The following is a 144,179-nucleotide window of genomic DNA, read 5'->3' on the forward strand; positions in this document are numbered from 1 at the left end:
TTTGTAAACGCAAGTGGAGAAGAGCCCTTAAGCTTCTCATAGCTGAATAGGTAATCCTATTTTTAATTGCTAAAAGTGCAATTCCTAGCAGCACTTATTTTTCCATGGTGCTGAAGACCCCTTCCCAATTCTTGGATGTGCTGCTGAATAGTCCCTCTTCTCTAAATTATAACCAAGATAATTTAAACCTCACCTGCTCCCTAGCCTGGCTTCAGTGGGGCAGTGAACTCTTGAACGTTGAGTTTGGGCCAACATGTTCGTGCCACTGGCCCAAACTAAGTGCTCTCCTCCTGTAGCAATCAGCGGCAGCTTTGACTCTGAAGCGTGGAAGCAGAATAAAGGAGAATGGCCGCATCCAGCCAGCTGCAGACCGATGCGAGCAGGCTATAAAACATAGATCATGCTATTGGCAGGCGCAGCTTGAGATTAAATGGTGGATTTTAACCTAGGTGAAGAGCAGTACACTACAGAAATAAACATCCTTCCATTCTTGAAGTGAGAGTATTTTTAATAAAAGGTAAATTGCAAAGTTGCTATTTTTTTTACGATCCCTTTGCAATTTTAACCATTTAAATGTAACCTGTCAAATTCCTGTTGCTCAAACCACAGGCAGCTTGAATTAGAGCCTGGCCAGCTGTATTGTAGCCAGTTAGGGTACTTTCACACTTGCTTTCAGCGGAGTCCGTCACTATGGAGAATAGGGCAGTCCGTTAACGCACTGCGCTATTCTCCATAGACTTGTATGGACGACGCACTGTAACGCAAGTGTCAGCGTTGCATCCGCTGGACGACGCAGCGTCGTTATTTTGACGCTGCATTGGGCGGAAGAAAAGCAGCATGTAACTTTTTTTGAGCAGCGCAATCCGTAGGCTTTCACTGCGCATGCTCTTTTTTTTTTTTAAATCACAAACTTTTTGTCTCTCGGTGGACGAACGTTCAGCCGGCATGTGAGAGCGCTCAGCTGAGCGCCCGCCCGCCGGCATGTGAGAGCGCTCAGCTGATCATTCACAATAGCCTGCTGCCGGTAAAACTGGAAAGAAGAAGAGAAAAAAAACCAAAAACTTTCCGTTGTGCCACTATATGCAACGCATCCGTTGCATCCGTCACACAACGCAATGCTATGGAAGCCGTCCAACGCAAGTGTGAAACTAGCCTTATGTGCTTCAGCTTTTCAGAGTGAACACTTTAAAAAGCCAGGGACTATAGGGAGTAACTTGACTAGTCCAATGTGGCCCTAGATGGCTTCTAATGCCTCATTTCTGATTGACAAATCTTTTACTACATACACACATGGGAGTAATCAGTCATTCAATTGAGGCTAGTGGTGAAGAAGCCAACGACGGACCTCACTGGACCAACGTTCAGGTTCCCTGTAACAACTTGATACAAATCCTATGAATCACATTTACATAGATCAACTGATCTAGTATGCAAATATGTACCACAATTATTCAGTTTCTGATTTCCACCAAATTAGAAGCATAAAAAGTGTTTATCTTGTGCTAACGTATAAGGAATGCAACGCAGTTTTGAATTGTGAACACAAGGGGGAGCTCCTGTCATTCTGTCTTTTGAGGCTACAGTATAGTTTTACATAAAATAGTAAATAATGTAAAAAGTAACACTGTATGGCTTTATTACAGAACTGTCATAAGCGCCCTGCATCAGTATTATTTCACCATTAGAAGAGAATATTTGGCCACTTTAATATACATAGCAATATAATGTAATACGCCATTCATATTGTGGTGTAGCTTATATAGAAATTCTTGTAGCAAATAGGAAAATACAATAGTTTAATAATAATCTGCAATCATGATGATTTTGCACCCAATTTGTATGAAGATAGTGACAAAATAGTCTATTATAATGGGTTACAAATCTGGTGACAGATCGCATAAACTAGAAGCCATATGCATCAACGACCATAAAGATTTATCTACAACATTTCAGAATAAAACATGATACAGAATACAAAGGTGCATCAACAGTATATAAAAAATATTATATAACAGCATTGACATATTCCGGTTAGTAAATATATATTTATAGAGGTTTATACATACATATATATAAAATTACTTTAAAATAGACTTTTCTTACAAAAACAAAAAAAAAAATCAAAACCATTTACAGTTTCATTTTAGCAACAGGAGAATACTACAGTTTCAACAAGCTGAAATGGATATGGCAGTACATAGACAAGCTTGGTGCAGGGACCTTAGGATCTTTGAGATGGTTATTTTATATATTCGCCCTAAATCTGCAGTATGGGTGATTCAGAACTATAAAAACCTCTCTGATTAATGCATCAGCCATATTAAGGCCCTGTCAATAAGTAAAAAGTGTGGGGGAAATCAAGCGCCGCTGCAGAAGTTCTAATTCCGAAACTCTTTGACAGTGATTGATGTGCAATAGGTGGAGCCACAGCCAATGCCCAAAGCTAGTGGAGCTGTGCTGTCATGCAGTCCCAGCTAAAGTGCCAAAAATGCGCGAGTAGTCCTTTTCAATCCAACATGGCTTCCAGCTGCTCTGCGAGGTCATCGAACATTGTACTGATGTCATCTAAGATGTTCTTTGTCAGAGGTGCCGTGTCACTAGCAGAAGCAAGACATTGTTGCAGTTTTTAGTTCAAAGCAGCACAAATTAATTACTCAATGACAATTCTTTATATTGTTACACATTGAATGTGTGTCGCTACTATTGGGTATTTGGAAGGGTAAAATGAAGTGACAAATTCCCTTTAAACTGCTCCCAATGCCATAGAGGCCATGTTATGTGCATCTCCATTAGGTTTCTATTAAGCTTAAACACCCTTATATATAAATAAAGAAGGGAATTTTGTTTACTTACCGTAAATTCCTTTTCTTCTAGCTCCAATTGGGAGACCCAGACAATTGGGGTGTATAGCTACTGCCTCCGGAGGCCACACAAAGCATTACACTTAAAAGTGTAAGGCCCCTCCCCTTCTGCCTATACACCCCCCGTGGGATCACGGGCTCCTCAGTTTTAGTGCAAAAGCAAGAAGGAGGAAAGCCAATAACTGGTTTAAGAACAAATTCAATCCGAAGGAACATCGGAGAACCGAAACCATTCAACATGAACAACATGTGTACCCGAAAAAACAAAAATCCCTAAGAAAACAGGGCGGGTGCTGGGTCTCCCAATTGGAGCTAGAAGAAAAGGAATTTACGGTAAGTAAACAAAATTCCCTTCTTCTTTGTCGCTCCTAATTGGGAGACCCAGACAATTGGGACGTCCAAAAGCAGTCCCTGGGTGGGTATAATAACCCCTCGTGATAGGACCGTAAAACAGCCCTTTCCTACAGGTGGGCAGCCGCCGCCTGAAGGACTTGTCTACCTAGGCTGGCGTCCGCCGAAGCGTAGGTATGCACCTGATAGTGTTTGGTAAAAGTGTGCAGACTCGACCAGGTAGCCGCCTGGCACACCTGCTGAGCCGTAGCCTGGTGCCGTAATGCCCAGGACGCACCCACGGCTCTGGTAGAATGGGCCTTCAGCCCTGAGGGAACTGGAAGCCTAGCAGAACGGTAGGCTTCAAGAATTGGTTCCTTGATCCACCGAGCCAGGGTGGATTTGGAAGCTTGCGACCCTTTGCGCTGACCAGCGACAAGGACAAAGAGTGCATCCGAGCGGCGCAAGGGCGCCGTGCGGGAAATGTAGATTGAGTGCTCTCACCAGATCCAACAAATGCAAATCCTTTTCACATTGATGAACTGGATGAGGACACAAAGAAGGCAAGGAGATATCCTGATTGAGATGAAAGGGGGATACCACCTTAGGGAGAAACTCCGGAATCGGGCGCAGAACCACCTTGTCCTGGTGAATCACCAGGAAGGGAGATTTGCATGACAGCGCTGCTAGCTCGGACACTCTCCGAAGAGACGTGACCGCTACTAGAAAAGTCACTTTCTGTGAAAGGCGAGAAAGGGAAACATCCCTCATAGGTTCGAAAGGCGGCTTCTGAAGAGCAATGAGAACCCTGTTCAGATCCCAGGGCTCTAACGGCCGCTTGTAAGGAGGGACGATATGACAAACCCCTTGCAGGAACGTGCGTACCTGAGGAAGTCGAGCTAGGCGCTTCTGAAAAAATACAGATAGCGCTGAGACTTGTCCCTTGAGGGAGCTGAGCGACAAACCTTTTCCCAAACCGGATTGCAGGAAAGAAAGAAAAGTAGGCAATGCAAATGGCCAGGGAGAAACTCCCTGAGCAGAGCACCAAGATAAGAATATTTTCCACGTCCTGTGGTATATCTTGGCGGAGGTTGGTTTTCTAGCCTGTCTCATGGTGGCAATGACCTCTTGAGATAATCCTGAACACGCTAGGATCCAGGACTCAATGGCCACACAGTCAGGTTCAGGGCCGCAGAATTCTGATGGAAAAACGGCCCTTGAGACAGCAAGTCTGGTCGGTCTGGTAGTGCCCACGGTTGGCCTACCGCGAGGTGCCACAGATCCGGGTACCACGACCTTCTCTGGAGCGACGAGGATGGCGCGGCGGCAGTCAGACCTGATCTTGCGCAGTACTCTGGGCAACAGTGCCAGAAGTGGAAACACATAAGGAAGCCGGAACTGCGACCAATCTTGAACTAAGGCGTCTGCCGCCAGAGCTCGGTGATCGTGAGACCGTGCCATGAAAGCCGGGACCTTGTTGTTGTGCCGAGACGCCATTAGGTCGACGTCCGGCATCCCCCAGCGGCGACAGATCTCCTGAAACACGTCCGGGTGAAGGGACCATTCCCCTTCGTCCATACCCTGGCGACTGAGGAAGTCTGCTTCCCAGTTGTCCACGCCTGGGATGTGAACTGCGGATATGGTGGAAGCCGTGTCTTCCACCCACGTCAGAATCCGCCGGACTTCCTGGAAGGCTTGCCGACTGCGAGTTCCTCCTTGGTGGTTGATGTATGCCACCGCTGTGGAGTTGTCCGACTGAATTCGGATCTGCTTGCCTTCCAGCCACTGCTGGAAGGCTTGTAGGGCAAGATACACTGCCCTGATCTCCAGAACATTGATCTGAAGGGTGGACTCTTGCTGAGTCCACGTACCTTGAGCCCTGTGGTGGAGAAAGACTGCTCCCCACCCTGACAGACTCGCATCTGTCGTGACCACCGCCCAGGATGGGGGTAGGAAGGATTTCCCTTTCGACAATGAGGTGGGAAGCAGCCACCATCGAAGAGAATCCTTGGTCGCCTGAGAAAGGGAGACGTTCCTGTCGAGGGACTTCGACTTCCCGTCCCATTGGCGGAGAATGTCCCATTGCAGTGGACGCAGATGAAACTGCGCGAAAGGGACTGCCTCCATTGCTGCAACCATCTTCCCTAGGAAGTGCATGAGGCGTCTCAAGGGGTTTGACTGGCCTTGAAGGAGAGATTGCACCCCTGTCTGTAGTGAACGCTGTTTGACAAGCGGAAGCTTCACTATTGCTGAGAGAGTATGAAACTCCATGCCAAGATATGTTAGCGACTGGGTCAGGGTTAGATTTGACTTGGAAAAGTTGATGATCCACCCGAAACCCTGGAGAGTCTCCAGTGCAACGTTCAGGCTGTGTTGGCATGCCTCTTGAGAAGGCGCCTTGACAAGCAGATCGTCTAAGTAAGGGATCACAGAGTGTCCCTGAGAGTGCAGGACTGCAACTACTGCTGCCATGACCTTGGTGAAGACCCGTGGGGCTGTCGCCAGACCAAAAGGCAGGGCTACGAACTGAAGGTGTTCGTCTCCTATAACGAAGCGTAGAAAACGCTGATGCTCTGGAGCAATCGGTACGTGGAGATAAGCATCCTTGATGTCTATTGATGCTAGGAAATCTCCTTGAGACATTGCGGCGATGACGGAGCGGAGGGATTCCATCCTGAACCGTCTGGTTTTCACGTGCTTGTTGAGAAGTTTTAGGTCCAGAACGGGACGGAAAGACCCGTCCTTTTTTGGTACCACAAACAAATTGGAGTAAAAACCGTGACCTTGCTCTTGAAGAGGAACAGGGATCACCACTCCTTCCGCCTTTAGAGTGCGCACCGCCTGCAGAAGAGCATCGGCTCGGTCGGGAGGCGGAGACGTTCTGAAGAACCGAGTTGGAGGACGAGAACTGAACTCTATCCTGTACCCGTGGGACAGAATGTCTCTCACCCAACGGTCTTGGACCTGTGGCAGCCAAATGTCGCCAAAGCGGGAGAGCCTGCCACCGACCGAGGATGCGGAGAGAGGAGGCCGAAAGTCATGAGGAAGCCGCCTTGGTAGCGGGTCTTCCGGCTGTCTTTTTTGGGCGTGACTGAGCCCGCCAAGAATCTGAGCTCCTCTGATCCTTTTGAGTCCTTTTGGACGAGGAGAATTGGGACCTGCCCGAGCCTCGAAAGGACCGAAACCCCGACTGTCCCCTCCTCTGTTGGGGTTTGTTTTGTCTGGGCTGAGGTAAGGATGAATCCTTACCCTTGGACTGTTTAATGATTTCATCCAAACGCTCACCAAACAGTCGGTCACCAGAAAATGGCAAACTGGTTAAGCACTTTTTGGAAGCAGAATCTGCTTACCATTCCCTTAACCACAAGGCTCTGCGTAAAACCACGGAGTTGGCGGACGCCACTGCCGTACGGCTCGTAGAGTCCAGAACCGCATTAATCGCGTAAGACGCAAATGCAGACATTTGAGAGGTTAAGGATGCCACCTGCGGAACAGATGTACGTGTGACCGTGTCAATCTGTGTAAGACCAGCTGAAATAGCTTGGAGTGCCCATACGGCTGCGAATGCAGGAGCAAACGACGCGCCGATAGCTTCATAGATGGATTTCAACCAGAGCTCCATCTGTCTGTCAGTGGCATCTTTAAGTGCAGCCCCATCCTCTACTGCAACTATGGATCTAGCCGCAAGCCTGGAGATTGGGGGATCCACCTTGGGACACTGGGTCCAGCTCTTGATCACGTCAGGAGGAAAGGGATAACGTGTATCCTTAAGCCGTTTGGAGAAACGCTTATCTGGATAAGCGTGGTGTTTCTGGACTGACTCTCTAAAGTCAGAGTGGTCCAGAAAAGTACTTAATTTACGCTTGGGATACCTGAAATGGAATTTCTCCTGCTGTGAAGCTGACTCCTCCACTGGAGGAGCTGGGGGAGAAATATCCAACATTTTATTGATGGACGCGATAAGATCATTCACTATGGCGTCACCATCAGGTGTATCCAGATTGAGAGCGGTGTCAGGATCAGAATCCTGATCAGCTACCTCCGCCTCATCACATAGAGAATCCTCCTGCTGGGACCCTGACCAGTGTGATGAAGTAGAGGGGCGCTCATAGCGAGCTCGCTTAGGCTGTCTGGGACTGTCGTCCGTGTCAGAGCCGTCACCCTGGGATACATGGGACACCCCCGGAGCCCGGAGCTGTTCCAACTGAGGGGGACCAGGGAGCAATGATTCAACAGTGCCCATGGTCTGAGTTACTGGTCTAGACTGCAAAGTTTCTAGAATTTTAGTCATAGTCACAGACAATCTATCAGCAAAAACTGCAAACTCTGTCCCCGTCACCTGGACAGTATTCACAGGTGGTTCTCCCTGGGTCACCTCCAGCAGGGGCCCCGGCCGAGCAAGTGGCACAGGGGCCGAGCACTGCACACAATGGGGGTCAGTGGAACCTGCCGGTAGAATAGCCTCACATGCGGTACAAGCAGCATAGAAAGCCTGTGCCTTGGCACCCTTGTTTTTTGCGGACGACATGCTGTCTGAGCAATCTAGGAGGGTATATAGCCAAGAATCACCAGCGACCGTTTAGTGCAATGTATAGCATGCAAGCATAAAAATACAATTGTACACTTCGGCACTAGTGGGGTCAGCACCGAGGTGCCGCTTACCGCCCGCTAAAAGCGGGTGTGTGGTCGCCAGAATCCCGTGCCTGGGTCTCCCAGAACTTGTCTCCCCTCTCCAGCTCAGACTGCACACAGGAATGGCTGCCGGCGTTCTGTGAAGAGGGGCGGACCGTGGGCGTGCCTCAGACAAAGTGCGGGAAACTGGCGTCCCACTGTGCTCAATGTGAGGGCTGGAGTATGTAAAGCAGACTCCAGCCCTCATCGCTGACGTTCTGTACAGCGTCCCGCCCTTCCCCTGACTGGCAGGCCTGGGGGCGGGAACGAAACGAAACTAGGCCGCAAAAGCCGGGGACTCTAGTAATAAGCGCGGCCGTCAAATATGCACGGCCAGCGCGGAAGTCCCCGGCGCACCACAAATCCCAGCCGCGCCGCAGTGTAAACTGCCAGCAGCGGCCGGCGCGGCAGTTTCCAACACAATAACTCCCTCAGCAAGCTGTGGTAGTGTGGCACAAGCGCGCAGCGCTGTTGTCCCCGGCGCACTAACACACCCAGCAATGCTGCAGTGTGCGCGCGGTCTGTACGGGGACACAGAGTACCTTGACGTAGCAGGGCCTGTCCCTGACGATACTCCGCTCCATATCCAGCAGATTCCTAGGGGCTGTGGATGGAGCACGGTCCCATGTGCCTGGAGACCGGTAAAATCCCACTTCGCCCAGAGCCCTAAGGGGGATGGGGAAGGATGCAGCATGTGGGCTCCAGCCTCCGTACCCGCAATGGGCACCTCAACCTTAACAAACACCGCCGACAAAAGTGGGGTGAGAAGGGAGCATGCTGGGGACCCTAGTATGGGTCCTCTTTTCTTCCATCCGACATAGTCAGCAGCTGCTGCTGACTAAACAGTGGAGCTATGCGTGGATGTCTGACCTCCTTCGCACAAAGCTTGAAAACTGAGGAGCCCGTGATCCCACGGGGGGTGTATAGGCAGAAGGGGAGGGGCCTTACACTTTTAAGTGTAATGCTTTGTGTGGCCTCCGGAGGCAGTAGCTATACACCCCAATTGTCTGGGTCTCCCAATTAGGAGCGACAAAGAAAACAAATTTTAAATTCTTAGTTACCGGTTATGTATATCCCTGGCTTCTAGTTAGGTCATATAGATCCACCTGAATATCACTTCAGTCACGTTCCTCCAACCAGTAGTGATGTTCACCGTAATTTAATGATAGCCTGGACTGCTTGATGATATGGCCCTTGCTGAAGAAATCCCACACTTGTGAGCTGCCAGCAAGCTTCTCAGGCACGCACATTACAGATTGGAAAATTAAGCTACGGATGTAAACCAATGAGCGCAAGCTCTGGACACCACTTGTATTCGAGAGGCTTGATGCATGTCTTAATTGCACGCCACTCACATCACTCCACATGCTCATGTCATGCAGAAGAATTCTGAATATTAGTGGCCTCAGAGCATAGGCATAATAAAAATGAAGCTGCGGTTTACACCTGGTTTCATTGTGCATGTCCAGGAAGCTGTCAGAGCAAAAGGCGTGGGGTTTCATCATATAAGGCATGTTGGTGTAGTCCAGGCCATCAAACCGCTGTGGGCGTCTCTCTGCTGACCACAGAAGCTTGACTGAAGCAATATTCAGCTCCCCCTACATGACAATGCTAGGAATTTACATAGAAGGTAACTAAAAGATATAGATAGATATAGATATATACACACATACACACATATTATATATATAATATATGTACACACACACACACACACACATTAATGTTATAGCCAGGTTGGGGATGATTGTTACATGCGTTCTGCAGCATTGGGGGTAGTTTAGCAGAGCAGGTTCCCTTGAAAGAGTTATTCTAAAGGAAAAAAAGAAAAAATCAAGTTGAGGAATGGCATTGAGGTGTCAATGCTTGACCTCAGCTCCATTCATTGTTTATGACCACTGGAAATAACTAAGCGCTGTACTAAGCTAGAGATGCGAAAATCCATTCGTACGACTCAGATTCCATTGGCCAGGTCCGCAAACTGTGATTGCTAGACGCAAGGCCTGCGAATCTCCTTACCTCCCGTTTTTTTGACGGCATGACACACACAGATGACTTTGTGCCAGCCTAGCCAATCAAAAGAGGAACCATGAAAGCTAGGAGGAAATGAGATTTACAGGACTCCCATGGGAGTACTGACTTGGTCCACGACTGAAGCCCTGCCAATCAATTTTCCCATCTCTACTATAGATATTGAATGGAGCAGAAGCCAAGCATGCAGACTTATACTCAATTCAGGACTCATTCTCGTGATCACTGGGAGTCCCAATAGTTGGACCCCCTGCAATCAGCAAGTTCTCCTATGCTTTAATAGGAAATAGTTTTATTGGGAGGGATGGAAGGGGGGAAATAACCCTTTAAAACTGTATAATAATCTGTCAATTGTGACATACTGAAGCAATAGGTCATAACTTACAGTCAAAAGGAACAACCCCTCACCCTTACTGTATCATGAATTACCTGATACTTTTATCTATCGGATCACGCTCAACTTGGGTTTTCTGTAGTGAGCTGGCATATCTCATAGGCCCCAACTGTGATTGGTTCTGGTTCTGTGAAGATACTTTATTCCATTCCCTAATAACCGTGCAAGATTCGTTTGCCCACACAATGGAATTTGTATTTGGAGGTGGCCCATTTGATCCCCATGAAGGCTTCTGTAACACTTGCTCTGGCCCCGATATCACCAAGTGCGCTTGAGAACCTATAAACCATAAAAAAAAAGGACAGTTCCTGATGAGGAAGGTTATATCAGCATTGAGAAGTTTACATGTACACAAATCAAGACCTCCAAACAATAAAGGCTCCAATCCGTCAAAGAAACTTCGTTAGAATTCAGACATAAATTTCTTTGAAAAGGCATACATTTTGGAGCAACTAGGAGTTACGCAAACATTTTGCAACCTTTGGCGTTTTCACACTAGTTTCTCCCAGCTACATCAAAATGGGTGGAGCTGTGGCATTACAGGGAAATGAGACCACAGCTCATTTAAATCATGACGAGTTGTGGTATCCTTTATCCAAGAAATCTTACTCCAGTCAGGTATTGGTGTAAGATGAGTTAGGAGCTTCAGACTCCACAATGACCTTACATCAAATCATCAGTCTTGATGAGTTGGAGTCATAGTCCTAACACAAAAAGATTAATGCAACAAAAAGCACACGCCATATAGGTAAATCATAGGGAATTGTGTATTTGCGCCACCTAAACATTTGCCTCATAATGGACTACGATTTACCCAAAATAGCAGCAACATTACAGCAAAAAAAGTATACAACAGTGACTACTGTAGAAGTGACAATAACAAGGGGAAAGCAGCTTAAGATTGTCACCAGTGATGAGCGAGCACTAAAACACTATGGTGCTCGGTACTCGTAACAAGCAATTTGATGCTCAGACGGGCTCGCCTTGTGTACCATGTATAAATAGAAGTCAATGGGGAACTCAAGTGTTTTTTTTTCAGAAAATTTTCTGGAAAAATGCTAGGAGTTCCCCATAGACATTGACCGTAAAAAAGAGAATTTTGTTACTTACCGTAAATTCTTTTTCTTATAGTTCCGTATTGGGAGACCCAGACCATGGGTGTATAGCTTCTGCCTCCGGAGGACACACAAAGTACTACACTTAAAAATGTAGCTCCTCCCTCTGAGCTTATACAACCCCTGGTAGCCAGTCCTAGCCAGTTTAGTGCAAAAGCTGAAGGGGAATAGCCACCCACAAGTAGAACCGAGTAAGAACCGGAACAACCGGAGACTCTGTCCACGACAACAGCCGGTGATAACACACGGAACAAGAAAATTGCCAACAGGCAACAGGGAGGGAGCTGGGTCTCCCAATACGGAACTATAAAAAAAAGAATTTACGGTAAGTAACAAAATTCTCTTTTTCTTTATCGTTCCTTTGGGAGTCCCAGACCATGGGACGTTCCAAAGCTGTCCCTGGGTGGGAATAAACAGAAAAAACTAAGAAGTAGGTGGAGCCTAACTTCACAAGTGGACGACAGCCGCCTGAAGGATGCGTCTGCCCAAGCTCGCATCTGCCGAAGCATGAGCATGCACTTGGTAGTGCTTTGAAAAGGTATGCAGGCTAGTCCAAGTGGCAGCCTGACAGACTTGTTGAGCCGTAGCCTGGTGCCTAAAAGCCCAAGAGGCACCGACAGCTCTGGTCGAGTGTGCTTTGATCCCCGGCGGGGGAGGCACCTGAGTACTCTGGTAGGCGTCCGAAATGGTCGATCTAATCCAACGGGCCAAGGTCGGCTTAGAAGCAGAGAGACCCTTGCGCCGCCCTGTGGTTAGCACAAAAAGAGAGGTGCACCGCCTAAGCGCAGCGGTGCGAGACACATAGATCCGGAGAGCACGCACCAGATCTAGAGTATGCAGCGCTTTCTCAAAGCGATGAACAGGGGCCGGACAGAAGGAAGGCAAGGAAATATCCTGGTTAAGGTGGAAGGGAGAGACCACCTTAGGAAGAAAGTCCGGGGTCGAACGGAGAACTACCTTGTCTTGGTGAAAAAACAAAAAAGGTGACTCCAAGGAGAGCGCAGCCAAATCAGAGACTCTCCTGAGAGAAGTTATGGCAACTAGAAAGGCCACCTTTTGAGAAAGACGATACAAAGAAACCTCCCTAAGGAGCTCGAAAGGGGGTTTCTGCAATACCGTGAGGACCAAGTTAAGGTCCCAGGGATCCAAGGGCCGCCGATAAGGCGGAATGATGTGAGACGCACCTTGCATGAAGGTGCGGACCTGAGCCAGCCGGGCGAGACGCCGCTGGAACAGCACCGATAGAGCTGAGACTTGTCCCTTGAGAGAGTTGAGGGACAGTCCTAGCTGCAGACCGGACTGTAAAAAAGACAGAAGGGTCGGCAACGAGAATGGCCAAGGAGAATGGCCGGAAGAGCGACACCAGGACAGGAAAATTTTGCCAGTCCTGTGATAGATCTTGACGGAGGAAGACTTACGGGCCCGAGTCATAGTGGAGATGACTTCAGGAGGAATACCTGAAGCCGTCAAAATCCAGGACTCACGAGCCACGCCGTCAATTTGAGTACCGCAGAATTCGGGCGGAAAAACGGACCTTGCGAGAGCAGGTCTGGACGGTCCGGAAGATGCCACGGCATCTCCACGGACAGTTGGAGCAGGTCCGGATACCAAGCTCGCCTGGGCCAGTCCGGTGCAATGAGGATGACTCGACGGCCCTCCATTCTGATCTTGCGCAGGACTCTGGGCAAGAGAGCTAGAGGGGGAAACACGTAGGACAGACGAAACTGGGACCAGTCTTGAACCAGAGCGTCCGCGGCGAAGGCCTGAGGATCGTGGGAGCGAGCCACGTAAACCGGAACCTTGTTGTTGTGACGGGATGCCATTAGGTCCACGTCCGGAGTGCCCCACTTACGGCAGATTGACTAAAACACTGCCGGGTGCAGGGACCACTCGCCACCGTCCACGGATTGACGGCTGAGATAATCTGCCTCCCACTTTTCTACGCCAGGGATGTGGACTGCGGATATGGTGGACTTGGAGTCCTCCGCCCATTGAAGAATGCGTTGGACCTCCAACATTGCCAGGCGGCTGCGTGTCCCGCCTTGGTGATTGATGTAGGCAACCGCTGTCGCGTTGTCTGACTGAACTCGAATGTGCCTGCCCGCCAACAGGTGGTGAAAGGCTAGGAGAGCTAGAAGCACAGCTCTGGTTTCCAGCACATTGATTGGAAGGGCTGACTCGGACGGAGTCCAAGTGCCCTGTGCTCTGTGGTGGAGATGTACCGCTCCCCAGCCGGATAGGCTGGCATCCGTGGTGAGAATCACCCAGGACGGAGTCAGGAAGGAGCGCCCTTGGGACAGGGAGAGGGGTCGAAGCCACCACTGAAGAGAGCTCCTGGTCCGTGGCGACAGAGCCACTAACCTCTGTAAGGAGGAAGGCCGCTTGTCCCAACAGCGGAGAATGTCCAGCTGCAGAGGACGCAGATGGAACTGGGCAAAGAGAACCGCCTCCATGGAGGCCACCATTTGACCCAGCACCTGCATCAGACGCCTGAGGGTATAACGGCGGGGCCTCAGGAGAGAGCGCACCGCCAACCGGAGTGACAGCTGTTTGTCTAAGGGCAACTTCACAAGTGCCGGCAAAGTCTCGAACTGCATCCCTAGGTACGTGAGACTCTGGGTCGGAGTCAGAGTGGATTTGGGAAGATTGACAATCCACCCGAATTGGGCTAGGGTGGCGAGAGTGAGCGAAACACTCCGCTGACAGTCTGCGCTGGATGTACCCTTGACCAGAAGGTCGTCCAGATAAGGAAGCACTGCTAACCCCTGGAGGTGCAGGACCGCAATAACTGCCGCCATGACCTTGGTGAATACCCGAGGGGCCGTGGCTAACCCGAAGGGGAGAGCCACGAATTGGAAATGATCCTCTCCTATCGCAAAACGTAACCAACGCTGATGTGACACTGCGATTGGCACATGTAGATAGGCATCTCTGATGTTGATGGACGCCAGGAACTCTCCTTGGGTCATAGAGGCAATGACTGATCGCAGAGACTCCATGCGAAAATGCCGCACCTGAACATGCTTGTTGAGAAGCTTGAGATCCAGGATGGGCCGGAAGGTACCGTCCTTTTTTGGAACTAGGAAGAGATTTGAGTAAAAACCTCTGAACCGTTCCTGAGCGGGAACTGGGACAATCACTCCATTTGCTTGCAAGGACGCCACGGAGCAGGGGGGAGTTGAGAGAAAAAATCTGTTTGGAGGGCTGGAAGAGAATTCTATCCTGTAGCCGTGAGATATGATGTCTCTCACCCACTGATCGGAGACTTGCTTTAACCAAGCGTCGCCAAAGTGGGAGAGCCTGCCACCGACTAAGGACGTGGCTGGAGCGGGCCGAGAGTCATGAGGAAGCTGCCTTAGTGGCAGAACCTCCTGCGGTCTTCTGCGGACGCGCTTTTGGACGCCAGTTGGATTTCTGATCCTTGGCTGAGTTAGCGGACAAGGCGGAAGGCTTAGAGGATGACCAGTTGGAGGAACGAAACCTCGATTGATTCCTACCCTGGGCGGGTTTCCTGGTCTTGGTTTGTGGCATGGAAGTACTCTTCCCGCCAGTAGCTTCTTTAATGATTTCATCCAGCTGTTCACCAAACAGCCGTGAACCAGCAAAAGGGAGCCCAGCAAGAAACTTCTTGGAAGAAGCATCTGCCTTCCACTCTCGAAGCCACAAAATCCTGCGGATAACAAGAGAATTAGCTGAAGCCACCGCAGTGCGGTGAGCAGCTTCTGGAATGGCAGACATGGCATAGGATGAAAAAGCTGAAGCCTGAGCAGTTAAGGTAACCATCTCAGGCATAGATTCCTTGGTGAGGGAATGCATCTCCTCTAGAGAAGCAGAGATGGCTTTGAGAGCCCACACTGCTGCAAAAGTCGGGGAAAACGCGGCCCCCGCAGCTTCATACACAGATTTGGCCAGAAGGTCAATCTGACGGTCAGTGGAATCCTTAAGTGAGGTGCCGTCAGCCACCGACACAACGGTCCGGGCTGAGAGCCTAGACACCGGAGGGTCTACCTTTGGGGAGTGAGACCACTCCTTGACCACCTCAGGTGGAAATAGAAACCGGTCATCAGAACCACGCTTTGGAAAGCGTTTGTCAGGGCAGGCCCTGGGCTTGGTCACAGCGGTCTGAAAACTGGAGTGGTTAAAGAACACACTCTTCACTCTCTTAGGCGAGGTAAACTGATGTTTTTCTGCCAAAGAGAGTTGCTCCTCTGACACTGGCGGATTGAGATCCAGCACAGAATTAATAGAAGCAATCAAATCACTAAGATCTGAGTCACCCTCAGAGAAATCGATGGGATACATAGGCTCCGAGCCCCCAGTGAGGGCATCCTCCTCATCTTGAGAGTCAGCTCTTGAGACAGAGCCGTGGGATGGGGAGGGGGAGGAAACCCTGCGCCTTCTCTTAGAAGGACGGGGTCTGGGATCAGATTATGAATCCTCCGTGAGCTCCGATGGACGGAGGTCAGAGGATAGGAGTCCTCTGTCAAGAGTATTAGAGGCACCCTGTGAGGGGGGCTGATGCATATTCATCAAAGTCCTGGACAAAAGCCCCATGGACTCAGCAAATGACTGGGATATGGACCTAGAAAAGGACTCTACCCAGGCCGGGGGTTCAGTCACAGGTGCAGCAGCAGCCTGAGACACCACTGGGGGTGAGACTCCAGGCTGTGGCACCGCCAAGTTAGAGCAACCATCACAGTGTGGATAAATGCTCGGCTCAGGCAGCAGGAGCTTACATGCAGTGCATGCAGAATAAAGCTTTGGAGCCTTGCTCCTTGTATGAGACATGCTGCTGGAGTGGGGGCTTTAGAGAGAATGAACCCCAGGGAGAATATACAGAGGTCCACAACCGGAGACCGGCTGTGGCTTACCAGACCGCTGAGCGCGGTGTTGTGTGCCCTCCAGATCCCGAAGCCCGGTCCCCCAGTCGCAGCACCTCAGCAGAGATGCAGAATGCAGGATGTCCCAGAGCAGAGTGAACTCTGCCTGAGAAGAGGGCGTTCCTATAAAAGAGCGGGAACTGGAGGGCTATAGAGACCTGCAGGGAAGGAGGGACGCCCCAGCAGCCCTGTGTAGAATGGCCGCCGGGAGGAGCCGAACCTGTCCCTCTGCATAAGTGACATGCGAGGGCAGGAAAATGAAACTAGGCCTCCGGCGAAGCCGGGGCCTAAATTTAAGCGGCGAGGCCGACAAGCAGGCACCATCGGCGCGGTTCTCAGGCAAAAGCTAGAGAACCCGCCGGAAAAGTTAAAACAATCACATACAGCATACTCTCCCCTTCAATAAAGAACCGGGACCGCCAACAAATGTCTCAGGTACTTAGCTACTGAGACGCAGGGCCATGTCCCTGGGGATGAGTGCTCCGGTCCAACAGAATCCTCAAGGGGCTGTGGATGGAGACCGGACTCCTGCCAGGCATGGAGACCGTGCTGGCTCCCACTTCAAGCCAGAGCCCAGAAGGGATGGTGAAGGAGCGCGGCATGTAAGGCTGCAGCCTTGTAAATCAACCTTAACAACACCGCCGACACAGTGGGGTGAGAAGGGACATGCCGGGAGTCCAGACATGGACCCGCTTTTCTTCAAACTCTTTCCAAAAGTCAAACAAATCAGATGAGAATGCATGTGTGGATGTATGCCTCCTGACACAAAGCAATAAACTGGCAAGGACTGGCTACCAGGGGTTGTATAAGCTCAGAGGGAGGAGCTACACTTTTAAGTGTAGTACTTTGTGTGTCCTCCGGAGGCAGAAGCTAAACACCCATGGTCTGGGTCTCCCAAAGGAACGATAAAGAAATATCATATATGGCCATCACCGTCCATCAAAATGTTGCCTACGAAACAATTTCCACACGAAAGATAATTTCTTGTCATATGCTGGAGAAATACCCATCTACTCTTAAAATATTCTGACATTTCCTAGAAACCCTGGATAGGATCAGTGGGAGTTAATGGCAGTGTAATCCACGTCAGTTACAATGCCACCGATTTTTATAGAAGTGCTATTAAAGGGTTATTCCCATCTTCAAAATGGGTAAGTGAACAAAGTGCTTCTAAACACAGGCAACTTAATTTCCTTATTAAAAATTTGCCCCATTAAACTTAAATCTTTAATTTTTTTACCTTATTGTTAATTGCTCATTATCTGGGAAACTGGTCACTGCTGCGCGGTAATTGAATGTGCGCAGCATCAACAATTGGTTTCATATTGCACGGAGTCTGGCCGGAGCACATTTTCAGCTCCTGGTCCCGGCCACTTTCAGATCCTTTTATAGCCTCCCCTATAATGCACACATTAGGCCAGTAGCGCAACAATGCTAATGACCTGAACTGTCACTCGATAAGTAGAGTCCACCCCCAAGTAACTATGATGTTGGCAAGCTGGAGAGCAGTGTGCTCCGCGAAAATTAAACAAACCCTTTAACAAGATTAGTTTAGAGATCTGAGAGCTGCAAACTAAAAGGGGTTTTCTAAAATAAAAAGGAGGAGGTGCCAGTGACACTCCCAAGGCGTAATAGCATACAAAGTGAAAAGACAAAAGCAGCACTCATTTTCTCAGACAATTTTTTTTTCTTTAGGGCCAAATGGGACTAAGCACTTGGGAAAGCAACAATGCGCCTGTCGAAGACATAAGAAAATATAATTTTATATATACAGTGGGTGCGGAAAGTATTCAGACCTCTTTACATTTTTCACTCTGTTTCATTGCAGCCATTTGGTAAATTCAAAAAAGTTCATTTTTTTCTCATTAATGTACATTCTGTACCCCATCTTGACAAAAAAAACAAACAAAACAGAAATGTGCAAATTAAATAAACAATAACTGAAATATCACATGCTGATAAGTATTCAGACCCTTTGCTCACACATATTTAAGTCACAAGGTGTCCATCTCCTTGTGATCCTCCTTGATATGCTTCTGCTCCTTCATTGGAATCCAGCTGTGTTTAATTAAACTAATAGGACTTGATTTGGAAAGGCACATATCTGTCTATATAAGACCTCACAGCTCACAGTGCATGTCAGACCAAATGAGAATCATGAGGTCAAAGGAACTGCCCAAGGAGCTCAGAGACAGAATTGTGGCAAGGCACAGATCTGGCCAAGGTTACAGAAGAATTTCTGCAGTACTCAAGGTTCCTAAGAGCACAGTGGCTTCCATAATCCTTAAATGGAAGAAGTCTGGGACCACCAGAACTCTTCCTAGACCTGGTCGTCCAGCCAAACTGAGCAATCGTGGGAAAAGAGCCTTGGTGACAGTTAAAAAAGAACCCCAAGATCACTGTGGCTGAGTTCCAGAGATGCAGTAGGAAGACAGGAGTAAGTTTCACAAAGTCAACTGCATTCCTTCACCAGTCTTTATGGCAGAGTGGCCTGACGGAAGCCTCTCCCCAATGCAAGACATATGAAAGCCTGCATAGAGTTAACAATAAAACACATGAAGGACTCCCAAACTATGAGAAATAAGATTCTCTAGTCTGATGAGATGAAGATAGAACGTTTTGGTGATAATTCTAAGCGGTATGTGTGGAGAAAACCAGGCACTGCTCATAACCTGCCCAATAAAATCCCAACAGTGAAAATTGGTGGTGGCAGCATCATGCTACGAGGGTGTTTTTCAGCTGCAGGGACAGGACGACTGGTTGCAATTGAAGGAAAGATGAATGCAGTCAAGTATGGAGATATCCTGGAAGAAAACCTCTTCCAGAGTGCTCTGGACGTCAGACTTGGTCGAAGGTTCACCTTCCAACAAGACAATGAACCTAAGCACACAGCTAAAATAACAAAGGAGTGGCTTCTGTGACTATTCTTGACTGGCCCAGCCAGAGCCCTGACCTAAACCCAATTGAGCATCTCTGGAGAGACCTGAAAATGGCTGTCCACCAACATTCATCATCTTCCCTGATGGAGCTGGAAAGTATCTGCAAGGAAGAATGGCAGAGGATCCCGAAATCCAGGTGTGAAAAACCTTTTGCATCATTCCCATGAACACTCATGGCTGTACTAGTTCAAAAGGGTGTTTCTACTCAACTACTGAGGAAAGGGTCTGAATACTTATGACCATGTGATATGTCAGTTTTTCTTGTTTAATAAATTTGCAAAAATTTCTACATTTTCTGTACCCACTATATATAAAAAAGGAAGGTTCAGAAGATGGCATTAATGGTTATGTAGTGCGATCCCTGAAGTAAAGGACTTGGAGTGCTTTGTTCATTGACTGTACATCTCATATTTAGTTCAATAGGAAAGTATGACCGAAAGAAACACAAAACTGTTAACTTTCATCAGCAAAAGCATTAAATGCCTGGAAATCATTTACACTGTATTCTTGACTGCATACAGTACCTATTTTTTCTACTTTTTCCCTTCGCTTCTCAATTTCTTCTTGATGTTTGTCTCTTCTTTCCAAACCTAGAGGACCTTTCTCAATCTTGGCTATTCTGTTCACAACACTATCTTGTGCTGGAGGACCACATAAAGTGCTTAATGGTACAGGGGTACTTGGACTCTTGAGATTTGCTTCTTCAGGGCTGCCTGCCTCTTTGTCTTTGATCTTTGGCCTTCTCTTCACTGTATCAGATTCGGTGAGGTTGAATTCCAGCTCCGCATTTACTTTGGAGCCAGGAGTCTCAGTAAGTAATTTAGCATCAAAATTTGGCTTAGGACTTATAAGGGGTTTGACTATTATAGGAGCCTCTTTTTTTGTGTCTGGATTCTGCGGTGCTTCAGAGCTGGATTGTGATTGTACAGGAGTTTGTGACTGCACCGCCGAGAACAGTTCTGCTGCTGTGAGAAACTCTGCCTTGGTTGATGGTGGTTTGGGCCTTTGTTTAATGGTAAGGTTACCTTCCTCAGCAAAAGGAATGCTCTCACTTGAGCTATGCTGTGATGAGATAGTTTCCTCTTTTTTCTCCTCTTCTTGTCTTACTGCAAGTGGCAATGATAATCTCCCCTCCACTCCGGCGGCCGATTCACTCACTGTTCTCCTGCGAGCCCCAGCATTCTCCAAGACTTCAGTTTTAGAAAGTTCAGTTGGTTTAAACTCCAGCTGTCCCTCCAGATTTGCTGCTATGCTTTTCACAGAGTTATTTCCACCATCCACACTAGACATAGAACTTAGTCTCTTAGGAGGTGGGGGAGGTGGACCCTTCCTGCGAGCACGTACAGCAAAAGATTGACTACGCAGGACTTTCTTTACTGGCTGCCCATTTGTGAGGGAGCTACGACCTGGACGACGAGTAAGTGTAGCATAAGAGCCCAGCGTCACTGATCCTGGAGTTACTGTCTTCTCGTCCTCCTCTGGTTCTCCATCTGATAATGCATAGCGACATTCACTCAATGAACGCTTTTTCATAGAAGGCTTTGGAGGAGGCACAGGCGGCTCTGGACGGACAGAGCAACCATTTGCAATACTTTGTAATTGGTCCATTCCTTCTGGTAAGTTTCTTTCTGGTAAACTGGAGTCCAAAACTTTAAAGTTAGTGAGCACTGGTGCTTGGAAAGTCATAGAGTCTTGAGAGTGACCTGAGCCCTGCGAACGAGAACTAATACTCTCTTGACTATATGAACGCCTTCCTGTACACAGCATCTCTCCGCCATGTGTTAATGCGCTCTGGAGTTCCCGGCTTAACTCCACATTTTGAAAAGTCTGTAGCTTGGGTGTAACTGGTGGTTCTCCATTTTCAAGGTGCTCTACTACAGGAACAGAGGACAATGAACGTGATGTTCTAGACCTTAAGGTGCCCCCACTTGTATATCCCTTTTGAAGATCAAGCAAGCGTTTGACGCCCAGAAGTAACTTCTTTTGGTGACCTGAGAAATATAATAAAAATCATTTTAGTTATACATAAGTTACTGAATTTACATAGAACCAGAATGAAGCAACTAAAAGTCATTTCATGGACAATCTTTTACCTAGTCTATGAATTCCAATTTCCTGCAGGTCCTCCCACGTCAGTTCTGTCACACTGGTAAGAGATTCATATCCATTCTCTGACAGCTGCTTGTGGTACTCAGGGAGCCCCAACTGAGAAAGCCAATCCCACAGGTCTACCTAAATAACCATGCGAGAAAAGACACTTTACATTGCTGTGAGAGGATATGGGCTCCTCTCCGTTAAGAGTTTGCCCTTGTTTTTCCAGCCTTTATTTAAATATCTGATATCTTCTTACAGATACTTCTTTCTAAACTATTATCTCTGTGTCATGCCGCAGGTGGTGCACCCCTAATCTAAATGAATTCCATGCATTTTTGTTACGTTTCATACATTCCCACATCTCAGTTTCCAAAGCTCGAATGGAGTCCTCTCCCCCAGGACCTCTAATTGGCTTTATGTGACACTTTTATTGCGCCAAACATAAAATATGAGGTCTGTATGAATGATTGGGGATACAAAAAAAACCCCAAAACCTAAAAATAGAAGGTGGTGACTAGGAAGACTAAAGGGAATTCTCACTGGTGTTTTTTGAGGAAGTCCATCTGCAACGCTCAACCTGCTGATCTCAGTAGAAATTTTCTTTCTGTGCCCAGGTTTCGTTACACCAATTGCTGTGAGATCCTACAGAATAAAAGGGAGTTAATGGAGTATCTACAAAATGATGGCTGAATTTTGTGTGTGATCCTGTTACTGCTTAATTGCCCTCACCTCTGGGGTCATGCGACTGATTGTCGAAAGGTCATAGCCTGCGGACAAAAAGTTCCCTACATACATGTCCAGCTGGAAGCTACGAAGCCAGCAATATATAAGCTCTGCGTCCTATAGATAAATCAGACAAAAGGGTTACAATGTATATAGTCTGTTGAGATGACAAGAAGCAAAAATGTCTAAATTATGTAACACGACTCATGACTGTCAATATCAATAATATATTTCCCCAGAACCCATTTCTGAATATTTTAAACTGTGCACCTATATTTGATTTTTATTCAGGTTGAGTAACTTTGTAAATACACTGAATTACGTATGGGACACTAATCCTGAGTGACACCTTGAATAATAGCCCAGAGCAACAGTCTCAAGTTCCTGGTTGCTTCTGGGATCAGATGCCTCAATGCCAAAACAACTAAAGCAGCTCAGCATAACTTTCTAATGCAAAGAATTCAGGGAGAGTTCGATTTTCTGCGTCAAACCATATGGGGCCATATTTAAAGACTACGCTTCCCTCTCCGCAGGGCGCCCAAACAAGCTGTGTACAGCACTAAACAAGAAGAGAATGCAGGAAAGGTTTAGATATAAAGCCTAAGAAATTAAAAAAAAAAACACTCATAATACAAATGCGAAATCATAGTACAAAACGATAATGTAGAAAGAATAAATAAAAAGCAAAAGAACTCTTTTTTCCCCAGATAATTGCAGAAGTGATCGTGAATATAAATAAAAATTCTCACGCAAAAAACAAGAGGCAGGGAAAAACCGGCAGGAAAAGAAAACTACAAAAATATTTATTACGTGATAAAATACTGATACCTGTAGAGAAAAAAAAACCCCAGGAACAAATATAAATATATCTTAATATATATAATATATATATAATTAATAATATATATAATATATATAATTAATAATATATCTTAATATATATAATTAATAATATATCTTAATATATATAATTAATAATATATCTTAATATATCTTAATATATATAATTAATAATATATCTTAATATATCTTAATATATATAATTAATAATATATCTTAATATATATAATTAATAATATATCTTAATATATCTTAATATATATAATTAATAATATATCTTAATATATATAATTTATATATATATATATATATGTGTGTGTGTGTGTGTGTGTGTGTGTGTGTGTGTGTGTGTGTGTGTGTGTGTGTGTGTGTGTGTGTGTTCCTGTTTTTTTTCTTTTTTTTCTTCTTCAGGTATCAGTATTGTTTTATCACATAATAAATATTTTTGTAGCTTTTCCCTGCCTCTAAATGTTGGTGGCACACTTGAAATTATTCCAGCAGTATTTCTCCCAGAAAATTATTGCAATTACACACATCACACACATACAATGGAACCTCGCTTAATAAGTAACCCAGTTAACGAGAATTTCGCTTAACAAGCAAAGCTTTCTGTAAATTTGTAATTCGGTTTACGAGAAAGCTTTGTTGTACGAGCAAAATACTCACCGCACACACTTACGATTCCGTACATCCACCGCGCTCTGACCTGCACTTGCAGTCCACACAAACACACAAGCACGCACAAAACACACACAAACACGCACGCGCACACATACAGTATTATATTCACCTTACCTTCCGTTCCATCGCCGGCCTCATGGTTCTTATAGTTCGCCGGTACATCGCGACGAGGGAGGACTCCTCGCGGCGAACTACAAGACCCAGGAGGCCGGCGATGTAACGGAAGGTAAAGTGAGCATAATATGTGTACCTTCCGTTCCATCGCCGGCCTCCTGGGTCCTGTAGTTCTCCAGTATAGGCTGTGTATCAGCAAGCATCACTACGAGGCAGGAACTTCAGCTGTCAGCCACTACTCAAAGGCAGCGCGCTGGCCAATCAGAGGCAAGCGGCTCCTGCCTTTGACGTCAGCGCTCTGGGTGCGGAAGTACCTCCCTCGTCGGGATGGTTACCAGATACACAGCCCGTACTAGCGAACAGCAAGTCCCAGGAGACTGGCGATGGAACGGAAGGTATGGTGAGCATAATATGTGCGTGTGCATGCATGCTTGTGTGAGTTTGTGTGAGTGTGTGCGAGTTTGTGCGAGTGTGTGCGAGTTTGTGCATGTGTGGAATGGCACAATAGGGGACCAGGATGGGACATTTAACAAGTTGTGTAACGAATTGTCTGCATTGCAATGATTTCCTATGGAAAATCTTGCTTTGCTGTTTTGAGTAAAGGGTACTTTACATGCTGCGACATCGCTAGCAATCTCGTTAGCGATGTGAAATTCTAGATCTTTCGAGATAGCACATGCGTAAAATGACCTATGTGCGATCTCGAAAGATCGCACTTGCGATCTAGAATTTCACATCGCTAATGAGATCGCTAGCGATGTTGCAGCATGTAAAGTACCCTTAACTTGGTTAACAAGCACACTCCCAGAACGGATTGTTTTCGTTAACTAAGGTTCCACTGTATCAGAACAACACAAAAAAAAACAAAGAAAAAAAGGCAAATTGGACATAATTTCACACAAAACCCCAATCATGTTGGCACCTTTTCAAAATTGTGGGTAAACAACTTTGTTTCAAGCATGTAATGCTCATTCAAACTCACTTGTGGCAAGTAACAGGTGTGGGCAATATGAAAATCACACCTGAAACCATATACAAAGGGGAGAAGTTGACTCAGTCTTTGCATTGTGTTTCTGGGTGTGCCAAACTAAGCATGGAGAACAGAAAGAGGAGAAGAAGTTGACCTGACATCACCGAATTTCAGAGGTCACGGAGCCCGGGTGTTGGGGGGTTTGGTCACTCAATGGAATGAGGCACAATTGGCTGAACAAGGTATTTGAAAAACAAAAGTTTTACGGAGATGTGGCCACTATTGCTGGTTAGTGAACCACCTGTTTAACTAAAATTCAGCTAAATAATAATGAGCATCATGGGTAGGTATTCTGTGTGCATGTAGCTTTTCCGTACGTGCTAACTCTGTACGAATAATGAACATTCCTGAACTAGCCTGTCTGCATTTCTTTCACCGGTCATCTTAATGACGCAATATAAACACATTGTATACTGTAATGTGAGCAGCTGATGTAAGACTATACATTTCCACCACAACATACCTTTCCTTGCAAATATGATCCTGGGTCTTTCTCCACCACATGAACAGAATGCATCTTATGACTTGGAGGAGCTGTGCCTGAAATGGATGAGGTGCCATTTTTAATACAAAGCGACATGATGCGCAGATAAAATAATAATACTACTGTAATCATCAGTATAATCAGAATGATTCTGAATATTAATTGCGTACAAGCTCAGAACTGACAAGATTAGACTGATCCTTACCAACTAACACTCTGTTATGATGATCGTCGTAGCCATGATGTAGGTTCTGAAAGAAGACAACCAAAATGTCCAATGAAAGGGAGGAAGAAATGAAGCGACGGAGAAATTAAAAAGCAAATTTTGTTCATGAATGATACCTGGGCATTCTCTATGAGAATAGTGGAGCTCATGCCACTGTTTTCACAGCTCTGGCCACTTCCAGCGCTGCGTACACTGCCCAGGCTTCCCTCACTGCCCACACTATGACGGTCACCAGCTAGAAATGCACATGGAAGGAAAATGATCAACAGCATTACATATGGACATGATGAGAAGAACAGTCATATTGACACCATTACTTACCTCCACTGTATTCAGGGGGAATACCAATGCTGGTTATTGTACTGTATTGACTATGCTGGTGTAGCAGTGGCTTTGCCACACGCTGATGAGAAGTTGTGGTATTACGAGAAAGCGTGGAACCTAATGAACAAACATTAGGCACTTAGAACAAAGAAATCAGGCAGTAAAGTCTGCTTCCTTCTATAGATTGGTGTGAATTCTCACCAAGCCGTTTAGTGATGACCTCTACAATTGCAGGAGGGAAGAACCCCACTCTGTCAGTTCCCTTCTGTACGTCATGGATGTGACCTTTCCATCTGCCATCTTGATGTTGCTCCAATACCTGTAGTCAAAATATGTTGTTATGAAAAATAAAAGAATATATATTTACCATTAAACAAAAGCTATAGAAGAATGTAGTCACTACCGTAATAAGGTCTCCAGCCCGGATATTCAGAGCAGTTGGATCATGAGCATTCCAGAAATCCTTCAGGGCCCGAACTTTAAGTATCCCAGATGCTTCTGCAATGAAGAGTGTACATTGTTTTATGACACACAAATATTTCAATGATTCCACTAGTTAAATCCCACCATGTCACACTCTTATGACTTGCACAAATACCTCGAAGAAGCTGTTTTATGTCTGTACTCGCATGAGTGGTGGTGAATTGGTTAACAATGTCCAAAGCAGTTTGATTGTATGTGTTTCGGATATTTACATCTATGCCATTCTAGAAAAGGAAGATAGAGCAGGCTTACTCATTAGAAAAAAACCCAAAAACATAATCCTGGATACAGGTCTTGGGGTTATACACATCGATATTTCCTACCTCTATGAGCAGCTTCACAACTTCAGTCTTTCCACACAGTGATGCCTCATGCAGAGCACTGCCCATCTTTGTCACTTTGTTAACCTCAATGCCAGATTTTAGGAGCAGTCTGGTAAAAAAGGCAATATATGTAGTACATATTCAGCACAAGTGTTAATAAGACACAGATCGCAAGATAATTTAGTGCAACTTGGACCATCCACCCACCTGATGACTTCCCGATGGCCATTTTTTGCTGCCAAGTGCAGAGGTGTGGTAAAATTAGGGTCTGTGGGATCTTTGGATATGCCCTCCAACAAAGAAACACACAGATGGCTATTCAGGAGCAGCTGCACCACCTAAGGATCAATTCAAGGAGACAATACATTATCTAGACTTGAAAGTGAGATTAGTACTAGAGGAATATAGGATGCTGTAGACCAGCGATTCCCACAATGGTTTCTGTGGAACTCCAGTGTTCCACCAAATCGATCTCAAATGTCTCTGGACATACTGTGACTGGGGCACATTCCACTAGGCCATATTGGCTCAAAGAGTCTTTTTCTGCAGCCAGGCTATTTTTCACAGCGTAAACAAGGGCTGCCCATAGACCCTTGAGAGTTGATCAATATTTCTACACTTTATGAATGTATTTTGGATACTATACTATAGGAAAGGGAGAAATCATAGGATGTTCTTCACTGATGTTCTTCCGACTCAAGGCTTGACCTATCCTTATCTTTTTGCCTAAAGTTGTGCGTGTTAAAATCATAGCTATAAAAGGAAGCTAATATATAGCAATGAGAAAAAGAGAAAAGCAACAATTACTATAAACAGTCATACCTTTACTCTCCCAAATTCACAAGCCAGGTCCAATGGTGTCTTCTTAGATTTATTGACATGGCATGGATTGGACTGGTGCTGCAAAAGGGTCTCAGACTAGTCGTAAAGAAAAGGAAATAAAAATAAATAAAAATAAATTTAAAGCGCAATGCTACTCAAAATCCTGACAACGCAAGTGTGTCTGCATTTATATCCAAAAGCCAACTCAACCTTTATTCAGAAACAGAGATCTGAAAAGTTGTTTAGCAAAGGGTGATTTGAAGCACCAACACAGGGATTACAAAAATTGTTGTTTCCTAAAAAGTACTTACACTGAGCTGTAACAAGCCTAATGGGGATCTCCAGTCTAAACAAGTTATCAAGTACCCATTGGATAAGAAATAACTCTTAGATTGGTAGTGTAACCACCCGGTCATACGTCACTCTAATGCCGGCGTCACACGGTACGATCTATCGTGCAATTGCACGAGCGATCGTACCCGCCCCCGTCGTCTGTACATCACGGGCAAATAGTTGCCCGTGGCGCACAAAGTCGTTAACCCCGTCACACGAACTTACCTCCTGGACGACCTCCCTGTGGGCGGCGAACATCCTCTTCCTGAAGGGGGTGGGACGTTCGGCATCACAGCGACGTCACACACCGGCCGACCAATAGAAGTGGAGGAGCGGAGATTAGCGAGACGTAAACATCCCGCCCACCTCCTTCCTTCTGCATTGCCGGCGGGATGCAGGTAACCTGTGTTCGTCGTTCCCGGGGTGTCACAAGGAGCGATTTGTGCTGTCCCGGAAACGATGAACAACCGGCACACAGAAGAAGAAACGACTTTTTGAAAATGAGCGACGTGTCAACAAGCAACGATAAGGTGAGTATTTTTGCTCGTTCATTGTCGCTCATAGCTGTCACACGCTACGATATATCAAACGATGCCGGATGTACGTCACTTACGACATGACACCGCCGACATATCGCCCGATATATCGTACCGTGTGACGCCGGCATTATACTCTTATCTACAAATACCTCCTGTCCCTCAGTGTTGTCGCCAAGATTTCTCCTATGTGATCCCGTTAGACCAGGGGCCGGGAACCTATGGCTCGCGAGCCAGATGTGGCTATTTTGATGGCTGCATCTGGCTCGCAGACAAATCTTTAATATAAACCTGGAAAATACGGTTTGTTTGTTTTTTAAGACACACTTTTTTCCCCCAAAACTGGGGGAAAAATGGGGGTGCGTCTTACAAACTGCATATGGCTTACTGGGACGGCAGTGGTGGTGCATGGTCAGCGATACTGTGGGCTCCTGAGCTGTTGTGGTGGCAAACCCGCAGTAGCCGGTGGACTGCAGGCTGCTTTGAATCTCCTCCTCCATGCCTACAGCATCGCCTACCCTGCCTCCTTGGACCTTCTGAGCCACTCCACCACCACTGCTCCTTCCTGGGGAGTATGGCTCTCACAGAATTACATTTTGAAATATGTGGAGTTTATGGCTCTCTCAGCCAAAAAGGTTCCCGACCCCTGGTTTCAACAAAACACTGGACTCTTCCACCAGCCAATCTTTCACAAGTAACGAAGAGCCTCGTCTTAAACTGTATACAGAACTATATACAGTGGAACCTCGCTTAATGAGTAACCCAGTTAGCGAGTATTTTGCTGAACGAGCAAAGCTTGCTGTAAATTTGTAACTCGGTTTATCGGTTTACGAGAAAGCTTTGGTGTACGAGCAAAATACTCACCGCACACACTTCCAGTTCCGTACATCCACTGTGCTCTAACCCGCTCTTGCAGTCCACACAAACACACACACACACACACACACACACACACACACTATGCTCACCTTACCTTACATTCCCTCGCCGGCCTCATGGAACTTGTAGTTCGCCCGTACACGCTGTGTTCCGCTGCTCCCAAATGTCAAAGGCAGGAGCCGCTTGCCTTTGATTGGCCAGCGCACTGCCTTTGAGTAGCGGCTGACAGGGGAAGGTCCTCCCTCGTCGCAATGGTTACCCAATACACATCCTGTAGCGACGAGGGAGGAACTTCCCCTGTCAGCCGCTACTCTAAAGCAGCACGCTGGCCAATCAGAAGCAAGCGGCTCCTGCCTTTGACTTCAGCACGCTGGGAGCGGAAGGTCCGGCATCGGTCGCGATGGTTACCCGATACACAGCGTGTACGGGCGAATTACAAATTCCATGAGGCCGGTGAGGGATCGTAAGGTAAGGTGAGCATAATATGTGTGTTTGCGCGTGTTTGTGCATGTGAAAAATGGGACATTTAACAGGTTGTGGAATGAATTGTCTGCATTGCAATGATTTCCTATGGGAAATTTTGCTTTGCTGAACAAGTAACTTGGTTAACAAGCACACTCACAGAACGGATTGTTCTCATTAACCAAACACAGTTTACCCTCATCTACTGGTCATTTCCTATGTAGACTGTAATCATCAGCATTTTCTAGTAGGGCGCTGTCGTCTTCTATGTCAGTTTTCGTTAATGGGTTATAATTCATATGATGTATTTGCAGTTCATAATTACTATGCCCTAGAAATTAATAGCACTATAAAATAATACATGATACTGCAGATATTCAGTGGTTTTTGCTACCTAATCTGAGAGCAGCGTAATGTAGGGGTGTAATGTAGGGGTAGGCGCACTACAATATTTTGATCTGCCGAGCAGGGCAGATCAAAGTGCGCCTGCGCATGACCTTTACTGTCGGCTAGTGTAGATGACGTAGAACGCGTCATCCACACTAGCTTCAGAATGAGAACAAAGATGGCCGAAAGAGGAGGCACAGGACCCGGAGAACAGAGACGCCCATCCAACCAGTCTGCTCCGCACCGACCGTTATGTAAGTATTATGAACATCAAACATGAAATCATGTTTTTGCCGCTGATTCCTTTGTGCCAGTTGCTATTTATTAAACATATTTGCACTTTACTCCTTGTTCTCCAGTCTTTGTTTGATGTTCAGAGTGTGCTCAGACAGGTGCCATGCAGTGGCTTTCCTGCTTCTTTTTCATGGTTTGTTCCTCTTGCATATTAACATCCGGTGACAGGTTGCCTTTAAGCAAGGCCATGCAGGTCTAGTCAGAATGTGGTCTGAACTATGCATACTGCATAAGTGAGGAAACATGCCCACCTGCTGCAGACAGTCTTGCGGGTGCGTACTGAACATACATATAATAACAGCAATAGCTTGGATTGCAAGCACTTATGATAGAGGTAAGAAGTATTATAAAATTTCTGTATTATTGTTAAAGCTTGGAAGGAATTTACATAAGAATAGAAGTATAAGGGACCATATATCTATCTATCTATCTATCTATATATATATATATATCTAGATATCTATATCTCTATCTATCTATCTATCTATCTATATACACACTCTGATAACATGCACTTTATTGGATAATTGCTACAATTTCCTTGAATATAGGAAAGTTTCCTTTATGCAACTGCCACAAATCACACGATAAGTGAAGAAAGAAGGGAATTTTGTTTACTTACCGTAAATTCCTTTTCTTCTAGCTCCAATTGGGAGACCCAGACAATTGGGTGTATAGCTACTGCCTCCGGAGGCCACACAAAGCATTACACTTAAAAGTGTAAGGCCCCTCCCCTTCTGCCTATACACCCCCCGTGGGATCACGGTTCCTCAGTTTTAGTGCCAAAGCAAGAAGGAGGAAAGCCAATAACTGGTTTAAGAACAAATTCAATCCGAAGGAACATCGGAGAACCGAAACCATTCAACATGAACAACATGTGTACCCGAAAAAACAAAAATCCCTAAGCAAACAGGGCGGGTGCTGGGTCTCCCAATTGGAGCTAGAAGAAAAGGAATTTACGGTAAGTAAACAAAATTCCCTTCTTCTTTGGCGCTCCATTGGGAGACCCAGACAATTGGGACGTCCCAAAGCAGTCCCTGGGTGGGTATAATAACCCCTCGTGATAGGACCGTAAAAACAGCCCTACCCTACAGGTGGGCAGTCGCCGCCTGAAGGACTTGTCTACCTAGGCTGGCGTCCGCCGAAGCGTAGGTATGCACTTGATAGTGTTTGGTAAAAGTGTGCAGACTCGACCATGTAGCCGCCTGGCACACCTGCTGAGCCGTAGCCTGGTGTCGTAATGCCCAGGACGCACCCACGGCTCTGGTAGAATGGGCCTTCAGCCCTGAGGGAACCGGAAGCCCAGCAGAACGGTAGGCTTCAAGAATTGGTTCCTTGATCCACCGAGCCAAGGTTGACTTGGAAGCCTGCGACCCTTTACGCTGGCCAGCGACAAGGACAAAGAGTGCATCCGAGCGGCGCAGGGGCGCCGTGCGGGAAATGTAGATCCTGAGCGCTCTCACGAGATCCAACAAATGCAAATCCTTTTCACATTGATGAACTGGACGAGGGCACAAGGAAGGCAAGGAGATATCCTGATTGAGATGAAACGGGGATACCACCTTAGGGAGAAACTCCGGAATAGGGCGCAAAACCACCTTGTCCTGGTGAATCACCAGGAAGGGAGATTTGCATGACAGCGCTGCTAGCTCGGACACTCGTCGAAGAGACGTGACCGCTACTAGAAAGGCCACTTTCTGTGAAAGGCGAGAAAGGGAAACATCCCTCATAGGCTCGAAAGGCGGCTTCTGGGGAGCAATTAGAACCCTGTTCAGATCCCAGGGCTCTAACGGCCGCTTGTAAGGAGGGACGATATGACAGACCCCTTGCAGGAACGTGCGTACCTGAGGAAGCCGTGCTAGGCGCTTCTGAAAAAATACCGATAGCGCTGAGACTTGCCCCTTGAGGGAGCTGAGCGCCAAACCTTTTTCCAACCCGGATTGCAGGAAGGAAAGATGGTAGGCAATCTAAATGGCCAGGGAGAGACTCCCTGAGCAGAGCACCAAGACAAGAATATTTTCCACGTCCTGTGGTATATCTTGGCGGAAGTAGGTTTTCTGGCCTGTCTCATGGTGGCAATGACCCCTTGAGACAATCCTGAACCTGCTAGGATCCAGGACTCAATGGCCACACAGTCAGGTTCAGGGCCGCAGAATTCTGATGGAAAAACGGCCCTTGAGACAGCAAGTCTGATCGGTCTGGTAGTGCCCACGGTTGGCCTACCGCGAGGTGCCACAGATCCGGGTACCACGACCTCCTTGGCCAGTCTGGAGCGACGAGGATGGCGCGGCGGCAGTCGGACCTGATCTTGCGCAGCACTCTGGGCAACAGAGCCAGAGGTGGAAACACATAAGGAAGCTGGAACTGCGACCAATCTTGAACTAAGGCGTCTGCCGCCAGAGCTCGGTGATCGTGAGACCGTGCCATGAAAACTGGGACCTTGTTGTTGTGCCGAGACGCCATTAGGTCGACGTCCGGCATCCCCCAGCGGCGACAGATCTCCTGAAACACGTCCGGGTGAAGAGACCATTCTCCTGCGTCCATACCCTGGCGACTGAGGAAGTCTGCTTCCCAGTTGTCCACGCCTGGGATGTGAACTGCGGATATGGTGGAAGCCGTGTCTTCCACCCACGTCAGAATCCGCCGGACTTCCTGGAAGGCTTGCCGACTGCGAGTTCCTCCTTGGTGGTTGATGTATGCCACCGCTGTGGAGTTGTCCGACTGAATACGGATCTGTTTGCCTTCCAGCCACTGCTGAAAGGCTTGTAGGGCAAGATACACTGCTCTGATCTCCAGAACGTTGATCTGAAGAGTGGACTCTTGCTGAGTCCACCTCTAAAGTCAGAATGGTCCAGAAAAGTACTTAATTTACGCTTGGGATACCTGAAATGGAATTTCTCCTGCTGTGAAGCTGACTCCTCCACTTGAGGAGCTGGGGGAGAAATATCCAACATTTTATTGATGGACGCGATAAGATCATTCACTATGGCGTCACCATCAGGAGTATCCAGATTGAGAGCGGTCTCAGGATCAGAATCCTGATCAGCTACCTCCGCCTCATCACACAGAGAGTCCTCCTGCTGGGACCCTGACCAGTGTGATGAAGTAGAGGGCCGCTCATAGCGAGCTCGCTTAGGCTGTCTGGGACTGTCGTCCGTGTCAGAGCCATCACCCTGGGATGCGTGGAACACCCCCGGAGCCCGGAGCTGTTCCAACTGAGGGGGGCCAGGGAGCAATGAATCAACAGTGCCCATGGTCTGAGTTACTGGTCTAGACTGCAAAGTCTCTAGAATCTGAGACATAGTCACAGATAATCTATCCGCAAAAATTGCAAACTCTGTCCCCGTCACCTGGACAGTATTCACAGGTGGATCTCTCTGGGACACCTCCAGCAGAGGCCCCGGCCGAGCAGGGGGCACAGGGACCGAACACTGCACACAATGGGGGTCAGTGGAACCTGCCGGTAGAACAGCCTCACAAGCGGTGCAAGCAGCATAAAAAGCCTGTGCCTTGGCACCCTTGTTTTTTGCGGACGGCATGCTGTATTCTCCACAGAGTAATCCAGGAGGGTATATAGCCAAGAATCACCAGCGACCGTTTAGTGCAATGTATAACATGCAAGCATAAAAATACAGTTGAACACTTCGTCACTAGTGGGGTCAGCACCGAAGGTGCCGCTTACCGCCCGCTAAAAGCGGGTTGTAGTCGCCAGAATCCCGTGCCTGGGTCTCCCAAAACTTGTCTCCCCTTTCCAGCTCAGCCTGCACCTCAGGAATGGCTGCCGGCGTTCTGTGAAGAGGGGCGGACTGTGGGCGTGCCTCAGACAAAGTGCGGGAAACTGGCTTCCCACTGTGTTCAATGTGAGGGCTGGAGTATGTAAAGCAGATTCCAGCCCTCAGCGCTGACGTTCTGCATAGCGTCCCGCCCTTCCCCTGACTGGCAGGCCTGGGGGCGGGAACGAAACGGAACTAGGCCGCAAAAGCCGGGGACTCTAGTAAAAAGCGCGGCCGACAAATATGCACTGCCAGCGCGGAAGTCCCCGGCGCACCACAAGTCCCAGCCGCGTCGCAGTAAAAACTGCCAGCAGGGGCCGGCACGGCAGTTCCTCCACACATAAACTCCCTTAGCAAGCTGTGGAAGCGTGGCACAAGCGCAGCAGCGCTATTGTCCCCGGCGCACTAACACACCCAGCAATGCTGCAGTGTGTGCGCGGTCTGTACGGGGACACAGAGTACCTTGGTGTAGCAGGGCCCTGTCCCTGACGATACTCCGCTCCATATCCAGCAGATTCCCCAGGGGCTGTGGACGGAGCACGGTCTCTGTGCCTGGAGACCGGAAAATCCCACTTCACCCAGAGCCCGAAGGGGGATGGGGAAGGATACAGCATGTGGGCTCCAGCCTCTGTACCCGCAATGGGTACCTCAACCTTAACAAACACCGCCGACACAAAGTGGGGTGAGAAGGGAGCATGCTGGGGGCCCAAGTATGGGCCCTCTTTTCTTCCATCCGACATAGTCAGCAGCTGCTGCTGACTAAACAGTGGAGCTATGCGTGGATGTCTGACCTCCTTCGCACAAAGCTTGAAAACTGAGGAACCGTGATCCCACGGGGGGGTGTATAGGCAGAAGGGGAGGGGCCTTACACTTTTAAGTGTAATGCTTTGTGTGGCCTCCGGAGGCAGTAGCTATACACCCAATTGTCTGGGTCTCCCAATGGAGCGCCAAAGAAAACTAATAAATCTCTGGTAAACGTATAACAAAATATCGGAGGGAGTATAGCTGATATTTTCATATTAGAAGAGATAGAGAAGAATGGGTGCGACTTACTACTTCATAGTGTCCATACTGAGCAGCTAAGTGCAAGGGTATCTGTCCATCATTGGAAGCAGTGTTGACACTGGCAGCTGCTCGGAGAAGGAGCCGCACGGGCTCTGGCTGGCCCTGCCATGCAGCATAGTGTAAGGGACGCATTCCTGGAGAGAAAAGAATGCCTTTAGTAGAAGGCCAGACAACTTTCAGATACCCCAGAAGATGCACTTGGTTCACACTCACCATTGCCATCCTTGATGTCCACAGCTGCCTGTGTTTCTAGAAGTAGCAGCAATAGCTCAGAGTTGCCACTAAGAGCTGCATGATGCAAAGCGGAAAACCTACAAGAGAACAGACCGGCAGCTGACTAAAAGTGGAGCATTACCAATCAGCAAAATGTGACACTACTGGTATTTCCCAGAACGGGAATAAAAAAGTAGAGCTCACTGCTACTTAGCAGAAGGTCTCAACTGAGTTACGATACCATTTCTTTTAGAAAGTGTCCTCAGCATTGTTATACAGGCAATCCCAAGGTCCTACCAAGGGTCTGTATGGTTCGTACACCAACTGAAACAGTACCGGCAAAGTAAATAAAATATCTCAACTCAACACTAACATCTTCGGCCACCCCACTGCTCCCAGTCTTGTCTCCTTTTTTCTGCCATAGCGTAATATATCTCCAGCCTCTTCACTATAACCAACACTTCAAGCCGTGTCAAGGTCTCAGAATTGCAAAGTGGCGAGGTCAAGATGTGCGCTGAAACCTTATGATATGACAATAATAACCACAGTACTAGCAGTAATATATGATCCAGGATTCTGATCACCTTTTTTCTCACAATTGGATAAATATGTGCAGGGTCTTAGCCGGTTCTGCATTACCATTTTTAATCATAGGAACTTTATTAATACCAATTAATGTAGTATAGGGTACAATTGGAAGAGGTCGCCTTGTCATCTTTCAAGAGGCATAATGTTTATAATAGAACATTATAGAACCATATAAGGCTTTGTTGTTTTTGCAGAACAGTTGTAATTCGGAATTACACCATTCATTTTACCATACTAGGAACTAAAAAATGAGGAAAAAAAAAATCCAAGCATCATGGAATGGTGAAAGAAATGCAATTCCACAATATTTTGTGTGGTTTTCTTTTTACAGCATTCATTGTGTTGCACAAATGACCTGTTGGCATCATTTTTCACATCAGCGCAATTATAGCAATAAAAAAAAAAATCCATTAAAATTTTGTATCTAAGGAGTGAACAAAATAAAATTCAAAAGCTTGTATTTAAAAAAAAAAAAAAAAAAAGATTGTCACCATTTTCTGCAATTCGAAACATTTTTATTTTTCCATCAAAGGATCTTTCAAAAGACTTGTTTTTTTTTATTATTTATTTAGTATTGTCCTTACTTGTAGGGGGATTGTAGGAACCATGATGCTGTGTGAGAACATGTAATGGGTCCAAGGGGACATCATACTGAGTGGGTCTAAATGTATGGGCTATAGTCAGCAGTGGGGTATCGCAATGATCTGTGCTAGGACCGTTTTTTTTTTTTTTTTAATCTCTTTATTAGGATAGTTTCACACTTGCGGTTTTTACCTTCAGTCGCAATCCGCCGTTTTGGAAAACAGCAAAATCCGTTAACGTATTCCGCTGCTTCCCATAGACTTGTATGGACGACGCATTGTGACTGATGGTCCTGCGTTGCATCCGCCGGCCGACGCTGCGTTGCATCCCCCGGGCGGAAAGAACGCAGCATGCAGCGTTTTTCTGCGCTTCCCTGAGCGTCAAAAAAACGCAATGTGCTGGATTCCGTCGGCGTCCATTTTTATAATGGAAGCCTATGGTGGCGGAATCCATCATTTGACGGATTCCTGTGACGCATCAGTTTTTACACAACTGCGCATGCTTAGTTGAGTAATTGTTGAATAAAAAGCTACAACGGATTCCGTTGTTTTGCAGCATCCGTCGCATCAGTTGTGCCACTATATGCAACGCATCCGTTACATCTGTCACACAACGCAATGCGACGGATGCTGCACAACGCAAGTGTGAAACTAGCCTTATTGGCCTTGTAGATAGGATTGATGGTAAAGTGTCAGTATTTCATGACAACATCAAACTATGTAGGATATTATAAACTGACCTTGATCGTACAAGATTACAAAACAATCTGGATAAGATGTCGGAATGGGCACATACTTGGCAAATGAGATTTAATGTGGATAAATGTAAAGTACCGTATTTTTCGGACTATAAGACGCACCGGACTATAAGACGCACCCTGGTTTTAGAGGAGGAAAATAGGAAAATAAAACTTTAAGCAAAAAAATGTGGTCATGACACACTGTTATGGGGCGAGAATCTGCTGCTGACACTGTTATGGGGGTAATGTCCCCAAATTCTCTACTAAGGTACCCCATCCTGGTAATGATCCTCCTGCCTTGTATATGATCCTGCTATAAACCCCCATCCTGCTCATATACCAGCATCCTGCTCATATACTCCCATCCTGCTCATATACTCCCATCCTGCTCATATACTCCCATCCTGCTCATATACTCCCATCCTGCTCATATACCCCCATCCTGTTCATATACCCCCATCCTGTTCATATACCCCCATCCTGTTCATATACCCCCATCCTGTTCATATACCCCCCATCCATCCTGTTCATATACCCCCCATCCATCCTGCTCATATACTCCCATCCTGCTATATGCCCCCATCCTGTTCATATACCCCCATCCTGTTCATATACCCCCATCCTGTTCATATACCCCCATCCTGTTCATATACCCCCATCCTGTTCATATACCCCCATCCTGTTCATATACCCCTCCATCCATCCTGCTCATATACTCCCATCCTGCTATATGCCCCCATCGTGCTCATATACCATCCTGGTATATGGCCTGTATCCTATAGCACAGAGAAAAAAAATAAACGTTTATACTCACCTTTTCCTCACTCCCTGCAGCACCGATCATCTTCCTCTCAGCGGCAATGACCCGTGTGTGTGGAGCAGTTCCCCTGCTGCACCCGATGTCTTCCTGTCTGTGCCGATCAGCTGACCGGCACAGACAGGAAGATATCGCGTGCAGCAGGGGGACGGCTCCACACACGGGGACGGGTGAGTGTACTGATTCACTGCACCCCGCGCTGATGATGACGCGCGGGGGGCAGTGAATACAGCCGCACATGATCACTCCAGGCTGTAATTGCCAGGGGTGATCATGCGGACCGGCTCTTTACTATGCGCGCGTCCCCGCTCGTCCTCCCGCCCACCTGTCAGTACCGGCTTCAGCGCTGAGAGATGGGCGGGAGGATGGGCGTGCATATGTAATGAGCGGGCCCACGTGGTCACGGCAGGCGCTGCTGCTGCCTGCTCGTGCCCCCGATGACCCGCTCCACCGCAGCACCCTCGTTCCCGGCCGCAGCCCTATAGTCAGACCATAAGACGCACTCCCAACTTTCCCCCAACATTTGGGGGAAAAAAAGTGCGTCTTATGGTCCGAAAAATACGGTAATTCACATAGGATGGAGTAATCCTATAGCTGCGTATACATTAAATGGAAGTAAACTCGGGACTACAGAACAGAAGAAGGACTATTCTCATTACAAATAAGATGAGCAGCAGCACTCAATGTCAAGCAGCAGCTGCTAAAGCAAACAAGATTCTAGGGTGTATAAAAAGAGAGATTAGATCCCGTGATCCCAACGTATTATTACCCCTCTATAATTCACTTGTTATTATTATTATTATTTATTATAGCGCCATTTATTCCATGGAGCGTTACATGTGGAAAGGGGTACACGTAGTAGACTTGTAAGGCCACATGTAAAATATAGGATCTGGTTTTGGGCTCCACATTTTAAAGAGGACATTCAGAAGTTAAAGTCAGTTCAAAGGCGGGCAACTAGACTACTACAAGGAATGGAAGGCCTCCCATATGATGACAGGTTGAAAAAGTTGGATCTGTTTAGCTTAGAAAAAAAACACATATCAGAGGAGATCTCACTTATATGTATAAATACATGTGTGGTCAATATAAAGGACTGGTACATGACTTATTCCTTCCAGAAAATAATACTAAAGGACCAGGGGACATGCACTGGAAGAAAGGCGATTCCAGGAGCTAAATAGGAAAGGGTTCTTTACAGTTAGAGCAGTCAGACTGTGGCATGCCCTACCACAAGAGGTACGGTAGTAATGGCATATAATATAACAGCTTTTAAAAAAGGGCTGGATGATTTCCTCAGTACATAACATTGTTGGTTATAAATGTTTTAGTGATGAAATGTATAATCTGTGGATGAAGGTTGAACTTGTATGTATTGTATGCCAATGTATGTAAAGCGCTGTGGAATTAATAGCGCTATATAAGTGAATAAAATTATTATTAATTATTATTAACTTGATGGACCTAGGTCTTTTTTTCAACCTATGTAGCTCTGAGGGAACTAAAAGGACATCACACTGTGGGAGCCATGAAACTGTGTGTGGCCTGTGGAGGCCGCCATCATATTGTTTGGGGACTATTAAATGATATTGGGGGCACTGTGGCAGCATCAGACGTGGGAGGAAGTCACTGTGGCACCATCATAACATGTTGTTGATTGCATCATATCTAGAGTGTTGGGCATTATCACTGTGGGATTATCACGCTGATGCTGTGCATTGGGAGCATCATTTCTGTTGGCTACGAATAGGGTATTGTAGTGGATGAAAATGCTAATGGGCTGCAGTAGGGGCACAGTTATCGTGTTTATGCTCCAATACATGACTATCTCCCAGTCTATAAAAGTTGGGAGATACGCTCTTCTGTGCCTATGCAATATGACTCCACCTACTCTGACAATTTTTTTTTGTGTATGGGGTAACATTTTTGTCTATGTATGCCTCTGAGTCTGACTTTCACAAGTTGCACCTTCGAAAAAAATCAAAATAATTCATATGCAGGGCTCAACTCACTATGGCTTCCAAACCACAAGTTTCAGGTTCCATATTGCCCATTTATTACAAGAGTGACTGCACATATGCCAGGACACTGGATGTGCACCCCAATTTTTGAGATAAATAGTGTGACAAGGATCCATCCTTCAGCAATTAGGTATAACACATTTTTTAAACTATATATATCACCAATGCAGGATGCAGTGTTTTTCTGTAGTGGTCTGATGATTTTATAAGAGGGAAGAATAAGGTGAAGCTTATCCAAATCCATGCCACCAATCCTAAGGACATGCTTAGGTGCCGCCCCCGTGCCAGCAGACGGTCGTTGCTCGGGCCCGGACCTTCAGGGATGGTGGCTCGAGGGTCTCCGGATCCAGGGGGTCTCGCGGACACGCCGAATAAAATGGGGGGACGTAGATGTGCAGGCTAGGCCGTAATAAGTTTGTGACGCCACCCACGGTGTGTAGTGAGGTGGGACACCACCGCTGCTGTTACAGGGCACCCGAGGGAGATGTTGTGCAGCAAGATGTTAACCCCTCCGTGGGCAGGGATGGTGGCCCCGGGACCCGATGGCTCTGGTGCAGGGGGAATGACGACCGCAGGGGGTGCTGGTGTACTCACTTTTAGTAAAACACACAGTCTCTGGTAAACCAAGGTGGTGGTGGCCGGTGCCGCGGCCGGTTGTGTTCGGGATCCCCCACCCGGCTGGTGGTCTCTATCCTTTTCCTGCACTGTTTAAGTAGAAAAGACTTCCCAGTTTGAAACGTAGGAGTCCGCTCCCGGCTGGATGTGGCCTAAGGAGCCGTGCCCGCAGACGCTGGCCCGTGGGATCTATGGGCCTTGGCAGTGACCTCTTATCCCTAAATCGGTGGGCTGTTGTCTTCTATGAGGGACTTTGGGTGGGACAGGACCTCTAGTCTTGGCCTCAATCGGTTAATTAACCAGTTCCACTTGTTTCTGGCTCCTGGCTTCAGGGTCCGAGTACCCCCCTTTGTGCTACGGTTTCCTGGTCGGTTCCCCATGTCAGTACCGGCGGGCTACAACCCTGGCCCGGTCCACCTCGGTTCCACCGAGCCGTCTTCTGCTGACGGAGACCACCGTCTGCCTCCTAGCTAAGGCACCAGGGCTCCTACCCTGGTAACGTTCAACTTGGACTTCACTGCTGGAGCTACCCCTAGCTCCAGCCCACACTCCTCTTCAAACTTTCTGACTCCTTTCCCGCCCCCGGGCTGTTTGGACCCCTGAGTGGGCATGTTCCAACCGCCTGGTCACTCCCACTGGTGTGTCTATCTTTCCCTAAGGGGGTGACTAGGGTTTAATGGTCGGCTGTGTGTTTCCTAGTGAGGGAAGGGGTTATGCAGGGGCCCATTTGTGACTACCTGGTTTTGCCAGGGCGTCACACTTACCTCCTCCTCTAGTAGTGGGTCTTCGTGTGCACAAACATAAGAGACTAGAAGATGAAGTCTTTTATAAGGTGTAAAATATCACTACATTTTGAAACTATGGCAATCCCGTAATCTAATCCTAAATCATGACACATTTTTAAAGAGAACCTGTCAAGTGCAATATGCACCCAGAACCACGAGCAGTTCAGGGTGCATATTGCTAATCGCTGCCTAGCAGTCCCTGCCTATAGTAGAATAGATAGAGATCTTTACAGAAATGATTTCTAAAGATCCCATATGATATGCTAATGAGGCCAGCGACTAGTCGTGAGGGGGTTAGTTCCCCTGGCTAGTCAGCCACCATAGCATGTTATTATGCCCCTGTGGGCGTGCTAACATGCTAATGAATGTGCTGCGTTAGAGGATGGTCGCGCTCAACTCTCTGCTGCCATCGCGTCTGACTCCTGATTTTGGCTCAGTGCACATGATCTCGGACTATCGGTCAAGCACACTACATAGGTTTGAAGCCAGGACTAGTACACCCAACTTCATAGTGGGCATGACCACCGGGTGTACGAGTCCTGGCTTCAAACTCATGTAGTGCACATGACCGAAAGTCCGGGATCATGTGCACTGAGCCGGACTCAGACGCGATGGCAGCAGAGAGTTGATCCTCTGACGATGCGCATTCATTAGCATGTTAGCACGCCTGCAGGGACATAATAACATTCTAAGGGGGCCGACTAGCCAGGGGAAGTAACACCCTTTCGACTAGTCACTGGCCTCATTAGCATATGATAAAAGATCTTTAAAAATATTTTTTCTAAATATCTCTTTATCTATGCTAGTGTATACAGGGACGGTTAGACAGGGATTAGCAATATGTACCCAGAACGGCTTGTGGTCCTGGGTGCATATTGCACCTGACAGGTTCCCTTTAAGGTCAATTGATGCTAGTGTATTTTACACAATCCTAATTCCCGCAATTGAACATAAACAATGTGGCGGTTCTCTCTAAAATGCTGCAGGCAGGTCTATACAGTGAATCAAATTTCAGCTACCGCTAGTCAATATGGCCAGTGTCCAATAATGTCTTACTGTGTAGCTAAAAGCAATGGGACAACTGAGGCCACATCTATTCTAAAGAACCCAAAAGGCTTCCTTCAAGTGTCCGGGTTTTCCAGTACATGTGGTAGCCATTGTTTTCACGGATATCCCATGTATCCGTTATAATCTATAGGGCTGCTTACAGGTCAGTATTTTCACAGGGACCATATAATTGTTCAAAACACACGGAGACATGTCCGTGACAAGGACCAATACAAGTCTATGGGTCCATGAAAAATACGTACAGTACATGTATGGCATCTGTGCGCTGTATGTGTAACACTGAAGAGTGTAGAAGAAGCTGTGTAAAATAGTTATTGAGCCATCCAGGAAAAACACTGACACACTGATGGTAAAAATGGACACACGCAGCGTACAGGTGAGACCAGTACCATTTTTCACATTCGTGTTTAAACATGGACTGTCAGCCCAAAGTGACCGTATAAACTAAGCACATAGCCTTATAGGTGGGGCCAACATCCTCAGTGCACTGTTCTGCCCACTGGGTTTCTTTGTTTGACTGCCCTCACTCGCCAGTCTGTAACAGCACTGGCATGCCTGGCATGATCACTGTCTGCAGTAACCTCAGGAAACAAGAGCTGACAATCACCAATGAAGGAGGTGGGGTCATGCACAACCAGTAGGTAGATTAGTGCGCAGTGCCTATTTAGCCCGCCAAGGGTATACAGAGCACTCCATTTAGCATGTCTGATTAAACGTCCGTTCTTTAGAATTTAAGAAGAATTTAGAACACTAAAGTGTGATTTTCATAGGGGACGATTGCCCCTACAAACCTATGTAATTAATTTGTACTGTCACTTTGGTCGAGTATCAGAGGTTGTAGTAAAGCCTGTTTTATGCATTAAAAATATATGTGCTTACTTTATATTGTCAGTTTTGGCTGAAAGATTCCTTTAGAGATATTAAAATTGTATGCTTTTTCAGACCGGGTAGAGGCATTTAGGTAGGGACCCAGCACCAAGAGTTAGGCCTTGACGCTGGCTGCTGGGCTCACATAAAACTGGCTTCTTTTATGTGCTAAGAGTTTTGAAATTTATTTCCTTAGTGGTAATGCATGTTCAGATTCCTGTATTCAATGTTTGCATGCCTTAGTGCTTCAGAGCAGCTGTATTTTTGTTAGCGTTACTTTAATCTGAGGACTCAGGACCCCCATTCTCATGATTGATGAGGTTCCCAGCAATGGGACCCCCAGTGATAAGCAGCCTTTAAATTGAGATAGTAGCACAATTTCCTGTAAATCATATCCAAAGAAAGGTTGCCAGCCTTATTAATAAAATTAGTTACGCACTGCTACATTAAGGTTCTCTGAGACAGAAATGTGAACAAATATTACAGCCCCCCTTCCTAATTGAAAATCATTAGTATAATGAATCGGTGCAGGTCCAGACACACTGACACAACAACCCATACAGAGGAAAAGAACAGAAGTGTATACTCACCCATCGTTGTCCTGATAATTGATATTTAACCTCTTGGTCGATCCGAGAAGTTCTGTAAGAAAAGGCCAACTGGTTATTATCTATTGCTCAATGAAACGGTGATCATACGAAATTAAGAAAGTAGGTCAGCCTCGAAACCACTTCAGTTTGGAGAACGAGACCCTGGACAGATCGCAATTTCTAAATTCCTCTATTAGGGTAACTTACGAGGTCTGGATGTATACGCACAGAGCAGGACTTGTCCCATGTGGCTTTCTCCAGAGCCCCGCTCTTCTAAAATGTCTATAGTGTCTCTATTATAGACGTCTTAGATATTCCTCCACACTATTTCCACTCTCTTCCAGTTCTCTTTCTGCCTGGGTTTTAGAGAGAAGGATTTTTGTTCTTGCTCACAACCCACAGAAAATCACTGACATTTTGCATACACAGACTGAATTGTATCTGCTGTTTGCAGAAAAGAATGAAGGTCTATTGCCATGCTCTGCATGCTTGTGGTCGATCGCACAAACACTGCGGCCATGCATAGCTATGTCCTGCAGGGTCTGGTTAGAAAAGTGGGGTTTATTTGGAAAAAAAATTAAATGGGGCTCACTGGCTGTACTGTGGATGATTCATTCAGTAAAAGGGTGTCACACAGCGATTAAATAACTGCAGGGCCGGGACAGGAAAGCGTTCATACAACTGCGCTCTGCAGGAATTGTGCTCACACCAAGAGTTTTCCATCTCTATGGCAGGATATGATCTAAAAGCCACTGCTAAGACAATTGAAAGCCGAGGTGTCTCACTTCCACAAAGCCCCGTAATGTCACATTGAAGTCAATGTCAGGGACATTTTTGGTGGAGGGCGCTACCCTTCTGCTTTAAGCCTGAACAGAGATTGTCTGGCTTCATAAGTGCACAAGTCTGGAAAGGTGCACGTACAGCAAAGGGCCATTGTGAATGAGCACGATAATTCGCAGGCTGACGAGCACTCAATGAGTGAGCAAAACGTTGTCGAGTGAAATTATTTTTATAAGGGTTGTCCACTACTTTGACATCGATGGCCTATCCTTAAGATCGGCCGATCAGACATTGATGACCTAGGTCTGACACACACCACCCCCGACAATCAGCTGTTCTCGGTCCAGACGGCCGCAGCTGGAAGTGATCAGTTCCGGCGCTGCTCTGTCTTCAGCCGGGTACTGTACATCCTCCTCCTGTTGATTATAATGGGAGGCCGTGGCCACTATCAGAAGACGGCACAGAGCCGGAATTGAGCATTTCCAGCCGCTTGATGCCGCTGCTGGGACGGAGAACAGCTGATCGGCGAGGATGCGCCAGTTGAACCTTGGCTGATTAGACATTGATTACCTATCTTAAGGATAGGCCATCAATGTTAAAGTAGTGGACAACCTCTTTAAAGGCCCAGTCACACACAACGACTTACCAGCGATCCCGAAAACAATGCGACCTGATAGGGATCGCTGGTAAGTCGCTGGAAGGTCGCTGGTGAGATGTCACAGTCAGATCTTACCAACGATGCAGGAACAATACAGGTCGCAGTAGCGACCTGTATAACGATCTCAGCAGTCACTGTGACCCTGTCACACAGTGTCACACACAGCGATGTGTCCTGCCCAGCAGGACATCGCCTTTGAAGAAAATGGCCTGGACCATTCTGCAACGACTAGAGATCTCACAGCAGGGGCCTGATCGCTGGTAGGTGTCACACATAACAAGATCGCTAACGGGATCGCTACTGCGTCACAGAAACCGTGACTCAGCTGCGATCTCGCTAGCGATCTCGTTATGTGTGACGGTACCTTAAGAGTGCTTAAAAGTTTGTTTATACCAGCAGATAACCATTTAAATGACAATGATACCATTAGCAATTAGCAAAATCTGAAGTGTGTGTTCAATGTTCAAATCCCATAAGTAATACTAATTATTTCCAATACATGAATTCAAAAACTATCGTACAACCCATCCAGTTGATACTGTACAAGGAAAATGTAAATCGAATTAGCAATAAAAATATTTGATGATCAATTTTACAATTTATTAACAATAGCATGTGATAATAGAGATGAACGAATATGATACGGATATGTATCTCGTCCCAATGATCCAACGGCTACTAAACCGTCGCCTCGGAGCACGATAACTCAGCGGTGGTTAGTACCGCCAGTGACTGTGTAAATGGACCCTTACGTAAAGTCAGTAAAATAATCTAATAATGTGGTTAGCTGGGGTATCTAACCTATATTCAAATGACGAGATTTTTCATAAATTCATAAAACAAATTTTTCAATCTTCCCTTGGGAGAATTTAAAATAGACACCATATGGCACCTGAAAGAGTGGGGAGTGCATTGACTTAAGGGGGCTTTACACGCAACGAGATGCCGTTGGGGTCTCGGAATTTGTGACGCACACTCTGCCTCGTTAGCGACGTCGTTGCGTGTGAAACGTACGAACGATCGCTAACGATCAAAATTACTCACCTAATCATTGATCGTTGACACATCGTTCTAATCCCAAATATCGTTGCTGGTTCAGGACGCAGGTTGTTTGTCGTTCCTGAGGCAGCACACATCTCTACGTGTGACACCCTAGGAACGAGGAACAGCAGCGTACCTGCGTCCTCCGGTAACGAGGTGGGCGTCACTTTCTTTTGGCTGCTATCCGCCCCTTCGCTTCCTTTGGACGGCTGCCGTGTAACGTCGCTGTGACGCCGCACAAACTGCCCCCTTAGAAAGGCAGGTAAGTATGTGTGACGGGTCCTAGCGATGTTGTGCGTTACAGGCAGTGATTTGCCCATGACGCACAAACGACAGGGGCGGGTGCTTTCACGAGCGACATCGCTAGCGATGTCGCTGCGTGTAAAGCAGCCTTAATGGTAAACTGGATAACATATCTGATCAACTCCAAAGCCTACATTATACAGATGGAGGAGGATCAAAAAGGAGAGGCAAGCAGTGTACAAAGGTATTGCATATGTGTTCTACAATATAGTACTTTTATGGGCATTACTAATATTGCCGCTATAAAAGAGTGTCAAAAGTACCATATACACATTACACAGATGTAGTTCAGTGAAGTCTGGTCCATGAATGATTAGTCAGATTAGAGCATTTATTTTTACTGGTATGTAACAGTCTCGCCACATTCTAATTTTATAAATTGATTTGGGATACAAGAAAGAGGGTAAAAGGTTCATAACGCAGCATAATAATAGTATAAGAAGTCCGCCGCTCCTGCTCAGACACGCACCTCACTGGAACCAGTTCTTGTGCATTCCTCTACAAGCAGCATCCTGCATCAGGAGGACCAGTAGAGGAAAATATGAATTGTGCTATAAATCAGGACCCGAGGGAGCAGATTAGAGAAAAACCCACAGGGGATGACATTAGAACATGTCCATCATCTCCACAATCCAATATCTGTAGATCATACACGAAAACAAGACTACCTTACTGAGAGCAGAATGGTTTCAAGACTCAACGCTAGATCAGGCAACTTCTTAATGCATGCTCACTCTCTCCATCATCTATCTATACTGTAAGTAATAAAAAAGTTATAGTATGGTCTTAACAGTCCATAGTGCACCCTGAAGGCGATAAATACATTAATCTATATCTCTACAAACCCCTTTTAAATGCCAGGTATTTGTCATGTTAAGAAAAATAAATATAAATTATAATATATATATTATTATATATATATAAATATATATATATTTATTATTTATTATGTACACACTGTATATAATGGAAAAAAGATTAATTTCAGAACTTTTTCCACCTTTAAACCTTTAATGTCACCAATAAAAATATTTTTGGCTAGGAAAATAAAAATAAAGAGGGAAAATAACATGGTTGCATACGTATTCGCATCCTTAACCCCATGAGGACAGAGTGCTTTTTCGTTTTTGTGCTTATGTTTTTTCCTCCCCTTATTCAAAGAGCCATAACTTTATTTTTATTTTTCCGTCAATATAGCCATACGAGGGCTTGTTTTGTTTTTTTGCAGGAGTTGTACTTTTGAATGACACTGTGCCGCCCCCGTGCCAGCAGCCGAGCTTCTCGGATCTGGATCCGCGGTGGCTCGAGGGTCTCCAGACTCGGGGGTCGTGCGGCCACTCAAATGGAGGGGGGTATTTACAGGTGATGTATTAGAGTTTGTGACGCCATCCGTGGTATCTGCCAATTAGGAGTACCACTGCTGCAGTTGGGAGTACCCGGGGATAATGGAATAGGGCAGCCAGAAGTTGTGACTCTCCACGGGTAGGGGGAATACTCCGGGACTCGGTGATGGTTGGAGAGTGCCGTTGAATGTAAAGGGGGTCACTTGCGTACTCACTCAGTCCATTAGCTGGCACCGACAACAGGATAAACCAAAGTTCTGGATACCGCTGCCGCTGAGGGGAGCTAGTTCGGGTCCCTTCCCCAATGGTGCTGCCTGGTGATCCGTGACCTGCCTCCTGGCACTAAGTTTACTTCTCTGTTGGTCCCGGTAGTATGAAACCTGCCGGGTCCCGCTCCCCACTATGGCTAAGTGTGGGAGCCTGCTCTCAGGGTTCACGCTTAGAATTTTCTGGACCGTTTTGGGTGGAAAGTCAGATCCCCCTCGTTGCGCCGATTGCCCCGATTTTGGAGCGGGTGGGAACGGCTTTTGAAGACTCCGTTCTCCTCGGGTAAATTATCGGGTTACCTGAAGCTACTCCCCGACCTAGGGTCCATATACCCCGTCGTGCCTTGGCCCTAGTCCGGTGATGGTGCAAGGCCGCCGGCTGTCCTCCTCGACAGATCCGTGCCACGATCCCCTGCGACCGGGGGTCCAGCTCCTCTAGGCCCAGAACACCGTCTGCCACCTAGGTTACTTCCCAGGAGCCCCGATCCTGACCTCCTCTCTCTTTCACTACTTAGTCTCTCTCCTTCTGACACTCCTGAGCTCCCCTTAACCAACCCCCTCAAGTGGGCAACTCTATTCCACTCAAGCCGTCCACTGGTGTGTTTGGTGAGTGCAGAGTGTACCTAGGATTTGATTAGCTGATGTAGGCAACACCATATACAGTTAGCTCCAGAAATATTTGGACCGTGACACAAGTTTTGTTATTTTAGCTGTTTACAAAAACATGTTCAGAAATACAATTATATATATAATATGGGCTGAAAGTGCACACTCCCAGCTGCAATATGAGAGTTTTCACATCCAAATCGGAGAAAGGGTTTAGGAATCAGAGCTCTGTAATGCATAGCCTCCTCTTTTTCAAGGGACCAAAAGTAATTGGACAAGGGACTCTAAGGGCTGCAATTAACTCTGAAGGCGTCTCCCTCGTTAACCTGTAATCAATGAAGCAGTTAAAAGGTCTGGGGTTGATTACAGGTGTGTGGTTTTGCATTTGGAAGCTGTTGCTGTGACCAGACAACATGCGGTCTAAGGAACTCTCAATTGAGGTGAAGCAGAACATCCTGAGGCTGAAAAAAAAGAAAAAATCCATCAGAGAGATAGCAGACATGCTTGGAGTAGCAAAATCAACAGTCGGGTACATTCTGAGAAAAAAGGAATTGACTGGTGAGCTTGGGAACTCAAAAAGGCCTGGGCGTCCAAGGATGACAACAGTGGTGGATGATCGCCGCATACTTTCTTTGGTGAAGAAGAACCCGTTCACAACATCAACTGAAGTCCAGAACACTCTCAGTGAAGTAGGTGTATCTGTCTCTAAGTCAACAGTAAAGAGAAGACTCCATGAAAGTAAATACAAAGGGTTCACATCTAGATGCAAACCATTCATCAATTCCAAAAATAGACAGGCCAGAGTTAAATTTGCTCAAAAACACCTCATGAAGCCAGCTCAGTTCTGGAAAAGTATTCTATGGACCGATGAGACCAAGATCAACCTGTACCAGAATGATGGGAAGAAAAAAAGTTTGGAGAAGAAAGGGAACGGCACATGATCCAAGGCACACCACATCCTCTGTAAAACATGGTGGAGGCAACGTGATGGCATGGGCATGCATGGCTTTCAATGGCACTGGGTCACTTGTGTTTATTGATGACATAACAGCAGACAAGAGTAGCCGGATGAATTCTGAAGTGTACCGGGATATACTTTCAGCCCAGATTCAGCCAAATTCCGCAAAGTTGATCGGACGGCGCTTCATAGTACAGATGGACAATGACCCCAAGCATACAGCCAAAGCTACCCAGGAGTTCATGAGTGCAAAAAAGTGGAACATTCTGCAATGGCCAAGTCAATCACCAGATCTTAACCCAATTGAGCATGCATTTCACTTGCTCAAATCCAGACTTAAGACGGAAAGACCCACAAACAAGCAAGACCTGAAGGCTGCGGCTGTAAAGGCCTGGCAAAGCATTAAGAAGGAGGAAACCCAGCGTTTGGTGATGTCCATGGGTTCCAGACTTAAGGCAGTGATTGCCTCCAAAGGATTCGCAACAAAATATTGAAAATAAAAATATTTTGTTTGGGTTTGGTTTATTTGTCCAATTACTTTTGACCTCCTAAAATGTGGAGTGTTTGTAAAGAAATGTGTACAATTCCTACAATTTCTATCAGATATTTTTGTTCAAACCTTCAAATTAAACGTTACAATCTGCACTTGAATTCTGTTGTAGAGGTTTCATTTCAAATCCAATGTGGTGGCATGCAGAGCCCAACTCGCGAAAATTGTGTCACTGTCCAAATATTTCTGGACCTAACTGTAGTTAGGGACCCTAAACCAAGAAGGAGGTGGATACTGGTCGGGAGGGCAGATTGTGCAATACCCTGTGACGACCTGATAGTCCAGGGGCATCACAACACCATCCATTTTATCATGTAATTTTTCAAAAAGTGGGAAAAAAAAATTGCAAGTGTGGTAAAATAGCAAAAAAGTGAAATTCTGCAATTGTATAGTGTTCATTGTTCATGTATAGTTTTTGTTTTATTTCAGTAATGGGAAAAAAAAGTGTCATTTTAAAAAACAAAAAATAAATAAATAAAAATCTTGCTTGTGTCGCAACTTTCCAAGAGCCATAACATTTTCCATTTTTTGGATATGGACCTGTGTGATGGCCTGTTTTTTGCACCCTGAGATTATGTTTTTATTGATATCATATTGGGGTATATACACTGTTTTTAATCGCCTGTTATTACGGCGGCCAAAAAAAACTGCAATTATGGAGATTTGCTTTTTTGTTTTTTTTCAGTTTACCGATTGGATTAATTACCGTATATGCTTTCATAGATCGGGCTTTTAGGAACTTTTATATAGTTTTTTTAAAACGCTTTTTCTACTTATTACTATATTTAATAGGACTTGAACCTGAAACTGTCTGATCACTTGTTCTATATACAGTAATGCCACAAGATTGCTGTATATAGAAGAAATCCATCTTCTATGAACGCTGGCCATGGGCTAATTTGCATAGCAGTACTGAGATGACAGGCACAATGGTTATTAGATGACCCTTGTCATGACCACACATTAGCAGCCCGTGACCGCATTGCTGGCGCGCCGATGTGGGGTCAGAAGAGTGCACACCCTCCACCAGTGAGTGTTAAATGCTGCCGTCATAGATTGACTGCAGCTTTTAACAGGTTAATAGCAGCGTGTGGAGCGTTGCTCAACCAGCAGCTGTTAGAGGCAGATAACGGCTGAATAGCATGAAGCTTTTGTTGCAAAATGGACTGATATTTGGATCTGATCATAATTCCGTCCACATTGACTTACACACTGTGCGCAGTGAGGAGTCTCCGTTTCTGACCTGGGAACGGCAGTCACGTGACCGTAATTGTGTGACATGCATGTTCTCGGCTAGAACCCAACTAGTGGGCATGGCCTTGCTCAACTACAAATGTATTTCACAAGGCCACACCTACTAGATGGATGCCCCCATTCCATGCACTTGTATTTAGCGAGGCTACGCCCACTAGTCAGGTTCTGGATGGGAACATACATATCGCACAATTGCAGTCATGTGACCACTGTTCCTGGCTCAGAATCAGATAGGTCCTAGCAGAGCACGGTGTGTGCATTGGTAGGGGGATTCATAAATCTGCAGTCATGTAGTAACTACAGACCAGATAACCCCTAAAGCTCCAGTTCCAGGTGCAAAACAAAGCATAATGCTGCCTTCACTATGCTTTACTATGGGTATGGTGTTCTTTTGGTGATGTGCAGTGCCAAACATACTTTTTATAATTATAGCCAAAAAGTTCAACCTTGGTCTAAATCAGACAACACATGCTTGTAACAGACTTTATGTAAGTTTGGCAAAACACAGCCAGGCTTGAATGTATTTCTTTGTATGAAAAGGCTTTCATCTTGCTACCCTACCCTACAGGCCAGTCATATGAAGAATGCAGGAGATTGCGGTTGCATGTAGAACACAACCAGTATTTCCCAGAAATTCTTCCAGCTTTCATGTTCCTGTAGGCTACTTGGCAGCTTCACAGGCCAATATTTTTCTTGTCTTTTCATCATATTTTGAGGGACGGCCAGTTCTAGTAAATGTCACTGTTGTGCCAAATTAAAAGGGAACTCGATTCACGGGGAGCATGTATCAGAAACTGGCTGTATGATTTTAGTCAGGTATGTTTGATTCTGAAATGTTGCAGTGTTTTAGAGAAAAACATACTTTGAAAAACGCTAGGGACAGAGCCGCACGCGAGACTAGTCGAACATACGGGTTTCTGTCAGCTTCTCCTAGCCCGCTGCGCTAGAGCGACAGGTCACTCCTTATACATTCACGCAGTGCGAGATCCCTCCAGGGTACCGGGTCAAGAAAAGCTGCTGGGGAGCTGCCTGACTAGACTTCCGTGTGGCTTGGCTCTCGGGGGCTTTACAGTATGGTCTTCTCTGAAACGCAACATTTCAGAATAAAACATACCTGGCTATATTCACACAGCCAGTTTCCATGGATCGGACAGCATATTTCAGCTGTCAGGTTCCCTGTAAGCCACTTCTTGATGATCGTCCTTACAGTGTTCCATGGCACATCTAATCACAAAGAGATCCCTTTGACGTGTTGTAAGCAGTTTATGGATATTGGTTTTTGCTGTAAAACATCAGATAAATCCTACTAGAACAGCTAAACTTAATGTGGGGTTAATCAGAAATCACTGGAAATGATGGCAGCTGTGTACAGAATAATATTTTACATGAGTGTAAATGTGACTGAATAATTCTGAAGACATCCACATCCCTAATTATAAGAGGGTGTTCACACTTATGTAACCACATTATATTAGCTTGGTTATTTTATAGTTTCTCTTCAAAATTATTAGACAAAAAACAAACTAACCAGATTTTCAAAACAAATCAAAATTTATTAAGGTCCCCCATGCCCTCCAACCCAGCTGATTTGTATACGTATTGCTATATACCCTGCCTAACCAACCCTTTATGTTTGTCACTTAAATCCATGTTTAAAAATGTTTCTTATGCTAATTATGGCTTTGACTAGTCGATAGGGAGTTAAGCAGGCTTTACACGCAGCGATATCGCTATCTATATCGCTAGCGAGCGTACCCGCAAATCGCTGCCCATGGCGCACAACATCGCTTACACACGTCACACATACTTGCCTAGCGATGTCGCTGTGGCCGGCGAACCGCCTCCTTTCTAAGGAGGCGGTTCGTGCGGTGTCACTAAGCGGCCGCCCAATAGAAGCGGAGGGGCGGAGATGAGCGGGACGAACATCCCGCCCACCTCCTTCCTTCCTCATTGCGTGCGGCCGTAGGTACGATGTTGTTCCTCGTTCCATGGCGATGTGTGCTGCCGCAGGAACTACGAACAACATCGTACCTGCAACAGCAACGATAATCGGGATAAGAACGACTGGACAACGATCAACGATATGGTGAGTATTTTTCATCGTTACCGGTCGTTCCTGCGGTGTCACACGCAACGGCGTCGCTAACTAGGTCGGATGTGCGTCACAAATTCCGTGACCTCAACGACATCTCGTTACCGATATCGTTGCGTGTAAAGCTCGCTTTAGTTTCCCCAGACTAGTCGGCTCTCTCTGCGCTGTGGGCATAACAACATGATTTGAAAAAGCCAGCGTCATCAGCAGCTCCTGCAAAACTCACGCATGCGCGTGGCTCATTTTGGCAGCATCACTGCACCTCTATAGCAGGGTGTACACTTCTCGGCTTCAGAAGACCACTGCACATTACGAAAAGCGCAGAAGAAGGCTCACGTACACAAGGGAGCAGCAGAATGTCCTTCTTCTGCACTTTTGTCATGCACAATGTGCCACTTAAGCCGGGCAGTGTACAAACGACCACATAGGCGTTATTACGCTGCTGCGTGGAGCCTTGCGCATGCTCAAGATTTGCAGTTTGCTGGCGATTACACGATTTGCAGGAGCCAGTGTCATGAGGCCCACAGGGACTGATTAGTCTGGGGAGATTAACACCCCATCAACTAGTCAAAGGCCTAATTAGCATAAGAAAAATGCAGCTTATAAGTAAATCCATGTATAAAACATTAAAGTAACTATTATAAAGGGCTGGTTAGGGAGGGACTTTAGCAATACATAAATAATTGCTGCTGGGTTGGAAGGCATGAGGGACTTAACATCAAATATATAGAGATAAGAAGGGCACTCACCCGGTGAAGGTAAAAATAGTCCTTTATTTCAAATAAATCACACAATGCAGAGGGAGGATGCGGGAAGCGAGGACGCCGCTTGCAGTTTTGCGCTTAGAGTAGCGCTTCTACGGGTCCACCATGACATATTCGCTTTAACCTCTTAAGGACAGGCAAATTTTTCCTTTTTTGCGCTTTGTTTTTTTCCCTCCCCTTATTCCAAGAGCTATAAATTATTTACTTTGATGTTGATATAGCCATGTGCGGGTTTGTGGGGCTTTTTTTTTTTTAGTAGTCATCATACTTTTGAATCATACCATCCATTTTATGATATGATATAATGGTAAAAGTGAAAATAAACTTAAAAAGTGTGGCAAAATAGCAAAAAAATATCAAAATAAGGAAAAAGAAAAAAAAAAAATTAGCATTTTTTTTTTTTTTTTTTTTAATATTTATAGCATTCATTTACCATAAAACTGACCTGGCTATATGACTCTCCAGGTCGGTTTTATTACATAGATACGAAACATGTATAGTTTTGGTTTTTTTATTTATAAAATTCTTTCACAATAAAAATATAAATAAATAATTAGTTTTTGGCCTGGGCGATGTACACACTGCAGCCCAACATGCTCGTTTATTGATCCTGCAACTTGCATAATTCAATTATTTTTTTGATGTGGCAATGTTAGAAGTGTATATTCAAATCATGGCCAAAAGTGTTGACACCCTTGAAATTGTTCCAGAAAATTAAGCATTTCTCCCAGAAAATCTTTGCAATTACGCGTTTTGTTATACAAGTTTATTTCCTTTGGTGTATTGGAACCGCACAAAAAAAAAAAAAAAAAAAAACAAAAAAAAAACAAAAACAACAAAAGACGGCAAATTGGACATAATTTCACAAAAAACTCCAAAAATGGGAGTACAAAATTGTTGGTACCCTCAACTTAATATTTGGTTATAAACCCTTTGGAATAACCAATCACTTCCTATAACCATCCACAAGCTTCTTACACCTCTCATCTGGAATTTTGGACCATTCTTTTGCAAACTGCTCCAGGCCTCTCATATTTGAAGGCGCCTTCTCCCAAAAGTAATTTTAAGATCTCTCCACAAGTGTTCAATGGGATTTACATCCAGACTCATTGCTGCCACTTCAGAACTCTCTAGCACTTTGTTTCCATTGTGCCCGAAAATCCTTTGGTAATCTTTAGAGATAAGTGAACCTGAGGTTCGAGGTTCAAACATACACTACAAAAAAAGCAGAGTTCGGGTTTGAAGTTCGAGTGAGTTACGAGTGCAAACCACTCAAGCGAGCAGCGCTGTGCTTGGCCATGAGTGATGCTCAGCCCCGTGCAAGTTGCGTGCAATGTTTGAACGGATCGCACAGGGGGTAAAAAGTGTGATCAGATGTAATGTGCACACACAAAAAAAGAAAGAAAGCCCTGCCCACCTTCCCCCGGAAATGTTCTGCTTATGGCTGGCAGCATGTGGATGGAGCCACGAACTGATCAATTACTGACTTCAACTGAGATTCGGATCAAGTCTGGGTCACAAACCATCGAACCGTCCAAAGGTTCGATAATCTCTAGTCTCGTAGCTCATCTCATATTTAGACTTCATGATGCCTTGCACATAGTCAAAGCACCCAGCGCAAGAGGCAGCAGAACTTCAAAACATCTATGACCCTCCACCATATTTGACTGTAGGTACTGTGTACTTTTCTTTGTACACTTCATTCTGGTTTTTGGTAAACAGTAGAATGATGTGCTTTACCACAATGTGGTCTCATCTGTCCACAAATCACTTTCCCAGAAGGATTTTGAGATACGTACATTTTGACAAACTGCAGGCTACTTTTTTATTTTTTTAATGTCTCTCTCAGCAGTGGGGTCCTTCTGGGTCATAGCATTTCCGTTCATTCAAATGTTGAAGGATAGTTACTGCTAACACCGTGGCACTCAGTCTGCAGGACAGCTTGAGCTTCTTTGGAACTTCAATTGGGTGGCTTAACCACTATCCAGACTATCCGGTGTTCCAACCCTTCATCAATTTTTCTCTACTGTCCACATCCAGGGAGATTAGCTACAGTGCCATGGGTTGCAAACCGCTTGATTATGTCACACAACGTGGACAAAGTCACATCACGATCTCTGGCAATAGACTTGTAAGCTTGAGATTGTTGATATTTTTCAATAATTTTGGTTCTCAAGTCTCCAGACAGTTCATTTTTTTTTTTTTGTTCTTCATACTTAGTCTAGCGCACACACAGACACACAATGCAAAGATTGAGTCAACTTCTTCCCTTTTTATCTAGCTTGAGGTGTGATTTTCACATTGCCCACACCTGTTACTTTCCACGGATGAGTTTGGATGAGCATCACATGCTTAAAAGAAAAGTTGTTTACCCACAATTTTGGAAAGGTACCAACAATTTTGTTTTTTGTCCAGCCCATTTTTTGTGGATGTGTGTTATAATCCGGAAAATACGGTAATGTAAGAGGCACTTTTTTTTCTCCCAAAACTGGGGGGGAAATAGGGGTGCGTCACATAATTCGGATATGGCTTACTGGGGTGGTGGTGGAGCAGGGGGTCACAGGAGGCAGGGTCAGCAAAACTGAGGGCTCGAGGAGGAGGTGTCACTGCAGTTGAGTGGCTCAGTATTGGGGGCGGCGATACTGCAGGCTGAAGGGTGTTACAGCAGTGAGCGTCATTGATCTGCCGGCGGGCTGCATTGAAGCGCTGCTGGCTGACGCAATGGACTTCAAGAAAAATAGCATTGGAGGCCAATCTGCGCACGCGCCACTTTCGTGGCAACTTTCTTGAAGCGCAGTGCCTCAATCGCCGGCGGTTCAATGGAGCCCACCGGCAGAATAATGGCACCCACTGCAACACCACCGAGCCAGCAATATTGCTGACCCTCCATCCACTGACCCTCCTAAACCGCGACACTCCCTCCTTCTGTAACCCTCCTGAGTTACTTCACCACCACCGCTCCCCCTTAGTGAGCTAATACAAGATACACTAAGACAGACTCATTTAAACATTAAAAATATTATTTTCCACCTCAAAATTCGGAGGCGTAAAGCGAAAAATACGGTATGCCAATATGCCTTTTTTTGTGTGTGTGTGTGTGTGTGTTCCAATACACACAGGAAATAAACAGGTGTGTAACATTGTGTAACTGCAATAATTTTCTGGAAGAAATACTTAATTTTCTTGAATAATTTCAAGGGCCCCAACACTTTTGACCATGACTATTCTAACTCTGATTCTGTTACAACAGATTTTACCATCATGAATAATAAAGATATTGTTCATTATTAAGCTTCTTTACGCTAAGTTTGCATAAATTAGCTTCTAGGGGTGGTCTGAAGTCTTTTCTTCCTAAATCCCTATCTATTTAGTGCCATAATCAAAACTATTTTCTAACATTTTCTTTTTCGATTTATGAGACACGCCAGATTATAAGACGCACCCCAAATTCAGAGCAAAAAAGGGTGAAAAAAAATTGGGTCTGTCTGATAATCCGGTGGGGTCTGGGGCGGCTGTGTGGGGTCTGTGGAGGTGAGGACTTCAAATATTGCCACCCAGAGTCGGCGTGTGCGCAGATCGAGCTCTCGGCTTAAGCTCTCATCTGCGCGTGCACCGCCTCTAGCCCATTGATCTCCCAGCAGTGGACTTAAGGAAAATGGTGCCCGGAGGTGGAACGTGCGCAGTTGACATCTCTGAATGCCATTGAGCCAAGAGCTTAATCTGTGTTAACTCTGGGCGCCTTTTCTTTGAAGCCCTCGCCGCAGCCAGAGCCCCAGCACAGCTGCCACAGCCACGGCACAGCCGACAGTTTCTGCGACACCCGCCTCCCCTGCTCCACCACCACTGCCGCCCCCTCCGGTAAAAGAGGCAAAGTCTGACCCAACCACTTAGATATGGGTGCTCTAGAGCAAACAAATAGTCTAGCAATCACCAAGAACTCTGACACACCAAATGTTAATGGAAAAAATTCCTTGAGAATTGCTTTTCTCATGCTTTTAATGTGATCGTGTGGCAACAAAATAAATACAGATACAGTCCATCCAACGTTTCGGCCTATAAATCTTCTTTTATCGAGGAATTATTATCCAGAAGAGTATAATGAATACGGGATATTCCTATGGAAGACAAGAGGGTGAAAAAGACTGTAATAACCCTTTATAGTCAACATGGCTTAGTATGTAGACTACACTCACCTGCGCAGACCCACAGGAGGTCCGCACTTAGGTGGATAAGGGTGACGGCTGCCAGCCTAGCAAATAATCCTCAGGTCTCATACGGATGCACCATATTCCTCCCCCTTCTTATGGTAATTGATCATTAATAATCCTGAAATAAGAGGATCATTACCACAGCCAATGCACTAAAGTGACTAAGAGCACCAGGACAATATGGTCACTCATGTCCTGATGCAAGCTACGCCGTGTAGCCTATAACATTAAGATATATTACAGTCTGTTTCATCCTCTTATCTTCCATGGGAATATCACCTCCACAGACCCCACACAGTCGCCCCAGCACCAGCCGTGGCAGCACCAGCCCAGCCACCGCAGCCCCTGCACAGCCATCACAGCATTCCCCTTGGCTCCTGTTACCACTCCCCACCACCCCAGTAAGCTACATTCAGATTTTTGGGATGAAAAGTGCTTCTTATAATCTGAAAAATACGGTACTTACATTTTTTAAAATAAAAAAAAAATATCCCTTTTTTCTTTCCTTAACTGTTTTTCTATTTTGTTTTTCCTCCCACTTCCTTCTTGATGAAGTTTCATTTTAGAATCCCAGTGCATCCTTGCATACTCTGAGTTAACAGAGGGCAGAGGCTGTGAACAGTGCCTCAGCCTCTGCCCCCTCCATTACATTAGTCATCAGTAGCACTCGATTCAAGAGTTGGGCTAGTCACAGCGCAATGTTTACAGTGCAATGTGCACAATGACAGCGCGCTCTGATGCCAGCTAAGATCAGCAGCAATGAGCCAGCAACAGGACATTCTCAGAATACCCTGTGTGCAGAGACCAGTGACGTCAATTGCAGGAGCAGCGCTGGTCTCTGCACACAGGGTATTCTGAGAACAACACAATCTGTTGCTGGCTCATTATACTACTGATCTGAGCTGACAACAGAGCGTGCTGCCATTGTGCACATCGCGCAGGGACTAGCCTAGCCCCTGAAATGAGAATCACAGATGACCCTTCGTTTCAGGGAGGAGGCAGAGGCTGCAGTAATCTCTTCCCATTGAAGACGCTTTGCTTGAGAATCCTAGTGCATGCGTCATTATAAAAGGAAGTAAAAAGAACAGTACGGTAGGTAATTTTTAATTCAAGTATATTAGACGATAGCTTAGATTATACCACTAAATAGATCGGGATTTAGGTGGAAAATTACTTTGGACCATCCCTTTAACTCAACCATAGCTGCTCCAGTGCTGGGCCTGGTCATCGTTTACAAGCTGCAGCAATGACATCACGACTAAAGCACATGTACCACTGCAGTCAATCACTGGACCCAGATGGTCTGCTGGTGTACATAGCACAATATAGCTTAGTCCCATGATTTGCTGTAGTGGCCATGTGTGCTGGAGACATAACTACAACCTGGACAATAAGGACTAGCTCTGACATTGGAGAGGCATTGCTGCGGAGGGCACGCTCAGTTAATTGCGTTACATCAGTGCTGTAGAGAAAGAGACTGCAAATCCAAAAACCATAAATTTGATCTAGTGCTGCTAGGCAAAAATGTATGCACCTGATAATGAGGTTCTTTGTTAAGCATTCTGGTCAGGCTGTATAAAGTCCACTGCCACGTCACGATGAACCTCTGAGTTATACTCAATCTCTGCATCCTTTTAGCGGTACAGAAACTTAAAAAGGGAACCTGTCATCAGATTTGGCTCCTATAACCTGCAGCCATCACCAGTAGGCTTTCATATACAGTATTCTACAATCCTAATCATTATTATTTAATATATATATATATATATATATATATATATAATTATTTAATATATATATATATAATTATTTAATATATATATAATTATTTAATATATATATATATAATTATTTAATATATATATAATTATTTAAATATTATATATATATATATATATATATATATATATATATATATATATATATATATATATATATATATATATATATATATATATATATATATATATATATATATATATATATATATATATTATTGGTGCCCAGGCTGCTGTGAATAGCATAAAACTCACCTTTATAATACAGTGGAACCTTGGTTTACGAAACAATCCGTTCTGGGAGTGTGTTTGTAAACCAAGTTACTCGTCTATCAAAGCAAAATTTCCCATAGGAAATAATGGAACCTCAGACAATTCATTCCACAACTTGTGCAATGTCCCATCCTGGTCCCCTATTGTGCCAACACACACACACACACACTATATGCTCACCTTACCTTCCGTTCCCTCGCCGGCCTCATTGTTCTTGTAGTTCGCTGGTACAGGATGTGTATCGGGTAACCATCGCAACGAGGGAGGAACTTCTGCTGCCCGAGCGCTGATGTCAAAGGCAGGAGACGCTTGCCTCTGATTGGCCAGCGCGCTGCCTTCGGAAGCAGCTGACAGAAGAACCATGAGGCCGGCGATGGAACGGAAGGTAAGGTGAGCATAATAATGTGTGTGTGCGTGCGTGCGTGTGTGTTTGTGCAGACTGCAAGAGTGGGTCAGAGCGCGGTAAGGCTATGTGCCCACTTGTGCTGAAAAGCTCCATTCTGAAACTTTGGTGACTGCAGAATTTGTGCGCTCTGGATGCAGCCTCTCCCTATAGACAGAATGGAGACAGCATGCAGAGCGCACGGAATAAGTGACATGTTGCTTTTTAGAATGCAGCGATTTGGAAGCATGCAAATCGCTGCGTTCTAAAATGCCACGTCATGGATAATGCACAATCTTCATAGATTGTGCAGGGGACGCAGGACGTATGCAGTTACGCTGCAGTGCAGATCACAGCGTAACTGCATGCAATACGCACACGTGGGCACAGAGCCTTAAAGTACAGAAATGGAAGTGTGTGCGGTGAGTATCTGCTCGTAAAGCAAAGATTGCTTGTAAATGGAGTTACAAATTTACAGCAAGCTTTGCTCATATAGCGAAATGCTCTCAAACTGGGTTACTCGTAAACAGAGGTTCCACTGTACTCACTTAGGGGGCGATCCGGTCCAATGGGTGTCGCAGCTCTGCAGTCCAGAGCCTCCTTCTTCCCAGCCCAGTGTGGATGACATGTCCACACAGGAGGGCATTGCGGTCCTGTGCAGGTGCACTTTGATCTGCCCCCCTGAAGGTGGTCTTTAACCTTTCCTTGCGCCTGCACATTACAGTACTTTAATCTGCCCTCAGCAGGGCAGATCAAAGTGCGCCTGCGCAGGACTGCAATGCCGGCCTGTGTGGATGACGTAGGACACGTCATCCACACTGGGCTGGGAGAAGAAGGATGGAGCTTGCAGCAGAGAGGAGGCGCCAGACCAGAGAGCAGTGACACCCATTGGACCAGACCGCCCCCTAGGTGAGAATAATAATAATAAAAAAAAACACACCTCTTTTACGTTATACACAGCGGCCTGGGCTCTTATATACAGTATTCTGGAATGCTGTATATAAGAGCCCAGTGGTGGTGGTCACAGGTTATAGGGGCAAAATCTGGAGACGTGTTCCCTTTAAAGAAATATCTTTTATTATGTTCAACTAAGTATCAGACAGGGTAGTGCTACACCGCAACATGACAGCAATTCACTAAAATGTCTCCCGACGGAAAAAAAAAACATTTATACATGTCTGCGACTTTGTCTCACGATTATTTTATAGCCGTTTCTCTGTTTACAGGAAAAAAAAAAAAAGCACAGCCAAAAGGCAGATAAATAATGTGTGAATTGTATTGAAGTTCATGGCAAGTGAAAAACATGACAATTGAGGCCAGAGACAGAAAATCCAACAGATTTTGTAACATTGTTACCTACTTTGACAGTCACAAATGTGCAAACATAGATCATTATTACATGTGATATTACAATCTTAATTTTGTACAATATGTCACATTGTATCCCTTAACTAAAGAATGTACGTCTGGAACACCAATGGTGTGAACATGGTGCAAGACTCAAAAATATACAACTAAACAATGGGATAAAGAGTTGCACACCAGTCACAATGTATAGGGGAATAATGAAAAGCAGAACTGCTAAAGGAATACTAGATTGAAAAATACAATGGACTATGTGAAATAAGTGAAAAACATGAAAATGGTATCTGCATAACTGATATGAAAAATAGGAATGAGAGATATTTAGCCATTGTATTGATCAATGCAAAGGAGCCCCAATACCAAACGCCAAGGTAATCTCTATTTTTATTTTTGTTTAGTTGTATATTTTTGAGTCTTGCACCCTGTTCACACCATTGGTGTTCCAGACATACATTCTTTAGTTAGTATGCACTTTTTGTCTGAGAACCCTGCCCCACCCATAGCCATGTGTCTTATTTCACACATATAGCTTGGTCCCTTGCTTCCCATACAGAGCAAGTTTTTAACTGCAGGTGAGGTTACACATAGGTTAGGGACCCCAAAAATAGAGATTACCTTGGCGTTTGGTTTTGGGGCTCCTTTGCATTGTATCCCTCGTCTACTGAAGATCTCCACCTCTAAATAGCAGGCCTAATCCCCACGAACTGCATCTGACGGGGGTCACAGACTCTCTCTGTAAATTTAGCTGACAGCCCCACTCACACTGGCATATTACAGATCCCCATTCATTCCACTCCCTTCCGTTGGGAGGAAAAAATAAAAGGCAATATTTAATTGGTTTTATTCACATTTGTGCAGAGTATTTTTTTCATTTGGCAGCAATTTTCCAACAGATCCATATTAGGTATAGTTTTGAGTTGGTAGAAAGCAATGGGTTAAAGAAAAAAAAAACAAAAAAAAACAAAAACAAACCTTGTTCAGTGTTCATATTCACGCATGTGCTTTGTGTTTATTCTGTGGGGTTTTTTTTTGTAAAATCACAAATTTGTCTTTAGGATACTAGGCAAGTTCACAAAAATAGTGACAACATTCTGTGTTAATAAATACTCATAGTTTTCTTGGGGTATCGCAAAGGTTTAAGCTCCTGATTAGGCCGGGTCCACACGGGGGACTAGTGCAATCCTCGCATGACACTCGGCTCACACTGGCAGTACAGCAGAGCCGAGTGTCACTGCGACTGAGGTCTGACTATGCGAGCGGACCTCAACTGCAGGGGGCAGGCCGGATTTCTCTCCCTCTCTCCTCCGTAGCCGGCTATTGCCATTCCCACTCTGCACGCGCGGTACACCGGTGTGCCACGAGTGCAGTGCGATTTTTCTCTTGTGCCATAGACTTTAATGGGTGCGAAAGAAATATGGATCGCATTACACCCACAGCATGCTGCAATGGTTTTCTCGGTCCGATTAGGGCTGAGAAAATAATCGCTCATGTGTGCTGACACACAGGCCAAAATTGGTCCGAGTGGAATGCAATGTTTTATCTCACTCCACTCGCACAGATTTTCTCGCCGTGTGGCTTAGGCTGCTTTCACACATCCGTTTTTTGCTGCGCGGCACAATACGGCGCTTTGCAGAAAAAACGCAACCGTTTTTTTTTGCCGCCGGTTGCGTTTTTTCCACATGGACTTGCATTAGCGCCGTATTGTGCCACATGCCTTGCGTCCGGTTTTTGCCGGATGCAGCACATTTAGCCCATGTGGCGGCCAGATGGAACGTCGTTGTCTGGCACGTTTCTTTGTGCGGCGAAAAAAAACGCATCGTGCCGTATCCGGCGCGATTTATAATGCAAGCCTATGGACACCGGATGCGAGTTTTTTGCACTGCGCATGCTCAGTATCAAGCCGCATCCGTCAAACGGACGGGCCGCATGGAAAAACTTATGCAACGGATCCATTTTTTTTCGCCGCATCCGCTGCATAGGTTTTTGAGCCGGATTGAGCCACACTGCAAAAACTGGATGTGTGAAAGTAGCCTTAGGCCTTACAGTTACAAAGTGTTGTAAATTTTGCTCCTTTTATGATTGGAATGACCACATCTAATAGTAGGAGTGTCTGATGAAAGTGTGGAGAGATCCACTCTCCTTTTTGTGCAGAGATCAGATCCTCCCTTAATTACATACAATAGAGCTAATCTGAACAAAATATGCCCCTTAGGCCAGTTGTATGCACCCGTAATACAGATACTATCCCGGCTACACGCCTAAGGATCCAAACTGACAGCTTCATAGGAATCTATCAAGCCTTCAGTTCGGGTCCTTAGGCTCTCGGTCAGGACAAGGCGCTATATGTAATACTCCCAGCTAATGTGGCCATAATATGTTTGGCCGAAACTAAACCTAGGAGTGCACTTTTCTTTTACAATGGCAACATATGGGTAATGAATGCCCCTGTATGGCATCAGACATTGGACCCTACCGGGCATATAAATCCAATGTAGTCATACAGAGCAGCTTTCTTCAGCATAATGTAAACGCTAGTGATTGGCGAACCCGAACTGTAAAGTTTGGGGTCCATACCGAGCATCCATGCACAGACCCCGAACACAGATATATGAGAGAACTCTGTGTAACTGTTCAGATTCAGCCACCCGAATAATTAAAAAGTAAAAATAAGGAATAAAGCAGGCGCGTTATACTTCCTGAGTGTCCCACGAGGCTTTAATACCAATTCCAGGTCTGATAATTAATGCTCATGCATATTCACCGCTTCCCCCACCCACCAGCAGTCCCGGCATGTGATTGGTTGCAGTCAGACCGCACCCCCACCCTGTGTGACAGTGTCTGTGATTGCTTGGACTCACACACACTGTCCGCATATCTATAGTGGTGTAAAAATAAAAAATAAAAAAAATGGAGTTGGGTCCCCATATATTGTGATACCCAGCACAGATAAAGCAGACTGCTACAGGCTGCAGCCTCCAGCCATGTGCTTATCTTGGCTGTGTATCAAAATAAGTGACCCTATGTGGCTATTTTATTTTTTTTTTTTAATATAAATAAATAAAAAAAAAAAAAAAAAAAAAAAAAAGTTACCCAGCCATGATAAAGCCAACAGCTTGTGGGCATACGTAATATGTGCATGCGTAAAGCACCCAAACTTTTTTTTGTGAAAGTTTAGCGTTTGGTACAAACTGCAAACCTCTGGTTCGCTCATTTCTAGTAGACACCTAATCTGTCAGTGTGCATTCTGTGACCAGAAGGCTCAGGGTGAGCAGCGACCAGAAGGCTCAGGGTGAGCAGCGACCAGAAGGCTCAGGGTGAGCAGCGACCAGAAGGCTCAGGGTGAGCAGCGACCAGAAGGCTCAGGGTGAGCAGCGACCAGAAGGCTCAGGGTGAGCAGCGACCAGAAGGCTCAGGGTGAGCAGCGACCAGAAGGCTCAGGGTGAGCAGCGACCAGAAGGCTCAGGGTGAGCAGCGACCAGAAGGCTCAGGGTGAGCAGCGACCAGAAGGCTCAGGGTGAGCAGCGACCAGAAGGCTCAGGGTGAGCAGCGACCAGAAGGCTCAGGGTGAGCAGCGACCAGAAGGCTCAGGGTGAGCAGCGACCAGAAGGCTCAGGGTGAGCAGCGACCAGAAGGCTCAGGGTGAGCAGCGACCAGAAGGCTCAGGGTGAGCAGCGACCAGAAGGCTCAGGGTGAGCAGCGACCAGAAGGCTCAGGGTGAGCAGCGACCAGAAGGCTCAGGGTGAGCAGCGACCAGAAGGCTCAGGGTGAGCAGCGACCAGAAGGCTCAGGGTGAGCAGCGACCAGAAGGCTCAGGGTGAGCAGCGACCAGAAGGCTCAGGGTGAGCAGCGACCAGAAGGCTCAGGGTGAGCAGCGACCAGAAGGCTCAGGGTGAGCAGCGACCAGAAGGCTCAGGGTGAGCAGCGACCAGAAGGCTCAGGGTGAGCAGCGACCAGAAGGCTCAGGGTGAGCAGCGACCAGAAGGCTCAGGGTGAGCAGCGACCAGAAGGCTCAGGGTGAGCAGCGACCAGAAGGCTCAGGGTGAGCAGCGACCAGAAGGCTCAGGGTGAGCAGCGACCAGAAGGCTCAGGGTGAGCAGCGACCAGAAGGCTCAGGGTGAGCAGCGACCAGAAGGCTCAGGGTGAGCAGCGACCAGAAGGCTCAGGGTGAGCAGCGACCAGAAGGCTCAGGGTGAGCAGCGACCAGAAGGCTCAGGGTGAGCAGCGACCAGAAGGCTCAGGGTGAGCAGCGACCAGAAGGCTCAGGGTGAGCAGCGACCAGAAGGCTCAGGGTGAGCAGCGACCAGAAGGCTCAGGGTGAGCAGCGACCAGAAGGCTCAGGGTGAGCAGCGACCAGAAGGCTCAGGGTGAGCAGCGACCAGAAGGCTCAGGGTGAGCAGCGACCAGAAGGCTCAGGGTGAGCAGCGACCAGAAGGCTCAGGGTGAGCAGCGACCAGAAGGCTCAGGGTGAGCAGCGACCAGAAGGCTCAGGGTGAGCAGCGACCAGAAGGCTCAGGGTGAGCAGCGACCAGAAGGCTCAGGGTGAGCAGCGACCAGAAGGCTCAGGGTGAGCAGCGACCAGAAGGCTCAGGGTGAGCAGCGACCAGAAGGCTCAGGGTGAGCAGCGACCAGAAGGCTCAGGGTGAGCAGCGACCAGAAGGCTCAGGGTGAGCAGCGACCAGAAGGCTCAGGGTGAGCAGCGACCAGAAGGCTCAGGGTGAGCAGCGACCAGAAGGCTCAGGGTGAGCAGCGACCAGAAGGCTCAGGGTGAGCAGCGACCAGAAGGCTCAGGGTGAGCAGCGACCAGAAGGCTCAGGGTGAGCAGCGACCAGAAGGCTCAGGGTGAGCAGCGACCAGAAGGCTCAGGGTGAGCAGCGACCAGAAGGCTCAGGGTGAGCAGCGACCAGAAGGCTCAGGGTGAGCAGCGACCAGAAGGCTCAGGGTGAGCAGCGACCAGAAGGCTCAGGGTGAGCAGCGACCAGAAGGCTCAGGGTGAGCAGCGACCAGAAGCCTCAAGGTGAGCAGCGACCAGAAGCCTCAAGGTGAGCAGCGACCAGAAGCCTCAAGGTGAGCAGCGACCAGAAGCCTCAAGGTGAGCAGCGACCAGAAGCCTCAAGGTGAGCAGCGACCAGAAGCCTCAAGGTGAGCAGCGACCAGAAGCCTCAAGGTGAGCAGCGACCAGAAGCCTCAAGGTGAGCAGCGACCAGAAGCCTCAAGGTGAGCAGACTTCCTTTTCAATACCCACAAGATTTCTATTCACAGAACACAAGCCATAAATCTAGCATATATCCTATAACAGTCCCTAACGAGAGGCAGCGATTCTTCTGCACTATTACACATATAGAACTGATTAAATTAAACATCCTCGCAATAGTTGTTACAGAAACAAGTTTTTACCATTTTTCCCCTTGACATCAGAAAAGTGTTAACATTTTACATGGACATAGCATTTTTGGGGGTGACATTTAAACTAACTAAAGCTCTTGTCCAGGTATGTAGGGGTCTCAGCCACTAAAAATATAATACCTGTAGTATGGATTCTAGTGTTTTATAGTTAGTATAAAACAAAAATGAATATGTTTATCTTGTATGCATGTTAGGGAGTTTAGTTCATCCTTGCTGTGGCTAGAGGGCTCTGTGCAACGTTACATCCCATCCCACATCTTTGGCATATTAAACAAGGTCATATCTGGATTGTCAGCGCTCAAGCGAGTGCTGCCTGAAGGCTTAAGCCACACGGCATGAAAATCGGAGCGAGTGGAGTGCGATAAAACATTGCATTCCACTCGGACCAATATTACTCTATGTCCCAGCACCCATGAGCGATTATTTTCTCAACCCTAATCAGACCGAGAAAACAATCGCAGCATGCTGCGGGTGCAATGCAATCCTTGTTTCTCTCGCACCCATTCAAGTCTATGGAGCGAGAGAAAAATCGCATTGCTCTCGCAGTACACCAGTGTACCGCGAGTGCAGAGCGAGAATGGCAATAGCCGGCTACAGAGGCGAGAGGGAGATAAATCCGCCCCCCCCCCTCCTCAGAGCCGGCCCGCCCCTCCTCAGAGCCGGCCCGCCCCCTGCAGCTGAGGTCCGATCGCATGATCGGACCTCAGTTGCAGTGACACTCGCATGACACTCGGCTTCTGCTCTGCTGTCAGCGTGAGCCGAGTGTCATGTGAGGATCGCAATAGATCCCCATGTGGCCCCAGCCGAACTTTACAACCTAGCTCACATCACTGGGCTCCTGTCTGCAGCTGCCACTCAGTACTATACTACAGACAAAAGTAAGTCATGAGCGCCGGCAATGGCACCAGGATACAACGGTGCTCAGTACACAATTTGACAGGGTGTGGTGGGGCAGTGAGCACTTTGGCTACACCAAGGATGCACTGAGGCCCCCTCATTTTCATACAAAACATAGCCTTGGGTTTTTCATGCTAACTAAGCTACTAAAATGACTCCTACAGGTATGATTATTATAGGGAGCACGTCCCCTACATACCTGTATAAGTGATTCTTTACTATAACTTACCAGTAGTATCTGCACCCCTGCAATGACATTATTGGGTATGTTTTCCATGGCAGACTCCGTGGTGGAGCCTGAAGTGTCCCACTTGAAGGATTAGACTGGAGGTGGGTACAGCATATTCTACTGAACCGGTCTCCAATACTAAGACTACAGAGCTTTCTAGGTTTATTACTATACCTTACAACACACAGCCTACATAATACAGGCGATATAAAGGAGGCAGTGGACCAGAGAATAACAGAATAGGTGACAAACACACGCTAGTTCCTTCTTGGATTCTGTTCATGGCACGCACATTCTAGTAAATGTTTAACTCTCTGATGTGAGCTGCCATAGAGAGGTCAGCGTGTGACAACAGGGCGACACTGAGGACGTGTGTGACACTGCGAGCACTGGCGCTTTGTGTATAAAAGTCATTGGCATCAGTGCAACTCCACACGCAGTCCCCTCATTTGTCAATGTCACCAAGCTGGCGTTGTGACAATGCAGAGAAGCTAATTCAACGTCTCACTACAATGCCATGCTCGTGACCACTTGATGTCTACAAGCCTCTATTGAGTATCATACATTGGAGGCAATGGGACAGCACTAGTGATGAGTGCGCACTACTATACACGGGTGCTCAGTACTCGTAATGAACAGTCGATCGCTCGGACTCCACTCGTGTACAAAGTGTAATAGAAATCTATGGGGAACGCAAGCATTTTATGGGAAATCTTCTGGATAAATGCTCGAGATCCCCATTGACCTCCATTATACTCTGTAAATAAGTCCAGCCCATCCGAGCATCAAATTGCTTGTTACCAGTAAAGTAATGCTCGCTCATCACTAAACAGCATCATTACCTTTGGAAATTGTCAGTTGATGAGAATGAACTTAACCCCTTCACCCCCGGCCACTAAAACACCCTAATGACCGGGCCATTTTTTGCAATTTTGACCAGTGTCACTTTGACAGGTTATAACTCTGGAACGCTTCAACGGATCCTGGCGATTCTGAGATTGTTTTTTCGTGACATATTGTACTTCATGTCAGTGGTAAATTTAGGCCGATATGTTTTGCGTTTATTTGTGAAAATTTAGGAAATTTGGCGAAAATTTTGAAAATTTCGCAAATTTCAAACTTTGAAAATTTATGCCCATAAATCTGAGAGATGTGTCACACAAAATAGTTACTAAATAACCATTTCCCACTTGTCTACTTTACATCAGCGCAATTTTCGAAACAAATTTTTTTTCCGTTAGGAAGTTAGAAGGGGTCAAAGGTCATCAGCAAATTCTCATTTTTCCAACAAAATTTACAAAATAATTTTTTTAGGACCACATCACATTTGAAGTGACTTTGAGAGGCCTAGGTGACAGAAAATACCCAAAAGTGACCCCATTCTAAAAACTACACCCCTCACACTGCTCAAAACCACATCCAATAAGATTATTAACCCTTTAGGTGTTTCACAGGAACCAAAGCAATGTGGAAGGAAAAAATGAAAATTTTACTTTTTAACACAAAAATGTTACTTTAGCCATAAATTTTCATTTTTACAAGGGAGAAAAGAGAAAGTGCACAATACAATTTATTGTGCATGTTCTCCTGAGTACGCTGATACCCCATATGTGGTAAAAATCAATTGTTTGGGCGCACGGCAGAGCTCGGAAGGGAAGGAGCGCCATTTGAATTTTTGAACGCAAAATTAGCTGCACTCATTAGCGGACGCCATGTCGGGTTTGAAGACCACCTGAGGTGCCTAAACAATGGAGCTCCCCCACAAGTGACCCCATTTTGGAAACTAGAGGCCTCAAATAATTTTTCTAGATGTTTGGTGAGCACTTTGAACCCCTGGGGGCTTCACAAAAGTTTATAGCGTTGAGCCGTGAAAAGAAAAATTTTTTTTTTTACCACAAAACGGTTTGCTTCAACTAGGTAGCTTTTTTTTTCACAAGGGTAACAGGAAAAAATGCACCATAAAATGTATTGTGCATTTTCTCCTGAGTACGCAGATACCTCATATGTGGTGGAAATCAAATGTTTGGACACACAGCAGTGCTCGGAAGGCAAGGAGCGCCATTTGAATTTTTGAGTGCAAAATTAGCTGCACCTGTTAGCGGACGCCATGTCGGGTTTGAAGACCCCCTGAGGTGCCTAAACAATGGAGCTCCCCCACAAGTGACCCCATTTTGGAAACTAGAGGCCTCAAATAATTTTTCTAGATGTTTGGTGAGCACTTTGAACCCCTGGGGGCTTCACAAAAGTTTATAGCGTTGAGCCGTGAAAAGAAAAAAAAAATTTTTTTACCACAAAACGGTTGCTTCAACTAGGTAGCTTTTTTTTTCACAAGGGTAACAGGAAAAAATGCACCATAAAATGTATTGTGCATTTTCTCCTGAGTACGCAGATACCTCATATGTGGTGGAAAGTAATTGTTTGGGCGCATGGCGGGGCTCAGAAGAGAAGGAGCGCCATTTGACAGCAAAATTGGTTGGAATCATTAGCGGACGCCATGTCACGTTTGGAGACCCCCTATGGTGCCTAAACAGTGGAGCTCCCCCACAAGTGACACCATTTTGGAAACTAGAGCCCTCAAATAATTTTTCTAGATGTTTGGTGAGCACTTTGAACACCTGGGGGCTTCACAGAAGTTTATAGCGTTGAGCCGTGAAAAGAAATTTATTTTTTTTTACCACAAAACGGTTGCTTCAACTAGGTAGCTTTTTTTTTCACAAGGGTAACAGGAAAAAATGCACCATAAAACGTATTGTGCAATTTCTCCTGAGTACACAGACACCTCACATGTGGTGGAAAGTAATTGTTTGAGCGCATGGCGGGGCTCAGAAGAGAAGGAACGCCATTTGACTTTTCAAACGCACAGACGCAGTGCACTGATCGGCCGCTGCAGGACGCACGGTCTGATGCGATAAAAAAAAGCGTCGGGGATACGTAAAAAAAAAAAGTCACGCCAAAAATTGACCATGGATGCAGATACGTTATGTGCATCCCTGATCAGCGCTTGGCGGGACGCACGGACGGATGCGATACAAAAAGCGTTGTGAATACGGAAAAAAGTCACGCCAAAAATTGAGCAGGGATGCCGATCCGTTATCTGCATCCCTAATCAGCGCTCGGCGGGACGCACGGACGGATGCGATACAAAAAGCGTTGTGAATACGGAAAAAAGTCACGCCAAAAATTGACCATGGATGCCGATCCGTTATCTGCATCCCTGATCAGCGCTCGGCGGGACGCACGGACGGATGCGATACAAAAAGCGTCGTGAATACGGAAAAAAGTCACGCCAAAAATTGAGCAGGGATGCCGATCCGTTATCTGCATCCCTGATCAGCGCTCGGCGGGACGCACGGACGGATGCGATACAAAAAGCGTCGTGAATACGGAAAAAAGTCACGCCAAAAATTGAGCAGGGATGCCGATCCGTTATCTGCATCCCTAATCAGCGCTCGGCGGGACGCACGGACGGATGCGATACAAAAAGCGTCGTGAATACGGAAAAAAAAGTCACGCCAAAAATTGACCATGGATGCCGATCCGTTATCTGCATCCCTGATCAGCGCTCGGCGGGACGCACGGACGCATGCGATACAAAAAGCGTCGGGGATACGGAAAAAAAAGTCACGCCAAAAATTGAGCAGGGATGCCGATCCGTTATCTGCATCCCTGATCAGCGCTTGGCGGGACGCACGGACGGATGAGGTGTAAAAATGGACAGGGGATACGGAAAAAAAAAAAAAAAGTTATACTCACAGTACCCAGAGGACTAGCAGGAGGATCACTGACCAGAAGAGCTGCAGAGGAACAGATGGCAGAGAGATGGACAGCTTTACAGGAGCAGCAGGCAGATCAGCAGAATGCCCAGGAAGGACCCAGCGATGGACGCAGATGTGATCAGGCCGGTGAAGACAGGTAAGAGGACGTCGGGGGAGAGCAGAGGGGGAGAGGGGGGGGTGAGAGCAGAGGGGGAGAGGGGGGGGGGGGGGTGAGAGCAGAGGGGGAGGGGGGGGGGGGGTGAGAGCAGAGGGGGAGAGGGGGGGGGTGAGAGCAGAGGGGGAGAGGGGGGGGGTGAGAGCAGAGGGGGGGGGGGTGAGAGCAGAGGGGGGGGGTGAGAGCAGAGGGGGGGGGTGAGAGCAGAGGGGGGGGTGAGAGCAGAGGGGGAGGGGGGAGAGGGAGCTGCAGAAGCAGAATAGAAATAATGGGGGAGGCAGTCAGATCGCGGGGGGGGCGGATCGGGATGTCGGGGGGAGCAGATCACGGGGGGGGGGCACGGCAGGGGCTATCACGGCAGCGCGCAGGGGCACCGCGGGAGCGCGCACGGGCTGCAAAGTGAGCACAGTACTCACTTTGCAGCAGCAGCGGTGACCTCAGCAGCAGCGGTGGGTGGCAGATCGGGGCGTAGGGGGGCAGATCGGGGGGGGCACGGGCAGGGGCCTTCACGGGAGCGCGCAGGGGCCTTCACGGGAGCGCGCAGGGAGCGGAATACTTACCATTAGAGCTGCAGCGGCGGAGACATCAGAGGCGGCGGCGGCAGCAGCAGCGGTGGCGTGGTACCAAAAGTACCAGCCACTCCACGCTGCAGCCATGTTGGGGGAGGGCTCGCAGGCCAGCACAGGCCTGGGGAGGGCGGCCACCGGCAGATCAGACCGCCCCACTGCACACTGATTGGAGCGATTGCGCGTCATAGCACGATCGCTCCAATCAGTGCTGCAGGGGCTGGGGGCGGCATGTTTGAGGTCCACCTATGATATGCTGCTGCAGCTGCGGCATCTCATAGCTGGATCTCACAGGATCGCACTAATTCGGGCATTATTTTTGCCGAAATTAGTGCGATCGATGTGGTTGGCGGTTCAGATTTGAACAGCCAATCACATCGATCGTCGATAGGGGGTGGCGATGCCACCCCCCCTGGGGTCAAGCAAAGGTCCCCTGCTGTAAGAAACAGCAGGGGACATCATTTGAAAGCCGTTGCTATGGCCACGGCAATCAAATGAAGTTTAGGCCGTAAAATTACGTCCCTGGTCGTTAAGTCACGTTAAAATAGGACGTAATTTTACGGCCCGCGGTCGTGAAGGGGTTAACCCCTTAATGACCACGGACGGTAAAATTATGTCCTAGCGGTCATAGTGTTAATCTTCACCGGCTGCTGCCAGCAGCCAGGGAAGGTTGGTGCACATCTCAGCTGATTTATACAGCTCACAAGTGTGCCTGCCAGGCACGAGCGAAATAGTTATCCGCCCGTGCCGTTAAACCCCTTAAATGGTGCTGTCAATAAGTGACAACACCATTATAACCACGATCGCGCTGAATCTTTCCTTACTGGCCGATACCGGACGTCACGTGATGTGATCACGTGGATCCGGTGGTTGTCATGGTAGCACAGGGTCATGTGATGACTCCTGTGCTCACATGAATAAGGTCCTGTAAACAAACAGCAGAATACTGGCTGTTACAAGAGATGATCATTTCTCCCGGTCTGAGCGATGAAGCTCTGATCGGGAGAAATGAATGAGTGATCAGACTGCTGATCGTTATAGTACCCTAGAGGACCTAGTAAAAGTTTAAAAAAAAAAAAAAAAAAGTTTTGAAAAATTAAAAAAAAATAAAAAAAATAAAAAAAAAACCTAAAAGTTTAAATCCCCTTCCTTTCGCCCCATTGAAAATTAAAAGGTTAAAAAAAAAATAATATACACACATATTTGGTATTGCCGCGTTCAGAAACGCCCAATCAAAATATAAAATCAATTAATCTGATTAGTAAACAATGTAGTGGCAAAAAAATTCCAAACGCCAAAATCACGTTTTTGGTTGCCACAAATTTTGCGCAAAATGCAATAACAGGCGATCAAAACGTAGCATCTGCACAAAAATCGAACGGTTACAAACATCAGCTTGACATGCAAAAAATAATCCGTCACTGAGCCATAGATAACGAAACATGAGAACGCTACGGGTCGCGGAAAATGGCACAAAACGTACGCTACTTTTCGGACAAACTGATTTTTTTTTAACCCCTTAGATAAAAATAAACTTATTCATGTTTGGTGTCTACAAACTCGCACCGACCTAAGGCATCACACTGACATCAGTTTTACCATATAGTGAACACTGTGAATAAAATATCTCAAACTCAATAGTGCAATTGCACTTTTTTTTTGCAATTTTTCCGCATTTGGAATTTATTTTGCCGCTTTCCAGTACACTATATGGTAAAACTCATGGTTTCATTTAAAAATACAGCTTGTTCCGCAAAAAAAAAAAGAGCCCTCACAAGACCATATTGACTGCAAAATAAAAAAAAAAAAGTTACGTCTCTCGGAAGAATGGCGAAAAAAAACGGAAATCGCAAAATCAGCCGGTCGCGAAGGGGTTAAACGGGTTGTCACATTTTAAATTAAAAAAAATTCAACTATGGTAGCTGGAATAATACTAATATCAAAATATTAAATATTATTCAATCTCCTCCTGCACTAACGCACCAGGGGCACCTGTCAGTCTTTATTTCCCTACACATACCATACCAGCACGTGACCACTGCAGCAGATGACAGGCCTCAGGAAATGCTGTCACATGTGACCATGCACATAACTGGGATTTTTAAATTAATTATAATTATTTTACTCACTTTTATGACGCTATTAATTCCACAGCGCGTTATAGAGGTGATCATCACTGTCCCCATTGGGGCTCATAATCTAAATTCCATATCTATGGATGGGAGGAAACTGGAGAACCAGGAGGAAACCCAAGCAAACACGGGGAGAACATACAAACTCCTTGTAGATCTTGTCCTTGGTGGGATTTGAACCCAGGACTTCAGAGCAGTGCTAACCACTGAGCCACCGTGCTGCCCATCTGCACGCATTAAGGGCCATTGATTGGCAGTAGGCAGTATAACATATCAGGCAGGCGGGGGTTATCAGAGACTGGGATTTTAACATGTTTAAAAATGTTAAAAAAATAAATAAAATAAGTAAACTCTCAGACAACCCATTTGTTCATAGTTCACATCACACGATTGGGCCAAGTAGACATAAACTTCAGCTGTAAAATAAGGCTCACGTATTCTATGTTGTGATTTAGGTTTATAACTGGTTATATATTTTATCATGAATATAAAAGTGTTTTTTATACGTTTCGATGTGTCAGAGTGCCATAATTTCCAATATATTTAAAAGAACAGGAGTCAAATCAACTCAAAATTGCACATTTGGGTACACTATATTGTTTTTCTTAAAAACAAACAAGCCTTCAGCGTTGCATATCATGTCGCAGAATTTTGCATTAAATTGCACTACAGAATGCCTAAAACATTTCTACGGCACAACATTGTGGGGGCACATATTTTCTAAAAGTAACATCTGCGATCCGATGAGGGCAGGAACAATGAGATCAGCATGGATATCTAAAAGCAACACAGAAGGAAACCTCAAGGAACCAAGTTGACCCCCAAAAAAAATGTTGCTTCTTAGGGTACGTTCACATGAGAGTATGACTCGGATGAGTGCAATACGAGAAAATCTTGCATTGCACTGGGACCAATGTTATTCAATGAGGGAGAGCAGGTGGTCAGCTTTTTTCTCATCCAGATTGTTCATGAGCGAAAAGTCGCAGCATGCTGTGATTGTCAGCGAGAGACGTGTCAATCGCACCCATAAAAGTCTATGGGTGCGAGATACACATCGGACTGCACTCAGATGACATCCTAATGCAGTGCAATATACGCACAGGCTAACCATGGAGGAGATGGGAAGATTAATCCCTTCCTCTCTGCCACAGCTTTGATCCGATCGCAGGATCGGATCACAGTTGCATGACACTCGGCTCACGCTGACAGCATAGGTTCATTAGCATCTCACATAATATCATGTGAATACAGCCTTAGGCTCACACGAGTCACAGGCAAGTGTGACTCCCGCCTTAAAAAGCCTATGATGAGTGTCCACCACCACTGATCCCTAAGGGTATGTGCACACGATCAGGACCTACTGCGTCTTGGATGTCCATGCTCGGGCAGTTGCGGTCTCTCGCTGTGTTCTCCCTGCGGAGAACGCTTGCGTCTCCACAGCAAAGATTTGATATGCTGCGGCTCGGGAAGCAGCACCGCAGGTCAGTTTTCGCTGCAGGAAAAACAAGCACAGGGGGCAGGAGATTTCTATAAATCCCATCCACTGTGCTTGTACTGTACAACGCAGCATTTTGGATACAGAGAAAACACGATGTGAACCCCGATCGTCGGCACACAGCCCCTACATTCTCTGAGAATCAGTAGGTATGGTACACCATAGTAATATGCCATAAGTTACTTCTCTTCGTCATTAATTACATGCAATCTCCCGCAGAATTAATTCCATACACCACTGTAACTTACTGTTTTTTGCCGTCCGAACTTTTGCCAGCAGCTTCTGTACAGTGCCAACATCTCCACTCTTCACAGCCTGAATCAGTTCATTCTCCCGACCCATCGCCAGACAAACTATAAAGTCATCTCATGATCCCTGCCCAAATAATTCCAAAAATTCCCAAGTTGTATATCTCAAAGTATTGTCCACATTCACAAATGTGCCATGTACAAAGTTATACCTTTTTATTTTGGTCAATTCGAGCTTAGAAACTTTCTAAGTAAGAAAATATTAACCTTGGGGGAAAAGTTTGGGGTTTCCAGAGCTGAATTCCCCTTTCCGCTCTGTCTGTAGTCACTTGGATACGTCCCATGTCACGTGCAGACAAGAAGATACACCAGCTCCAGCCCAACGTCCATGTGCCACGGCAAGCTGCAAATTTATGGGGCGTTCCATCACATAAACCTAGTATTAAATCACCCTTGTATTAGTGCTCAAAGTTCCTTTCTGTTGTATAAGCTCTTTGACCTTTCTTGAGCAACGCCGGTCACTTCATTACACTTTGTCACGTCAGGATCCCAGGTGTAGGTATTACGTGTATTGTACTCGAGGGAAGAAGCCGCTCGTTCCTCCTTGGGCGGGAAATGATGTCACTGTATGGAAAAAAAAGCAAATATTTGTTTTACTGTTACAGACTGACACCTAACCCCTTTAAGAAACACGCAGAGGCCTGCTCTTTTCCTTATGTGCTTGTGAATTGTGGAGGTGTGTACTGCATCAACCTGTCCTGTGTGCCAAGTGTGTTTACCGTCAGGAAAAGCGTCCGCCCATTATGACATCAGCACAGTACAAGGCTTTCCTACCAACTAATAATACTGCAATGCATTACGCAAATACAAGGCCCATTGTAGCTGCCTATTATGGATGCACACCTGTCGAAAGGAAGGGTTAAAATTAACCCACGGAGGCCCACTCTTCCTGAGCTACTTCCAGGCAGCTGGATCCCATTCATAATCCCGGAGACAGGAAGCTGTGGGACCCCCCTCTGTACCCACACACCTTCCTCCCACCCCGCTGACTGCGAGTGAATGTAAGGAAGCTGCGGCGCAACTTGTTGAGAACCCCCTTACAGCACAGGGAGCACCGGTCCTAAAATACTCAGGACTGTGCCCATCCCATTCTTTTATCAGGGCTGAGACAAACCAGTCTACCAAGCCACGGGCATGAAAGCTGATCTTTCCCCCCTCTTTCTTTTGTCAGAGGCACTGATTATGATTCAGCACCATGCTTTACGTGCCCTGTGCTGGGCAGGGACAAGGTTACATCAGACGAGACATATTAATGTACCAGCTATACATAAAACCGGAGACATGAAAGAGCGAGGCAGACAAGCATGGCCGGCTTTATATTAGCAGAAATTGGCCTCTGTCAGACTGACGTGATGATTTATTACTGGGATAATCGTGGCAATGGACACTTACAGGATTTGTTACACTCAACAAAGCAATTTCATCCAGTGTTTTTCAGAAAAATTTAACTTTTTGAGGCGTTTTTTTCTATACGTGTTCTTTGATCAAAAAGCTGCAGGTGTAAATTGTTGTCTATACTACAACAAGAAACCCTATATATTATAGGGTTTTCATTTGCTGCCATTTTTTGGGCCACTGAATTTATTTTCAAAACAGAGCATGCTCTGGGTATGGCATTTTTCACCAAAGGCTAGGTTCACATTTCCGTTGTTTTGCATCAGTCACATGCGTTGCTTGACGCTTGTGACTGATGCGTTGTACAACGGGTGACAAGAATTGGAATTCATTGTCATGAGAAAGCGGATTCCGTTGTAAAACGAGTGATCGTTCACAATAGCCGGCCGCCGGCTTTTGAGAGCGTTCAGCTGATCTCCTGGCCGCCGGCTTTTGAGAGCGATCAGCTGATCTCCTGGCCGCCGGCTTTTGAGAGCGATCAGCTGATCTCCTGGCCGCCGGCTTTTGAGAGCGATCAGCTGATCTCCTGGCCGCCGGCTTTTGAGAGCGTTCAGCTGATCTCCCGGCCGCCGGCTTTTGAGTGCAATCAGCTGATCTCCCGGCCGCCGGCTTTTGAGAGCGATCAGCTGATCTCCCGGCCGCCGGCTTTTGAGAGCGATCAGCTGATCTCCCAGCCGCCGGCTTTTGAGAGCGATCAGCTGATCTCCCAGCCGCCGGCTTTTGAGAGCGATCAGCTGATCTCCCGGCCGCCGGCTTTTGAGAGCGATCAGCTGATCTCCCGGCCGCCGGCTATTGTGAACGAACGTTCGGCCGCCGAGAGAGAGCATGCGCCGCGAAATCAAAAGGATTCCGCTGCTCAAAAACCACTACATGCTGCGTTCCTGCCGCCCGACGGTCAGTTGTTCCACAACTGATCAGTCGGGCGGCGGATGCAACGCAAGGGCATCAGTCACAATCCGCCGCTCATACAAGTCTATGGGAAACAACGGAATCTGCCAAACGGATTGCGTTGTTCATCAGAGCAGCGGATTGTGACTGATCATTAACAACGGAAATGTGGACCTAGCCTAAGATGCGCTATAAAACTTGCACAATGTAACAAAACAAAACAGAAATGTTACAAATATGACAATTTACAACCAAACTGTAAACATGCTGGAAATTCAGACAAAGTGGTTTTAAAACACTAACAAAACATAAAAAACAAAGAAGTACAGTATGTGAAGGAGAAGCAAATGGATCTTAAACCCACATTTATGAGTGATCTTAACGAGAGATGAGCAAACCCGAACTTTAAAAGGGAACCTGTCAGCAGTTTTGAGGCCTATAAGCTGCGGCCACCACTGGGCTCTTATATACAGCATTCCAATATGCTTTGATCTGCTCTCAAAGTGCGCCTGCGCAGGACCTCAGTGCATGATGTAGGACGCGTCATGCGCATAGGCTTCAGGTGAAGGAAGACCAAGATGGCTGAAAAGAGGAGGCACCGGAGAATGGAGACGCCCATCCGACTGTTGTGCACCGGAGCAACCTTTTAGGAGAGTACGGTATATAAAGTGATTTTTACGTTCTACACAGCGGCCTGGGCTCTTTTATACAGCATGTTAGAATGCTGTATATAAGAGCCCACTGGTGGTGGCCGCAGCTTATAGGCCCCAAAACTGGTGACAGGTTCCGTTTAAAATTCAATGTGTGTACCGAACACATACGGTACTTCCAACGAGGTTCGGGTGCAGAACGGAACTTATCTAAAATCCGGCAGAACCTGAACTTCATTGGGTCCACTCATCTCTAGTCTTAACAAACACAGACATCTGTACAATCACATCAATATCAATTAAAATTGTATTTACAAGGGCTAATTTGGTTACACAAACTAAATGAATAGGATAGGGGCATGATACCGGTCGCTGGCACACTGGCAGTTATCTGTAGATACAATGCCATCATCCCGCCCACATCCCGATCCGGAGGCGAATGGAACCAGAATACCACTTTAAATGCATAGTCCTATGGTGCGCGAGGCCTAAAGCCACCAAAACCTACGCAAAAAAGCGAGCACACAAGTTTGCAGCAACACTAAAGAGGTTTCTATCAAAAATCCTATGCCCATTTGGTCCCACTCTTGGATGTGATTTTCACTCTCACCTGTTGACCCCACACACAAAAATAAAAAAAAAAAAATAAATAAATTGAAAAAAAGATAGAAAATAAATCTGACACTCATACTGACCTGTTGTGGGGGTTTTGTTACTACACAATTGGGAACAGCTCTTTTTGGATGATTACAATAGATGAGAATAATGAGGATTGCTCGAAGTTCTATTCTAACAGATATGTACATATCATCATGATCTGTCAGAAATCGGAGTGTGGAAACGCTAAAGCTCAAGGCGACTTTGGTTGTAAGACATGAAGATCACAAAGCCGACGACTGTGAAAGCGACCACTCGGCAGACGCCATCGTAACGCTGCAACGGAATGGTCACCGAAAATTACAACATATCACTAATCACAGGCTGCTTTCTTGAAATTTTAAAAAAATTATAACAGACAAACAGCAACTCAAGCAAGGCCAGGGACCACTCACAAGATTGTGTCACTCCAAAAACATACACATAGGGACTTTAGGCACAGCGTTGCCAGTGTATGTAAAGCACTGTGGAATTAACAGCGCTATATAAATGAATAAATATTGTTATTATTATTATTGTCTGACACCTAAGGAGCACAGCAATTTCCTTTAATAGATCAGGACATTTTAGAACCCATTCTACTCCTTTCCACACGGCTATTTTCATTTACAGCATAGTGGAAAATACATAGTGTAAGCGTACCTTTAGTAGTAAAGGGAAAGGCAAACACAACCATGAACAACTATGAGCTACAAGAGGAGGAGGAGGGGGGCACAAAACAAACATTCCTAAAAGGACTGGGACCATTAACCATTCATCTACCAAATATAAAACAAGTAAACTCATTCTGAGGCACACACATGTATATATAATATATGTTAGGATTTTCAAGACACCTGCAAAAATCTGTGCACCATCGGCGGCCATTATTGTGGAACCACACTGTAGATGTCATAAATCATTATCATTAGCAACCAATAAGATCACAGCTTTCATTATTGAAATGTAAACTGGAGATTAACAGAAGTGATGTGATTGGTTGCTACGGGTAACTGCAGCACCCTTGCTGTGCACTAGTCTTGCAGTATAAGGATAAATAGTGTGTGCACATTATATATGTATATATAAAACACAGGGACAGCTGAACTGCAGCTCACAATGGGGCAGTGCCTACCAGAGCCGGTTCTCCGCGCACAGCGCCCCCTTCACCCCCCTTTGCCAGGTCTTTGATGTCTCCCACATATAAATTATAATAATACTTGGTGGACGGGACGAGACCATGGAGCAGGGACAGGGGACGGCGCGCTGATAACTCACCCGCAGCCTGGAGGAGTCCCGGAGCCTGTGTGGTAATCCCGCAGCTGACTTTGTGGGAAGTTTTCGTCGGAGTCAGGCAGCCAGCTCTCCTCTATCCCAGCAGGAAATCCCTCCCTTTCCTTGTGCTCTCGGCTGCCTTCCTCCTGTCCCTGCTCCTCCCTCCTGCTCCTCATGAAGAGGAGGTGTGAGGTCTGTGCTGGCTCCTCTCCAGCCGTGTGGAAGTGGGAGAGGAGGAAGAGCAGGGCTGCAGCGCAGATAAGGGGGAGGCCTGCGTGCTGCTGTCCTGCTCTGCAGAGCAGTGAGCTCATTGCTTCGGTTTTGGACTGTGCTGCCAGAAAACAAACTGACCAGTCTGGAAGATTTTGGGGGCATGTAACACAAGTTGCCTTTCTTACAGGTGTCTCTTCACACAGGTGTCTCTTCACATAGGTGGTCCTTCAAACAGCTAGGCCTTCATTCAGGTGGCTCTTCACACAAGTAGTCCTTCATACAGGTGGTCCTTCACAGGTGGTTCTTCCTACAGGTAGTCCTTCACACAGGTGGCTCTTCACACAGGTGGCTCTTCACACAGGTGGCTCTTCACACAGGTGGTCCTTCACACAGCTAGGCCTTCATACAGTTTTCTCTTCACGCAGGTGATCCTTCACACAGGTGGCTCTTTACACAGGTGGCTCTTTACACAGGTGGCTCTTTACACAGGTGGCTCTTTACACAGGTGGCTCTTTACACAGGTGGCTCTTTACACAGGTGGCTCTTCACACAGGTGGTCCTTCACACATGTGGTCCTTCACACATGTGGTTCTTCACACAGGTGGTCCTTCACACAGGTGGTCCTTCACAGAGCTGGCTCTTCACACAGGTGGTCCTTCACACAGCTGCCTCTTCACACAGGTGGTCCTTCACACAGCTGCCTCTTCACACAGGTGGTCCTTCACACATCTGGCTCTTCACACATCTGGCTCTTCACACATCTGGCTCTTCACACATCTGGCTCTTCACACAGGTGGCTCTTCACACAGCTAGGCCTTCATACAGGTGGCTCTTCGCACAGGTGGCTCTTCGCACAGGTGCTCTTCACACAGGTGGCCCTTCACACAGTTGGCCCTTCACACAGCTGGCACTTCACATCGGTGGTTCTTCATACAGTGTGTGTGTGTGTGTGTGTGTGTGTGTGTGTGTGTGTATATATATATATACATTACAGTTCAAAAGTTTAGGGTCACTTAGATATTTCCTTATTTTTGAAAGAAAAGTACATTTGTTTTTCAATGAAGCTAACAGTACATTAAACAGAAGTACACTCTATACATTGTTAATGTGGTAAATGACTATTCTATCTGAAAATGTCTGATTTTGAATGCAATATCTACATAGGTGTATAGAGGCCCATTTCCAACAACCACCACTCCAGTGTTCTAATGGTACATTGTGTTTGCTGTGTTAGAAGACTAATGGATGTTTAGAAATCCCTTGAAAACCCTTATGCAAATATGTTAGCACAGCTGAAAACAGTTTTTCTGATTAGAGAAGCTATAAAACTGATCTTCCTTTGAGCTAGTTGAGAATCTGGGCATTTGTTGGTTCCATTAAACTCTCAAAATGGCCAGAAAAAGAGAACTTTCATGTGAAACTCGACAGTATTCTTGTTCTTAGAAATGAAGGATATTTCATGCGAGAAATTGCCAATAAACTGAAGATTTCCTACAACGGTGTGTACTACTCCCTTCAGAGGAGAGCACAAACAGGCTCTAACCAGAGTAGAAAGAGAAGTGGAAGGCCCCGCTGCACAACTGAGCAACAACACAAGTACATTAGAGTGTCTAGTTTGAGAAATCGACGCCTCACAGGTCCTCAACTGGCAGCTTCATTAAATAGTACCCGCAAAATGCCAGTGTCAACATCTACAGTGAAGAGGCGACTCCGGGATGCAGGCCTTCAGGGCAGAGTGGCAAAGAAAAAGCCATATCTGAGACTGGCTAATAAAAGGAAAAGATTAATATGCGCAAAAGAACACAGACATTGGACAGAGCTAGATTGGAAAAAAGTGTTATGGACAGACGAATCGGAGTTTGAGGTGTTTGAATCACACAAAAGAGCATTTGTGAGACGCAGAACAACAGAAAAGATGCTGGAAGAGTACCTGACGCTATCTGTCAAGCATGGTGGAGGTAATGTGATGGTCTGGAGTTGCTTTGGTGCTGGTAAAGTGGGAGATTTGTACAATGTAAAAGAGATTTTGAATAAGGAAGGCTATCACTCCATTTTGCAGCGCCATGCCATACCCTGTGAACAGCGCTTGATTGGAGCCAATTTCATCCTACAACAGGACAATGACCCAAAACACACCTCCAAATTATGCATGAACTATTTAGGGAAGAAGCAGGCAGCTGGTATTCTATCTGTAATGGAGTGGCCAGCCCAGTCACCAGATCTCAACCATATTGAGCTGTTGTGGGAGCAGCTTGACCGTATGGTACGCAAAAGTGCCCATCAAGCCAATCCAACTTGTGGGAGGGGGGAAGCATGGGGTGAAATATCTCCAGATTACCGCAGCAAATTAACAGCTAGAATGCCAAAGGTCTGCAAAGCTGAAATTGCTGCAAAGGAGCATTCTGTGCCGAAAGCAAAGTTTGAAGGAGAAAATTATTATTTCAAGTAAAAATCATTATTTATAACCTGGTCAATGTGGACTATATTTTGTAATTCAATATACAACTCATTTGATAAAAAAAGTATGATTTTTAATGGAAAAGACAAAATTGCCTTGGTGACCCCAAGACAATATATACAGTCTATCTATCTATCTATCTATATATATATATATATATATATATATATATATATATATATATATCTATAATGTGTGTGTACTTCATATATGGTCCTGTCTGCCGGCAGACTCCTCAAAATCCATGGGTAGGTGAGTAAAAGGGTATGTCTGCACACTGCGTTCTTGATTTGACAAAAAAATGTACCCTCTAGCAGACTTTGACAACGGTAAACACTTGACAAAACAAATGCATCCGAAATGCATGCGTTTTGAACGCGTTTTTGACAGTGCAGTTCCACTGCAATTCAGCTCTGCTACATCCCTGTCCTGTCACAGCAGCACTATAGAGCATGACTGGCCGCTGACAGCAGACAAAGACAAAGCCGCGTGATGAGAATGAACTCGGGTGAACCTCTGACGTCAGTGCTACGACAAAGGCAGTAGTGTGGGCCCGCAGTTGTGATGTCAGGGGTTCACCCGAGTTCATTCTCATTGCACGGCTCTGTGTGTGTGTCATGGCCTGATTTGCGGTCACAGGTGAAAGACTCCAGCTGCGACCAAAAATCACCTGAGTGACAGTACCCCAGAACGCGCGGCTCACTTCAGTCACTCAGGTATTACGATGTCATAGGTGGAGTACTTCAGCTGTGTCAGTGGCTAACCTGAGTGACGTCACTGCTGATAGCGTGACCCACTTCAGTTGCTGCTGGGAGTTCACAGCGAGCAGTCATGCTCTATGGCCTCTCGCTGTGAGTGTCAGATGTAGCAGTGCTGGAAGCATTGCGGGACCCAGGGCCGGCGTCAGCACCCAACATACCCGGGCAAATGCCGGGGCCCTGGAGAGCTGGGGGGGGCCCACTCGGCCTCCTCACTTCAGCTGCCCCCGGGCCCTGCCCACTCTCCTTCAGTTCTGCTGCCCCTGGGCCGAGTTCCAGGGACCGCAGTCCTCGGCAGGAAACTGTGGCTGCCGTCCTTAGCTAGTTTCACACTTGCGTTGCAAAAAGTGTGATCATAAAGGCCACGGATTCCAGTGAAATAAGTTTTCTTTAGCCGAGAGAGAGAGCCCTCATCATCACCGCACACATCCCAACAGCACCGCACACATCCCGACAGCACCGCACACATCCCGACATCACCGCCCACATCCCGACATCACCGCACACATCCCGACATTACCGCACACATCCCGACATTACCGCACACATCCCGACATCACCGCACACATCCCGACATTACCGCACACATCCCGACATTACCGCACACATCCCGACATTACCGCACACATCCCGACATCACCGCACACCTCCCGACATCACCGCACACACCCCGACATTACTGCACACACCCCGACATTACCGCACACACCCCGACATTACCGCACACATCCCGACATCACCGCACACCTCCCGACATCACCGCACACACCCCGACATTACTGCACACACCCCGACATTACCGCACACACCCCGACATTACCGCACACATCCCGACATCACCGCACACCTCCCGACATTACTACACACACCCCGACATTACCGCACACATCCCGACAACACTGCACACATCCTGACATTACCGCATGCATCCCGACATTACCGCCCACATCTTCACCGCACACACACCGTCACTACCGCACCCATCATCACCGCACACACACACACACACACACACCGGCATTAGTGACGTCCCCGCTGACAGCACGATTCACTTCAGTTGCTGCGTGGAGCTCACAGGAGCGGCGGTGTTCCACTGCCGCTCCGGTCAGCTTCATGTAGCAGAGCTGGATGCGGGACCTCGTGTGGATTACGCCGGACCTGGAGGTGTATTTGGGGATTTTAATAAAGTGGTGAAAGAGGGTGGGTTTTTTTGTCTTTTATTCCAAATAAAGGATTTTTTCGGGTGTATGTGTTTATTTACTTTCACTTACAGGTTAATCATGGAAGGTATCTCGGGGAGACGCCTGCCATGGTTAACCCAGGACTTAGTGGCAGCTATGGGCTGCTGCCATTAACTCCTTATTACCTCGATTGCCACCGCACCAGGGCAATTCAGGATGAGCCGGGTTGAGTCCCGGGACTGTCGCATCTAATGGATGCGGCAATTCTGGGTGGCTGCTGGCTGATATTTTTAGGCTGGGGGGCTCCCCATAACGTGGGGCTCCCCATCCTGAGAATACCAGCCTTTAGCCGTGTGGCTTTACCTTGGCTGGTATCAAAATTGGGGGGACCGCACGCCGTTTTTTTTTAATTATTTATTGTACTGCACGATATAGACCCGCCCACCGGCGGCTGTGATTGGTTGCAGTGAGACAGCTGTAACTCAGCGTGGGGGCGGGTTTGACTACAACCAATCATAGGTGTCGGTGGGTGGGGGAAGCAGTGAATATGAGATTGAATAATGGGCGGCCAGCTTTTTCAAAAGAGGAAAAGCCGCCAGAGCAGTGTGAGTGTGTCTGTATGCAGCAGAGCAGTGTGTGTCTGTATGTATGCAGCAGAGCTGTGTGTGTGTCTGCATGTATGCAGCAGAGCTGTGTGTGTGTCTATGTATGCAGCAGAGCTGTGTCTGTATGTATGTATGTATGCAGCAGAGCAGTATGTGTGTGTCTGTATGTATGTATGCAGCAGCAGTGTGTGTGTGTCTGTCTGTATGTATGCAGCAGAGCAGTGTGTGTGTCTCTGTATGTATGCAGCAGAGCAGTGTGTGTCTGTATGCAGAAGAGCTGTGTGTGTGTCTGTCTGTAGGCATGTATGATGTGTATCTATGTATGTCAGTGTATATGACTGTATAGATTTGTCTGTTTATATGTATTTTGTGAGTTTGTCTTTAAATATGTATATGTACGTATCTGTGTATGTGTGTGTGTCTGCGTGTTTATGGGGCCTACTGGGACTCTTCCGCCCGGGGCCCACAAAAACCTGGAGCCGGCCCTGGTGGGACCTCCTGTGGATTACGTCGGACCTGGAGGGGTGTTTGGGGGGTTTAATAAAGTGGTGAAAGAGGTTGTTTTTTTTTGTCTTTTATTTCAAATAAAGGATTTTTGGGTGTTCGTGTTTATTTACTTTCACTTACAGATTAGTGATGGAGGGTGTCTCATAGATGCCTGCCATGACTAATCTAGGACTTAATGGAAGCTATGGGCTGCCATTAACTCCTTATTACCCCGATTACCACCGCACCAGGGCAATTGGGATGAGCCAGGTAAAGTCCTGGGACTGTTGTGTCTAATGGATGCCGCAATTCTTTCTGCGTGGCTGCTGGCTGATATTTTTAGGCTGGGGGGCTCCCAATAACATGGGTCTCCCAAGCCTGAGAATACCAGCCCCCAGATGTGAGGCTTTATCTTGGCTGGGTATCAAAATTGAGGAGGACCTCCCGTTGTTGTTTTTTTTTATTATTTATTTATTGTACTGTACAATATAGACCTGCCCACTGGTGGCTGTGATTGGTTGCAGTCAGACAGCTGTTACTCATCGTGGGGGCACATCTGACTGTAACCAATCATAGGCACCGGTGGACGGGGGAAGCAGTGAATATGAGATGAGCCTAATGAGTGGCCGGCAGTTTCAGAAGCAGGAGAGGCCGCGGGAGCAGTGTGATAGCTGCGCCGCGCCGGTGATTGGTGAGTATGAAGTGGAGAGAGACAGAGAGAGAATGGAGAAAAGTTGGTGACCTGCGTTTTTGTTGACAAGAACAAATCCAAAACGTAACCAAAATGCAGTGTAAATGCACAGCTAAACATTTTGGTTGCGTTTTGACACACCTCATTAATTTCAATGGGTGGAAAATGTTCACAAAACGCACTGAAGAAGTGACATGCTGCTTTTTTATATGCAACGATTTTGACAAATATTTGTCAAACAAAATGCTGCCTAAAAAAAGCAACGTGCGCATGGAATTTCTGATTTATCATAGACTTTGCTGGGGAAGCACAACACATGCATTTTGTTAATGACACTGCAGTTTATAATGCAACCAAAACGCAAGAAAAAACGCAATGTGTGCACATGGCCTAAGATGGGTTTTTTTTGCTCGTGGGGGAATACTGGGGACTAAATTACAGTATGGGGAAAATACTGGGAATCATTATACAGTGTGGGGCGAATACTTGGGGCCATATTACAGTGTGAGGGGAATACTGGCGTCCAAAAATGTAACTAAAATTTTTAAAACATTTCAGGTTATTCAGTATCCAGTATGAGCACCACGTGGAGAAATAAAGCACTTACAGTGGGGGAAATAAGTATTTTATCTCTTGCTGATTTTGTAAGTTTGCCCACTGACAAAGACATGAACAGAACAGTCTATAATTTTACTGGTAGGTTAATTTTAACAGTGATAGAATATCAAAAATAAAATCCAGAAAATCACATTGCGTAAATTCTAAAAATGTATTTGCAGTTTGCAGAGAGAAATAAGTATTTGATCCCCTACAATACATGCACTGCTATTTGATTGACTGGTACAACAGGGGCGGTAATATGTGGGTCTTGCTATCTATTCCCGCCTCTGTCTGTCTGTCTGCCTGTGCCAGACTTAAGGGGGCTTTACACGCTACGATATCGTTAATGTTTTATCGTCGGGGTACGTTGTAAAGCCCACTTTACACGTTGCAATTAGTTGTACAATCGCATTTGCGATGTGACACGCCCAGGTTGCATACGGGATCTATGAGATTTCACGTTGGTCGTTCATTTGCTGTCACATGTGCGTTAGTGGTCTATGTTAAATTGATCAATGTTATGTGCGATCCTTTAGATCATGTGATCTGTGACGTATGCATTGGGCACCTTTTTTTTTTTTTTTTTATTTATTGACTTGCCAAGCGTGTGTAATGTGTAGGGATGCGTTTTTACTATGTCATCTGCCATTCAGCTCTGCTACATGGCCGCTGACAGCAGACACAGACAGCCATGTAGCAGAGCTGAATGGCAGATGACAGCAGACACAGACAGAGCCGCACTGTCAGAATGAACTCGGGTGAACCTCACCCGACTTCATTGTCATGCTGCGGCTCTGTCTGTGTCGCGTCCTGATTAGCGGTCACCAGTGAAGGACTCACCGGTGACCGCTAATCTCCTAAATTACTGAAGTTAGCAGCCCTCTCTCATACTCACCAATCCCCGGCGCTGCACGGCATTCACACTGCTCCGGCGGCTTTTACTGTTTTGAAAAAGCCGGCCGCCCATTAAACAATTTCGTATTCCCTGCTTTCCCCGCCCACCGGCGCCTATGATTGGTTACAGTGAGACACGCCCCCACTCTGAGTGACAGGTGTCACACTGCACCCAATCACAGCAGCCGGTGGGCGGGTCTATACTGTGTAGTGAAATAAATAATTAAATAATTAAAAAAAACGGCGTGCGGTTCCCCTCAATTTTAAAACCAGCCAGATAAAGCCATACAGCTGAAGGCTGGTATTCTCAGGATGGGGAGCTCCACGTTATGGGGAGCCCCCCAGCCTAACAATATCAGCCAACAGCCGCCCAGAATTGCCGCATACATTATATGCGACAGTTCTGGGACTGTACCCGGCTCTTCCCGATTTGCCCTGGTGCGTTGGCAAATCGGGGTAATAAGGAGTTATTGGCAGCCCATAGCTGCCAATAAGTCCTAGATTAATCATGTCAGGCGTCTATGAGACACCCTCCATGATTAATCTGTAAATTACAGTAAATAAACACACACACCCGAAAAAATCCTTTATTAGAAATAAAAACACAAACATATACCCTGGTTAACCACTTTAATCAGCCCCAAAAAGCCCTCCATGTCCGGCGTACTCCAGGATGGTCCAGCGTCGCATCCAGCGCTGCTGCATGGAGGTGACCGGAGCTGCAGAAGACACAGCCGCTCCGGTCACCTCCACGCAGGTAATGAAGACAGCCGCGCGATCAGCTGCTGTCACTGAGGTTACCCGCTGTCACTGGATCCAGCGGTGGCCGCGGGTAACCTCAGTGACAGCTCAGCTGATCGCGCTACTCACCGCCGCTCCTCTCACCTCCACGCAGCAACTGAGGTGAGTAGCGCGATCAGCTGAGCTGTCACTGAGGTTACCCGCGGCCACCGCTGGATCCAGTGACAGCGGGTAACCTCAGTGACAGCAGCTGATCGCGCGGCTGTCTTCATTAGCTGCGTGGAGGTGACCGGAGCGGCTGTGTCTTCTGCAGCTCCGGTCACCTCCATGCAGCAGCGCTGGAAGCGACGCTGGAGCATCCTGGATTACGCCGGACAAGGAGGGCTTTTTGGGGCTGATTAAAGTGGTGAACCAGGGTATATGTTTGTGTTTTTATTTCTAATAAAGGATTTTTTCGGGTGTGTGTGTTTATTTACTGTAATTTACAGATTAATCATGGAGGGTGTCTCATAGACGCCTGACATGATTAATCTAGGACTTATTGGCAGCTATGGGCTGCCAATAACTCCTTATTACCCCGATTTGCCAACGCACCAGGGCAAATCGGGAAGAGCCGGGTACAGTCCCAGAACTGTCGCATCTAATGTATGCGGCAATTCTGGGCGGCTGTTGGCTGATATTGTTAGGCTGGGGGGCTCCCCATAACGTGGAGCTCCCCATCCTGAGAATACCAGCCTTCAGCCGTATGGCTTTATCTGGCTGGTTTTAAAATTGGGGGGAACCGCACGCCGTTTTTTTTAATTATTTAATTATTTATTTCACTACACAGTATAGACCCGCCCACCGGCTGCTGTGATTGGGTGCAGTGTGACACCTGTCACTCAGAGTGGGGGCGTGTCTCACTGTAACCAATCATAGGTGCCGGTGGGCGGGGAAAGCAGACAATACGAGATTGTTTAATGGGCGGCTGGCTTTTTCAAAACAGTAAAAGCCGCCGGAGCAGTGTGAACGCCGTGCAGCGCCGGGGATCGGGGATCGGTGAGTATATGAGAGAGGGGGATAGACTGACATGGACAGAGAGTGAGGGACAGAGATAGTGACCGACTGACAGAGATTAGTGACTGACAGACATTGTGAGGCGCTTCAGAACGCAGCTTTTCAGCTGCGCTCTGAAGCGGACCTTTTTTAAGCTGCGGTGCAGAGCGCACACCTGCGCACATAGCATCAGACACCAAAATTGTATGAGGGATGTCACACGTTACAATTGACTAGATTCGTGCAACAAAACGCTCAATTCTAGAGAATGATACGATGTGTTTGCGATCAACGGTTTTGCGTTCAATCCTGATCGCAAGTAGATGTCACACGCAGATACCTCACAAACGATGCCGGATGTGCGTCACTTACAACTTGACCCCAACGACGGATTGTGAGATATATTGAAGCGTGTGTAGCGGGCTTTAGTGCCGCACATCCGGCGTCATTAACGATATCGCAGCGTGTGACACTTAAAAGCGACTTTAAGTGACCTCAAAAATGGTGAAAATCGTTCACCATGGAGAGGTCGTTCCAAAACCAAAAATCAGTAATGGTTGATTATCGATGTTGTTTGTCGCTCCAGTGGCAGCACACATCGCTGTGTGTGACACCGCAGGAGCAAGGAACGTCTCCTTAGCTGCCGCCGGCCGCAATGCGGAGGGAAGATGGTGGGCGGGATGTTATGTCCCGCTCATCTCCGCCCCTCCGCTTTGATTGGCCGGCCGCTTAGTGACGTCGCGGTGACGTCGCTGTGATGCCGAACGTCCCTCCCCCTTGAGGGAGGGATTGTTCAGCAGTCACAGCGACGACGCCGACAAGGTAAGTGCGTGTAACGCTGCCGTAGCGATAATGTTCGCTACGGCAGCAAACACACGATATCGCACACACGACGGGGGCGGGTGCTTACACGCTCGATATCGCTAGCAATTGCTATCGATGTCGTAGCGTGTAAAGCCCGCTTTAATGTCTATGACAGCAATAGGAGGAAGAAGGCCAGGTAGGCAGACATGGATGGGAATAGAGAGCAAGTCCTGACTCACATAATCCCGCCCCTATTGCATCTGTCAATCAAATTGCTGTGCTTTGCTGGAACTTTACTTGCACATATTTCTGAAATAAAACATCCAATCTCTGAACAAAAGGTATTCTTCTATTTACCAACCCAGCGTCAGTATAGCACTGTTTTTATTTAATATATGAAAATCCTGCTGATTGGTTCCCTTTAAGAAGAGATTTAGGTGTTAATAACATGAAGTTGGAGGAGGTGATGGTGAATTTACAGCTGCAAGGAGACCGCGAGACGGTGGGTGACCTTTCGGTGTGTCTTAATGGGCTGCAGGTGGATCCAGAGCTGTTGGCTAATGGAGATGCCACTTGTGTATCAGGTAAGATGGAAGTGTAGAGAGCGCTAATTAGGATACTCTTCAATCCTCATTAACAGCGGATTTAGAGTTCTCCCTATGTATTCCAAATGAGGGAGGGTTCTTACATTTGTACCATGGCCCTCTTCCCTCTGTACCAGTCTGTCTACTGTAACTTGTATATGTATTCTGTATGTAACCCCTTCTCATGTACAGCACCATGGAATCAATGGTGCTCTATAAATAAATAATAATAATAATAAAAAATAATAAATATGTACTAGTCATATCTGGGTGTGTTATGATAAGTTTCTTGATTTAGTATTTTTTTTATTACATAAAATCATTTACATTATTACAATTCATGTAGTGATCACAGAAAATGTCAGGCCATTTGTGATTTTTCAGCATCCCTACTCTATGGATGAATGCATCACACGTAGCTTCACTGTGAACATTATTCCTCCTGCTGCCTCCAATCTGCCAGGGCTAGACAATGAGTGCAGACCGCTGCTTTCCTGCCTGCCAGCTGGCCAGGGTGGTCTCAGAGTGACAAGAGGGCTTTGACATATGACCTCATAGTTGTGGAACTCTATCAGATCAGTCATCAGCGGGGTCATCTATTCTTTGAAAACAAACAAAGTGGTTTCCCATAGACTAGAATTAAGAATTTTCCGGTAAATGGAGGAAAATGGTCGTCCACTCCTGAGCTACAATCCAGACTATAAAAATAAGATATATAGCACACGTTTATGATGTGTTCTGCGTGAAAGGTGTCTAATGAGGCAGTATTAGCCCTCATTCAGATAACAGTTATTGGTTTTTATCTGTTTTGGATCAGATTTTCTCACATGAAAAAATAAATATATCAATTGCAAAGCTTTTCCTACTGATGACAATGTTAAAAAATTGGATAGCACATGGATTGCACACAGATGGCAATGTGTACTGTCCGATATTTTTCACAGACCCGCAAAATAACATGGATATGTGAATAACACCATAGATTTAAAGCTTCATTAAGATGTCTGTTAACATTGCTCCAAAGACAGGCTGCAATGCATGGACTTAACCTATTAAGGCTGTTAAAGGGAACCTGTCACCACTTTATTTCCCTATAAGCTGCGGTGACTACCACCGGGCTCTTATGTACAGCATTCTAGCATGCTGTATATAAGAGCATAGGCCGGGGGTATAACATAAAAAACACTTTATAATACTTACCTAACGGTCGCGCGGTTGGCCATATGGGTGTCTCCGTTCTCCGATGCCGGCGCCTCCTCTTTCGGCCATCTTTGTCCTCATTCTGAAGCCTGTGTGCATGACGCGTCTACGTCATACACACTCGCCGGTACTGCGCAGGCGCACTACAATACTTTGATCTGCCCTGCTCAGGACCTGAATGCCGGCGAGTGTGTATGACGTCGGACACGTCATGCACCGCAGCTAGAGAAGGAGAACAAAGATGGCCAAAAGAGGCGGCGCCGGCACCGAACAACGGAGACACCGCGCGACCGTTAGGTAAGTCTTATAAAGTGTTTTTTATGTTCTCACAGCAGCATGGGCTCTTATATACAGCATGTTAGAATGCTGTATATAAGAGCCCGGTGGTGGCCGCAGCTTATAGGCCAAAAAAGTGGTGACCGGTTCCCTTTAAATTCTGATTAGGAGACCCGTGGCCAGTCAAAAAGTAATGAACATGTTCAAACCATGGTTTTTACAAATAGAACAAGCCATTGTAATCTATTAAACAAACTGTCCACAAGTCCAAGGTTTTTCTTGAGGGCCCCGTAGAACTACTGAGACATGTCTATTTTTGATGAGTCAGAGCAAAATTACCTACACAAGTCAATGGGTTTGTGAAAATCATGCAGATTACATTTGTGTGTTGTGCATGATTTGCATTGCAGTGGGATAGGAGAAGCTTTGCAAATTTTTTACTTTTTGAGACATGAAAATCACTCATTAAACCCTGATGGTAAAATTGAGACACTCATAAAAATCGGATCTATTTTTTGCATACATGAAAAATCATGAATGTCTGAATGAGGCCTAATGGGTTTGTATTCCATCCATAAAGATCACGGATAGAACATGTATGTGAATCACAGAAATCTGAATGAGGTCATAGAAATATATTGAAAGGTGAAATCCAGTCCATTTAAAGGGGTTCTCCACTACTCAGACAACTCCTTCTCCATCCCTGTTTCTTCCTTTTAAAATAATTACACTTATGCTCATCTCTGGTGCAGATTGTAATACTCATGAGTGCAAGCGTTGAGTGGACCCACTGGACCACAGCACACAAAATACCTGGGGGGTATGACTATGGCATGGTGAGGGTGGATTTGCACTGCAGGTAGAAACAAAATGCCACTCATTAGACTCGGTGCTGCGACAGCTGACCACAGAGGTATGGACACGGACAGGCTCTAATGAGGTACATATAGCCAGGACAGCTGGTGCGACAGACTCAAAAGATAGAGTATGCGGGTAGTACAGCAGACTTGGCCAATATGCTACCATGCGGCAGCGGCCAGTACAGCAAGCTTGGCAAATAGGGTACGATGCAGCAATGACCAGGATAGCAGACTTGGCTGATATGGTACAATACAGCAGCGGCTTGTACAGCAGGTTTGAACTAATAGGGTATGATGCAGCAGCGGCCAGTAATAGCAGGCTTGGGCAATAGGATACGATACAACAGCGGCCGGTAACAGCAAGCTTGGCCGACAGGGTACGATACAGCAGTGGCCAGCACCGCAGTCTTGAACCAATAGCGTAGGATGCAGCAGCGATGGGCGGGATAGCAGACTTGGCCGATATAGTATGTTGCGGCAGCGGCCGCAGCAGCAGGCTTGGCTGATGTGATATGATGCAGCAGCAGTGGTCGGGATAGCAAGTTCGACCAACATGAAACGATGTAGCAGCAGTTGGGACAACGAAATGTGGCGCCCCGGAGTGGTCAGGTGCCACAAGGTGTTGCATTCAGTAACAGGTGCGGTGCTAACCCCAGGTTCCTGGAAGACCAGTCCCGGTAAATACCATTCAAACACACATATCCATGCCCTTTTTCCCAGACGGGGTAACAGGCTGGAGACGGGTATGATGGATAGCCACCTATTGGTCGGGACTTATCCAATCCGCTAGTCAGAAACCTGGGAGGGGGAGGGGCTAGTCAGTGCAGTTGACAAAAGTCGGACATCTTGACATGGAGTCAGTCAGACAGTCAGTCAGAGGTTGATGTACATTAAGGAATAACGTTTGGAACTCCATTCTATGTCTGAACTGGGTGCAAAAAACCTAAAAAAACATCACTATGGGGAGATAAGGTATGCACACCAGTGACTATGGAAGGGGAATACATGGAATAGCAGAAACTGCTGTGTGAATACTGACATGAAAAATTCAATAGCCATTTGTAAGAATGAAATGTGAAAAATGGAACCTGCATTACTGCCATGAATATATGAATAAAGAGAAATTTAGCTACTGAATTGATCAATGCAGAAGAGCCCCAACACTACGCCAAAGTATTTCTCTACGTTGGGGTCCCTAGCTTGTGTGTGTCCTCTCATGCAGTTAAAAAACTTACCGTGTATGGGACGCTGAGACCCAGGCTATATATGCGTATAATGTGGATTGGCAATAGGTGTGTATGGGGAGGGTTCACAAACGAAAAACTACTAACATTAAGGAATAACGTTTGGAACTCCATTCTATGTCTGAACTGGGTGCAAAAAACCTAAAAAAACATCACTATGGGGAGATAAGGTATGCACACCAGTGACTATGGAAGGGGAATACATGGAATAGCAGAAACTGCTGTGTGAATACTGACATGAAAAATTCAATAGCCATTTGTAAGAATGAAATGTGAAAAATGGAACCTGCATTACTGCCATGAATATATGAATAAAGAGAAATTTAGCTACTGAATTGATCAATGCAGAAGAGCCCCAACACTACGCCAAAGTATTTCTCTACGTTGGGGTCCCTAGCTTGTGTGTGTCCTCTCATGCAGTTAAAAAACTTACCGTGTATGGGACGCTGAGACCCAGGCTATATATGCGTATAATGTGGATTGGCAATAGGTGTGTATGGGGAGGGTTCACAAACGAAAAACTACTAACATTAAGGAATAACGTTTGGAACTCCATTCTATATTTTGCACCCAGTTCAGACATAGAATGGAGTTCCAAACGTTATTCCTTAATGTTAGTAGTTTTTCGTTTGTGAACCCTCCCCATACACACCTATTGCCAATCCACATTATACGCATATATAGCCTGGGTCTCAGCGTCCCATACACGGTAAGTTTTTTAACTGCATGAGAGGACACACACAAGCTAGGGACCCCAACGTAGAGAAATACTTTGGCGTAGTGTTGGGGCTCTTCTGCATTGATCAATTCAGTAGCTAAATTTCTCTTTATTCATATATTCATGGCAGTAATGCAGGTTCCATTTTTCACATTTCATTCTTACAAATGGCTATTGAATTTTTCATGTCAGTATTCACACAGCAGTTTCTGCTATTCCATGTATTCCCCTTCCATAGTCACTGGTGTGCATACCTTATCTCCCCATAGTGATGTTTTTTTAGGTTTTTTGCACCCAGTTCAGACATAGAATGGAGTTCCAAACGTTATTCCTTAATGTTAGTAGTTTTTCGTTTGTGAACCCTCCCCATACACACCTATTGCCAATCCACATTATACGCATATATAGCCTGGGTCTCAGCGTCCCATACACGGTAAGTTTTTTAACTGCATGAGAGGACACACACAAGCTAGGGACCCCAACGTAGAGAAATACTTTGGCGTAGTGTTGGGGCTCTTCTGCATTGATCAATTCAGTAGCTAAATTTCTCTTTATTCATATATTCATGGCAGTAATGCAGGTTCCATTTTTCACATTTCATTCTTACAAATGGCTATTGAATTTTTCATGTCAGTATTCACACAGCAGTTTCTGCTATTCCATGTATTCCCCTTCCATAGTCACTGGTGTGCATACCTTATCTCCCCATAGTGATGTTTTTTTAGGTTTTTTGCACCCAGTTCAGACATAGAATGGAGTTCCAAACGTTATTCCTTAATGTTAGTAGTTTTTCGTTTGTGAACCCTCCCCATACACACCTATTGCCAATCCACATTATACGCATATATAGCCTGGGTCTCAGCGTCCCATACACGGTAAGTTTTTTAACTGCATGAGAGGACACACACAAGCTAGGGACCCCAACGTAGAGAAATACTTTGGCGTAGTGTTGGGGCTCTTCTGCATTGATCAATTCAGTAGCTAAATTTCTCTTTATTCATATATTCATGGCAGTAATGCAGGTTCCATTTTTCACATTTCATTCTTACAAATGGCTATTGAATTTTTCATGTCAGTATTCACACAGCAGTTTCTGCTATTCCATGTATTCCCCTTCCATAGTCACTGGTGTGCATACCTTATCTCCCCATAGTGATGTTTTTTTAGGTTTTTTGCACCCAGTTCAGACATAGAATGGAGTTCCAAACGTTATTCCTTAATGTTAGTAGTTTTTCGTTTGTGAACCCTCCCCATACACACCTATTGCCAATCCACATTATACGCATATATAGCCTGGGTCTCAGCGTCCCATACACGGTAAGTTTTTTAACTGCATGAGAGGACACACACAAGCTAGGGACCCCAACGTAGAGAAATACTTTGGCGTAGTGTTGGGGCTCTTCTGCATTGATCAATTCAGTAGCTAAATTTCTCTTTATTCATATATTCATGGCAGTAATGCAGGTTCCATTTTTCACATTTCATTCTTACAAATGGCTATTGAATTTTTCATGTCAGTATTCACACAGCAGTTTCTGCTATTCCATGTATTCCCCTTCCATAGTCACTGGTGTGCATACCTTATCTCCCCATAGAGGTTGATGTACAGACAAAGTGAAAAGTGACTTGTTGGGCTCAAGGCATATGGTCGCCAGAGAGAGTACGATGTGAGTACTCACGGACCCGAGAACCGGCGGGGTGCAGATCCCTAGTTCAGGAAGATGCTTTAGGCTCACCTGATAAGTCTGCCTGGTGAGGGGATCATCTAGGTTCCTCACCAACATTAGTGTCCGGGGCACAGCAGCAAAGAGGGAACCCGGGAACTGGGACAACTGAGGTCCAACCCAAGAGAGGTTCAAGCTGCCTGCCATATGAGCCAGCACTGTAACATCAGGAGGGGACCCCAGAACGCTTCAGGCTACAGGGACCTACCAACTACAGACGGGTGCATGGAAGTAAAGCTCACCAGGAACACTACACCAGCACTGAGATCAAGGGCATACCGGTTTTCCTAAGGCCAAGATTAGTAGAGACTAGCACCAGCCAGGTTGCAGCTACTCAAAACCAGTGAATAAAGAACAAGTTAAACCGCAGCCCCTGTGTTGTCTGAATTCTTCCTACACCTCTGCATCGCCAACTTTCACCATACTACAACCACCATCATTCTGCCCTGGGGCTTAGCTCTACTTGCGGAGGGCCTTAACATCCAAGCTGCTCAATACCACCAGCCCCAGCAGTGAGAGACTTTGTAGTGGCGGCTTTTCCCATATAGCAGCATACCGCAAGCGGTGTCACGAAAAACATTTTATTTTTATTTTCCCTTCTTTTTCCCCTTTCTATTAAGCGACCCCCAGGGTCACGGAACTGGGCAATGGCCACCCGTGACATGTCCCCGTGATTCAAGGCCCGGGACCAAGTACCCCAAGGCCCTGGGGTGTGTCAGAAACACAAAGGTGTAATTAACACAGCAGCAGCACATAGGTATGGGACCTGTACAACTAGCAACACATCTCTACAATTAGACCACGTTGCCCAGGCACCTCCCATAAGGTGAGGGTGCCTTAAATAAATGATGCCTCTAAACTATAGGCTGAGAGACACTTCCGGGTTAGGGTGTGCTGGCTCTTTAAGAAAAGAGAGCTTCCAGGAGGCTTGTAAAGTGTGCCCAGGTTCTAGGAGTTAGCAGAAGGGACCGGGGATGGAGGAACCACCACTGAGCAGCCGGAATGCAGACATAACACACGCATACTTACATAACACATTACCTCAGTTAAGTTAATCAAACCACCAAGAAAATACAGAAACTTTACTTTTTTTTGTTGGGCGTGGTCAGTGCAGCTTTATTACTTCTCTTTTCTTTCCATGAACTATTTCTTAACCGTATAACATGTTTAACATCCGTAATGTTATGTGTCGCGGGCGGGGAGGGGGACGCTGCGCTCGCTACACTCGGGTCCGGCGCTGCTGCTTGCTGCTGGCTGCTCGGTGGCTCGAGCGGTGGGCCGGATCCGGGGACTCGAGCGGCGCTCCTCGCCCGTGAGTGAAAGGGGGTAGTTTGGGTTTGGGTTTGGGTTTGTGGTGAGGTTGGGACACCACCGCTGCTCTGGACGGGGATCCCGGGAGCGATGACAGGGAGCAGCCGAGATGTTTCTCTCCCCTCCGTGGGTTGGGGGGTTGGTGGTCCCGGGGCCCGGTGAGGTGACGGGGGAGGCAGGGTTGGCGAGGTGCAGGGTCGCGGGGGCAGCGCGGTGCCAGATGGCACGGTGGTACTCACTCAGCCAAGAATGGATACAGAGTCTCCGGTAAAACAAATGGCTGGATGGACGGGTCCCGCAGCCGGCTGCTGTGGTTACTCCCGGAAGGTTGGTGGTGGCTGCCTTTCCCTGCACCTGTTGTGTATCTTCGGTCCCGATGGCTTCCCACTGGTAACCCGCTCCCCAGCTTGGATATGTGCCGGAGGAGCCCCTTTTGCCCGCAGGCTCTGGCCCTGGGAACTCTAGCTGTGGCGGTAGCTGTATTTCCCTTTCTCTGTTTGGACGGTTGCCTTCAATCGGGTCTTTGCTGCTAGGAAACCCCGGAGGTTCCGGTCGCTAACGGATTTGACTTCTTTAACGGCGACTCCAAGCCTGGTCGGGGTCCGCAGGCCCTGCCGGTTTGTGCTGGCTTCTCTTCGCTCCCCGGTTCGGTACCGGCGGGCCACCGCCCGTCCCCGGTCCTACGGTTCCGCGTCGATCGGCCTCTCCTGCAGACGGCCACCACCGTCTGCCAACCTTGCTCTCGGTGCCCGGGCCACGTACCCGGACACGGTCAGTCTGCTCCTCTACTACTCCTTCACTCCTTCCTGACTCGACTCCTCAACTACACTGACTTCCTTTCCCGCCTCCAGGAGTGTGAACTCCTCAGTGAGTGGGGCCAACCGCCTGGCTCCACCCCACCTGGCGTGGACATCAGCCCCTAGAGGGAGGCAACAAGGATTTGTGTGTGACTGGTGTGCCTATCTCGGGGTGTGGGGTGTGTTGTTGCAGTACCTGTGATGACCTGGCTTGTCCAGGGCGCCACATATGCACCACCGGACTCCCAGAGGAAAAGCTGTCCTCGGTTCCATATTCTCCAACCGTTGATTTTATAAACCGCCAGCTGTGACTTGAATTGCTTCACGAAAACTAGAAAACCATATCAGCAAAAGGCATAAACACCATAAACACAAGGGGAGGAAGGGCAGTAACCTCAGTAAGCAGGTACCAGAAAGGAGGCAGAGAAAAGCACAAACCTGCCCTATTTAATATTGGCAGGTACCAGCAAGTATTTGTAGGAGGAGCGCACCTTGCTAACCCCTCTGTCAGTAGGCCCCCTTTGCTTTTGCCAGACCCTATACTAAGTACTGTTAGTGCTGATTTAAAAGCTCAAAGATGGAATCTGCTCCCTGTGCTTATTACACCCCATTTTTTAAGAGCCTGCTGACTGTGTCTCCTCAATTTCATATATGGCACCCGCTTCTTGTGGTTACAATATTTTTATTATTACATATTAGAACATTTATATATTACATTAGTTTAGTGGAACAAAGTAGAAACATTAGACAATTTCTTTGTAAACAGTTCAAACATTTGCGTTTTTTGTTTGAGGGGAGGTAAGCCGGGGAGGGAAGGTGGACCCGCTTCTTGTGTTGACGCTGTCCCCTTTATTAATCACTGGCTGTGTCTGCTCAGATTCCAAGATGGCACCAGCTCTCCTTTGCTAGCCCTGCCCCATTGCTAAGCGCTGCCTGTGTCAACGTAAAATCCAGGTAGTTCATAGTAGAGGAGGTGGCACCAACACGAGGACAGGTGACATCTTGGATTTTGACTTTCATAGCACACCTACACACTGCTCTTTAAAAGAATCTCACAAACCGTGGACAGAGAAGGATCAGCTATCCATACAGGAAAAGCGCATAACCGATTCCTCTGTGTCTAGACCTTGTGGTAGCGTAACTAGAGCCTAACGGTCCCCGATGCAAAATTTGGACCTGTCTATCCCACGCATGTTGGTCAGCTATATGGGCCCCTGTAGAGTTCTAAATCCTATAAAGGCATACGAGTTGCTCCCCCTTCTTTATGTAATAATGTCCCCCATCCTGTACTAATGTCCACCATCCTGGGCTCCTTCCCAGTATATATTTCCCCCATCCTAGTAAATATGTCCCCCATTATGGTATTTGTATCCCATCTTGGTATATACTGTATGTCCGCCATTCTATGCCCCATCCTGGTAGATATGTTCTCCATCCTGGTAAATATATTTCCTCCATCATGGTACATATGTTCACATCCTGGGCCATATCTTGGTATATATCCCCATCCTATATGTTCCCCATCCTGGTATATTTGTACCCCATCCTAGGCCCCATCCTGGTACATATGCCCCACATACTAGGCCCCATCCCTGTATATATTCCTCCCATCCTAGTATATATGTTCCCCATGCTAGGCCCAATGTTTGTATATGTGTCCCCATCCTGGGCCTATCCTAGTATATGTGTCCCCATCCTGGTGTATATGTCCCCATCCTGGTATATACGTTTTAATCTTTGGCCCCTTCCTAATATATATAATCCCTGTTCTGTCTCTAACGCATTAAAAAAAACCCAAACATACATTGTGTCTCACCTACCTCGACTTCCACGTCACGTGGCAACTTCCTCTATAACTGGCATAGTGGCTGACATCTAAAATTGTAAATGTCATGTGCCCCAAGACACGGGTACATTGAAGTTAGCTGCCGGCCACTGTTTAGCCAGGATTGTGTACTGAGGTGCAAGAAACCGACAGGTCTCTCCACCGCAATGCATTTCAGCTGGATGTGGGTCCGTAGTAGCACATGTAGCTAAAGGAGGTATTGGGGTCGACGGGCCCTTCCACCCCAGGGCCTGGTCATAGTTGCAACCTCTGCAATTGCGATCGTTACACCCCAGGTCACGAACACAAAATATGTTTGACCAAAACAGGCCAGATTGATACTCCTTGGCTATGCTTGGTTAAAAAAAAAATTTCCACTACTTCTCATCGTCAAAAATGTGTAAAATTTCAAAGATCTTGTAAAAATAATCAGCTTTGAAACTTATCTTATTTGAAGAGCAGTGTCACGCGAAATGGCAGTTGTCCACTGCACTGTCTGCGTCCTCCTGCATCCATGGTTTGATGCTAACGAAATATAAGACTTTTAGGGATTAATGAGTGCTACCTATTTCTCCTATACACTGCTTTGAAATTTTTTGCCTGGGCCAGTGGCATACCGCAAATGGCAGCAGACCACAAGACGGTTATGGAGCCCATGAGTCGAGGGAGAACTGGTGTCAGTGCCTGCATCGGGTTCCTCCACCAGTTCAACTGTATCGGCATCCTGGATGCCGATAGAGTTGAAAGCAATGAGGAAAGAGGGAATGCTTTTCTGACGCTCCCTTCTCCATCATTCTTGCTTGGCATTCGATGTCTCATTGCAGCAAGCCCAATTACATCACTATGACACACCTGTTGTGCTGAGATGAGCGGAGCTGCAGAATGCTCACCACGGAGATCGCAGTAGCAATGGAACGACGGGTGGTGGGTATTTTTTTTTATCAATGAGTATACTGGTAGCCATAATACTATACGGGTGACTATGTGGTGGCCATTATTTTATATAGAGGAGTGTATGTGGCACCCCTGAGGCTTCCGTCGCCACAGAGACATTGCACCCCATCCAGAGGTGTGATGTCCCATCCTGGGTGCACACTTAGAATTTTCTTTATAAGAATGTTTGCAACGTTAAAGAGACAGCGCCTCCCATAAAGGGAAGAAAAAGTTTTACTGTTTTAATGTTATGCATAACAAAAATGTTTTTTGCAGTTTCCACCATTGTTTTGTTGTTTCAGCCCGAGGACGTGCTGGGATTCGCTGTGGGGGAGTGTGGCGCCCCTGAGGCTTCCGTCTCCACAGAGACATTGCACCCCATCCAGAGGTGTGATGTCCCATCCTGGGTAAGGAAAGGGGTACATGCCAGTTCCCAGGTAAATCTGCACTACACCCATTGCTAGGCACACACAGGGACAGGGGACTGTGGCAGCAACCCTCGTGGCTGGATCGCCAGGGAGGGCCGGTAAGTCCCATCCCCTTTCTGATTGGGTGGTAGCTTAGCAACTGGGGAGGTGGGAGGAGCCACCAGAGAGCAGACAGAGTAAGGAAGGTCAAGTTTGGGTAGTCGGAGAGAGAGGGGAGAAGGAGGAGGAGGTCTGCGGGAGGCAGAGGAGAAGGAGAGGCAGTAAGAAAGCTCTAGTCAGTCAGGAGCTAAAGAGAAGAAAGTGACGCTTCCTGGTGAAGACCCTGGGACTCAGAAGGTCCAGGTGACACCAAGCAGGGAACGAAAGGATTCCAGGGCCACAGATAGCTTTTGAGCTGGTGGCCTATTCCACAGGAACATCGGTGGAGGGATCAAGCTGCATCCAGGGGACTGTCCATAGTCACTGGAGGAGAAGTCAACTCCAAAGGTTAGAAACCGAGGTCCAGGGAAGCTGCATGCTCCCCGGACCACAGCCCACAGCAGAACCTCTAGAAAAAGGGCAAATAACCGACAGGCGAGCTCCCAGCCCGGAGGCTGCAGTGGAGGCCGAGCCAGGTTCAGCCAACAAGGGCAAGGCTTGAGGAGTCAGCTGAGAAAGGAACATATAGAGGGGTGCACTGACATTTACCCCCAGATCTACCCGGGATCAGTGGAGGTCCCTGACAGGGAATTCCAGCACACCAGTGGGCAACCGGACAGCTGCCGTGTCAGATAACCAACTGTGAGTAAACATCTTGAAACTGCATCACTGCATTGACACTTACAAGCACCAACTGTGCCCCGGGGTACCGCTCCACCTGTGGGGAGCAGGACCATCCAAGCTGCCATTCCATCAGCCCCGGAGGCCCCATACAGCAGCGGCGGCTTAATAGCCGCAAACCACAGGTGGCGTCACGACAAATATAAACTTTAATCACCTCAAGTCACCAGCCATATTTAATTGACACCCACCAGGGTCACGGAGTCGGGCCCCGCCACCACTGACGAACCCTGGACTAGTCCGGCCCGGCACCGGGTGTCCCATAGCCCTGGGGTGGGCGAGTCAACTTTGGCGCTGTGAACAGGATTTCGTGCCCGGTCCCACCGGGTACTGTGCGCCTGAAGAATTGTGCTTAAGAGACTGTTTTATTGTGAAAACCGCCGCCATTACAGCTTACAAAGCGCGGGAAGAAGGGGGGCGTGCCAGAAGAAAGGGCGCGAAAAGAAGCCCCGCCCCCTTGGTCTTGTCCAAGAAGTGCGAAGCCGTGCCCGCGATGGAAAGCGGAAGAAGAAGACATAGCGCCTAGGGAAACTGGCTGGCAAAGCAACCTTAAATGCCAGACCAGACAAGTGCAAGAATGTACCTGATCGTAAGCGGAGCGATGCCGGCCGTGATGGGCTGGGCGCCAGATGCTGGTGCAGCCCCCGGCCCCGCCTCCAGAAAACAGGGTGCAGCCGAGTGGCGTGGTCGAGCACCCGAGCACTGCAGCAGCGAGCATTCCCCAGGAAGGCAGCATGGCGGAGAAGCAGCGGCCAAGCACACCAGGGACCCGAGAGATGGACCCCGAAATGCACCTGATCCGGGAAGAAATGAGACACCTCGCCTGGAGGCTGAGCGCGCTGCAGATGGAGGTGGACTGGCGGGGAGGAAACCGGACGGCACCCGAGTTCGTGGGCCACAGAATGGAGGCCGCAGAGCAGTACCCGGGTGAGCAAAATACTAATCTGACCCGTCCAGACCCCCGGCCCTACCAAGCGCCAGCGCCCAGCCCCTCCACATCCCTGCTGGGCTTCCTTGCCAGCCCCGCTGACACTTCAAGGGGCACCGGAAACCTGCCAGAGGGCCCTGAAGATGGCGCCTGGTGCGACATGGGCCCCGAGCCACTGGTGGGCCTCCTTCCGAGTCCCCCTGTTAGCCTCCTGGGAGCCACATCACCGGGAGTGAATTGGGACGCTGCGCCCATCGACAGCGGGAGACTGCAGCAGCCGCTGCGCCCCAAGGAGACCCAGATGGCCACTGAAGTGGCCTTCCAGAAAATGCCGGAGGAATACCAGCAGGAGCGGGAAAGACGGGAGGAGAGACGCCGTACGGAGGAGGCGTCCAACCTGGCTGCTAAGGCCCGGATCCGGCGGAGCCGCAAGGAACACCAGGGCCCAGTGCGGAGGGGCCAGGTGATTGAATTTAAAATGAAGGAAGGCTGGGGGTTCATCAGGGAGCCCGGCCTAGGAAAGGACGTCTTTGTCGCGCGCCGCGACATAGAAGAGCACCTCACTAAAGGCCACCCAGGGCGTGATGTGAAGCCGGGTGATGTGCTGGAGTACACCAGGCTGATGGGGAGCCGTGGCTGGTATGCCCTGGGCATACATATCGTGCGGGAAGAAATATCCCTGGAGGAGCCGGAGTGGCGCCGTACCGCCGGTAACCCCTTGCAAGCCAGCAGCCCCGCGCCAGCCAGTAACCCTCTGCAACCCAGCAGCCCCACTTCGGCGAGCAGCCCCACTCCAACCCAGGCTGCAGCGCCCCGCAGCAGGCTGGCCACCAACACCCAGGAGACTCAAACCCTGATCTCCTCGGCCTACTTGTTGCCTGGGGCAATGCCGGAGTGGGACCCCCGCATCTATCCCCGCAAGTAAGAACGAAAAGAAAGAAGAACTGAACTGTAAATAGCTCTGTCTGCCCCTCACCCCTTTGTGAAGACGTCCCCTTTGTTTTGCCCTCATGTTCTTTTTGAAGATGACACCCTTTCCTGCCTTACTGCCCCTTGTGTTTTTTGAAGATGTCACCCCCCCTTGTTTATATGTTACCGGGCCACCGGACTGGAATGTGGTCTCCGGTGAATGTGAGTGTGTTATGTGTCCTGTGTTACCAGGCCACTGGACTTAGTGGCTGGTTTTGCCTTTTCCCTCCCATTAAGAGTTGAAAAGATGTTTTGGGCCACTGGACTATGCGTGGTCAGAAGTTCCCCCATGTAAATAGTTGCACCTGTTGTGCCCCCTAACATAATTATGGTAGAAGTGCCAAATCGTGCAATGGACTGGAAGTGCACACTTAGAATTTTCTTTATAAGAATGTTTGCAACGTTAAAGAGACAGCGCCTCCCATAAAGGGAAGAAAAAGTTTTACTGTTTTAATGTTATGCATAACAAAAATGTTTTTTGCAGTTTCCACCATTGTTTTGTTGTTTCAGCCCGAGGACGTGCTGGGATTCGCTGTGGGGGAGTGTGGCGCCCCTGAGGCTTCTGTCTCCACAGAGACATTGCACCCCATCCAGAGGTGTGATGTCCCATCCTGGGTAAGGAAAGGGGTACATGCCAGTTCCCAGGTAAATCTGGACTACACCCATTGCTAGGCACACACAGGGACAGGGGACTGTGGCAGCAACCCTCGTGGCTGGCTTGCCAGGGAGGGCCAGTAAGTCCCATCCACTTTCCGATTGGGTGGTAGCTTAGCAACTGGGGATGTGGGAGGAGCCACCAGAGAGCAGACAGAGTAAGGAAGGTCAAGTTTGGGTAGTCGGAGAGACAGGGGAGAAGGAGGAGGAGGTCTGCGGGAGGCAGAGGAGAAGGAGAGGCAGTAAGAAAGCTCTAGTCAGTCAGGAGCTAAAGAGAAGAAAGTGACGCTTCCTGGTGAAGACCCTGGGACTCAGAGGGTCCAGGTGACACCAAGCAGGGAACGAAAGGATTCCAGGGCCACAGATAGCTTTTGAGCTGGTGGCCTGTTCCACAGGAACATCGGTGGAGGGATCAAGCTACATCCAGGGGACGGTCCCTAGTCACTGGAGGAGGAGAAGTCAACTCCAAAGGTTAGAAACCGAGGTCCAGGGAAGCTGCATGTTCCCCGGACCACAGCCCACAGCAGAACCTCTAGAAAAGGGGCAAATAACCGACAGGCGAGCTCCCAGCCCGGAGGCTGCAGTGGAGGCCGAGCCAGGTTCAGCCAACAAGGGCAAGGCTTGAGGAGTCAGCTGAGAAAGTAACACATAGAGGGGTGCACTGGCATTTACCCCCAGATCTACCCGGGATCAGCGGAGGTCCCTGACAGGGGATTCCAGCACACCAGTGGGCAACCGGACAGCTGCCGTGTCAGATAACCAACTGTGAGTAAACATCTTGAAACTGCAGTTCCTGGTGTTGCCTCTGTTATTTTATCTGCATGAACTTCCATCACTGCATTGACACTTACAAGCACCAACTGTGCCCCGGGGTATCGCTCCACCTGTGGGGAGCAGGACCATCCAAGCTGCCATTCCATCAGCCCCGGAGGCCCCATACAGCAGCGGCGGCTTAATAGCCGCAAACCACAGGTGGCGTCACGACAAATATAAACTTTAATCACCCCAAGTCACCAGCCATATTTAATTGACACCCACCAGGGTCACGGAGTCGGGCCCCGCCACCACTGACGACCCCTGAACTAGTCCGGCCCGGCACCGGGTGTCCCATAGCCCTGGGGTGGGCGAGTCATGTATGGTGTGCATTGTTTTATATGGAGGGATGGGAACCTGTTAGGACCGGGGGGACGGGTAGGCCCAGGAGGTGGATCCACTGGGCTGAACACCTCACCGAGGGCGAGGTGCCCGGTAGCCGGAGCACTATGGGTAGCAGGACAGTCCGTTCAGAGGAGTGGAGTGAAGAAGTCCCTGGAACCACGGAGTCTCTGAAGGCAGTCCGGGTGACGGAGCTCAGGTTTGGAGGCCGAGATGATAGCAGGCAGAATCCGGAACCAACGGAGTGAGGAGGTGGGTCACCACACGGATCCGGAGACGGTAGGGACTGACGAGACGGCGGACAGTCACCGTTCGTGGTTCAGGAATCGTCAGGACCGGTTGGCGAGGCAGGAACGACTCTACAAGAGAGATATGTGAGTACGAAGCAATACACAGGAAGACCTGACTCCTAGCTTAGGAAACACGAAGAACAGGCCCCGCCCACTTGGAAAGGAACCCCCTATATACCCTGCACCTGAATCTTCAATATCCTGTTGGAGGACGCTAGCCCTTTAAGAGAGGGTCAATGACCGCGCGCGCGCCCTAATGCGCATGCGCAAGGCCCGGGTGCCAGAAGCCAAAGCAGGGAGCGGTGCACAGGAGGCAGGAGCGTTCAGCATCGCAGATGGGCGCCGGGACCGAGGATCGGGTTGCCTGGAGGACGCAGGTGAGTATGCATGGAGGCCGTGGAGCGGGGGACGCCTTGCAAAGGAGCCGGGGAGCGTGGCAGGGGAGTCGGGGAGCGTGGCCGGGGAGCCGGGGAGCGTGGAAGGGGAACCGGTGAGCATGGCAGGGGGGCCGGTGAGCGTGACAGTACCCCCTCCCCCACGCCCCCCTCCCCGCAACCGGGACAGGAAGGCACGAATTAGGGGAGTACCCACATTCTCCCGGGGTTCCCAGGACCTATCCTCAGGACCATACCCAGCCCAGTCCACCAAGAAGAACTGTCGGCCCCGCACGGTCTTCATGGCCACGATATCCCTTACCGCATAGATGTCATCGTCAGCAATAGGAGGAGGAGCAGAACTGGCAGCAGCGGAGAAGGGACCAAGGACAACCGGCTTGAGCAGGGAGACATGGAAGGAGTTGGGTATCCTCATCGTGGCCGGGAGCTGTAGCTTGTAGGAGACCACATTGATCTTGCCAATGACTTTAAACGGCCCGATGTAGCGAGGACCCAGCTTGTACAATGGTAGCTTCAATCGGACGTACTTGGAAGCAAGCCAGACCAGATCTCCTGGAGAGAAACACGGAGGATCCAGACGCCTCTTGTCTGCGTGTCTCTTCATCCGCAGGGAAGCACGTCCAAGGGACGTCTTGACAGAGTCCCAAATTGTTGAAAAGTCACGGACTACAGCATCAGCAGCAGGGACATCCGAGGAAGAGGATACAGGTAAAGGGACGGAAGGCTGAAGTCCGTAAATGACATGGAAGGGAGAGCTGGAGGAGGACTCACTGACGTGGTGGTTATGGGAAAATTCAGCCCAAGGAAGAAGCGTGGACCAGTCGTCGTGATGGGCGTTAACGTAGTGACGTAAGAAGGAAGTCAGGATCTGATTGACTCGTTCCACTTGGCCATTCGACTGAGGATGGTAGGCTGAAGAAAAGTCCAGAGTCACTCCCAGATGTTTGCAGAGAGCCCTCCAGAAGCGGGAGGTAAACTGAGTTCCTCTGTCGGACACAATGTGTGATGGAAAGCCATGCAACCGGAAGATGTGCTGTATGTAAGCGTCAGCGAGTTCCTGGGCAGAGGGGAGTCCAGCCATAGGGACGAAATGAGCCATTTTGGAGAAACGGTCCACCACGACCCATATGACCGTATGTCCGGAGGACAAGGGCAAGTCTGTAATAAAGTCCATTGCTATGTGTTGCCACGGAACGGAGGGAATAGGCAGCGGCAGAAGACGACCATATGGCAGGTGTTTGGGTGTCTTGTTCCGGGCACAAGAGGAGCAGGCTGAGACAAAGGACGCGACGTCCATGCGAAGGGATGGCCACCAATAGTGACGTATAATTGTATTCCATGTTTTCTTCTGACTGGCATGGCCGGCTATTTTCAAGGTATGGCCCCAGTGCAACACTTTTTGTCTGTCAGGTTCTGAGACATAGGTCTTCCCGGGCGGTATCTGGGCCAGAGAGACAGGAGCCACCGGAATGATTTTGGTTGGGCAGATGATGGGTTGGGATGTCTCCTCCTCCTGTTCCATGGGCACGAATGACCTGGACAAGTCATCTGCTCGCACATTCTTATCCGCGGGCCGAAAATGGAGCTGAAAATCGAACCTGGCAAAGAACAAGGACCACCTGGCTTGTCGTGGGTTCAGTCGCTGAGCAGACCGCAGGTATTCCAGGTTCTTGTGGTCCGTGTAAATGATCACGGGGTACACTGCTCCCTCCAGAAGGTAGCGCCATTCCTCCAGAGCCAGTTTGACTGCCAATAGCTCTCGGTCACCGATGGTGTAGTTGCGTTCAGGCGCTGAGAAGCTCTTGGAGAAGAAACCGCAAGTAACCATCTTCCCAGAGGAGGACTTCTGCATGAGTACTGCTCCGGCTCCAGAGGAGGAGGCATCCACCTCCAAGGTGAACTGTCGGTTTAACTCAGGACGGTGGAGGACCGGAGAGGAAGCAAATGCCCGTTTCAGGGAGCCAAAGGCGGCGTCGGCCGCAGGGGACCAGTCCTTTAGATTAGCCCCCTTCTTGGTCAAGGCAGAGAGAGGTGCAGTCAGGGCAGAGAAGCGAGGGATGAACTGACGGTAATAGTTCGCAAATCCAAGAAACCGTTGGATTGCCTTCAGTCCGGAAGGAGGGGGCCAGTTGAGAATGGAAGAGACCTTCTCTGGGTCCATCTGCAGACCGGTATCGGAGATTACGTAACCCAGGAAGGGAAGAGAAGACTGCTCGAAGACACACTTCTCGTACTTGGCGTACAAACGATTCTCTCGCAGTTTTTGCAGTACCAGCTGCACGTTCTCTCTGTGGGTCTGGAGGTCCGGAGAGAAGACCAGGATGTCATCCAGATACACCACCACACAAACGTAGAGAAGGTCCCGGAACACGTCGTTCACTAATTCTTGAAAGACCGCCGGTACGTTACACAGGCCGAAGGGCATCACACAATACTCGTAGTGCCCATCGCGAGTGTTAAATGCGGTCTTCCATTCGTCCCCAGAGCGGATGCGGACCAGGTTGTAGGCACCCCGAAGATCCAACTTGGTAAACACACGAGCTCCTCTAAGCCGATCAAACAATTCGGGGATGAGCGGCAGGGGGTATTTATTCTTCACGGTGATTTGATTCAATCCCCGGTAGTCAATGCAGGGGCGCAGGTCGCCCTCTTTCTTCTTGACGAAGAAGAAGCCTGCTCCAGCAGGAGAGGAGGATCTCCGGATGAATCCCCTTGCCAGGTTCTCAGTGATGTAGGCAGACATGGCCCTTGTTTTAGCAGGGGACAAAGGATATATCCGTCCTCGAGGTGGTGTGGTTCCCGGGAGTAGGTCGATGGCACAGTCGCAGGGCCGGCGTCAGCACCCGGCAAACCCGGGCAAATGCCGGGGCCCTGGAGAGCCGGGGGGGCCCACTCGGCCTCGTCAGTTCTCCTGTCCCTTGGCCGGGGCCCACTCGCCTTTACAGTTCTGCGGTCCCCGGCCGAGTTCCGGGGACCGCAGTCCTCGGCAGCAATCTGCGGCGCCGTCACTTTAAGGCGCGCAGACATCCTCGTTTGAATTTCATCTGTGGGCGGAGCTAACGCCTTCTCAGTCCCACAGATGAAGGAGGCGAGCTTCTGTCCGGCGCTGTGTGGGCCCCCTCTCCACCGTGACCTAATCGGGTAAGTGCCCTCCCCGCCTCCCCATTATAGGCCCCGGTGAGCTGCTTCTACCCCCTGGATGTATGCCCTGGCCCCTGCCAATGCCCCCACCCGCCGATTCCGCGGGTGTGGGCCCCGCCGAGCCGCTGGTGCTGGCCCCGCCGAGCCGCGGGTGCGGGCCCCGCCGAGCCGCTGGTGCTGGCCCCGCCGAGCCGCGGGTGCGGGCCCCGCCGAGCCGCGGGTGCGGGCCCCGCCGAGCCGCGGGTGCGGGCCCCGCCGAGCCGCGGGTGCGGGCCCCGCCGAGCCGCGGGTGCGGGCCCCGCCGAGCCCCGCCGAGCCGCGGGTGTGGGCCCTGCCGAGCCGCGGGTGCTGCCAGTGCCGCTGGTGCTGTCCCCGCCAAGCCGCGGGTGTGGGCCCCACAGAGCAGCAGAGTTGTGTGCATTTGTCTGAATGTAGCAGAGTTGTATGTGTTTGTCTGAATGTAGCAGAGTTGTGTGTGTTTGTCTGCATGTAGCAGAGTTGTATGTGTTTGTCTGTATGTAGCAGAGTTGTATGTGTTTGTCTGTATGTAGCAGAGTTGTGTGTGTTTGTCTGTATGTAGCAGAGTTGTATGTGTTTGTCTGTATGTAGCAGACTTGTATGTGTTTGTCTGTATGTAGCAGAGTTGTATGTGTTTGTCTGTATGTAGCAGAGTTGTATGTGTTTGTCTGTATGTAGCAGAGTTGTGTGTGTTTGTCTGTATGTAGCAGAGTTGTATGTGTTTGTCTGTATGTAGCAGAGTTGTGTGTGTTTGTCTGTATGTAGCAGAGTTGTATGTGTTTGTCTGTATGTAGCAGAGTTGTGTGTGTTTGTCTGCATGTAGCAGAGTTGTATGTGTTTGTCTGTATGTAGCAGAGTTGTATGTGTTTGTCTGTATGTAGCAGAGTTGTGTGTGTTTGTCTGTATGTAGCAGAGTTGTATGTGTTTGTCTGTATGTAGCAGACTTGTATGTGTTTGTCTGTATGTAGCAGAGTTGTATGTGTTTGTCTGTATGTAGCAGAGTTGTATGTGTTTGTCTGTATGTAGCAGAGTTGTGTGTGTTTGTCTGTATGTAGCAGAGTTGTATGTGTTTGTCTGTATGTAGCAGAGTTGTGTGTGTTTGTCTGTATGTAGCAGAGTTGTATGTGTTTGTCTGTATGTAGCAGAGTTGTATGTGTTTGTCTGTATGTAGCAGAGTTGTGTGTGTTTGTCTGTATGTAGCAGAGTTGTATGTGTTTGTCTGTATGTAGCAGAGTTGTATGTGTTTGTCTGTATGTAGCAGAGTTGTATGTGTTTGTCTGTATGTAGCAGAGTTGTATGTGTTTGTCTGTATGTAGCAGAGTTGTATGTGTTTGTCTGTATGTAGCAGACTTGTATGTGTTTGTCTGTATGTAGCAGAGTTGTATGTGTTTGTCTGTATGTAGCAGAGTTGTATGTGTTTGTCTGTATGTAGCAGAGTTGTGTGTGTTTGTCTGTATGTAGCAGAGTTGTATGTGTTTGTCTGTATGTAGCAGAGTTGTATGTGTTTGTATGTAGCAGAGTTGTATGTGTTTGTCTGTATGTAGCAGAGTTGTATGTGTTTGTCTGTATGTAGCAGAGTTGTGTGTGTTTGTCTGTATGTAGCAGAGTTGTATGTGTTTCTATGTAGCAGAGTTGTATGTGTTTGTCTGTATGTAGCAGAGTTGTATGTGTTTCTATGTAGCAGAGTTGTATGTGTTTGTCTGTATGTAGCAGAGTTGTGTTTGTCTGAATGTAGCAGAGTTGTGTGCATTTGTCTGAATGTAGCAGAGTTGTATGTGTTTGTATGTAGCAGAGTTGTATGTGTTTGTCTGTATGTAGCAGAGTTGTATGTGTTTGTCTGTATGTAGCAGAGTTGTATGTGTTTGTCTGTATGTAGCAGACTTGTATGTGTTTGTCTGTATGTAGCAGAGTTGTATGTGTTTGTCTGTATGTAGCAGAGTTGTATGTGTTTGTCTGTATGTAGCAGAGTTTGTGTGTGTGTTTGTCTGTATGTAGCAGAGCTGTATGTGTTTGTATGTAGCAGAGTTGTGTGTGTCTGTCTGTATGCAGCAGACTTGTGTGTGTGTGTGTGTCTGTAAGTGTATATGACTGTATATATTTGTCTGTTTATATGTATTTTTGTGAGTTTGTCTTTAAATATGTATATGTTCGTATCGGTGTCTGTGTGTGGATGGGGCCCACTGGGACTCTTCCGCCCGGGGCCCACAAAAACCTGGAGCCGGCCCTGCACAGTCGTATGGACGATGTGGCGGCAGTACCTCTGACTCCTTTTTATCAAAGACATCCGCGAAGGACCAATAGGCCGAAGGCAGTCCTGGTAGGGACTCCGGAACCGGAGGTCGTCGGATGGGCTGTATGGCCCTCAAGCAGTTCTCGTGGCAAGAGGGGCCCCATCGGGTAATTTCGCCAGCGCGCCAGCTGACCGACGGTTCATGTGTCCGTAACCAGGGGAGTCCCAGCAGGATTTGATGAGACATATGCGGGAGGACGTAGAAGGCGATTTTCTCAGTGTGCAGGGCACCGATGCGTAGTACAACAGGCTCAGTGATCCAAGTGATGGTGTCAGAGAGGGGTCTCCCATCTACGGAGGCAATCACGAGGGGTTTGTCGAGTGGAGTAACTGGTACCAGGTACTTGTCCACCGTGGCCTGCTGGATGAAATTGCCTGCTGCCCCGGAATCGAGGTACGCCTCTGCCGTGAACCGCGTCTCTCCTGCTGTCACTTGCACAGTCCACGTAACCGGGTCTGAGAGAGTCCCAGCACCTAGGGTGGCCTCTCCTACCAACCCTAGGCTTTGGAGTTTCCCGGCCTCTCTGGACAGGAACGTAGCAGGTGTGTGCCCTCTCCGCAGTAGAAGCAGGGGCCCTTTGCGAGCCGTTCTGCTCGGCGTTGTTCGGACTGCCGCAAACGGTCAATCTGCATGGGCTCATGGACAGAGACACCAGACGACGCTGACTGAAGTACGGCGGGCTTCTGCGGAGGAGAGGAATGCCGTATCGGACGTCTCTCACGGGACACCTCTTTGGATAGTTCCTGGAATCTGAGGTCCACGCGGGTGGCTAGTGCGATCAGGGCATCCAGGGTGGAAGGAACATCGCGGCCTGCCAGCTCGTCCTTAATACGACTGGAGAGTCCTTCCCAGAAAGCGGCGGTGAGGGCTTCATTGTTCCACCCCAATTCTGAGGCCAAGGTGCGAAAGCGGACGGCATATTGGCCCACCGTCGAGGTCCCCTGACGTAGCCTGAGGAGTGATGAGGCGGACGCGGCGGCACGTCCGGGTTCGTCAAAGGTGGTTCTAAACGCCTGCAGGAATTCCTGGATGTTAGCAGTTACAGGGTCCTCCTTCTCCCACAAGGGGTTCATCCAGGCCAGTGCCTCACCCTCTAGATGGGACATCACAAACGCCACCTTGGCTTGGTCGGAGGCAAACAGATGCGGCAGCAGCTTGAAGTGGAGGGAACACTGATTCAAGAATCCTCTGCAGGTCTTAGGATCTCCGGCATATCGGGGTGGAGAGGCCAAGCGGAGGTTAGAGGCTATCGAGGAAGCCGCCACGGGAAACGCAGCCGTGGACTGCGCTGCAGAAGCCTGGGATGCCCGGAACGTGGCTGTTGCTTGCAGCGTGTTCAGGCGGGTATCCACTGAGGACATAAAGGCCAGCATGCGGGACTGGGTCTCGCGCTGTCGGACGAGTTCCTGCTGCATACCGCCCAGCTGGGACGCTAGTGCTTCGGCGGGATCCATGGCCTGTTCTTACTGTTAGGACCGGGGGGACGGGTAGGCCCAGGAGGTGGATCCACTGGGCTGAACACCTCACCGAGGGCGAGGTGCCCGGTAGCCGGAGCACTATGGGTAGCAGGACAGTCCGTTCAGAGGAGTGGAGTGAAGAAGTCCCTGGGACCACGGAGTCTCTGAAGGCTGTCCGGGTGACGGAGCTCAGGTTCGGAGGCCGAGATGATGGCAGGCAGAATCCGGAACCAACGGAGCGAGGAGGTGGGTCACCACACGGATCCGGAGACGGTAGGGACTGACGAGACGGCGGACAGTCACCGTTCGTGGTTCAGGAATCGTCAGGACTGGTTGGCGAGGCAGGAACGACTCTACAAGAGAGATATGTGAGTACGAGGCAAAACACAGGAAGACCTGACTCCTAGCTTAGGAAACACGAAGAACAGGCCCCGCCCACTTGGAAAGGAACCCCCTATATACCCTGCACCTGAATCTTCAATATCCTGTTGGAGGATGCTGGCCCTTTAAGAGAGGGTCAATGACCGCGCGCGCGCCCTAATGCGCATGCGCGAGGCCCGGGTGCCAGAAGCCAGAGCAGGGAGCGGTGCACAGGAGGCAGGAGCGTTCAGCATCGCAGATGGGCGCCGGGACCGAGGATCGGGTTGCCTGGAGGACGCAGGTGAGTATGCATGGAGGCCGTGGAGCGGGGGACGCCTTGCAAAGGAGCCGGGGAGCGTGGCAGGGGAGCCGGGGAGCGTGGCCGGGGAGCCGGGGAGCGTGGAAGGGGAGCCGTTGAGCATGGCAGGGGGGCCGGTGAGCGTGACAGAACCTGACATCACCTCCTTACTAACCAGAATCCCACAATGTCTGTCTGCTATTTCATCCTTTTTTCTGCTTGATTTCTAAAACTTAACATGGACAAAACAGAATTAATTATCTTTTTACTCCTCCTCACTTAACCCCCTCAACAGACCTATCCATCAAAGTCATTGGCTGCTCACTTTCCCCAGTCCCACGTGGTCATTGCCTGAGGGTAAATCTCGACTCTGCTCTCTCCTTCAAGTCAGACATCCAAGCCCTCTTCACCTCCTGCAGCCTCCAACTCAAAATTATTTCCCGGATTTGTACATTCCTTAAGCAAGAAGCTGCAAAAATACTAGTGCATGCCCTTATCTCTCGCCTGGACTATTGCAACCCACCCTGCTCTGTGGCCTCCCTTCTAACTCTGGCACCCCTACAATATATTCTAAACAATGCTGTCCAACTAATCCGCCTGTCCCCCTGCTACTCCCTAACCTCTCCTCTCTGCCAATCCCTTCACTGGCTTCCCATTGCCCAACCACTCCAGTTCAAAACCCTAACCATGACATACAAAGCCATCCACAACCTGTCTCCTCCATACATCTGTGACCTAGTCTCCCGTAACTTACCTGCACGTAACCTCGAATCCTCACAAGATCTCCTTCTCTATGCCCCTCGTATCACAATCGCATTCAAGATTTCTCCTGTGCATCCCCCATACTCTGGAATTCTCTGCCACAACATATCAGACTCTTGCGTATCTTGGAAAGCTTCAAACGGAACATGAAAACCCACCTTTTCCGACACATCTACAACTTGCAGTAATCTTCAGTTGGTTTTTGCGCCGCATGACCATCTCCACCCTCACACACTGTATCCTCACCTTGTAGACTGTGATCCCTCATGGGCAGGATCCCCTCTCCTCCTGTACCTGTCTGTGCCTTGCATTGCTTATGATTATTGTACTTGTCCCTATTATATATCCCTTTTCACAAGTAATGCGCCATGTAATAAATGGTGCTATAATAATAAATAATAAAAGGGTGTGTATTATTCAATATGGAGGACTATGGGGATTGCATTATTTTATATGGTGGACTATTGGATGTACATTATACTATATGGAAGACTATGGGGCGTGCATTATTCTACATAGAGGACTATGGGATGTACATTATTTTATATGGAGGTCAGGACTATGTGGTGTGCCTTATACTCTATTATGGACTATGGAGTGTGCATTATTTTCTATAGAGAAGTATGGGGTGCAATATAATTATTTGGAGGACTATGGAGGCTGCATTATAGTACAAGGAGCAGTATGGGGGGGTGAAGTATATTATATGGGGGTCTATGGGATGTGCATTATTCTATATGGAGGGGCCCATTATACTATATGGAAGGCTATGTGGAGGTCATTTGTCACGCTCTCCGGGTCCCCTGCCCTACTCCCCGGCTCACCTGCCACGCTCCCCGGCTTCCCTGCTTCTCTCCCCGGTCTCCAGCCTCCATTGCCTGCGGCCTCCAGGCGGTCCGGTCCCCGCTCCCGGCGCCCCTCGGCTACACAGCCCCAGCCCGGCTCTCCTGCTTCCTCCTCTCCGCTCCCTGCCCTGGCTTCTGGCACCCGGGCCGCGCGCATGCGCATTAGGGCGCGCGCGCGGTCACTGATCCTTTCTTAAAGGGCCAGCGTCCACTGACAGGAAATTGAGCACACAGGTATAGGGTATAAAGGGGTTTAGTGTCCAAGTGGGCGGGGCCTGTTCTTCGTATTTCCCAAGCTAGGAGTCAGGTCTCCCTGTGTTCCTGTGAGATACTCACCTCTCTCTCTTCTAGAGCCGATCCTGCCTCGCCATCCGGTCCTGCCGAATCCCGAATCCCGAACGCTGCCTATCTGCCATCCTGACAGTCCGTTCCATCTCTGATCCCTGCGGTGACCCGTCTTCTCGCTCCATCGGTTCCGGACTCTGCCTGACAACATCTCGGCTTCCGAACCTGAGCTCCGTCACCCGGACTACCATCAGTGACTCCGTGGTCCCAGGGACTTCTGCATACTACTCTTGTACACGGACTATCCTGCTACCTGTAGTGCTCCAGCTACCGGACCCCTTACCATCATCAAGGAGTTCGGCCCAGTGGATCCACCTCCTGGGTCTGCCCGTCCACCTGGCCCTAATAGTAAGAACAGTAAGAACAGGCCATGGATCCCGCTGAATCACTAGCAGCCTTGCAGGAGGAACTCCAACGCCAGCGTGAGACCCAGACCCGAATGCTGAACTTCATGACTTCGGTGGACGCCCGCCTGAACACGCTACAAGCGTCAATTACGTCTTCAGCATCTCGGGCTTCCACTAGCCAATCCACGGCTCCAGCCCCCGTGGCAGCCTCTTCGGATGCTTCCAGACTTCGTTTGGCCTCACCACCCCGGTACGCCGGAGATCCCAAGACCTGCAGGGGTTTCATAAACCAATGCTCCCTCCATTTCACGCAGCTGCCGCATTTGTTTGCCTCCGACCAAGCCAAGGTCGCGTTCATCATGTCCCATCTAGAGGGTGAGGCACTGGCGTGGATGAACCCCTTGTGGGAAAAGGAGGATCCTGTGACCACAAACATCCAGGAGTTCCTGCAGGCATTTCGTGGCACCTTTGACGAGCCCGGACGCGCCTCCGCGTCTGCCTCATCTCTTCTCCGGTTACGTCAGGGGACTCTGACGGTGGGTCAATACGCCATCCGTTTTCGCACCTTGGCTTCGGAACTCGGGTGGAACATCGAGGCTCTAACCGCCGCCTTCTGGGAAGAACTCTCGGGTCGAATTAAAGATGAGCTGGCTGGCCGTGACGTACCGTCCACCCTGGATGCCCTGATTACCCTAGCGACTCGAGTGGACATTCGCTTTCAGGAGCGATCCAAAGAAGTGTCCCGTGAGAGACGTCCGGTACGGCATTCCTCTCCTCCGCAGAAGCCCGCCGTACTTCAGTCAACGGCATCTGGTGTCTCCGTCCACGAGCCCATGCAGATCGACCGTGTGCGGCAGTCTGAACAACGCCGAGCAGAGCGGCTCGCCAAGGGCCTCTGCTTCTACTGCGGAGAGGGCACACACCTGCTACGCTCCTGTCCAGAAAGGCCGGGAAACTCCAAAGCCTAGGGTTGGTAGGAGAGGCCACCCTAGGTGCTGGGACTCTCTCAGACCCGGTTATGTGGACTGTACAAGTGACAACGGGAGAGACGCGGTTCACGGCTGAGGCGTACCTCGATTCTGGGGCAGCAGGCAATTTCATCCAGCAAGCCACGGTGGACAAGTACCAGGTGCCTGTTACTCCACTCGACAAACCCCTCATGATTGCCTCTGTGGATGGGAGACCCCTCTCTGACACCATCTCATGGATCACCAAGCCGGTCGAACTGCGTATCGGTGCCCTGCACACCGAGACCATCGCTCTCTACGTCCTTCCACACATGTCCCATCAAATCCTGCTGGGACTTCCCTGGTTACGGACACACGAGCCATCAGTCAGCTGGGGCACTGGTGAAATCACCCGATGGGGCTCTTCTTGCCATGAAAACTGTCTGAAGACCATACAACCCATCCGACGACCTCCGGTTCCAGAGTCCCTACCGGGACTGCCCTCGGCCTATTGGTCCTTCGCGGATGTCTTCGATAAAAAGGAATCAGAGGTACTTCCGCCACATCATCCATACGATTGTGCCATCGACCTGCTCCCGGGAACTACACCTCCTCGAGGACGGATATATCCGCTGTCTCCAGCCGAGACAAGGGCCATGTCTACCTACATCACAGAGAGTCTGGCAAGGGGATTCATTCGGAGATCCTCCTCTCCTGCTGGAGCAGGCTTCTTCTTCGTTAAGAAGAAAGAGGGTGACCTACGCCCATGCATAGACTACCGGGGATTAAACCAAATCACCGTGAAAAACAAGTACCCCCTGCCGCTCATCCCCGAATTGTTTGATCGGCTTAGAGGAGCTCGTGTGTTCACCAAGTTGGATCTTCGGGGTGCCTACAACCTGGTCCGCATCCGCTCAGGGGACGAATGGAAGACCGCGTTCAATACGCGCGATGGGCACTATGAATACTGTGTGATGCCCTTCGGCCTGTGTAACGCACCAGCAGTCTTTCAGGAATTGGTGAACGACGTGTTCTGGGACCTTCTTTACATCTGTGTGGTGGTGTATCTTGATGACATCCTGGTCTTTTCTCCGGACCTCCAGACCCACAGAGAGAACGTGCAGCTGGTACTACGACGACTGAGGGAGAATCGTCTGTACGCCAAGTACGAGAAGTGTGTCTTCGAGCAGTCTTCTCTGCCCTTCCTGGGTTACGTCATCTCCGATACCGGACTGCAGATGGATCCAAAGAAGGTCTCTGCCGTTCTCAACTGGCCTCCTCCTTCCGGACTGAAGGCAATCCAACGCTTTCTGGGATTCGCCAACTATTACCGCCAGTTCATCCCTCACTTCTCTGCTCTGACTGCTCCTCTCTCCGCCTTGACCAAAAAGGGGGCTAATCCAAAGGACTGGTCACCTGCGTCCGACGCCGCGTTTGGCTCTCTGAAGCGGGCATTTGCCTCTTCTCCTGTGCTCCACCGTCCGGAGTTAAACCGACAGTTCACCTTGGAGGTGGATGCCTCCTCCTCGGGAGCTGGAGCAGTGCTCATGCAGAAGTCCTCCTCCGGAAAGATGGTGACTTGCGGTTTCTTCTCCAAGAGCTTCTCTGCGCCTGAACGCAACTACACCATCGGTGACCGAGAGCTATTGGCAGTCAAACTGGCTCTGGAGGAATGGCGCTACCTTCTGTAAGGAGCAGTGTACCCCGTTATTATTTACACGGACCACAAGAACCTGGAATACCTGCGGTCTGCTCAGCGACTGAACCCACGGCAAGCCAGGTGGTCCTTGTTCTTTGCCAGATTCGATTTCCAGCTCCATTTCCAACCCGCGGACAAGAATGTTCGCGCAGATGCCTTGTCCAGGTCTTTCATGCCCATGGAGCAGGAGGAGGAGACATCCCAGCCCATCATCTTCCCTAGTAAGATCATTCCGGTGACTCCTGTCACCCTGGCCCACATACCGCCCGGGAAGACCTATGTCTCTGAGAATGACAGGCAAAAAGTGTTACACTGGGGCCATGCCTCGAAAATAGCCGGTCATCCTGGTCAGAAGAGAACATGGAGTACGATTGTACGTCATTACTGGTGGCCATCCCTTCGCACGGACGTCGCTTCTTTTGTCTCAGCCTGCTCCTCTTGTGCCAGGAATAAGACGCCCAAACATCTGCCATATGGCCGTCTTCTGCCTCTGCCTATACCCTCAGTACCATGGCAACACATTGCGATGGACTTTATTACGGACTTGCCATTGTCCTCCGGACACACAGTCATATGGGTCGTGGTGGATCGGTTCTCTAAAATGGCTCATTTCGTCCCTATGGCTGGACTGCCCTCTGCCCAGGAACTCGCTGACGCCTACATACAGCACATCTTCCGCTTGCATGGCTTTCCATCACACATTGTGTCCAACAGAGGAACTCAGTTCACCTCCCGCTTCTGGAGGGCTCTCTGCAAACATCTGGGAGTGACTCTGGACTTTTCTTCAGCCTACCATCCTCAGTCGAATGGCCAAGTGGAACGAGTCAATCAGATCCTGACCTCCTTCTTGCGTCACTACGTTAACACCCATCACGACGACTGGTCCACGCTTCTTCCTTGGGCTGAATTCTCCCATAACCACCACGTCAGTGAGTCCTCCTCCAGCTCTCCCTTCCATGTCGTTTACGGACTTCAGCCTTCCGTTCCATTGCCTGTATCCTCTTCCTCGGATGTCCCTGCTGCTGATGCTGTAGCCCGTGACTTTGCAACCATTTGGGACTCTGTTAAGGCGTCCCTTGGACGTGCTTCCCTGCGGATGAAAAGACATGCAGACAAAAGGCGTCTGGACCCTCCGTGTTTCTCTCCAGGAGATCTCGTCTGGCTTGCTTCCAAGTACGTCCGATTGAAGCTACCATCATACAAGCTGGGACCTCGCTACATCGGGCCATTTAAAGTCCTCAGCAAGATCAATGAGGTCTCCTACAAGCTGCAGCTCCCGGCCACGATGAGGATACCCAACTCCTTCCACGTCTCCCTGCTCAAGCCGGTTGTCCTTGGTCCCTTCTCCGCTGCTGCATGTTCGGCTCCTCCTCCTATTGCCGATGACGACATCTATGCGGTAAGGGATATCGTGGCCATGAAAACTGTACGGGGCCGACAGTTCTTCCTGGTGGACTGGGTAGGCTTTAGTCCTGAGGATAGGTCCTGGGAACCCCGGGAGAATGTGGGTACTCCTTTGATCTGTGCCTTCCTGTCCCGGTTGCGGGGAGGGGGGCGTGGGGGGGGCTACTGTCACGCTCTCCGGGTCCCCTGCCCTACTCCCCGGCTCACCTGCCACGCCTCCCGGCTTCCCTGCTTCTCTCCCCGGTCTCCAGCCTCCATTGCCTGCGGCCTCCAGGCGGTCCGGTCCCCGCTCCCGGCGCCCCTCGGCTACACAGCCCCAGCCCGGCTCTCCTGCTTCCTCCTCTCCGCTCCCTGCCCTGGCTTCTGGCACCCGGGCCGCGCGCATGCGCATTAGGGCGCGCGCGCGGTCACTGACCCTTTCTTAAAGGGCCAGCGTCCACTGACAGGAAATTGAGCACACAGGTACAGGGTATAAAGGGGTTTAGTGTTCAAGTGGGCGGGGCCTGTTCTTCGTGTTTCCCAAGCTAGGAGTCAGGTCTCCCTGTGTTCCTGTGAGATACTCACCTCTCTCTCTTCTAGAGCCGATCCTGCCTCGCCATCTGGTCCTGCCGAATCCCGAATCCTGAGCGCTGCCTATCTGCCATCCTGACAGTCCATTCCATCTCTGATCCCTGCGGTGACCCGTCTTCTCGCTCCATCGGTTCCGGACTCTGCCTGACAACATCTCGGCTTCCGAACCTGAGCTCCGTCACCCGGACTACCATCAGTGACTCCGTGGTCCCAGGGACTTCTGCATACTACTCTTGTACACGGACTATCCTGCTACCTGTAGTGCTCCAGCTACCGGACCCCTTACCATCATCAAGGAGTTCGGCCCAGTGGATCCACCTCCTGGGTCTGCCCGTCCACCTGGCCCTAACATCATTATACTATTTAGAGAGATATGAGGGAGCCTTATGCATTATAGAGGGCTATTTGAGTGATATTATGCTGTTTGCAAGCAATTATATAATGTGAAGGTTTGTTTGGGGTCCATCATACTGTGCAGAGGGCTGTGTGGGAGCCATTATTCTGTATATAATCCCATTATACTGCATGGAGGGCTGCATGGGTGTTAGAGGATGATCTAAGGTTGTGTAACCACTGAAGACATCCATGGTGTTTATGCAAATGTGTGATATGTATTTTTATTGCTAAGCTATTGAAAAGTATGTATATCCTTTCTGGCTGCAGTACTGCCAAGGGTCACAAGATGTCATAGTTTCCTGCCCAGTCCTATAGAGTACAAAGTGAGGGTTTAGGTTTTTCTAACAGAATTAAGGATAATGTTGGTAGGGTTAACTGCAGAGCTGACCCACAGGAGGGTGGACTAGGGCATATATAGGAAGATGTAGTAACTGTTTAGAGCTCAGATTGTTAAATGTGGGAAAAACATGTGACAGGAGCAGACATGTCTAGTCAGCTGTTGGAGAGTACAAAGAAGCATGAACCGAAAGAAATGTTAGTGGCGACAGAAATAAATAGGGAAATAAGTGGGTGCAACTTGCATGAGAGCAATTTTCGATAGGAGTGACTCCAGTGTTAACTGGGTAGATAAGGGGACCTTGTAGGAGAAAGGATCTGCCTAGCCAGAAACACAGGAAAGAGGGTATCGGCTCAAGGAGTGACCTTCCTAAGGAATTGTGTAGCCCCATTACCTTCAGGTCGCCTCAGGGTCTTCAGGGACTTCATGTACTGGGAATCTTCTGACAACAGGCAGGTCAGTGTTATGATCCGGAACCATGGAAGACCACCACAAATCATTGGCAAAAAGGTGACAAGAGCATTGCCAACTGATCTGGCCGCCATCCCCTTACTAACCAACACAACTAGGAGTAGCCGAGGGGTGAACTAACATCCTGTGCACGGCGAACCCAGCCGGAGAACTAACTATCCTAAAGGTAGGAAAGATGAATAACTCTCTGCCTCAGAAAGTAGACAAGAATAGCAAGCCCCCCACATTCAAAGACTGCGGTGATATAGGAAAAACACAATACACAGGTAGATGACAGGATTAGCAAAAGGTGAGGCCCCCGCTGACTAAAATAGGAAAGCACAGGAAAGGGACTGATGGTAGCCAGAGAAAAACCCTGCAAAATACCAACTTCCTGATAGTACAAAAAAGGCCCTCAGATCTAGAGATGAGCGAACCGGTCGCGGTTCGGCTCGAGGTCGGTTCGCCGAGCCGAAGTCCCGTTCGAGTTCGGTTCGTCGAACGTTCGACGAACCGAACTCGAACCAATAGGCTATAATGGGAGGCAATCACAAACACATAAAAATGCATTATAAATGTACACATACAGTTAATAAACATTGCCATAACACTTACCGGTCCCCGTGATCCCTCCTGCACTCTGTCTCCTGCCGCTATTCCATCCGATGATCGCTGAATCCTCCCGGTGACCGGCACTGCCAGCAGAGATGCAGGACCTATCGTACAAAAAAGGCCCTCAGATCGCTCGATCTGAACTCCGTCCTATACCAGGTGCCCTTGTCATACCAATGAACAGAAAACAAGAATTATAACAAATTCAACAAGCCACAAACACATGGACCCAAAGGAGCTATACTCCACACAGAACTGCAGGGAGTTCCTCAACAATCCACTAAGGGGGAAAATCCCTGGAAGGAAATAAACTGAAACCAACCACAACAAATGACAAACCCAGATAAGCAAAAGAACCAGGCAATAAATAAAGAGCAAGAACTTATCTGGAGTGGATGTGATGTAGAGCAGGATTAAGCAGGCTAGAGATACCAAAAACAACTGACATCCGGCAACAGCCTGCAATCAGACCAGGACTTAAATAAGCAGAGAGTTAGGAAAGAAAACACCCACTGCACAACACACCTGGTCTCTGTCCAAACCCTTCCTGGCCACCAGAGGGAGCCTCCCAGCAGCCAAGACATAACTAACATTCACAACAGTACCCCCCCCTTGAGGAGTGGTCACCGAACCCTCACCCACGCCACAGGGTCGCTCGGGATGAGCATGATGGAAGGCGCAAACCAACCTGTCCGCATGAATGTCAGAAGCCACAACCCAAGAGTTATCCTCCTGCCCATAACCCTTCCATTTCACAAGGTACTGAAGCTGACGCCTACTGCGACGGGAATCCAGAATTTTTTCAACCTCATACTCCAGATCCCCTTGTACCAAAACAGGGTCAGGAGGCGCTGCTGCAGGAACTGCCGGCTCCACATGTTTCTTCAACAAGGACTTATGGAAGACATTGTGAATCTTAAATGACGCAGGCAGAGTCAAACGGAAAGATACAGGATTAATAATCTCCGAAATCTTATAAGGTCCAATAAATCTGGGCTTAAATTTAGGAGACGGAACTCTCATAGAAATATTTTTAGAGGACAACCACACCATGTCCCCTACTTTAAACCGGGGACCAACAGTCCGACGCCGGTTGGCAAACTTTTGGGCAGTTTCTTGGGACTGAAACAATTTATCCACTACCTGCCCCCAAATCTGCTGCATTCTGTTGACCACCGAATCCACCCCAGGACAGTCAGACGCCTCAAGCTGCCCTGAGAGGAACCTAGGGTGATACCCAAAATTGCAGAAAAAGGGGGACACCAACGTGGTAGAGCTAGCTCTATTGTTAAGGGCAAATTCAGCCAAAGGCAAAAACGAAACCCAGTCATCCTGATCCGCAGAAACAAAACACCGTAAATAGGTCTCCAGGGTCTGGTTAGCCCTTTCAGTCTGACCGTTGGTCTGAGGATGAAACGCCGAGGAGAAAGACAGCTGAACACCTAATTTGGAGCAAAAAATCCTCCAAAACCTGGATACAAACTGCACCCCTCTGTCAGAAACAATGTTTTCGGGAATACCATGCAAACGGACAACATGTTGCAAAAACAAAGGCACCAACTCTGATGAAGACGGCAACTTAGATAGGGCCGGATGTACTGTTATGATCCGGAACCATGGAAGACCACCACAAATCATTGGCAAAAAGGTGACAAGAGCATTGGCAACTGATCTGGCCGTCATCCCCTTACTAACCAACACAACTAGAAGTAGCCGAGGGGTGAACTAACATCCTGTGCACCGCGAACCCAGCCGGAGAACTAACTATCCTAAAGGTAGGAAAGATGAATAACTCTCTGCCTCAGAAAATAGACAAGAATAGCAAGCCCCCCACATTCAAAGACTGCGGTGATATAGGAAAAACACAATACACAGGTAGATGACAGGATTAGCAAAAGGTGAGGCCCCCGCTGACTAAAATAGGAAAGGACAGGAAAGGGACTGATGGTAGCCAGAGAAAAACCCTGCAAAATACCAACTTCCTGATAGTACAAAAAAGGCCCTCAGATCTAGAGATGAGCGAACCGGTCGCGGTTCGGCTCGAGGTCGGTTCGCCGAGCCGAAGTCCCGTTCGAGTTCGGTTCGTCGAACGTTCGACGAACCGAACTCGAACCAATAGGCTATAATGGGAGGCAATCACAAACACATAAAAATGCATTATAAATGTACACATACAGTTAATAAACATTGCCATAACACTTACCGGTCCCCGTGATCCCTCCTGCACTCTGTCTCCTGCCGCTATTCCATCCGATGATCGCTGAATCCTCCCGGTGACCGGCACTGCCAGCAGAGATGCAGGACCTATCGTGACGTCAAAATAGCCATGTGACCAGTCACGTGGCTATTATCTCATTGGCTACAGATTGGGCACATGACTATGACGCGTCATGTAGGACCTGCGAGTGCATCTCTCCGGTACACGGTGCACATTTGTGTATCGCCGTGTACCGGCGACATGCTCTAGCACACGGTCGACTCCCCGCTCCGTTAGGGACCGGCTGACACAGCCGGTCATTAACGGAGATCACCGTTGCCATAGCAACGCAGTTAGCGGTGACGTCACCGCTAACCGCGGCTCCGGGAGCACCGTTGCTATGGTAACGCGTCTGTCAGCGTTACCGCTGTTACCGCTAGCAGCACTGATCACTCACGGAGTGAAGGCTGCACCCTGCTTCTCGTGCAGCTTTCACGGAGTGAATGCTCCACGGGAAGCAGCGTCTTCCCCCATGCAGCAGTGATGTAGCAGAGCTGCATTTGTTGAACGAGAAAGACAGACGACCATGGATCGTGGAGGGCTGACAGGGGGTAATAAAGATGGAGTCTCTAATGTGTCTGTGTATTTATTTCTATTAAAGTATTTTTTCTCTGTGTGGTGTCTTTTTTTTAACCCTTTATTGGAGATTCTTAATGGCCGGGTCAAACGTGCCTGACATTAAGAATCTCTGGCTTAATACTGGCTAGTAAAACAAAGCCAGTATTAACTCATGATTACCCAACAAGCCACCTGTCTCCAGGGCTGTTGGAAGAGTTGGATACAGCGCCAGATGATGGCGCTTCTCTGAGAGCGCCATTTTCTGGGACGGCTGCGGACTGCAATTCGCAGCAGAGGCGCCCAGAAACCTCGGGCTAACCTGTGCTGCGGATTCCAATCCCCAGCTGCCTAGTTGTACCTGGCTGGACACAAAAATGGGGCGAAGCCCACGTCATTTGTTTTTTAATTATTTCATGAAATAAGTGAAATAATTAAAAAAAACGGGCTTCCCTATATTTTTGGTTCCCAGCCGGGTACAAATAGGCAACTGGGGGTTGGAGGCAGCCCGTGGCTGCCTGCTGTACCTGGCTAGCATGCAAAAATATGGCGAAGCCCACGTCATTTTTTTGGTGGGCAAAAAACGTCTGCATACAGTCCTGGATGGAGTATGCTGAGCCTTGTAGTTCTGCAGCTGCTGTCTGCTCTTCTCCATACAGACAGACAGCAGCTGCAGAACTACAAGGCTCAGCATACTCCATCCAGGACTGTGTGCAGAAGTTTTTTGCCCCCTGAAAAAATTATGTGGGCTTCGCCATATTTTTGTATGCTAGCCAGGTACAGCAGGCAGGTACGGCTGCCCCCAACCCCCAGTTGCCTATTTGTACCCGGCTGGGAACCAAAAATAAAGGGAAGCCCTTTTTTTATTATTTCATGAATTTCATGAAATAATTAGAAAACAAATGACGTAGGCTTCGCCCCATTTTTGTGTCCAGCCAGGTACAACTAGGCAGCTGGGGATTGGAATCCGCAGCACAGGTTGGCCTGAGCTTTCTGGGCCCCACTGCTGCGAATTGCAGTCTGCAGCCGCCTCAGAAAATGGCATTTTCATAGAAGCGCCATCTTCTGGCGCTGTATCCAACTCTTCCAGCACCTGCCTGCTATACCTGGCTAGCATACAAAAATACGGCGAAGCTCACGTCCTTTTTTTGTAGTTTTTTGGCAAAAAAAATAAAAAATGCTTCCCTGGATTTTCCATTGCCAGTGAAGGTAACACCAAGCAGTGGGGGTTAGCAGCCAGTAGCTGCTTGGATTACCCTTAGCTAGCAATACAAAAAATGCAGCGGGAGCCCATATATATTTTTTTTAATTATTTATTTAAATAACTAAAAACAAAATGGGCTTCACTGTATTTTGATTGCTGGACATCACAGTGCTGTAAAAATAAATCTTTAAAAAAATGACGTAGCGCTCCGCGGTATTTTTGATTCTCAGCGCAGATAAAGCAGACAGCTATGGGTTGCCACCACCATCTGCCTGCCGTTACCTTGGTTGGCAATCAAAATACAGGGAAGCCCATTAATTTTTTCTATTTAAAAAATAGTTAAAAAAAAAAATGACGTTGGGTCCCCCCATTTTTGATAGCCAGCTAGGGTAAAGCAGACGGCTGTAGCCTGAAAACCACAGCTGGCAGCTTTACCGTTATTGGGGATCCAATGTGGAGGTCCCCTCAGGCTCTTTTTTATAATTATTTTATAAATATTAATAATTACACAATAAAAGTAGTGTCCCCTTCAAATTGGATCACCAGCCAAGGTAAAGCGGACAGCTGTGGTCTGGTATTCACAGGGTGGGAAGGTCCATAGTTATTTGGCCTTCACAGCCTAAAAATAGCAGCCCGCAGGCACCCCAGACGTGGCGCATCCACTAGATACCCAACATCATAAACTGTCAGTACTAACAAAAAAAAAAAAAAATCGACAAAAGAAATTTATTTGAAAAAACAGTCCCCAAAACATTTCCTCTTTCACCAATTTATTGTAAGAAAAAAAATAAAGGGGTCCCACGACGACTCTGGACCGTCTAGAATATGGGGAGGAGACACTCAGGGAATGTATCCCCCATTTTCTAGGAGTGCGGACCCTTCATGTGAGGAGTGTGGGTGCAATGAATCTGCACTCACTCTCCCCGGGTCCACAGCAGCAGAGTCCATGTCGTAATGGTTGCTACCAAAGCTGCAATGCCCTGCTCATGAGGTAAGGGCATGCCTAATCAGGAGAACTACTGTAGAGGAAGCTCTGCTTACTGGTATATAGGCTCAGAGGTAATAATAGATAAAATTAGTGAGTAACCTCGGCACTCTAAATCTCCCAGACTAAAGCGGGCTTTACACGCTGCGACATCGCTAATGCAGAGTCGTTGGGGTCACGGATTTTGTGACGCACATCCGGCCGCATTAGCGATGCCGTTGCGTGTGACACCGATAAGCGATTTTGCATCGTTGCAAAACCGTGCAAAATCGCTAATCGGCGACACGGGGGTCCATTCTCAATTATCGTTACTGCAGCAGTAACGAGGTTGTTCCTCGTTCCTGCGGCAGCACACATCGCTGCGTGTGACACCGCAGGAGCGAGGAAGATCTCCCTACCTGCCTCCCGGCCGCTATGAGGAAGGAAGGAGGTGGGCGGGATGTTACGTCCCGCTCATCTCCGCCCCTCCGCTGCTATTGGGCGGCGGTTCAGTGACGTTTCAGTGACGTCGCTGTGACGCCGCACGGACCGCCCCCTTAGAAAGGAGGCGGTTCGCCGGTCACAGCGACGTCGCCGGACAGGTAAGTATGTGTGACGGCTCTGGGCGATGTTGTGCAGCACGGGCAGCGATATGCCCGTGTCGCGCAACAGATGGGGGCGGGTACCCACACTAGCGATATCGGGACCGATATCGCAGTGTGTAAAGTAGCCTTAAGTCAGTAAGTCACAACGGATAGTAATGCAAAATCACTCTTTATTGGTCCGTATTAAGAAAAAAATGTTTTTCATAAGCTATATGTTTTTGTCCAAAACAAGTTACAAATGACGTTTCGGCCTGAGCCTTCGTCAGGTTGGACTTATCTGCATGTAATCATGAAAAATGACAATAATCAGTATCACATAAGAGTGAGAGAACAATAACATAAACTCGAACAATGTAGAGGTACAATTGGGATGCAGCAAAAAAATTGCAACACAGCAAGAAATGAAACACATGATACAAATGTCATAATACAGTACAAGGACAATATAGTAATGACAAATATGGGGTCAGAGTAGGCTTAGACAGCTCTGGTACGAAAGAGATGTCAATCATAAAGTAACATGTGCAGTAGGTGTAGAGCTACACTATGCATGGCAGAGCTAATGGGTAGACCGACCATAGAAAAAGAACGGAGAAAAAGTGGAGAAAAAGTGGAGAAAAAGTGGAGAAAAAATGGAGAAAAAAATGGAGAAAAAATGGAGAAAAAGTGGAGAAAAAGTGGAGAAAAAGTGGAGAAAAAGTAGAGAAAAAGTGGAGAAAAAGTGGAGAAAAAGTGGAGAAGTGGAGAAGAAGTGGAGAAGAAGTGGAGAAGTGGAGAAGAAGTGGAGAAGAAGTGTTTGTTCATGCCAGATGGGAGATAAATAATTTTTTACCGGCGCTGTCATTTACTGTAACGTGGTGTATACCTGTGATCACGTGAGCGGGGACCGGAAAAACCGTCCTGAATCATGATCTCCAGGGTCTCAGCTAGCCCTGAAACCCCGGAGATTTTCTGACGCTGGGGGGCGTTATTCACTTATTTCTGCCTGCTGTTTATAAACGGCAGATCAGAATAAGGCTACATTAACACGACCGATCCATTTTTGCGGTCTGCAGAAAACAGTCCGTTTTTTTTCACGGGTGCATCCGTGTGGCACCCGTTTCCATTCCGTAGACGGTCCGTATGTCAGCTGTTTGTCATCCGTGTGCCTTCCGTTTTTTTTGTGTACTGCAAAAAAACTGAAGGAGGGTAAATGCATAAATTTACCCAGGATCCATAGCTTCATCCTACATGAGGCGGTCACATGTTCCCTCCAGTGCCATTTTCTACTGGTTTTCACAGCGTAGAGCGCTCTGGTGATTTTCCTGTGCTTGTGCACTTCATATCAGTATTTTCTGTCATTATAATGGCAGAAAGACACATAATGTCCCACTCTCCTGCATTTTGTAATTTTGCACCCTTTGGTGCCTTTCATGTGGCACTAAGGGGTGCTTAGCTTTGTATTTAGCCAAAAAAATGAAAAAAAAAAAAATGACGTAGGGTTCCCCCTAGTTTTGTAGCCAGCTAGGGTAAAGCAGACGGCTGCAGCCTACAGACCACAGCTGGCAACCTCACCTTGGCTGGTAATCCAAAACTGAGGGCACCCCACGCTGTTATTTTAAATTAAATAAATAATAAAAAAACACGTAGGGGTCCCCCCAAAATTGGATCACCAGCCAAGGTAAAGCAGACAGCTGGGGCCTGATATTCTCAGACTAGGGAGGTCCATGGTTATTGGACTCTCCCCAGCCTAAAAATAGCAGGCCGCAGCCGCCCCAGAAGTGGCGCATCCATTAGATGCGCCAATCCTGGTGCTTCGCCCCAGCTCATCCCGCACCCTGGTGCGGTGGCAAACGGGGTAATATATGGGGTTAATACCAGATGTGTAATGTCATCTGGCATCAAGCCCTGGGGTTGGTGAGGTCAGGCGTCTATCAGATACCCGACATCACCAACCCAGTCAGTAATAAAAAAAATAGACGACAAACACATTTTTATTTGAAAACACACTCCCCAAAACATTCCCTCTTTAACCAATTTATTAGAAAGAAAAACAAATCCAGGTCTGGTGTAATCCAAGGGGTTGCCATGACGATCCACACTGTCCCAGTCAATGAAGAGCAGAATGTTCCCCATTGGCTGGGAGAGCAGTGCAGTGACCTGAGCTAACATCAATAGGTCAGCCCAGGTCACTGCAGGGCATGACAAGTGCTTCTGTCAGCGAGGTACATTACCTGCGCTGATCTCCTGCACTGCCGACAGCACCTGCCACTGAGTTCAATGACCGCCGCCTTCACAGCCAAGTATCGCGAGAGGCCCGTGACGTCACCGCTAGTCAGTCTCGGGTCGGAAGCGAGAGAAGGTGATGTGACAAGCGGCGGCCATGGAGGACAGTGACAGCGCTGAGGTCGGGATGGCGGGACTTCATCACCGCAGGTAAGCCGAGCGGGGCCATGTGTGCAGAGTGTGTGTGTGTGTATGTGTGTACGTGTGTACATGCCGCGGGCAGGAGGGGGTGGAGCGAGCTGAGCGGGGAAGTGTGGGCTTCCTGCACGTAACTAGGATAAACATCGGGTTACTAACCAAAGCGCTTTGGTTGGATACCCGATGTTTATCTTGGTTACCAGCTTCTGGCAGGCTGCCAGCGATGGCTCCTGCACACTGTAGCTGTAAAAAGCCCTGCTTTTTGCTGCTAGAACCGTTCTCGAACATATCTAGTACTATCGAGCTTTTGCAAAAAAGCTCGAGTTCTAGTTCGATCTAGAACAGCCCCCAAAATCACTCGAGCCGCGAACTGGAGAACCACGAACCGCGAACCGCGCTCAACTCTACTCAGATCGCTCGATCTGAACTCCGTCCTATACCAGGTGCCCTTGTCATACCAATGAACAGAAAACAAGAATTATAACAAATTCAACAAGCCACAAACATATGGACCCAAAGGAGCTATACTCCACACAGAACTGCAGGGAGTTCCTCAACAATCCACTAAGGGGGAAAATCCCTGGAAGGAAATAAACTGAAACCAACCACAACAAATGACAAACCCAGATAAGCAAAAGAACCAGGCAATAAATAAAGAGCAAGAACTTATCTGGAGTGGATGTGATGTAGAGCAGGATTAAGCAGGCTAGAGATACCAAGAACAACTGACATCCGGCAACAGCCTGCAATCAGACCAGGACTTAAATAAGCAGAGAGTTAGGAATGGAAACACCCACTGCACAACACACCTGGTCTCTGTCCAAACCCTTCCTGGCCACCAGAGGGAGCCTCCCAGCAGCCAAGACATAACTAACATTCACAACAGGTCAGGTTAACTTCAATGGGAATCATGACGCCACTCTCGGTAATTGCGGTCAGGGGGTAACTGTCACTGCAGTTTAGGGAGTGCCTGGGGCTGATGGTAAATGCAGTCAGTTGTTGTAGCCTCCCGAGAGTGAGGCTGGCCCCAGGGACCAGTTTAAGTGTCTAGTACCACAGGTCGCAGAAGAACTCACACACAAATAGCAATGTCTTTCAGGGTTTTTACTGACTTTCAGATATTAGCTGTGAGTCAACTCGGGCGATGCTATGATGAACCAGGCGGAACCAGGTATCTCTCCGGATGATGTAGGGGTGACTGCTGACTCGCCTTCCTAGCCCTTCTTGTTTGGGGTAACTCCTACTTGTAGTATTGCGGGGATCACCCAGGGAAGTCGCAACTGCCGTTCTCCCCTTTCTGGCTTGTTTGCTGGCAGCGTGGACCAAGGTTAAGATGGCTCCAGGCTCAATCCTCCTTATGAGCCCCCTCGTTGCTGCTGATGCTGCAGACTCTGTGTGGTTCGGTGAGGTACATCCAGCACCCTCACCAGCAGGTTTAGCAGGCTGAGTAAATGGGTTCCTGCTCTAGGGACCTGTTTCCCCATGCGGGCCTGGTCTACCGGTAGTCCCCTTACTCAGCCACCTCTTCACTAGGTGGATTTCAGGCAGCACTACTGGGTAGCCGCTCTCCCCTGCCAGCAGGCACTACAGGTGCAGGGTCTGACGGTGTCCTGCTCCTCTGTTCTACACCTCAGATGCGGCTCCTCCACTCCTACTCCTCTGGCTGCCACTGCACACTCTCTGTCTCCAGTCCCACTACCCACCACTAGCTGGGATGCGAGGGCTATGCCCCCTCCCTGGGTCCACCCAGGGTTCCCCTCTTAGCTGTGTGTGTACTAAGTGTCTGTGTGTCCACACCCTAATCAGCCATCAGGATTACCTGTTTGTACTGACCCAGGCGTGGGTGCAATACTCAGTGGCGCCTGACCAGATCAGGGGTGCCACAGAATCATTGTCTGTGTTAGCGGGCAGGTAACACAGCGAAACTTATTGAACCATGGGTTCCGGTGCCATAAGAAGAAAGAGGACTATTCTAACTTGCCTGCATCCGGAGGCCATAGCGCTACACATTGACCCATGTGGTGCCGCACAAATAGAAAAAGGAGGTGCCCTTCATTTGTTCCATCTGTTCATTGTACACAAGTAGAATGCTGTTGCCAGAAACTGTTAAGATTGTGCCTCTGTTTGATTTAAAAGATGAAGTGCAGTGTGCTGCCTGCTGCCCAAGTTGTCTGCCAAGTAAAGTATACCTTGTTTATAACAACTCTCCTAGTGTCCTTATCCTGAAGATAGAGGGTCTCAAGGAGGTATGGAACCACCCTGATCTGAAGATGATGGTGTCCATGGTATTTCGTCATCCCACCTACACACACAGCAATCCCTGTATTTTTGTAGCATGCCTGGGCAAAGCAACCGAGTTCCTAGCCCATGGCTACCACCGTGCATGTTCACTTGGGGGGGTCACAGTTGGGGGATCATACTGTATTGGGTCACCATACTTTGCCAGAGTAATTGAGGGGGGGGGGTACAGTAGGGTCATCATACTGTGTGTGGAGGGTACTGGGAATTCACTGTGGGGTACTGTGTGGTGTTTGGGGGGCACTTTTGTTGGCTAGTAAAGAGTAGATAATTTATTGTTACGTCACAACCGGAGTCCGCTCCAGCGACTTCTACTCCGATCGCCAGGCGACGCCGGGTTCCTGCCATGGATGGTGCTGGTGATAAGAGAGGAGTTGATGCCAGCGGCACCGGTGGGCGCAGGCTCCGATCATCCACTGGGCTGGGTCATCTTGGGATCTGCAGTACCACTGGCTAACTATAGGTGGCGTGTGTCTTCCAGCTGAAGTTGCCATCATTCAGCTACAGCCAATGGAAAGACACCACACCCTTCTTAATTCCCCTCCTGTCTGCTGACCTCTGCCAGAGATAGTTCTGATTTCCTGGCTCTTTGTCCGCCCTATTCTGTTTAGTGATTCCTGTGTGGTGACTTCTGCGTGTTTTCTGACTACCCTCCTGCCTGCTGTTTTTGTACCTCGCTGCCTGATCCGGATTTGACCTCTGCTACGTTTTCTGATTATGTCCTTGCCTACCAATTCTGTCCCTGTTCTGCTATTCCTGGTTTTACCCTGCCTGACGACTACTCTCATCGGACTGCATCCTTCTACACGTAGTGATCTACAAGGACCTGTGTAATTCCAAATCTCTGTATAGGGGTTAAAGGGTTTCAGGGTTTTGGGGCTTCTGCTTGGTGAGTGGCTTCCCTCCAGCCTGTCCATTACATCTCATCTGAGTCTGTGGATCTAGGCAGGCGTTACATTTATCACTTAAACCAGATAAAATCTTAAATTCTTCATTGCTTTTCTAGATAAAAAAAAACACCATCTATGTACGTTCCTGTTTCTGCCTATACTGTATAAACAGTAACCAAGGTATTAGAGGTAGCCTGTTTCTTAGGCAAGGAGTGCATCTCAAGATCTGTGATAAAGCGCTTGAAAGTGCTGCACTAGTGCTGGTAGGATCACTGACTATCGCCAGCTTCAGTTCATATGTGCTACTTAATAATAATATTTATTCACTTATATAGCACCATTAACTCCACAGCACTTTACATACATGAGCAAAACTGTCCCCTTTGGGGCTCACACTCTAAAGTCCCTATCAGTATTTCTTTGAAGTGCGGGAGGAAAGTGGTGGAAATCCACGCAAACACAAGGATAACATACAAACTCCTTGGTGGGATTTGAATCCAGGACCGCAGACCTGCAATATTGCATTGCTAACCGCTGAGCCACCGTGCTATTTCTAACCTACAGAGGTAAAGATGCTTCTGCTTGAGCGTGAGGAACCACCGAACCAAACTGCTAATCATTCAGTAGGACAACGACCCTGGCAAGCAGGAAGCACCTGCAGACTGATAGTGAGAACAACTGGATAGACATACAGGTAGAAGTAGAATTATACTTGTCTTCTCAAAATGATGGTTATAACAGCCAGTTTGGGAACCTAGAAATAGAGAGGTCCTGACTCCCAACTCCTTGATTCAGTTGTATACCTGTCTTTAGAACGTAGATATAGTTTGTGAAACCAGGGACTACTGCATTCTGTCAACTAAAAAATGCTGAAATAAGCACTAGACGGTATTTACACCATAAAAGGCTTGTGCCCATTTTTTTTTTCTACAATTTAAGTTTCTAGGTGTACAAAACTGCATGCCTAAAAAAAACAAGTAAAAAGATGGACACCACTGGATCACAGGCCAGACACGAGTTCAAAGGGACTCCATCTGTCTCATTACAGTGAATTTTCAGTTGTAAATTTTGTTTGAATCACGTTTTTCAGAGATTTACACATAAACCGCGATGTAAGTGCTCAGTGTAGAGCGCAGGATAAATGTAAGTCAAGCCTTATTGTGATCTTTGGAAGACAGAATGAACAAATCAACAGCAGTTCAAAAATTGGTTTCTATTTATTTTTTTACACCGTTCACCTTGCGGTATAAATGGTAAGATGGATTTATTCCTCAAGTATGAGCATAGATACTAGAGTCTACATGCCGAATAGTGGTTGGATATACAAATTCTAATGGTCCTGGAGGCACCTGCAGCTTACAAATCACACCAGTGGGATCTACACGCCCGCACAGTTGTGACTATTCACAACAAGCTGAAGACCTTTACCTTTTTCTTTGTTGAAACAATATTAAGCTGCACTCTGCGGATTTATTATTCATTTTCGCTTTAATGCTGAATTTAGGGTATGTGCGCAGAGGCGGTCAAAAAGAACACATTTTTATATAGCGAAAACCACTTTAGGAAATAATTCTCCTTTTTAGCTGAGTTTTTCTTTTTGTGAAGAAGTCGTGAATGTTTTGGGTTTTTTTCTGGAGGTTTTTTTGTAGCCTTTTGATTGGACAGAGCATAATTTGGAGCAGATTCCATCAGGACTGGAGCTGCGTTAAAGTAGTGACATGCACTTTCTTTTCCTCTCACCAGGCGTTTTTTTTTTTCTTCAAAACTTAAAGTGGAAAAAAAACCACTCAAAAGACTGAACATACGGACAGCAAAGTGGTTTTACAATATAAATGAATATAAAGAGTCTTTCAAGATTTATTTTATAAAGTGATTTTTCAGACTTTTTTTTAGCAGACCCTCTTCAAAAAACTCTGCGTGGACATATCCTAATTACTTTTACTTTCAGCGAGCTTGTGACAACAGAAAGTGCATTTAGCAGCGATCTTTTGCAAACTGTGCCGCTCAGCACGGTTTTAGGTTGCAAAGAGGGAATGCAGCCGCATCCCACATACAAACTTATAGAATCCATAAAAAATGTAACTCCCATTCCTGCTTAGATACACTTTTTCCATATGAGCAATCGGTGGGGGTCCCAGGACTCTAAAGTGGTGGAAAGTATTCGTGTGTGTGTATATATATATGATTTAAAAAAAGGCTGAGTAAACTATATTATGTTGGGCAATGTTCAGTTAAACAGTGCCGGTCATAAAAGCCAGGTGCCTTTTACATAATCCTGATTCAGGAGCCAAGTGATATGGTTTATACACTGATGTTAACCCATGTGGTCTAACCTTCATACTATATTTTAGTAATGCTATCACATCCTTGTATCTCAAGTTGTCAACTATTTGGATTTGGGATCCATGTATTGTCTGAGACGGTTGTTGAAGAACAATAGACTAGACTTATGTTTCTCCAGGAGACAACAGGAATTGATGACATTTATACAGTGGGGTTGAAGGAACAGTAGCAACTCCTCAGCGTCTTCAATGAGAAAACGTTTGTTCTTGTGAATGGCTAAAAGCTGCATTCTTTAAGTGCATTTGTGGCGCCCCTGACCTGGTCAGGCACCACTGAGTACTGCACCCATGCTGGGGACAGTACAATACAGGTAATCCAGAAGGCTGACTGGGGTGTGGAACACAGGCGCATAGTGATCAGGTCTCACACATGTACCTTTGAGAGGACCCCTGGGGAACCCAGGAGGGGGCAAGCCTTCACCTTCACTGGAATAGTGGAGGGGGTAGAGCCTCCATCTCCTCTCAAGGGGTGTGGTGGAGAGTCTGGTTGCTAGGTGGCGTAGGCAAGAACAGGAGAGGAGGAGCAGTGAGCCAGTTCAGTGTAGAGTTCAGGGAGCTCGAGTGAGGAGCAGATCCCTGGAGCTGTGCAATCTGACAGCGTCCGCGCAGTGGCTACAGACGGGGGAGAACGGTCAACTAGGAGTGCTGCCTGAAAGCCAGCTTCAGCTAGAGAGTGCACGGAGTGGGAAGTAAGGAGACTGCTAGAGAGCACCAGGCCCAACCGGGCGGCAGATCCCGAAGCGGGGATAGATTCAGCTTTCTTCTGCTAAACCTGCCGGTGTGGGGCTCTTACAGCCCACACCACAACACTACAAAAGCCGCAGCCACGTAACCGCAAGTTAGGGCCCATAGGTCATAGGAGGCAAGAGGCTGGAGTGGCCTGGTCCGGGGAACAAGCACACGGCAAGAAGGGGAGAGAGGCTTGGAGCATCTTCCCTGGGTGACCCCCATAGGGACTCAAAGTCGGGGTCACCCCAAACCACCAAGGGCTAAGGAAGGCGAGTCAGTAGTCACCCTCATAAAGTCAGCCTGAAGGATACCTGGTTCCCATCTGGTTCATCCCAGCTACGCCCGGGCTACTCACCCTGCCATCAAAAGTGAGTAAAGCCCTTGAAAGACATTCCTGCCTGTGTGGTCATTCTGCGACTTGTAGTACTACGCATCTACACAGGGCCCTGGGGCTTGCCTCACTCTCAGGAGGCTACTACATCCGACTGCACCCACCATCAGCCCCAGGTGTCCCCTACCCTGCAGTGGCGGTCCCCACTGACCGCAATACTGAGAGTGGCGTCACGATCAAACAAGAAGATTCCCTACCTGTGACCAGATCCAGACTGACCGTGGAGTCCCTGAAGGTAATGCACCGACACTGCATCAACACCTGTGGGGCTTCACATCTGGCGTCACGAACAGGATAAGGACTAGACCTGTTCAGACAGGTGACCATGTGCCTAGGCGGTCCGCTTGAAAAATTGGAAGCGCCGCCATATTGCCACCATGAAAAGCGCGCTGAAAAACAACAGCAGCCCGCGCTGGAAGAAGTTACCGCCCACGAAGAGGTGTGGCTACCCAGAGATCCCCTGCAGAGTTCTGACCTTGCCAGCTATGAGAGTGGAAGCGTCGAGAAACGGCGGAGCAGAGAAGAAGCCAGAAGCCTGCTGCTGGGAGAGGAGCTGCTGAAAGAGGCAGAGCAGAAACTGGACAGCTTGCTACAGGAGGCAGCGACGAGCCCACTGCTGGGAGACCGTGCAGAAGACGGCGCAGAAGGAATGGCGTCTGACCGCAGGAACCCAGAACCAGGCTCCGCTGCCTGGTGGTACCGAGAGCTGGCCCAGTTTTGCAACCGGCTGGAGACCCGGGTCGTGGAGCAGATTCGGGAGGAACGGATGGAACTGCAGGAGATGACCGCGGCGGTTCGGGCCTATGAAGGGAGAGCTGCGCGCCGAGTGTCAGGCAGGATGGCGACGACGCAGACCCCAGTGCTACCAACAATGGGTGAGTCGAATGATGCCCCGGCCAGCGCAAGTGCCCCGACCCCTGCTGCCACGTCCGCGGCCCCTGAAGAGGCGTCCGGTGCGGCGACGCTGAAGCAGGCCGCAGCCACGCCAGGTGCGGCCCTCCAAGCCCCAGCGGCCGCAGCGATGCCCTGCTCGGCCCACCAAGACCCGGTCCCTGCAGCGATGCCCTGCCCGGCCCGCAAAGAACCGGCTGCCACCGCTACCCTCATCCGCGCCGCAGGCGTAACGCTGACCCAGGCCGCCGCCCTGCTAGGCCCGGCCCGCCGAGACCCCAACGCAGCAGCGACGCTCGTCCGCGCCGCAAGTGAGGTGCTGAACCAGGCCGCAGCCACGCCAGATGCGGCCCGCCAAGCCCAGACCGCTGCAGCGACGCCCAGCTCAGCCTGCACAGAGCCCTCTGCAACAGTGACGCAGACTCAGGCCGCCGCCATGATAGGCGCGGCCCGCCAAGACCAGGCCGCCGCAGCGATGCCCTGCCCGGCCCGCACAGACCAGGCCGCCGCCATGCCAGGCGCGGCCCGCCAAGACAAGACAGACTTACCATTTTCCCCGGCCTGCAAGGCCAGAGCTGACACTGCTCCCCAGTCCACAGAGGTCCCTGACCGGAAGCCCATGATAGGAGAGGGGTCCGACTACTGGCGGCTGAGGGCTGAGATGGAGGCCAAGTTTCCGAAGTGGTTCGTGGATCAGTATGTGCGCCCCCCGCGCACCCCTGAGGAGATTCAGGCAACCCCTGCAGCCACCACGCCAAAGAGTCTACCACCGGGGTCAGCTGAAGAAGGTCCATCCCCAGCACTGCCACCAAAGGAGTGCCAGGAAGAACTAAGGGGGAGAGGAGGCCAGGAAGCTGAGGGGCTGACTCCGACTCCAGTGCCACCAGCAGTAGATATATACTCGGACCCGGAGATGCTGCCCTACTCCCGCTGGGACGAGGAGGACCTGACCCCCTCTGCAGAAGAAGAGCTGCCTAAGAGCCTCACCTGGGAGCCCACAGGCATGGATCCAGCCCGCAAGACACGGCGCAGAAGAACACAGTTTGCTCCAGCACCACAGTCTCCTGAACAGAGGGCAGTCACCGCCAGAGACCTAAAGGAGAAGCGTTTGTTGAGAGAGTCCAAAGCCCAGGCCAGAGGACCCCTGTGTTATGGCGTAGTGGAAGACTTCAACTTGAAAAGTGGTTATGGCTTCATTGTGGCACCAGGAATAAAAGAAGGGATATTTGTAAACCGCAGAGATGTGAACGCTCATCTGCCAAGAGGACACCCTTGCAGAAATCTAAAGATGGGAGACTCCGCTCAGTTCACCCTGCATCAAGGCGAAAGAGGATTGTATGCCCTGGACGTAGCGCTATGTCCCAGCAAACCTTACAGCCATCCCATGCTACAAGAAAGACAAGAAAGACAAGAAAGACAAGAAAGACAAGAAAGAAAAGACAGAGATAAAGAACCAGAAGTAGAAACAGATGAAGACCAAGAAAGGAAAGATAAAGAACCTACAGATGAAACAACCACAGACAAAGATCCTACAGATGAAACAACCACAGACGACGACAGAGAGCAAGAAAGTCACAGGTGCCAGTGCCCTACATGCCCACGCCCTGTTGAAAAAGAGGAGTAGAGTAAAAGAAAAGTAAGAAGAGAAGTTACTGTTTTGACCAGTTTTGAAAAGTTTTGTTTGCAACGTTTAAGAAATGCGCCCACAAAAACTATTGTGAGAAAACCATAAACCTTAAGGCTATGAACTTGCTATAGCCACAAACTCTCGCAGTGTAAATAGTTACACCAGTGGCACCACCACCAGGGCCAGCCTGTTTAGGGGCTTGGCTCGTCTGCAACCAGTGGGGCCCGTCCGTAGAAAAGGGCCTTGGCTCACCTGCGACCAGAGAGCACGCCTGTTTATGGGGCCTTGGCTCACCACCACAAAGAGGGTACCTGGTCAGCACCACCTGTGGAGGCCGCCTCTGCATCCTGCCAGAAGAGGCTGAAGGCGCGGATCCACCAGGCCAGGTATACCCTGAAAACCACCAGCCCATGAAAGCCGCCTCTACATCCTGCCAGAAGTGGCTGAAGTCGCGGCCAACGGGAGAGGAAGATTGGAGGAAAGGTCTGGGGAAGTGGATGGCCCAGACCTGGTTACCAACAGGACCGGTGACCTGCCTCCTGAGAGGGTTTCGGGTGGGTTAACGGACTTGTGGGTGGAGGGTGGTGATGTCTGATACCTGGTGGTTTTAAAAATGTTTTACATGTTTTAATGTTTTATGCATTTTAAAATGTTGTCTTGCAGCCCGAGGACGTGCTGGTGATAACTAAGGGGGAATGTGGCGCCCCTGACCTGGTCAGGCACCACTGAGTACTGCACCCATGCTGGGGACAGTACAATACAGG

At 48.0% G+C, this 144,179-nt stretch overlaps 1 protein-coding gene across 4 annotated transcripts; it reads right to left on the bottom strand.

Annotated features, from left to right (window-relative positions):
* Positions 1 to 1,367: 1,367 nt before the first annotated feature.
* On the bottom strand, positions 1,368 to 82,560 carry CASKIN2 (CASK interacting protein 2). 4 transcript variants are annotated; one of them, XM_075349647.1, is made up of 22 exons: positions 82,408 to 82,560; positions 81,189 to 81,426; positions 77,501 to 78,124; positions 43,980 to 44,031; positions 35,308 to 35,405; positions 35,083 to 35,228; positions 27,366 to 27,461; positions 26,751 to 26,881; positions 26,544 to 26,652; positions 26,336 to 26,444; positions 26,141 to 26,235; positions 25,939 to 26,056; positions 25,735 to 25,854; positions 25,530 to 25,648; positions 25,393 to 25,438; positions 25,167 to 25,243; positions 22,045 to 22,155; positions 21,856 to 21,957; positions 21,315 to 21,453; positions 19,746 to 21,212; positions 10,323 to 10,566; positions 1,368 to 2,597 (listed from the first exon to the last, which is right to left on the bottom strand). In XM_075349647.1, the coding sequence occupies exons 3-22, from the start codon at positions 77,592 to 77,594 to the stop codon at positions 2,507 to 2,509; spliced, it is 3,564 nt and encodes a 1,187-aa protein (XP_075205762.1). In that variant the 5' UTR covers positions 77,595 to 78,124; positions 81,189 to 81,426; positions 82,408 to 82,560; the 3' UTR covers positions 1,368 to 2,506. The 4 variants fall into 4 exon arrangements, with proteins under 4 accessions (XP_075205762.1, XP_075205761.1, XP_075205763.1 ...); XM_075349646.1 differs by lacking the exon at positions 81,189 to 81,426; XM_075349648.1 differs by lacking the exons at positions 81,189 to 81,426; positions 82,408 to 82,560 and adding an exon at positions 78,404 to 78,425.
* Between the last annotated feature and the right edge of the window lie 61,619 nt (positions 82,561 to 144,179).

This window comes from Anomaloglossus baeobatrachus, chromosome 5, assembly GCF_048569485.1.
Source record: "Anomaloglossus baeobatrachus isolate aAnoBae1 chromosome 5, aAnoBae1.hap1, whole genome shotgun sequence".
In the NCBI taxonomy this organism is placed as follows: Eukaryota; Metazoa; Chordata; class Amphibia; order Anura; family Aromobatidae; genus Anomaloglossus; species Anomaloglossus baeobatrachus.

What these genes read in the sequence shown, in the direction of transcription:
- CASKIN2 (XM_075349646.1), bottom strand. Translation starts at nt 77,594, where the DNA reads ATGGGTCGGGAGAATGAACTGATTCAGGCTGTGAAGAGTGGAGATGTT. An exon ending in TCCCCCTGAATACAGTGGAG is followed by an intron (nt 25,649 to 25,734) that starts GTAAGTAATGGT and finishes GTGCATTTCTAG; the next exon opens with CTGGTGACCGTCATAGTGTG. An exon ending in TTCTCATAGAGAATGCCCAG is followed by an intron (nt 25,439 to 25,529) that starts GTATCATTCATG and finishes GTCTTCTTTCAG; the next exon opens with AACCTACATCATGGCTACGA.